The sequence below is a fragment of the Schistocerca cancellata genome, chromosome 6 (assembly GCF_023864275.1).
Source record: "Schistocerca cancellata isolate TAMUIC-IGC-003103 chromosome 6, iqSchCanc2.1, whole genome shotgun sequence".
Lineage (NCBI taxonomy): Eukaryota > Metazoa > Arthropoda > Insecta > Orthoptera > Acrididae > Schistocerca > Schistocerca cancellata.
This window is the reverse complement of record NC_064631.1, coordinates 553288567-553393209: the sequence shown is the minus strand read 5'-3', so window position 1 is coordinate 553393209 and position 104643 is coordinate 553288567. Positions and strand designations below refer to the sequence as shown.

The 104643-nt window shown below is 41.7% G+C and overlaps 1 protein-coding gene across 3 annotated transcripts; it reads left to right on the top strand.

Annotated features, from left to right (window-relative positions):
- Positions 1–26530: 26530 nt before the first annotated feature.
- On the top strand, positions 26531–85914 carry LOC126191518 (DNA-directed RNA polymerases I, II, and III subunit RPABC1). 3 transcript variants are annotated; one of them, XM_049932415.1, is made up of 8 exons: positions 26531–26683; positions 26781–26869; positions 47112–47173; positions 67725–67864; positions 69344–69483; positions 76121–76199; positions 83926–84004; positions 85748–85914. In XM_049932415.1, exons 1-8 carry the CDS (start codon positions 26627–26629, stop codon positions 85873–85875), a joined length of 774 nt encoding a protein of 257 aa, XP_049788372.1. In that variant the 5' UTR covers positions 26531–26626; the 3' UTR covers positions 85876–85914. The 3 variants fall into 3 exon arrangements, with proteins under 3 accessions (XP_049788372.1, XP_049788374.1, XP_049788373.1); XM_049932417.1 differs by lacking the exon at positions 76121–76199; XM_049932416.1 differs by lacking the exon at positions 83926–84004.
- The last annotated feature ends 18729 nt before the right edge of the window (positions 85915–104643 follow it).

The window sequence follows — 104643 nt, the reverse complement described above, 5'->3', positions numbered from 1 at the left end:
TCAGCTATTTATTAGATGAAATTGCTTAACTCATACAAGTATTTTGTCGTATAATGTGTGGAGCTATGCATAGGATCAGTAGCTGTTTGTAGATCTCCGTGTCCCATCACAAAAGATTTCGCCATCATTGGGTTCGCCCAGTACTTCGCAAACTAAATTAACAGAATGTGAAAACTGCCATCGCTTAAGGAATCATTGCTGTAGTCATTTGGTACTATATTTCTGATACTGCATTTTGTTGACACTTTTTTTTTAATACAAGTTCTGAAATCAACCTTCAAAACTATTTCTTCCACAGCGAATCTGAAATGAACTGAAATAACCTTTATGAGAACATTTCTGCTTGCCGCTGAAATCTCTTTACACCAATAGATGGTGGCGCTGCAGTAGATGGAAACCACGGAGGTATAAATAAATATTTTTTTTTACCTCCATGATTAAACAGTGGTGTGTGGTCACACGAAAATTGCGGCGATTTACTGCACCCACAAACATCAGCTCATGCAGATCGTTGTATGTGGCAAGGCTTAGGAAAGAGAGAAAAAAAAGCGTAAAATTTCCAGATCAAAAGATCTGCTCTCCTGAAGTTGACACCTTCTTGATATCTATGGGCTGCAACATAGGTCACCTGCAGTCATAGAGATAGGAATTTGGTAATCCAGTTGGCATGGCTACATAATAATTTGTCAAGTTGGAGTGGCGAAGACAATCTTGGATTAGTTACAAGCTCTTTAAGAACCGGTTCTATAGACCATCCTGAAGGTGGGTATGGGAGGTTACTCATATTATCTAGTCGCATTTTGGGCCTGGGGAGCACTTTACATATTCACCTAAAAAAATTAATTTTCAAAACACATTTACTTACGTCATTCCATAATAAAAAACATATGAAGCATAAAAATAACGCACCTATGCATGAAAAGGGTAAGATATGAAGCTTTCTAAGCAAATAGCTTTAAAGACTGCAACAAAGTTAAATAAGAATTTTTTAAATTATTTCTTGTATCTTCTCTTAGTGGACTGTTGCTCGAAGGTATTTTCTGTTAATTATATTTTTTTTATCTCCAACAGGAATTTCTCAATACTGCTTTTTTCAGGTTCAGATTTTCCGTGTCAACCTAACGAAATTTCTTTTGTAAATTTTTATAGCTTTCCCTGTATTTCGTTACTCGTTGCATACGCTGGATTTACTCATATACAGATGTAGTTTAGGACCATTAAGTAAAAATAATCATTAACTAAAACTAGATGGCATCCACATTCATATTCATAACACAGAAAGATGTATGTTATATATCCTAATGAAATGGGCTTACGTGTTAGGTAACAAAGCAATTTGCTTTAAGAAGTACTGAATGGACATCTATTACCACTCTGAGATACAATACATTACATGTATCTTCTGTAATGTTTAGTTCTTGTGGCACAACCTATCTATAAACTCACATTAAATCTACTTACTCATCAAGCTATATCTATAATGAAAAATTTACAATATGGTCTGCTTTTGAATAAACTTCTGCAGACACCCATGACCAAAATTACAAATATTGTATTATCTTGTGTTGTTTTTCTGGCTCGAGGAATCTACATTTAGTTTAACTGTGCATCTACTGTATAAAAAAGTAACTGTGTCCACCTGAGTGTTGATTAATTCTTGTGGAACACACCAAATGGGAAATAAGATGTTAAGTACTTCTATGTACAACACAGTAGGAACTAAATATACATTTGTGGAGCCTGCAAAGGTAGAGATCTTGAAACAGCACACCCAGATGTAGCACCATCAGCAGCAGCTTCTTAATCAGCAACAGAAACTCTTGGAACCGCCGTTGGCCTGCCTCGACATAGTTCTAAATAAATTAGCACAGCTCCCATTCACGCCTTTCTACATCTATAGCAATTCTCACCAAGCCATCTGACAGTATGTGGCGGAGGGTACTTCTGCTGACACCATCTTTTCCTCTTTCTCTGTTCAGTATGCCAGTGGCATGCAGGAAGAGTGATTGTCTGTAAACCTCTATGAGCTCTAGTATCTCTGATTTTCTCATCTTGCCCTCAAAGAGGGCCCACTGGGCCAGGTTCCTAAATAAATACTAATCGATTGTAAGTTTTAAAATCTGCACCTATGATTTTGAACAAAAAGACCTCAGCTCTGGAGGCTCTCACTGAACCTACAGGGTTAACTGTTTTCATGTTCACTTACACTCATCACACTTGGGGCAGCTGAGGACAAACATGACGTTTTTCAAAGTGTGAAAGAGAAATAGGAGCATATCCTTGCTGTTAATGAGCCATCATGCTTTCATGCTTTAATAACGTTGAATTCAATTCATTTGAAGCATCTTCCTCTGATTATTGATCATATACAGTAAATTCAATAAACCGATAAAAAAGGTTTTTTATTTAATGGAGATGTCACACATCCCCTCATACAAACTGTTTTCAAATTGTAGATTTTCAGGTCAAGTAGTCTCAGCCTGAGAAAGATTCAAATCTGTAATTGCCTGTGTATTTCAGGATGAAACTATGTAATTTTATTTTTCGTTCATAATAAATTTTATAGTATTCAGTTGTCACTTCAACAAATTATATTTCATATTTGTACTAAAGGTTAACATTACTGACATTAACTACATGTTTTGAACCATTTTCCTATCATTGATGTTAAATAAAGCGGAAATTATCGTTTCATCTTGCCAGAAAGCAAGAATTTTAGACTTCACATTGAATTATTTTTATCATTTTATGAGGCAAGTCTTATTTTCATACTAGTTATTTAAATCACTAACCAATGTTTGTAAGCTTATTCCTTTAAGATAACACAAATTTTCGACATAAAAGTTTTCTGGGTTTGGTACCGCGTCATAATGTAAAAAACTACTGCTGCTATAGAAAAGCCAACGTTTCGGCCACGATTGCAGCGGCCTTCTTCTGGGTCTAATGGTGCGTTCTGGCTATGCAGTGTCCTTTATATTTTGTTGTTAGTGTTCACTGCGCATGCCATTACGTCATAATTTTAAAAAGGTAGTTGGTTTATTGGTCACTTAAGGAAGAAGGAGAGGGAACTTTATTTTTAATAGGTTATTGCGGTGGAGGGAGAACATGACCTCTGTTGTCCATTGGCTCATGTGTTATGTGCCGTGATTGGTGGCCACCGTCGAATGAGAAGTTTGCTGTGTGTTTACCAGCTGCTGGACGTCGGCCGCGCGGCGGCAGTTACTCGCCGGTAGAGTATAGTGGCCGTAGGATCCAGGACGTGCTAGGCTCCACCAAGGACAAGGTGGATGCATTACACACTGCAGGTGTTTACAAGGTGGAATGCGAATGTGGAGAGGCATACATCGGCGAGACAGGTAGGCCAATAGCAACGCGCATTCGGGAGCACGAGCGTTACATTCGTCTAGGGCAACACAATAAATCCGCAGTTGCAGAACATCACCTTGACTGCGGAAAAGAAATTAAATTCAGCGAAGCCTGTGTGTTGGCCAAGCAGCCAACCAAGACGAAACGCAAAATCAGAGAGGCCATCGAAATTCTCAAACACCCTAACAACATGAACAGGGAGGATGGACTCAGGCTTGCCCCATCTTGGCTGCCAGCAATCAGAGCCCAACAGACCGCACTGTCAACACGAGGCACGAGCACTACCGGCGAGTAACTGCCGCCGCGCGGCCGACGTCCAGCAGCTGGTAAACACACAGCAAACTTCTCATTCGACGGTGGCCACCAATCACGGCACATAACACATGAGCCAATGGACAACAGAGGTCATGTTCTCCCTCCACCGCAATAACCTATTAAAAATAAAGTTCCCTCTCCTTCTTCCTTAAGTGACCAATAAACCAACTACCTTTTTAAAATTATGACGTAATGGCATGCGCAGTGAACACTAACAACAAAATATAAAGGACACTGCATAGCCAGAACGCACCATTAGACCCAGAAGAAGGCCGCTGCAATCGTGGCCGAAACGTTGGCTTTTCTATAGCAGCAGTAGTTTTTTACATTATGACGCGGTACCAAACCCAGAAAACTTTTATGTCGACTGACTCTGGCCGCGGAAGCCTACGCAATTATAATAACACAAATTTTGTGTAGAAGACGTTTGTAAATTATTTTATAAAATCATTCACATACGAAAATGCACATCAACCTCAAGTGAAGGAAGCACTCAAACAAAATTTAATGGGGTTACAAGCGTTTAGAGAAACGCCAGTACAATTTATTAGTATATGATGTACGGCCCTTAAATTTTCAGTATACGATGATACAAATTATTTGTGTGCTTGCCCACCTTATACACCCCTGTTCTGGTCATCTGCACTATATCATATGCTAATTTTTTGTATGTGCACATGCCAATGTGGCTTCTGTTTGTGGTAGAACAATATTTACTCATTTCATTGCATTACCATCATAACTCCATTCTGACTAGTTTGAGAAAGCTATTCACATTATTATCAAATCACTACAATTTGATGAGAAAAAGAAATAAAAACACTACAATACTTTTCACTGACACTATATGCCAGCTTCAGCACTGGCAGTACTAACTTGGTTGCAACAAGTGGCTGTCTTAATTGCCTCAGCATGATGACCTTGCACGTTTTGCAGACTGCATGTGTGAGTCTGAAGTCTCGGTCCACTGGTTCTTTCTCCCATCACACATTGAAATATTAGCACATGGAAGGAAAATAGTAAGTAACAGATGCAGTAAGGGACACACATTTGATTACCTATTAAAAATTCTCTTAATACACATTACTTTAACTTAACTAATCACACATGACTCTACATTATAATATAATTTGTTGATGCAAGTTGTTTCATTCATTGATATGACCCATTTTTCTTATTTCTCTATATTGGTATCGTCACCTAAATAGCTGGCATGGAATATGGAAAAAGCTAGCATTGCATGTAATGTTCTCCTTCTGCATGGCTAGCATGGTCTGCAGAGTACTATTACACACCCTCTGTATGTTACACTCTGTTTGGAGTACTTCATTACTCATAGTGCTTGAGCCCCATTCAGTTCTGTTTGTGCTTAGTATTTAGTGTTCAAAATCCATTCATAACTGCGCTCTCTCACATCACACTCTTTAAAGCAACGCGTTACATAATAGCAATTCCACTCTTTGTGTTTAGTATTTAAGTGCCACTTTGACTCGTCACACACACTGACTATACTACCATCCTGACAGAAGAAAAATTAATCAAACACAGGCAGTTTCAGGTGTTCTTACCCAATAAGAAAAGTACACACACAACTGTGTTTATCAGAGCATTTCATGGAATGTTACCGCAAACATCGATGGGTGTGCAAAAGGTTTCCTTTGTCACAAGTTAAATACATGGGGAAGGTGCGCTGTGGGCAACTGAGGCAATGGAAACTTGTCATAGCTATTAAAGATTTTTGCTAGCTCTCCTGGCGAATTGTTGTTCAACAGGAATCCAGGAAAGGTTACACTGACAGGCGTTTGAACTCGAGATATTCAACTTTAGACAAGGCGGTTTGAGGCGTTATTTTGAGAAATACCTCAACAAAATCTGGGTCAGAGATGAGTCCATGTCTCATCATGATCTTTTTCGCACACTAAAGGCAAAACTACCAGTATAAGAGTGTGAATAACTAATTTATGTTAGTGAGTCAAATTTAGGAGATATCATGTCTGTCCTTGATTCAACTGATCTTATTTATCAAGGCACTAAAATTGCTAATAATCACCAAGTAAATTTGATGGCTATTGCTAGCACTGTAGTCGGCGCAGCTCACAAGGAACACATTTGTTGTCAGCTCAGCTGAAAGTGCACAGGCAGCATCTACATTACGTTCTTGCACTTGGCAACGTCGCAGACAGGCTCGCCTGGATCTGTCTCACGTTTTAAGAAAGAGTACATTTAAAAATGAGGTCTCCTACCTGTTTGTGAAACACTTGACGCCTTCTAGGTGTTGCAACCATTATAAGAAAACTCCCAAAAGACACAGACTACCACAGAACTGAATCGTAGTATCGCACACGTAAAACACGATAGAACTTTCAAATATGTCGGAAGTTTACACAGTTCGGAGCACAGAAACAGACTGAGTGTTGATTGGCTAGCTGTGCAGCTGACTATGGCGCCTACCCAGCCAAGAGACCTTAAACACTATTGTGAACTGTAGTAAAAATACTGGAGATAGACTGTCTGCGACATTGCCAAGTGCAAGAACGTAATGTAGGTGCTGTCTGTGCACTTTCAGCTGAGCTGATAACAAATGTGTTCCTTGTGAACTGCGCTGACTACAGTACTAGCAGCAGCCATAAAATTTACTTGGTGATTATTACGAATTTTAGTGCTTGATAAATAAGATCAATTGAATCAAGGACAATCTAATGACCTCATAATGACTTACAGCAAATTGTCAGGAACCACACCAATGGTAGCAGTCACAATCATAATAATAATTATGACAACAGCCACAGTAGGCAGAACAGGCAAGAGAGGGGATATAACCCAGTTTATGTGCCCCAAGGTGGCAATACTAACCATACAAATACTTGGCAGAACTTTAGCCAACCGGATCCAGGGAATAAGCAAGACGAGGGAACAGACCCTTAATCACAGAATTAGCCAACAATAATAATCAATCATCGACTAATATGCTGGAAACTGGAGTGTTCGTCAAAATGCAGATAATAGTGTAAACTTACTCAAATGTAATGACGGAATAGATATCAGGAATAAATTGTTTTATGACAAAAGCAGAAATAACAATGAAGGTTCAGCTGCTGCACAGTCAGTAATCAATTTGCAGATATTTGACATCCCATTGACTGTTACTATCGACACAGTCTCATCTGTGAATGCTCTGTCATCTGACCTGTTTCAAAAAATATATGACTAAGTAAGAGTTCCAGCTTTACTAGTAAATAACTGTAGGATTTTGGGGACAGATGAAATCTGTACAAGGAATGTCAAGGTACAGACGAGACTCAATATAATGCTAGAAAATGGAGCAATCAGTTGACATTTCTTGTAGTCATACTGGTTGTACAAATCATAATAGGCATTCTTTCACTAAGAGCAATGGACATCAAGATGACTTTGAAACTTCTGTACCAAAAAACCGTCAAAAAAAATATATATATATATATATATATATATATATATATATATATATGTATATGTATATATATATATATATATATATATATATATATATATATATATATATATATAGCATCGTTCTGGTGAGAAATTCTTCATTAATTGCAGTTATATTTTCTTTGTTCTTTGAATTGAAATGACAGAGCACTGGCAGTGTAGATGCTGAGTTTATGTGCCAACATCCAATAAGTAGGAAGAGAAAACAGATGAAATGAACAAACAAATTGCAGACACTGTAAGTATCACCTGCCCTGGAATCAAAAGGTGGTTTCTCGTACATTTTTTTTTTATTTTGTGCATTATCTATTGTCTTCTTACTCACGTGAAGTCCATGGTAAACCTGAGCTAAAAATTAGGTCATGTCCTTCAGACTGTAACCACTATTCATAATGGTAAGCTTTATTGATTACATTAAGAAGTTTAGAATTTGGTTGTGTATAACTGATGTTAAAATCATACAGATTTTCCCTTTTCATAAATTTATGTCTTGTAGTAGTTGACACGTTTAGAGATTTACTAAAATGTAGAATCTCACAGATCATGAATATTGTCCGGTAGCAGTGAACTGTGATTGTTTTTAACACATCTTGTTGTATAATTAACTTGATGCCATCAAGTCCACTTAGCAATATTTGTTGTTGTCAATAGACAATACATATCTGATGTATTAGAGTTTCTGTTTGCTTTAAGGAAGCCATATTGTATCGTTTCAAGAGTCAACAGTCTGTTTGTTACATTTTTGTGAACAAAAAACTTCGTTAGTTCTTAGGTCAGGTAGCTGCCGACACGGTTTTTCCAGGGCATGGTTGCTTGAGTTGGAACTCACGTACAAACGTAATGTCAGTAATCGGTGCCAGAATCCTTGGTGGAAAGTAGGGACCTAGGTGAATAGGCCAGTGTGTCAGGAAATGGTTACAGGGCTCAGGAGAGATTGATTGTATTCCAATGAGACAGATGGCAAATGGCTCTGAGCACTATAGGACTTAACATCTGATGTCATCAGTCCCCTAGAACTTAGAACTACTTAAACCTAACTAACCTAAGGACATTACACACATCCATGCCCGAGCGGTCGCGCGGTTCCAGACTGAAGCACCTAGAACTGCTCGGCCACCTCGGCCGGCGAGACAGATGTCAGGCAGCCCCTCAAATAGTTGATACATCAAACAATTGTAGAGTTGTATCAGTAACACATAATATAAAACTTAAGCTAAATCATTCTGAAATTAAGTTTTGTTAGTACATACACAACTTCTTACTGTATATTAGAAAATCATTCATCAGTTATATACACTGACAGAAAAAAAATCGCAGCACCAAGGAGTTGCACATGTAAACAAAAGTTGGTAGGCGTGTTTCAACATCTGAAAAGTCATGTCTGTTCCAATTTAGAGCCAGTGGTTTAAAAGTGGCGCTAGTAGCGTAGTATGAAGATGCAAATCGAGTTCGCCATATCTACCCACTGTAATAGTCGTGAGTGTAAGCTATCTTTGAGACTGGATGTAGCGAGTTGATGTTAGTCATGAGTGCCATTAAGATAATGGAGACACTACTGAGAGAGAAGACCAACATACTCAGCGTATCATCATTATATTGCAAGTGCATCAGTAATTTGAACAACAGTTAGCACCACAGTGACACAGCGATCTATTACATATCGGTTACTTGAAGGACAGCACTGAGCCAGACACATTGTAGTGTGCATTCCACTGACCCCAAACCGCCGCCAGTTGCGACATCAGTGGTGTCAAGAGAGCTCACTGCGGGGCAGGGTGGAGTTATATTGTGCTTTTTGATGAAAGCTAGTTCTGCCTTGGAGCTATTGGTGGCCATTTGTTGCTTAGAAGAAGTTCAGTTGAGCACTTGCAACAAACTGGTCTGCATGCTACACACACTGGACCTACATTGGGAGTTATGGTCTGAGGTACGATTTCATAAGACAGCAGGAGCATCTTGTGGTTGTCCCAAACAACCTGACTGAAAATTTGTACGTCAGTCTGATGATTCAGCTGGTTGTGCTGCTATTCATGAACAGTATTCCAGGGTGTGTTTCCCAACGGGATAACGCTCGCCCATATACTGCTGCTGTAACCCTACATGACCTACAGAATGTCGACATGTTGCATTGGCCTGCATGAACACCAGATCTGTCTCCCATTGAGCACATTCAGGACATCATCAGACGAAAATTCCAGCATCATGGACAAACAGCATTAACTATCCCTGTATTGACTGATCAAGTGCAACGGGCATGGAACTCCATTCCACAAACTAACATCCGGTACCTGTACAACATAATGCGTGCATCTTTGTTTGCCTGCATACAACGTTCCGGCAGTTACACCGGTTGTTAATGTACCAACATTTCACATTTGGAATGGCTTATCTCAAGCTTATATTAACCTGTGATCTTGCAGTGTTAATCACTTAAATACGTTATCTAGACAAACGTATTCCCAACTTTTTATTACTCTAAAGTGATTATATTTGGTGTTGCAATTTTTTCCATCAGTATAGTTACACACTGAAGAGCCAAAGAAACTGCACACCTGCCTATCATGGTGTAGGCCCCCACGATACGCAGAAATGCCACAATAGGACATGGCATGGACTCGACTACTATCTGAAGCAGTGCTGGAGGGATTGATACCATGAATCATGCAGGGCTGTCCATAAATCCATAAGAGTATGAGGGGGTGGAGATTTCTTCTGAAGAGCATGTTGCAAGGCATCCCAGATATGCTCAATAATATTCACGTCTGGGGAGTTTCATGGCCAATGGAAGTGTTTAAACTCAGAAGAATGTTCAGAGAGCCAGTCTGTGGCAATTCTGGACGTGTGGGGTGTCGCATTGTCCTGTTGGAATTGCCCAAGTCCGGCGGAATGCATAATGGACATGAGTGGATGTAGTTGATCAGACATGATGCTTGTGTATGCACCACTCGTCACTTGTCGAAGTCTCTAGAAATATCAGGCGTCCCATATCACTCCAACTGCACACATCCCACACCATTACGTAGCCTCCACCAGCTTGAACAGCCCTGGAGAAATGTAGGGTCCATGGATTCATAAGGTTGTCTCGATACCCATACATGTCCATCCACTCAATACAATTTGAAAAGAGACTCATTCGACCAGCTAACAAGATTCCAGTCATCAACAGTCCAATGTCAGTCTAGACAGGCCCAGGCGAGGCGTAAAGCTTTGTATCATGCAATCATCAAGGGTATATGAGTAGGCCTTTGAGTGCGAAAGCTCATATCGATGATGCTTCGTTGAATGGTTTGCATGCTGACACTTGTTGCTGGCCCAGCATTGAAATCTGCAGCGATTTGTGGAAGGGTTGTACTTCTGTCAGTTTGAACGATTCTGATCAGTTGTGGTTGGTCCTGTTCTTGCAGGATCTTTTTCCAGCCACAGCAATGTCGATGATTTGATGTTTTACTGGATTCCTGATATTTTTGGTACATTCATGAAATGGTCATTAGGGAAAATCCCCACTTCATCGCTACCCTGGAGATGCTGTGTCCCTTTGCTCATGTGCCGATTATAACACCATGTTCAAACTCACTTAAATCTTGATACACTGCCATTGTAGCAGCTGTAGCCGACCTAAAGACTGTGTTAGATACTTGTTGTCTTATGTACTCGCCATTCGCCACTTGTCAGAGTCTCTAGACATATCAAGGGTCCCATATCACATCAACTGCGCCAGTTTCTTTGGTGCTTCAGTGTATATTTTTATATGTGTGTGTGTGTGTGTGTGTTTATCGAATTCCATATTTCGTAGATCATTTGAGTGTTTCTTTTATCAAAATGATGTGGGAGGAATTATTTTCTGGAATGCATGTATGATTATTGTAAACATTAATGACAACATTATTATTTTCTTTCCTCCATACAAATGTATTGTGACAGTGCTCTTAAAATGCCTAGCTCCTTGAATGGGTACCTACATGACATCCACACTCCAAAGGTAAACACTATATATTATTCTTACTTCTCGCTTTTGTGCAAACAGTACTTTCTTTCTAAGTGATGAGTTAGCTTCTTTTCTTTTGTGTCTCGTAGGCCTTTTCATTGCTCACTGATAACCATATTTTATTAAGTTTTTTTGAACTGTTTTCATTGTTCATAACCCATTGTGTGTTATGTGGATAGGTATTATTAATTTCAATGTCCACTACACACTGTGTAAGTGCCTTTGTAGGCAAAGTTTCAACTGTAACATCACATATTTTAAAATGTTAACAATCACACATACAGCACTTTTCAATGACACTCAGACATGATGCAGAGAGTATTGTGGTATATCATGAGTGCAAACACAGGGATCATTCTCTGAGCCTTCACAGTGACCTTGAATGTGTATTTTTGTGTAGTTTGTCGTTTTCTTTTATTAAAATATGGAGAACTGTGGCTATTGTGCTCATGGTTGTCTACCAAAGGTACTGTCGATAGTGGCATGATCATTGTTCCTTTTCTGATTGTTGTAATGGTTGCCTGACAGAGCAAATGGGCTGACTTCATTGCCATTACTTACTTTTGTGTATTCATGGCCTCAGTAAATGGACCTCCTAATTACTTTCTGGGGCATGTGCTAGCTTTTCCCTAATAACGAGAGATAGTTTTGCTTTGAGAAATCTTAATATATTGCAGTACGAGATTGATTCATCCCAGTACTGTTTTTTTTTTTTTTTTTTTTTTTTGTAAATTGATGGATTTGAACAGATTGCTTTTTTTACTATGATATGGGTTGGGGATGTAAACTTACCTTGGTAATCTTTCCTGTTCACAGGTAGGCAAGTATTTTGACAGAAAGCCTATTTGAACTGTTTGTACGATTTGCAACATTCAGCATTTAAGCCGCCAATAGTGCCACATCCCCTTGTACATGGGCTGTATTGAACTGTATTTTTTGTAAATTGTCGGTGGTACTCCCTTAATGCATTTTATGAAAACTACAGAATGAATTGTCTTTTTGTCGGGCGAAAAAACTTGGAGCTTCCTATGTTTTAATATACTTTCTTCTAAAACAATTGCTGATGTGGCCAGAACTGCCCCCATCTCAGATGATACGTACCTAGGTAACAGGCTACTATGGTCTATTTTGTCTCTATTTACTCTACCAAATAGACTTAAAACATTGTAAGTATCACCTGCCCTGTAACCAATGGGTGGTTTCTCATGCATTATTTTTTGCACAGTGGGTAATTCCCTTCTCTGCCTTTAATTTGTGTAGCTACATTACTACATAACTCAGGAAGTCCCTATTTAATGTAACTTTAATCTGACATAACTCAGATTGAATTAGTTGTCCTGAAGCATTTCATTCTGGTAATGCTAAGGCACTAGCTGGTTGTATAACAACTTTTAATTCAGAGTTCAGCTCTTCTTAGATCTGTATGTCCTTTTCATTTAACTATCTTGAACAGTAATTTGAAAATTTCTGTTTCTGTACATCAAATCATTCTTTAATATTGTTCTGCTATTCAGCAACTAACTTGTTTATTCTTTCTGTTAGCTGCTGGACAGTTTATTTTAAGCTAGATTGTTCTGACCATATCAAATAAATTTCATCCAATAACATTTTTATAGTATCAGGTAGGGTGCTCAGTTTGAGCTCAGATACGTTCTGTTTGGATTGAATGTTGTTCAGTTTGGACTTAAAGCTGTCTTATTTGGATCGAAATAAGTCCTGCAGAGTATTAAGAGCGTCCTGTTCTGATGATAAGCTATCGAAATCTGTCTTCATTGTAGCTTCTTGGTGTAAGGACATGCTTTCGAGATTTTCATTCATCATTTTTTCTACTCTTTTGTGCAATTTCACAAAGAGACCCATGGTATTGCTAATTGCCACAGTTAATTCGTCACCTTCAGCTTGCAGTTCCATTTCGCTTGCTGAAGGTTCCATACTATCTATCTAAGGATCAGCAGATTCACTGCCATCAGGTTGTTTCCTAGTTTTGAATTAACACAACAATATGTAAATATTGTAAACTTAATGAATGAATTTACAACAATAAAAGCACAATCTGGACAAACGAACTACCAGCACTAGTGCATATTGCTCATACAACACACAAAGTCAGACAATTTGCCATGAATAATCTGATGCACAGTGCAGTTATTTAACACAGTTTCAACATTCAATATGCAGTGTGTCATGACTCATGAACATCTACCCAACTGATATAGAATAGTAAAACGCAAAGACAAATGTACCAATAATAATATCCTTACCTTAGATATTGTGGTATATTTCAATCAGTAAATTAATGCATTCAGAATTTGTTAAAACTATTTCTATCTTCTTTGCTTGATTCTATTTGTTATTGTTATATTTGTTCTTCTTCATATTTTCAATGCAGCTTGTTTCAATGGTTGATCATAGCCACTGTAAAAGAGAAAGCAATCTACAGGGTGAGTCACCTAACGTTACCGCTGGTAATATTTCGTAAACCACATTAAATACTGACGAACCGATTCCACAGACCGAACGTGAGGAGAGGGGCTTGTGTAATTGTTTAACACAAACCATACAAAAATGCACGGAACTATGTTTTTTAACACAAACCTACGTTTTTTTAAATGGAACCATGTTAGTTTTGCTAGCACATCTGAATATGTAAACAATTACGTAATCAGTGCCGTTTGTTGCATTGTAAAACGTTAATTACATCCGGAGATATTGTAACCTAAAGTTGACTCTTGAAACCTCCAACATTCGGTTGCGTGTTGTAATAAACACGGGCCACGGTCGGCGAGCAGCATCTGCAGGGACATGTTTACGATGACGACCGTGTTTACGAGTGTGGTTGTAGTGCACTGTTGCGGTTTGGTCTAGCTGTCCCAGTGTCCGCATATAGCGCTTGCTGCTATTGCTATTCTGCATTCGTCTCCGCACGCAGACCAACTGTAGTACACCGTGTTACCAGACGTCTGTGATAGTGTAGTGTTGTAGGAACTGTGACCATGGTGTATTCGAACTCTGAAAAGGCGGAGATGATACTCATCTATGGCGAGTGTCGACGAAATGCAGCTGAAGCCTGCAGGGTGTATGCAGAACGGTACCCGGACAGAGAGCATCCAAGGTGCCGCACATTGCAAAACATCTACCGCCAACTGTATGCAACAGGTATGGTCGTAGCACGCAAACAGGTCCGTAACAGGCCCGTCACAGGAGAAGCGGGTGCAGTTGGTGTGTTAGCTGCTGTTGCCATGAACCCACACATGAGTACACCGGACATTGCGAGAGCCGGTGGACTGAGTCAAAGTAGTGTCATGCGCATACTGCATCGTCACCGCCTTCACCCATTTCATGTGTCGCTACATCAGCAATTACATGGTGATGACTTTAATCATCGAGCGCAATTCTGTCAATGGGCATTAACAGAGAATGCGTTGCAATTCTACCTGTTTACCGATGAAGCGGGTTTCACAAACCACGGGGCAGTGAATCTACGGAACATGCATTACTGGTCCATGTACAATCCTCGCTGGCTCAGACAGGTAGAGCGACAGCGACCGTAGACTGTAAATGTATGGTGCGGAATCATTGGCGACCACCTCATTGGTCCTCACTTCATTGCAGGGGCCTAAACAGCTGCAACATACATCGCGTTTCCACAGAATGATCTGCCAACGTTGCTCGAAAATGTCCCACTGGAAGCGCGTCGACGTATGTGGTATCAGCATGATGGTGTACCTGCACATTCCGCAATTAACACTAGGCTGACCCTTGATAGGATGATCGACGGGTGTTTCATAGGACGTCGAGGACGCATAAATTGGCCAGCCCGTTCTTCTGATCTTACACCTCTGGACTTCTTTCTGTGGGGTACGTTAAAGGAGAATGTGTACCGCGATGTGCCTACAACCCCAGAGGATATGAAACAACATATTGTGGCAGCCTGCGGCGACATTACACCAAATGTACTGCGGCGTGTACGACATTCATTACACCAGAGATTGCAATTGTCTGCAGCAAATGATGGCCACCACATTGAACATCTATTGGCCTGACATGTCGAGACACACTCTATTCCACTCCGTAATTGAAAACGGAAACCATGTGTGTACGTGTACCTCACCCCTCATGGTAATGTACATGTGCGTCAGTGAAAAAGACCAATGAAAAGGTGTTAGCATGTGGACGTAATGTGCAGTTCCAGTCTCTTCTGTACCTAAGGTCCATCACCGTTCTCTTTGGATCCCTACGTAATTCGGTGCTCTCCGATATACACGATCGAACAGCGGAGGAGTGGTACTCAAGCGTCAACTTTAGGTTACAATATCTCCGGATGTAATTAACATTTTACAATGCAACAAATGGCACTGATTACGTATTTGTTTATGTGTTCAGATGTGCTAACAAAACTAACGGGGTTCCATTTAAAAAAAAAGTAGGTTTGTGTTAAAAAACATACTTCCGTGCATTTTTGTATGGTTTGTATTAAACAATTACACTAGCCCCTCTCCTCACGTTCGGTCTGTGGAATCGGTTCGTCAGTATTTGATGTGGTTTACGAAATATATCCAGCGGTAACGTTAGGTGACTCACCCTGTATACTCGTGTACTGGTAATACAAAAATTTTCCACACACATAACATCCCATGTTATCACAAAAATATGTGTCCTGAAAACAGGTTAGCATTTGAAGTGGTTCTTTTTCTTTATTTGTTACTGTTATATTTTTTCATCTTCATATTTTCAATGCAGCTTCTTTCTATGGTTGATCATAGCTGATGTAAAAGAGAAAACAATCTATACTCCTGTACTGGTAATACAAAAATTTTCCACACACATAACATCCTGTATTATCACAAAAATATGTGTCCTGGGAACAGATTACCATTTGAAGTGGTTCCTTTTCTAACACTCATTCAACTTCCACAACTGTCGTATTTTTGTAAGTATTTATCAAAAGGACCTACTTCAACAACAGTGGAACAAAATTTCTGTACCTTCCTTATATGACAGCAATTATATTTTTCATTACCTACCTCAATCTTCCCTTTAAATGACTGAAATTACAGGCCAAAAGTCAATGTTGGTTTCGATATGTTTGATGACATCTGAATATGTAAGTTAATATTCTCATGCAGAAAAATATTTTGAAAAAGATTATCACACTTCATGTTAAAACTGCAGGGTCGCCGTGCAGTAAGTAAAGAACTAACAATTGAGCACTGATGGCGCTCAACCATTGTGCCATCAAATCAACTGCCTCTCATTTACATCATTAAAACAGCCAAAAATCATTTCAAGGACTTAATTAAAATATGGGGAATCGTAGATTAATCAGTTCATTGAAACAAAATGGTTTTGAATGAAAGATTCACAAAAGTAGCAGAGTGCATTAAATTTACATCTGTCTTATCCAGCGTCATGAAAGGGAAGACAGAATAACTGAAAACAATCTAACCATATTATTAATACAGAGATAATTCTCATTTGAAAACATGATCAAAATAGTATCATTGTATTTCACATACTTTGCTTTCTTACAACTGGTTGAAATAAGTAGGTTTACAGTGGTTTCAATGAAAATGACATTACATTATGAACACTTGTGATAATAATAATTATGCAGTAGTTCATAAATAGAAATTTATTTAATAGTACTGTTTCATAATGTATCAACGATTGGAATGTTGTGATTATTAAAAAGACATGCTGGAACACTTAAAACTGTAGTTGTTTCATATTGACAATAAAAAATTCTAAAGAGAAAAGGATTCTCTTCATCAGAGCTGAAATTTTTATGGTGTCATACAACATGTTCTAAGCAGTATGACAGTACCTGTATGACTCTTCAAAACATAGAAGTGCGGTACACAGTGCTACCACAAGCATGGAAAACACTTTATTCTTACTGGCTGATGTTTTAGACAGCCAATCAAAATATCTCCTGCCCTCAAATACTCACAGTGATTCCTAACTCATCTGGTAGAATTACAGAAGTCTGAATTGATGAAACTGAATAAAATAAAACAAAGTCTGAATCATCCTTACAAATGTAGTATGAAATGATTGATCACCTAAACGTTCTTCTAGCTGCTTTCATATAAAAGCTTGCACTCTGTACATACATCACATGACTCATGATTGCACAAGAATTTTCCAACATGTACATTTACATAGTTTTTAGTAGAATAAAACATCCACACTTCATGCATGTCCTCACACTCTCCACAGCAATCACACAACAAAACGCAATTAAATAATAATTTTATAGTTAATAATATTAAATCATTAAGCTATTATAACAAAACAAAGAAAATTCTAGAAAAACACTTTATACATACCAAACCAGATGAAATACCAAACAAATACATTGAAATATCTAAATGCATGAAACAGGCGAAATACCCTCAGACTTCAAGAAGAATATAATAATTCCAATCCCAAAGAAAGCAGGTGTGGACAGATGTGAAAATTACCGAACAATCAGTTTAATAAGCCACAGCTGCAAAATACTAACACGAATTCTTTACAGACGAATGGAAAAACTAGTAGAAGCCGACCTCGGGGAAGATCGGTTTGGATTCCGTAGAAATACTGGAACACGTGAGGCAATACTGACCTTACGACTTATCTTAGAAGAAAGATTAAGGAAAGGCAAACCTACGTTCCTAGCATTTGTAGACTTAGAGAAAGCTTTTGACAATGTTGACTGGAATACTCTCATTCAAATTCTAAAGGTGGCAGGGGTAAAATACAGGGAGCGAAAGGCTATTTACAATTTGTATAGAAACCAGATGGCAGTTATAAGAGTCGAGGGACATGAAAGAGAAGCAGTGGTTGGGAAGGGAGTAAGACAGGGTTGTAGCCTCTCCCCGATGTTATTCAATCTGTATATTGAGCAAGCAGTAAAGGAAACAAAAGAAAAATTCGGAGTAGGTATTAAAATCCACGGAGAAGAAATAAAAACGTTGAGGTTCGCCGATGACATTGTAATTCTGTCAGAGACAGCAAAGGAATTGGAAGAGCAGTTGAACGGAATGGATAGTGTCTTGAAGGGAGGATATAAGATGAACATCAACAAAAGCAAAACGAGGATAATGGAATGTAGTCGAATTAAGTCGGGTGATGTTGGGGGTATTAGATTAGGAAATGAGACACTGAAAGTAGTAAAGGAGCTTTGCTATTTGGGGAGCAAAATAACTGATGATGGTCGAAGTAGAGAGGATATAAAATGTAGACTGGTAATGGCAAGGAAAGTGTTTCTGAAGAAGAGAAATTTGTTAACATCGAGTATAGATTTAAGTGTCTGGAAGTCATTTCTGAAAGTATTTGTATGGAGTGTAGCCATGTATGGAAGCGAAACATGGACGGTGAATAGTTTGGACAAGAAGAGAATAGAAGCTTTTGAAATGTGGTGCTACAGAAGAATGCTGAAGATTAGATGGGTAGATCACATAACTAATGAGGAAGTATTGAATAGGATTGGGGAGAAGAGAAGTTTGTGGCACAACTTGACCAGAAGAAGGGATCGGTTGGTAGGACATGTTCTGAGGCATCAAGGTGTAACAATAATGTACCTATAATAATTTTTTTCTTTATGCATTTAGATAAATGTTTCTTTCTGAATTTATGTAAAATAATGTAAATATTAATTTGAATTTTTTCCCTTTCGTGTCATGTTAAAGAAACTGTACACAACTTTTTAAATGAATGTTATTATTTATGTTAGATTTCAAGCGATTTGATAACCAAAAGGAAATGTATTTAATGTTAAAACTATTGTAAAATGTGAAAATTGTAATTTAAACACTTGGTCCATACGTAGGTAATGCATTAGAATATGTGTAGTAGAAAACCTGTGGTGCATACCCTACCTGTAGGGGCGCGGGAAAAGGTGGATGCAGGCGAGCGCGGGAAAACGCACACTGGCGCGGATCGGCACAACGGGCTCAGTGAAACAGTCGGAGTTGAGTATCGGTCAGAGGAACATGTACTGTACCGAGGAGGCTATCTAGGAAAAGTGGATTCCATTGAGCCTCGGATGGGCCGATTCCGACGACTACTTGGCATGGCTATTTCCTCAGGCACAAAATTGGAAAGATTACGACGCTAAGAAGAATGAAAGTGCCGATACTATGAGAGCCTTAGCCGTGCTTGTATGTGTGCTGTGCTGCCCGCTATCTCGCTGCCCGCCATCCGCCGCAACTACGTGCACAGGTCAAACATTTATTTCATCTTTAGAAGTGTATCTGTGTGGACCAGTGTTGAAACTGTTCTAACTGTTCAATAATAACGTGACTTCTACCAGAATTGCCTTAGCCATCACTTATCCTTATCATTGACCTAGATAGGGTCCTTACCATATATTGTGCAACCCGAGTATCCCGAACTGAAAGTCTACAGTTAGTATTAAATTATCTGCAGATCGATCTATGCTATAAAGCAGTTTGAAAGTTAGGAGTGCAAATGTAAATGTTAGTAAAGAACAACAGTGCGATTAAATTGAAAGATAAAATTTGAATTGAGCTAGCAATGTTAGTTAATTAATTTGAGACTGAAAGAATAATAACTAATTGATTCAGTAATAAAAGGAATAAAGTAGTTATCCACAGATTGACAATATTGAGTGTTAATGTACCTTCAGGACTTACTAGTTTCAGCATAACGACCGTAACAGTTCCAGGCCCCCCCCCTTTTCTCTTGCCTATTCTTGCACATTTTGAAGTGTACTGATCAGAATTGAACAGTAAAATTAATTGCTATATTAAACCTAAGTGTATCAGTGTTTTTTTTTTCAGTTTTAATAGTGACTTTGTATGTGTGTTTTCAAAATTGCTGAGGCTAGGGTAATCTATGCCCGATTTCATTCTGATCAATATACAAAGTGCAGCTCGTAGTAATCATTGCTGTGTGGTGTTGTGTAATTTTAGCTCATATAAATTGGTACAAAAGAAGAAAACCTTAGTTCATTAGATTCTTTCTGATTCTAAATTTTGCCATAAAACGCAACATTACTACGTGTCATTATGCTTGAATATGCTACCACTTGTACAGGGAAAAACTCACTCAATGTCTAATTAGGCTGGCGACCGTATTATTAATCATTGGTAGTATCTACTGTATGTACTTCTTGTCCATGCGAACGCGTAATTATACTTTACATTTGCTTGACGCATCACTGTAGTTACTGACTGAATAAGTCTGACTTGCTTCCATTAGGTACACGCGGTCAACTTATGTACTAAATCCTTGTTTACAAGGTGAAGCCCGTGAACTTATTACAGTACAGGCTTTATTGAGCTAACGCACGTCCGACTGGGCGGAAGTGTTACACGTGGCTTCCCGGTGACAGGACATCCAGTTGTTGTCGGTTATAAACTAACGTAAAGACCGAACAGTGGATGTTCAGTGGCTCGAATAGAAATAAAGTTCAGTAAAATAAACTGCAGTGTGAGTCAAGTACAATAGTGTAGTGTAGTTGGCATTTAATATGGACAAGAACGGGGACAGGATAGATGTGCCAAGCGAAATGGAGAATGCAGCTAGCAGTTGCAGGAGTTTACGCGGCCAGATAACAGATGGCGTTAGCGGAAGACAATTGGCGTACATACAATACCATGAACACGTCAATGAACAGCTTGAAATGTCGCGATCGTCTCGAACACAGCAAGGGACAAAACAGGAAGTAGAGGGTGACTTTGTAGATGATAGTGGGTACGTGAACGAATCCACTGACATATTTGATTCACCGCAGATAAAGAAAGAACCGAAAGAAACTTTTGAAGTAGGTTCGGAACACACGGATTCCGTAGAACAAAACAGTGTAAAAATTTTGAGCATGAACGATCTATTTGAACAATTAACCAAACAAATTGCAGGGCAGAATGAGAAACTTCAAAGACAAGTCGGTAATCAGAATGAGCAACTTCAAAAACAAGTCGGCAATCAGGTTAATCAGCTCAAAACACACGTTGACGAGCAGCTCAAAACACAGAACGAGCAGCTCAAAACACAGAATGAGCAGCTAAAAACACACGTTGACGAGCAGCTCAAAACACAGAATGAGCAGCTTAAAACACACGTTGATGAGCAGCTCAAAACACAGAGTGATCAGATTAAAGCACAGGTTGAAGGACAGGGAAAAACTCACTCAATGCCTAATTAGGCTGGCGACCGTATTATTAATCATTGGTAGTATCTACTGTATGTACTTCTTGTCCATGCGAACGCGTAATTATACTTTACATTTGCTTGACGCATCACTGTAGTTACTGACTGAATAAGTCCGACTTGCTTCCATTAGGTACACGCGGTCAACTTATGTACTAAATCCTTGTTTACAAGGTGAAGCCCGTGAACTTATTACAGTACAGGCTTTATTGAGCTAACGCACGTCCGACTGGGCGGAAGTGTTACAAAGGGATCACCAATTTAGTATTGGAGGGCAGCGTGGAGGGTAAAAATCGTAGGGGGAGACCAAGAGATGAATACACTAAGCAGATTCAAAAAGATGTAGGTTTCAGTAGGTACTGAGAGATGAAGAAGCTTGCACAGAATAGAGAAGCATGGAGAGCTGCATCAAACCAGTCTCAGGACTGAAGACCACAACAACAATTCTGTGTTGCAGTACAAGACAATTTATGATGGGTTTTGGTATTTTTTTGTATCTGAGAGTGCTGTAGGTAATGAACTGAGGTTTTAACAGTGTTGCTCTTATATCAGCACAAGCTTGTATATGCAGTATGAAAAAAACGAATAAAATTTAATGCTGTTTCTTTATATTCGTAGACAGTGTGTCTAGTGTATTGATCACATGCCAAGCTGGTTCATTGCCCTACTGCTCAGCATCAGCTGTGCAGCTATGAGAGCAAAAACAACTACTCTCCCTCCTGGCAGACACACTCTAAGATAGTTTACTTCACTACAAGGAATGAAGATTCTGCATTTTCTGTTGTGTTGGAGATACTGGAATCTCACACTATGAGGAATTGAGATCAGTGATGTTACAGCTGTATGCTTGTCTAGGCTTGTAATACTTTATTTTATTATTTAAATGATTTAAATTTTAGGATAACAGAAGAGAGCCAATGTCTATATTGTATATGAATATGAACATAAATTGTTGAATCAGTTTTAATTACATAACCTTTTCTAAAATGAAAAAAATCACCTCTACAAAAGGAGCAAAATTCAGTTGTACAGTTCCGTGTATTCTCTTACAAATATTGTTTGGTATTTTTGTATGTTTATATCTTCACTAGCAAATAAATGTAACGCTTTTAAAATGTTGTTTCACTTCTCAGCAATTAACCAAGTAAAATTGATCAAGAATATAAATTATGAAGTTAGCTGTGACCAGTAATTTATATTTATCGTTGTTATTTCTTCAATTACGATACTTAGCTCATAACCTAATTTTAACCATTGGGCACTGGACTACGTGAATTGATGTGATATGACAGGCCATGTGTATCGGTCATCAAGGCAAATTCGCACTGGCCATTACGGCACGAACACATCATGGCGCCATCACATCACGATGTAGTCACATTGTCCATCATGCTGTGTCACTACCAGTCAATTCAAGTCATGTGATCTCAGCTCACATCATTGTTTCCAGTCTATAACAAATAACAGAGAATGAATAAAAAATAACGAGTAATGTAGTCATAGAACAGCAACTGATATCAACCACAAGAACCCAGACCTAATGAATGCATGATAAATTGAAGTATGGAGGATTAGAACATTATTGTGTATCAGGAGGAGATGAGACTAGAGGTCAAGTGATCAACAACGGATGTTGACCTCTTCTACCAAAACTTTGTTCCTGAGAAACCTTGAATGTGCCATGCATGACATGACATTATGTGACTTGACAGACTGTATGGTTGCCACTATTTGAAATGTGTTGTGGAATGTTTTGATACGCCATGATGTAACATGACAGCCACTGTGAAGTCGCCTTTAGTTTCTACTTACAGATATCTCACTTTATTTTATAATGGAAATGAAAATGGTACCATAACTGGGTTTCTTTATTTTGTTTCACTTTCTGCTGTGTTTCGTAATATTTTTATGACTAAAGGTCAATTCTTAATGCTGTCATGTCACATCATGTCAAAGCATATCAAAATATTCCACAATGAATTTAAAATGGCAGCATCGCCACTGGCCATCATGTCACATCACATCACTTCACAATGCTGTCGAAGTTTCTCAGGAACAAAGTTTCAACAGGTGAGATCTTCGCCCATTGCTGATCATGTGATGCCCAAGTTCATTTCTTCTTGAAATACAGCCATCCTCTCATTCTCAATACTTTGTTTGTTTTGTTGTCATTCCGTCAAGTCTTGAGTTTAGTTAGTGATAGTAGTTGTTATTCTGTGTCTTTATTATTTGTTCTTTGTCATTCATTGTTTGTTATTTGTTAAGACTGAGTTGATACAGCTCCACAAGTTGAGATCATCTGACTTGAATAGGACATATGCGATATTTTTAGCATGACATGTTTGGGTGATATGTTGCCAGACGGTGTCACCAACCACGCAATTTGAATCATATGTGTACAATAATTTAAGATGGTGTAAAAACATAAAATCCACCCTTCAGATCGTACATCTATTGTACAATCTTATGAAACACTTCCTCATTATTAAGATTTCATCCTTTTTGTTATTTTAGTTTCTAGGCTTTGTTTTATTTTTGACAATTTGTTTCACAAATACGATTTTGAGCTGCCAACATGCCAGTCTATCAAGCTGTGAGATTTCCCAATTTCATTACACTGTGGTTAGACAATTCAGCTTAGCTTACTCCCTGAGATGAATCTCTTAGGATACTCACTATAATGACTATGTTGCACTGTGCACAGTGCTCATACATGAGTGGAAAGGATTACAGTTAACTTGTTGTCTCAGATAAGGAAAGCGAGTGCTAGTGAGAGATTAGTAAGGTGTTAAGCAGTGAAAAACAGTGTCAATGGAAACAGAAAACTGTGATGGTTGTCCTAGTAATCCCCAGAAATCTACAGCAGGTGTGTTTAAATATAAGAGGCAAAAAAAAATAGAAAAAATGCTGGGAAACTAATTCTGAATTTGAAGATTGGTTGTGCTCTAATGAATCAAACTCTGAAAGGGCTAGATGTAACGTGAAAATCATGCCAAAAAATGACGAGGTGTCATGTAAAAGCCAGATAATTTTGAGTATATTTGTGGAAGCAGCTATCACTGATACATGTTTAAATAAACAGGCTCACACTGCAGAAATTAAATTGGCAGGACTCATGTAAGAACACAATTTTTGCCTTTCATTTTGTAGATCACCAGAAGGACATAGTTAAGAGTTGCTTCGCTGATTCTAAAATGGTCAATGCTACACATCTGCTTTGAGCTAAATATGTCCAGATCACAAAGAACATGATGGCAGTTCTGTTCAAAACTTCCTGTGTTCTGGTTAGATATTTCAATAAAAACACAAACAAAATTGAAAGCAAAGGTGCAACAATCAAAACGTTTATTCTAATCTAATGCTTTCATTTTATGAGTATAATGTTTGTGAAAAGTATATTATGGGATTTGCTTCTGCTGGTTGTAATTCTATAATGGGGTGTAGAAACTCTGTTGCTACTCGGTTAACTAAAAATTGTCCTGTATTAATTATATTGAAATGTATATATCACTCAAGTCACAAATGTGCTGGTGAAGGTTGTAAATATCTTCCCAGGCGCTGTGGAGACCTAGCTAGGAACATTCATAATGGTTTCAAAGCGACAGGCATAGGGTTTCAAAGCGACAGGAATAGCTGCGTGATTTTCAAACTTTATTACACACCAAAAATCATAAAGCCTCACTTCTACCACAAACAAGATGGCCATCCTTGTGGACCATTGTAATGACAATTTTAGAGCAGCTGAATGCTCTGCATCTCTATTTTGATTCTATTTGTGTAATGGAGTGGCTGGCTGCATTAGAAGAACTTCACTTATTTTTGACCTATATTTTATCGAAATTCACATATTTAAACAGGTATTTCCAGAGCAGTAAAGCTGTTGTCATTGACTTACATGAAAAGATTGTTGAAGAGCACAAGGAAATGTTGCTTTGCTACATGGACTAGCAGTATGTCGCAAACAATAACTAAATTGACATGGACCCCAACCACAGATGAAAGTTTCTTCTTGACAGCCAGATGTATTTAGATGTTGAAGCACAGAAACCAGAAATGTATAATGATCACGTCACTGTGAGAGACATTCGACACAAATATAGGGATTTCGTGCACATGTACAGAGCTGAAAATGATATATAACTCTGATGGATTTAGTGTCATTGCTTGCATCTTTGCAGTCTAAAAGGGCCCTTTCAAACAAAGAACAGTAAAAAAACTTCCTCTCATACTTCTTGCGACAAAATTTCCAAGAATAATCCCTTTCGATGATGATAATCAGCTACAACAAATCGATTATGTCTAGAGGAAACTATTGTAAAAATACAGGAAAATATTAAGAACTGTTCAGAAGTGGATATGTTTTGGGTAAACATACCTAACGTAAAAAATTTATTTGGCGTGAGAGAATTCCTGGTCATAGCAAAGTTTGTGCTCTCATGTTTACTTCTTCCACTCTCAACTGCTGCAAGCAAAAGGGGTTTTAGTAAGATTAATCTTATGTAAGTAAAAAATAGGAGTAGATTCATTGCTTCCACAGTGAATGGATGTTTGCCTGTCACCCAGTGTGTGAGAAGGAGCAGCTCATGCAAAACATTTGTTCTTACTGCAAACATGCGCAATAGCATTAAGGAAACGCAGTTCTATTCGCAGCCATGTATTTCCAGTTCCCCTGTTTCTAATCCTCGAGAGGAGGAAGATGATGGTGATCATGCATTCCATATTTATATTGTGTAATATTTTTCTTGTTTTTGTAATTATTTGTGTAACATTTATACTATGTAATATTGACTTTTCTAATGGCTCAGATGATCTCTGAGGTCTCTACAACAATAAAAATCAATAATCAATCAATCAATCAATTTTTAAGTCTTTTCCCAAGGCAAGCAAATAATGAAGTTATTGTTGTATAATTGTATGGACCCTATTTAATGTGTGTACATGATTTCCTAATAAAAAATTAAGAATCAATAGCATTAAAATGCGAGTAATTTAACGTGAAATAATCTGAACACGCATGCTTTTATGTGGTGTATGTACGACCTCCTAACGAAATGTACGATTTTTTCGATGCAGTTGTGCGATACAGTAATGCTGAAAGATTGGCAATGCTAGCTTATTATTTAGGAATAATATCTGACGACATAGACTGCCCTACAAAAATGTAGGGCGTATATGATATTTTTAGCGCATCTCGTTCAGGTGATATGTTCATGTTACCAGCACTGATGTCAACAGTGAAGCGTGTGGTGTACTCGTACTGGGAGGAAAGACCAAAGGAGTTGGACAGTGGGTACCGCATTATTTTTGCCATTATTTTTGTAGGTATTTATAATGGATGACGAAGCAGAAACCTATAAATTGTGGAGGGTTAGAAAGACAGTTATGCAGGTAAAGTTTCATATTGATGGAAGAGACATACCTGTTTTACTGGAAGTACGTCGTGTTATTGAAATTGCCGCTTCATTTTTAATTCTTTTTGCTGTAGCTGTGCCACGATCGTGGATATCTAGTTACTCAAGATGAATTGGACCAAACTTTGGAACAATTCAAAGAACAGTTTGGGGACAAACCGAGGTAAGAAACAATTATAACTTGCCGATAGTTTAAGTTTTGTGTCATATTTGCTTGTTGAAAAGTAATTTCAATTTTTCAGCATATTGCCCTCAAAATATTGTGCTTTGGCAACAAGTGATATGTTATTGGTTTAACCTATAATATAAGTAGGTCCTTAAGTTGTTGGTAATGGTCATTGTAGTATCACCAGCGAACTGAACAAAGAAAGGCTCAGTGAAATGCATTTAAAATAGTACTTAGGGAACAGTTTCAAAAGCAAAAGCTCTGCTTTTATTTGACCTCTGTCGGTATGGTAGTTAATGGTTCACTAACCTTTGTATAGTAGTGAGTTGTAAGGAGGAAAATGAAACTTAGAGATTTTGATGATATCGTTTTTCATCCCACAGGTGTTGCATTAAGAAAACTACTAAGAGAATGTACGTGAAAAGTGCATCGAATACTTCAGTGCCTGTAAAAGATTTTACCAGTTTGTAATCAGGATTTTCTGGGCTGTACGTGCCAAAATTTTCGAAAACTAGCACTTCTTCACATTATGGATTGTGCTTAAAGTCTGTACTGGTGTTACAGATTGCTTGCTAGTCTCTTTTTAACACTTCTTAATATTATTTTTCTTGCTATTGTGTAAAGTTATGCCAGTTTGGGAAGCTGTTTGGTGTTTGCCACCCTCTTTAGTAGGTATTTATTAACCTGTTGTCCTAGCTCTTGCCACACTGTTTCATTTCTCGTGTGGTTTGTTTGTGAGTAACTCGCTTCCAAATACTTACTGTTTTTCTAGCAAAATGAAATGCCTATTTGCCCCTGACAGAAAAATAGCAAGTTAGGAAGTTTTTAGTTTGGCCACCAACATATGATGGCCTTAACTATGAACTCCAAGCATGTACAGATGATATGTGTACTTAAGATTCATTCACAGAGTATTACCAGCCCCAAAATTCTTTTTATAAATATGTATATTTTGCAGGTTGATGACAAACACTGGGTTGTAGTTCACATCATCCTGCAGTTTCTCTTTGTCGAAGGATGTTGATTGCCAGTAGTGACACGGAAATTTCAGAGAATTGGTCCCTAATTTTATCTTTCTTTGAGATTTTTTTTTCTGTTGTACCGTTTTGAAGTACCTAAGACCTAGTTGGAATAAGCACTAGATTTTTCTATTCATGTGTAACTTTAATATGTCTTGCTAATCTATTCCATCACATTGACAACTTTTCTGGGCTGGTAAAAAGGGACAGTTTATGTGTGTGTTGTTGATGCGAAGTATGGAAGAAATTGGATTAAATTAGGACCAGATGAGGGGTCTGATTCCACCCATCTGATTTAACCTAGGCTATGATGTAAGTGTGTTGTATGGTGTGATGTCATAATGGCACTGTGTTTTTGAGGGTTCGTGTTTGCATATGTCATGCTGTAAAGTTAGGTGGTGTACCCTTGTGTTGGATGTTCATGTTTTGAAGTTGTTTGTGTTAGGTATGGTAATGACTTTGTTCGGTCATTGTGTTAAGTTGTGGTTGCGATAGTGTGGTGCTTTTCTAGTGAGTTACTTTGATTCCGTATGTTGGGGGTTAGAGGTTTATGCCTGTATTAGGTATTATTAGTCTTTTGTTTTTCGTGTAGGCTGAAATTTGATAGTGTTTTTATGTTTTTGGTAGTACTGGGTGTGACGGAAAAGTTTACAAGTCATTTGTTGCTGGTTGCATTGGAGGAAGACATGAGTACAATAAAGTTTTTGCAGGGTTTCGCCTTGATTGCCGAGTTTATTAGTTGTCATGTTTGTCATGAACACATGAAGTTGACCAGAGTACCTGCTCTCGAACCAAGAACTTTTATATGCGGTGGTGTTGCTGTGATGTGTGTGGTGATCCCTGTGTAAAGGGACTTGGTTCAAGAAATCTAGGTTGGACGTCAGAGACATTGTGTTAGTGACACTGTTTTTGTTATTGTTGTTTGTTTCATTTCTGTGTACATGAGACTGGAATGAGTGCTTGAAATGTTTTGGATTGGTATTCATTTTGTAGAGAATTTTGTGAGGTGTAGGGAGAAGTTGGGGAGCCTAGGGTTGTAGGGTAAGTTGACATATTATGGTTTGGTAGAAGGAAGTATGGGATGGATGGCTCTTGTGTTGGTTTGGGAAACTCCAGGTAAGAATATCTACAATATAGGCAAAGACTCATATATGGATTGCTTTTACAGCCTTAGTAAAGAGATGTGCACACAACATTCACATGCACACCCGAGCTTGCACGGGATAATGTGAGCGTCCGATTCCACCCCTCTGCTTTGACCAATGATGTCACCAATATGGCGGAAACGACCATTCACAACTCCCATACCGCTCCTACAACGTCATCACAGAAACATAACAAACATGAAAGTAGTTCGAAAAACCACCAGATATTCCTCCAAAAATATAATGAAACTAATGGGACAAGTGGAGGAAATTTGGGGTTTTTGGGTGGGGACAAACTAAATATAAACACATGCCACTACACCAAACGACAAAAAACACTAAAATAACAAGACCCCACAACCTTTCCAAATTCAACTACACACAAAATCCACTGGAATCGATCACTTCCCTTGACCAATATAGGTCAACAGAACCAACCGATACCACACTACAAATCTCTGAAATTTCACCACCACACTTTATCCTACTACAAAAAGAACACCTTTAAAATCAAAATTGGAATCAAACACTTCCCTTGACCTGTTATCCTTAAGACCTCTCCACATCCCTGGTCCGAGACGCCGGAACTTTAGTAAGCCTCATTTCTTCACGACACACTGAACACTTCATGACTTCAGCCAACAGGTCGAATAGCTGAAGAAATTTTATTAGAGACAACACAGTGTCCCCCATCATCGCCGACAGCCGAAAACTGTTGACCTTGTCAGTCATATCCATACCTACCAAAGACATAAACAAAGCAATTTACCAAAACTCACACATGATGAACAGAAGAAGCTACAATAATGTTGAAATAACAAAACCAAAATCGTTATCTCACTGACAAATATTCAGCTGAAAGCACAGTCACCACCGATACCACACATGTGCAATGCTACAATGCAAATGATCCCCATACCCCACATAACACGCTACCCATAAACATACCACTAGAGAGAACCACCGACAGCAACAATATGCCACCTATAAACACGCCACACACACAGACTAAACCAGAAACATCACCAACGCACAGCACATAAACACACCACCAGAGAGCACCACTGATCACATCAAAATGACACCTACAAACACGCGATTGGCGTGTTTGTAGACTCCGCGCGATCGTGATGTCACACACTACAACAGCTTTATGTCACGGGTCAAAGCAGACGGGTCGAATTGGATGCTTCCATTCACCCGCTTGCACATGTAATAAATACACGACTGCCAACTCTAGCGTCTTGGGTCGAAAGCTACATGTGAGTGTCTTTTAATTGTGCCTGTCTGCGACTTGACGTGTCACCTTTGCGGTAAGTGGCAATTGTTTTTTCCTACATTCTTGCATTGATTTGTGGGTCTTGGAGGCTATTATGTTGGGAGGGTGATTTTCAGACATTTTTCGGGTGCTGCAGAACAGAACTGAGTGGTAGTGGTTTGACCGAGGACATACCGGGTCGTATGAATAAAATGTGGAATGTACGTTGCACTTGGAGTTTCAGAGAATATTCTCAGGTTCAGATGAATAAAGTGAGTCAGTGAATATACTTCACCTGAGAAAGTTCAGTGCGAGTAAAAGGGTGACAGAAATTGCTCAAAATGAAGAACTTTCTCCAATTTCATATGAATAAAACCAGAGATGTTTCTCACAAGCGAAGAACATTCTCTGTTTTTTGAAGTGAGATTTATGGCATACTTTGAGCTGAGTAAGTTGCGTTGTGGTTGTGTTATTGAATGATTTTAGTGAATATGGCAGAATTTATTGTTATTGAAAGGCAAAAAAAAAAAGATACATTTAGCACGAAGGAAGATGGAAGATAGGAACTGTAAAAGTTTACATAGATTTGACAGTGGAAACATCACTTCACTGGGAATCACTTTCTTCCAGAAACTCATGAAAGAAGAGAATGCGCTCTATCCAACAACTGTAAAATGAAAAAAATTGTGCTATTTAGGAGATGTGGGAGTTCAGGCTGGTGTAGGAGAAAACTTGGGAGTACTACATCACTGACATTCTCATATGTATTACAGCAGGTTAACAGAAAAGCACCATTGATCAAATTTCAGTGACATAAATGAACTAAAAGCAACAAAAGTTAAGTTCCAGTCTAGATATCAGTTTTCAGGAGCAGTGGTGGCCCTCGCAATAATCAAACCTTCTGCACATGGAGACAAATATGTTAGTCAGAAGGGCTTTCCTACTGTAAATGTGCAGGCTACATGTGATAACAGTGAAATGTTCACTAGTGTTGATGCTTTGTGACCTGGGTCTGTACATGATCTAAGGTATGGAGAAACTTCGATGTATACCGTATATTACAGGAGAACCCCCTCACCTATGGGATCAGGGGTTAGAATAGGCCCGAGGTATTCTTGCCTGTTGTAAGAGGCAACTAAAAGGAGTCTCGCACATTTCGGTCTTTATGTGATGGTCCCCTGTAGCTTGTGACCGCCATTTCTCAAAATTTTCCTGAAGAGCAAGCCAATTGGGGAAGGGTGCCTTACATGGTGCATCATGTCCATCATGTATTGAGATCTTTAGCCCACTTACTCATCATGGCATTGCATTCCCGCTCATCCTCCATCTCTTGAGTGAAAACACCTTCCTGGGTGTGTTTTCCTCCGCCCACTATGCAGTTTCGTTTTCTGTGCTGGCAATGATGATGGAATTCTTCACACATCATATCCAGCACGGTAGCCAGTCCATTGTGGTGCAGCCGCCATGTACCCTGTTGGTTGCGGCCCCCTGACTACAAACGGATCGCTCTGCTGATGCCTGCACCTTTAACTCCACACATATGCCAAGGAGTAGATGCCCATCCTACCAGGTGGCCTTTGCTGCAGCTGGGTGGTGCCCGTGGGGAGGACCCCTGGTGGGAGTGGATGGCATCAGGGCGGATGACACACAAATGCCAACAGTCTCTAAGCATTCCAAGTCTCAGTAAAGTGCAAGGAAGTATGATCCTACATCGTTCCCCTCCCTAGCCAGACCATGGGAGCAATGCCAGGCTAAGGATGGCAGTGAACCTTATTCACCCCAGTACCTCGTATGTACAAGAGCTGATGGGGACATCCTTTGTCTTGATGCAGCCTCAGTTTTTTATAGAGCATTTAGAGGACAAGTTTGGGGAGGTGGAGGGTTTTTCCTCTGCCTAGCCATGGGCATTACTCACTTGTGACAAGCCAGGGGATGTTTCCGTTACCATCATGCCTAATAAGAGCTTAAATATGGTGCAGGGTATTATATTCCACAGGGACCTTCTTTTACAGTCTGACGAAGAGCTGTGCGCCAACTTGGAACGACGAGGAGTTCATTTCGTTTGGCACGTTCATTGGGGTCCGAGGGATAATCAGGTTGCCAATGGTGCCTTCATCTTTGCCTTCGAGGGCGACACATTACCTGAGAAGGTCAGGGTGATGGTCCGCCGCTGTGATGTCAAGCCAAATATCCCTCCCCCAATGCGGTGCTTTAAGTACTGGAAGTTCGGCCATATATCTTCCCGCTGTACTTTCAGCATCACATGTCGAGATTGCGGACGACCATCCCATCCCAATACTCCATGTGCCCCACGTCACATCTGCGTCACCTGCGGAGAGCATCATTCCCCTTGCTAACCAGGCTGCAGGATTTTACAGCGAGAAAGGAAAATCATGTAATAAAAGGCTCTGGACCGACTGATCTACACTAAGGCCAAGAGGAAATTTGAGCGCCTACATCCTGTGGCTATGACCTTCTCTTATGTTGCCACTACGAGAACAGTTGTTGCCCCATCAGTTCCAGTCGGCTCTGAGTCAGAAGACTACACCTGTCCCCTTGATGGTGGGGGCGGCACTTCCCTCCCTGTTGCTGCCGTACCACCTACCTCGGGAGCACTGATTTATCAATTTGCAGCCCAGGACTCCTCCCACTATCCACTTGAGAGCACATAACGGCCTGTGTCACTCCCCCAGCATCATGCACTCAGGTGCCTACCCGGATGGACATTAAACAAGGCAGACTGGGTAGTTTTCACCTCTGCTGTCACTGTTGAATCTCCCCCATGTTGTGCCATGAATGTTGTGGTTGAGCAGATCACTACAACGATAATTTCTGCGGCGGAAAATGCGATCCCTCGTTCTTTATGGTGCCCCCGGTGAAAGACAGTCCCTTGGTGGTTGCCGGAAGTTGCTGAGGAGATTAAAGAGCGTTGGTGAGTTCTACAGCAACATAAGCGGCACCCTTTCTGGGAGCACCTAATAGCCTTTAAGCGGCTCCGTGCCCATGTCCGCCTGCTTATAAAACGACGGAAACAGGAGTGTTGGTTGAGGTACGTGTTGACATTGGGTGCCATACGTCACCTTCCCAAGTCTGGGCAAAGAGCAGACATCTTTTTGGGTACCAGACCCCAACAGGTGTCCCTGGCATTAAGATCAATGGCATGTTCTCTCCTGATGCAAACACGATTGCTGAGCACTATACTCGAGCCTCTGTGTCAGGGGGGGTACCCGGCCTTTCGCACCCACAAACGGTGGATGGAAAGGAAAGTCCTCTCATTCACTAGACGCCACATTGAACCCTAGAACGCCACATTTACAGAGTGGGAGCTCCTCAGCGCCCCTGCGCATTGCCCAGACACAGCTCCTGGGCCAGATCAGATCATTAAACATCTCTTGTCTGACTACTAGCGATAACTCCTCGTCATCTTCAACTGGATCTGGTGCAATGGCATCTTTCCATTGCAATTGTGGGAGAGCACTATCATTACGGTGCTAAAATTCGGTAAAACTTTGCTTGATGTGGATAGCTATCGGCCATCAGCCTTACCAACGTTCTCTGTAAGCTGCTGGAACATCTGGTGTGTCAGCAGTTGGCTTTGCTCCTGGAGTCACGTGGCCTACTGGCTCCATGTCAGGGTGGCTTCAGCCAGGGTCGCTCTACCACTAATAATCTTGTGTGCCTCAAGTTTGCCATCCAAACAGCCTTTTCCAGATGCCAACACCTTGTTGTCGTCTCTTTTGATTTACAAAAAGCGTATGACACGACCTGGTGACATCATATCATTGCCACATTGTATGAGTGAGGTCTTTGAGACCTGCTCCCTATTTTTATCCAAAACTTCCTTTTGCCACATCCTTCCATAGTCCCCCTGTGTTCAGGAGGATGGCGTTCCACAGGGTTCCGTATTGAGTGTATCTCTAGTTTTAGTGGCCATAAGCAGCAGCTGTAGGGTCGTCGGTCTCCCCTTCTCTGTATGCGGATAACTCTGCATATTGTATTGCTCCTCCAGTACCGTTGTTGCTGAGCTGTGCCTACAGGGAGCCATTCTCAAGGCCCAGTCATGGGCTCTAGCCCACGGCTTCCAGTTTTCAGCCGCGAAGTCATGTGTCGTGCACTTCTTTCTGCATTGTACCATTCATCCGGAACCTGAACTTTATCTTAATGATGATCCACTCACTGTAGTGCAGATGTACCAATTCTTAGGACTGGTTTTCGACACCCGATTGACTTGGATACCTCACCTCCGTCAGATTAAGCGAGAGTGCTGGGCAGCACCTCAATGCTCTCCACTGTGTGAGCAACACCAACTGGGGTGCAGATCGCTCTGCGCTGCTGCAGCTCTACAGAGCCGTTGTTCAATCATGCCTTGACCATGGGAGTCTGGTTTATGGTTCAGCGGTGCCCTCAGCGTAGCATTTCCTCGACCCACTGCAGCACTGTGGCGTTTACCTAGCGGCAGGAGCTTTTAGAACAAGTCCGGTGACCAGTGTCCTGGTGGAGGCCAGAGTCCCCCCATTGCGGATCCGACATGCACAACTGCTCGCCAGTTATGTTGCACACATTCATAGTTCTCCTGAACATCCAAATTACCATCTCCTTTTGCCACCTGCGACAGTTCATCTCCTGCATCGGCTGCCCAGGTCAGGGCTCACAATTGCGGTTCGCATTCGATCCCTTCTCTTCGAACTGGAGTCCTTCCACCGCTGCTTGAGGTCCATTCATGTACACCTCCGAAGTGTACACCTCGGCCAAAGCTTTGTCTGGACCTTTTGCGTGGCCCTCAGGACTCCATTAACGCTGCCGTTCTCCACTGTCACTTCCTCTCAATTCTTGTCTTGGTCCGGGGCTCTGAAGTCGAAGTTGTTTACACTGATGGCTAGATAGCTGATGGTAATGTTGGCTTCGCCTATGTCTACGGAGGCCATTTTGAACAGCATTCCTTGCCCACTGGCTGCAGTGTATTCACTGCAGAGCTTGTGGCCATATCTCGTGCACTTCAGTACATCCGTTCCTGTTCTGGTGAGTTGTTTCCCAGAGCAGCTTACAAACTATCGACCAGTGCTACCCTGCCATCCTTTGGTGGTGAACATCCAGGAGTCCATCTCTGCTCTGGAATGGTCCAGTTGTTCAGTAGTGTTTGAGTCGACCCTAGGACACATTGGAATCCCAGGCAATGAACTTGCTGACAGGCTACATGGAAACTACTCCTGGAGATGGGCTTCTCTGAAACTGACCTGCATTCTGTCTTACACCGCAAAGTTTTTCGGGTTTGGGAGACGAAGTGGCGTAACAGTATGCACAACAAACTGTGTGTCATTAAGGAGACTGCGAATGTGTGGAAGTCTTCCCTGCAGGCTTCTCACAGGGAATCAGTTGTTTCTTTGTCTACTCCAAATTGGCCATATGTGGCTCACACATGGTTACCTCCTCCATCACGAGGACCCACCTTAGTGTCGCTGTGGCTCCCAAATGACAGTTGTCCACCTCTTGCTGGACTGCCCACTTTTAGCCACTCTGTGAAGGACTTTTAACTTTCCCAGCACCCTACCTTCGGTGTTGGGCGACAATTCCTCAGCAGCAGCTCTAATTTGTCCTCTTGTGTTCTCCACCCTAGGGCTTTTAGGGTGAAGTTTTTAATGTGTTGCAGAGTGGCTGACTTATCTTTTCTTATTCTCATGGTCAGCCAGCCGTGGTAATCTGCTTTCTTGTTTTTAATTTCCTCTCCCTGTTTCTTGTGTGTCTGTGGTTTTCTTGTCCTGTTTTGTCCATTGTAGTGTTTGTTGTCCTGTCATTCTTCTGGTTCTTCCTTTCTCCTGTTAATGTGCCATATGTCTTCTTTGTTTTCTTCTTTCCCTTGGGTAATTGTTCTGCTGTGAACAAGGGACTGATGACCTCGCAGTTTGGTCCCTTTCTGCCTCCTTTAAACCAGCCATCCAACCAACCAAAAGAACAAATGCAGTGCTTTAATTTTAGGAGATAAAGGTGATGGCATTGCACTGCAATTAATGACATGTTCCAAAATCCTGGAACACCTGATGAGAGGTCATACAACAGACTTCACTCTAAGGAAAGGGTGATAATCCAAATGAAAAACCCCATTGTGGTAATAGGCTGTTTTGTTTTGCACAACATAGGACAACAAATAGTGGATGAGGATTTTGAGGCACATAGTGACAATGGCAACAATCTTCCAACATTGGGAGAAGAGGAAGCAGCAAACATACGTGTATGTTGTACAAACAGAAGACATGAAATTGTTAGTGTAATTCATCAATTGTAGTGTGTGGGAGTTTGTTCCAAGCATTTTATAAATGAACCTAATTTGTGTATGTTTTGTTATTAAAATTATATTTACATCTTGAGATATAACAAAATAACATTTTCATGAAAATAAGCATTGCTCTGTTGTCACATAACAAAATGAAGTGTAATGTTTTTCTCTCTCCTCTCATTGGTTTCACTTTTATCAAAAATTGTTTAACCTATAACATTTTGAAGAAGAGCATTTTGTCAGATAATACAGAAAGTAAGTGCATATATTGTTTAAAACTGGGAAAAGTTACTTGTTATGTTCCACTTCATCAAAAATTGTCTCAAAGGTGTGGTGGAGTTATTTACCATATGTCCTAGTAAATAAGTGCCCATATTGTTTAACCTGTAGCATTTCAAAATGCAACATTATTTGTCACATACTGCAGTAATAAGTGCACTAATTGTTCCATTCAAAATGGAACATGTTACTCTTATTATTTCAATGAAAAGACATTTGTTCTGACTCATTTATTTAAGAGGATATAGAGTTTTGATGATGTTAAATGTAAACAAATATTTAATTTAAAAAAAATTATTTTTAATTTTACAAATGTTGCATAGCAAATGGCGAAGAAAATAAAATGGTTCTTTGTTACATAAAGAAATGAAAAGCACCGTTTCTCCTCCTCTTGTATCAATTTTTGCCTTTTTTCCTGTAGAACATCCAACTGCTAGATCAAAACCAGCCTCTTCAGCTCTGCGTTCAATAAATTTATTATTTCATCAGTCTCCATGGTTAATCGCCATCATTTTGTAGCTGAAAGAGGAGACGATGCAGCTGTTGTCACTTCAGAACACGTTATGTGTTTGGTCTTCAATTGCAATTAATGACATTTGCAAAAATTATTCAAGATTTAAATAGTTGATGTTGGAATTGTGGGCTTCCACAATTTTGAAATTCCCCTCTGAAGAAGGCATACTTGTTGAAGCAGAAGCCTCTATTGCTGCTAAAACAAATAGAAAAAATGAGAGTACTAGTGCGTGTCAACTCCTTTTTCTCCTTAACTAAAAAGTGTTGAGTGCTCAATGAAAAATGGGGAGGGCGGGGGGCGTACCGAGAGTCATTTGCAGTCGTTCCCGTCTAACAACTTAAAAAAAAAATTCTTCCCACTTTTTTAATATTGCCATCAAGGTCCCTGACTTCTTTAAATCCATTTTATACTTTAATCGTGCCTTCATGCTATGCACTCTTTAAAATATTTGAGTATCTCTAATCTCTTTTCCAAAACTAAACATGTATCATTGCTGAATTTGTCTTAAGCTATCGCCTTTTTCTTTTCTGGTGATGGGCTTTTCAGATTTTTCTAATAATAGGTTGATAGTCTTTATCATACTAATAAATGCAAATTCTGTGTCTTCCATCTCGTGAGCATAACACACCCTTTCATGTCACAGCCGTAACCGCGACACACTTCGGCTGTTCAGCATAAAAATGTAAGCAACACTAAAATGAGAGAGGTTAAGTTTTAACCTCCTTGCTGAAAACTTGGTCGAGGAGGAGGAGGAGTGGTAATGTGAAAGCACTCACTTGTCAGATAATATACTTCAAACTTTTTATTCATATGAAGCTGATGATGACTTACTCAGAGAATGGTATTTTTCTCTGAGAATCTTCGGCGGATGTTCTCATTTTTATTCATATGATCCATTGAGGAGGGGACTGCTGTAGTTTCAGGTGTTTTTTCATCATGTAGGGTTTCAAAGAATAGGTGGTAAGAGAATTTCATTTTCAACCATAGTGTTCAGTTTAAAGATTAATCTGCTGAGATGTGTACTGATCTGTTGTAGGAAGGGGGAAGAGATGCTGTTTCATCTTGCAGTTACAGCTGAGTCTTGCTGGTGGAAGTGTGTCCTGAATAATCAAATAATGGCTTTTGGGGAATGAACCAGGTTGTGGGGATGGGTGGGATAGTTTGATGAGTTGTTTAGTTTCATTTCCTGATGACTGGTTCTTTTTCTAAGGTTGATGAGTTGTGGAGTGGGGGGAGGCTAGTTTTGTATGTGGCTTTGGTTGGTAAGTATTTTCTTTTCTTGGTTTATTTGGTTCTTAATGCATTATGTATTTTATGTTGTGTGTATTTTAATTAGTCAAGTGAACCAAAAGGTTTTGGTTTTTCAAGTTGTGTGTGGGTACCAGGTACTGGGGCTTCATTTGAGCAGTCCATTTTATAGTGTCCAGTAAATGTAATAGACTCAAAACTGTCCACGAATTGACTGCTGAGCTAAACACAACTTGGGATATATCAGTGAGTGAGTCAACAAAGAGATGGCACTTGGTAGAAAACAACTTCCTTGGTTAATAGTTGTATTTACATATGTATTATTTGAGCTTAATAAATATTTAGAAAACAATGAAATGCAATTTTATAATCCTTTCTATTTCCATAATCTGTTGGTGTTTCGAAACTATTGGAGGGTAGTGTACATACATATATACATACATACATATGATCATGGGATGCTGTAGATGTGACATGTGGAGCTGCCACCAAAATCTGCTCTACACCACATGCAAGTGCAGTGTGTGGCTGGCTCATAGTAATTGTTACCCTACATACCATAAACTACTTCAGCATTGAAATGCACTAAATCAGTTAGTTTCAATAATTCAGATTGAGATTCGATAATATGGAGAAACAGGACGAAATAGTATGAAGTATTTTTTTTTTTTTTCCTATGAATTGTTATACTGATTGGAGAATCAAAGTAAAATTTTCTGATAATTAGCAGAATGCAACTGATGAGCTTTCTCATTTTCACATCTTGTCTATTGCTTTGTGAAGTATTGTTAAATCTCATTCCATAATGCTGTTTTCCTTTCCTCATTTTTGTTATATTCTTTTACCATGATAGTGCAGAGTGGCATTTTCATTTAGTACGAATGATTGCCAGTGGAAAAGGAAGTGGTAACTGAAGGTCTGAAACACCTTGGCTTTTATCAGTGTGACTTTGTATTCTGGAACACCTCAGCATCATGCCACTAGAACTTTTCTTAACAGAAAGTACATAAAAGTTATTATTTGTTGAACAATTTGTAGGTATCCACAAAGTGCCTTTGAGGCAGGTTACTATAATACCCGATTTATAAGCACATTTTATTAGTAGACCTAAAGAAAATCTTTCTATTTTGTTAATAGGAATTGGAGTGCCAACTTTTTGATTCAGCAATCTGAAACTACATTGTTTTTCTGGTAAAATTGAGGATATTCAGTAAGCTACTAAAACATATTTTTATTCTTATACCAATAACATTAGGGCGAGAAAGAAAACTAAAAATCAGAAATAGAAGAAAAATCGGAATGATCATAGTGATTGTTGATAGCAAAAAAAATTGCCAGCTCAAAAATATCCCACAAATATATACCCCTCAGAGCATATTTTTCTTTTATGATGCCATCTATGGCATTTTATTTTCTTACAGAACTTTACATCTGTTTAAGTTAATGGACGTATTGCATTATTTTTGTACATACTGTTATTTAATTTTGACTGGCGTAATTTAATTTGAACAAGATCAGTTTTGAAAGTAACATTATTTGCAGGAGCATCATCCGACTAGACCACTGTCAAATTGTGCAGTAGAATCAACTTTAACAGCCAAGAAATAATAAAATCCTTGTCTCTCTATTTTGTCACATTATAGTGCAACCATGCCAACTGGACTGCAGGATTTGCAGCTCTACTACTGCCTGTTGTTCTTCATAGCAGCCATAAATTCTGAGAAGGTCCCACTTCCTGGACAGCACATGTGTTTTGTCTCGAAATTTCACATTTTCCCCCTCTATTCTCTGTGGATGCATATATGGATGTGTAGATGAATGCATGTACAGGGTGTACATAAAGTCCGGGAACACTGCCAATTATTTATTGCACAAGAACCAAACATTCTACAGATATCATGCTTTTTTTCATGTATACCGCCACAGTGTAGTTTGGTAATTTGCCGATAGTCGGCACTAGTCATAAACATGGCGAGTTCAGGTGTGGAGCAAGTTTTCAGTGTGTTGGAGTGTGCTACAGCTGTTCAACAGATGTTTAGAACCAAGTATGGTAAGGAGCCACCAACAAGGAAGGCCATTTACCACTGGGACAACAAATTTGTGTGCTTGTTCCCCGCAAAGAGAAGCGGACGTCCCAGTGTGAGTGATGTGAATGTCGAGTGTGTATGAGAGCACTGTCACTGGATATTCCTACTTGGACATGTTGCAACAATGGCTGATGCCTGAAATGCACACGGAGCTGCCACATCGATGGATCTGCCATGCCACAGAAGGGGACAGCTGTTTCAGGGAATGGCCTCTCCAATCATCAGATCTCATTCCGTGTGACTTTTGTCTGAGGGGACACATTAAAGATCTAGTGTATGTACCGCCTCTACCACGTGATTTAGCAGAGCTCCGGGAGAGAATACAGGAAACAACTGCCACAGTCAACACTGCCACACTGGGATGGATATGACAAGAATTCGATTACCATATTGACATCTGCCAGATCACTCATGGTTGGCATATCAAATATTTGTAAAAAAAACTTTCAGAGTTGCTCTTCAAAATGCAATATGTATGACATCTTGACAATGTTTAGTTCTTGTGCAATAAATAATGGAAAGTGTTCCCAGATTTCATGTACATCCTGTATTGTAAGTGGTTTCTTCAGAATATACTGTTGTAGCATTGCTGTGTAAGACTAAATGTAGGCTCAGGAAGCCATCACAAGTTTTGTCCACAAACTGTAAACCAGCATCTTAGTTAAGTTGTACTGTAGGGAGAGGGGCCTACATGTTGGGAATGATGACATTGTTGGCCTGGGATACTGCAGCCATGTTTAGGAAGTACTGGAAATTGGTGCCAGAATCTGCATGTACAATGTTCGACCAGTCCTTTCCTGCAGCTCAATGAGGGCCGTATGAACAACCAGCATAGGAAAAACTGGAGACTATTTTAGAAATGTTCTGTAAAGGTTTACATCCACTTTGACTGCAGGACAGCACTGATACTGACAGTATGCTAAGGTAATATGAATGAATTCCTATGAACAACCAAACAAATCCATGTTAGACACTGATTGCTGAAGTATCAGTACATTCAGTTAATTCAATACAGTACTTCCTGCATTATTTGGTGATAATATATAAATTATTTGATATGGTTATAATAGAAGGAAACATTCCACGAAGGAAAAATATACCTAAAAACAAAGATGATGTGACTTACCAAATGAAAGTGCTGGCAGGTCGACAGACACACAAACTAACACATACACACAAAATTCAAGCTTTCGCAACAAACTGTTGCCTCATCAGGAAAGAGGGAAGGAGAGGGAAAGACGAAAGGATGTGGGTTTTAAGGGAGAGGGTAAGGAGTCATTCCAGTCCCGGGAGCGGAAAGACTTACCTTAGGGGGAAAAAAGGACGGGTATACACTCGCGCACACACACACATATCCATCCACACATATACAGACACAAGCAGACATGTTTAAAGACAAAGAGTTTGGGCAGAGATGTCAGTCGAGGCAGAAGTGCAGAGGCAAAGATGTTGTTGAATGACAGGTGAGATATGAGTGGCGGCAACTTGAAATTAGCGGAGATTGAGGCCTGGTGGATAACGGGAAGAGAGGATATATTGAAGAGCAAGTTCCCATCTCCGGAGTTCGGATATGTTGGTGTTAGTAGGAAGTATCCAGATAACCCGGACGGTGTAACACTGCGCCAAGATGTGCTGGTCGTGCACCAAGGCATGTTTAGCCACAGGGTGATCCTAGTTACCAACAAACACTGTCTGCCTGTGTCCATTCATGTGAATGGACAGTTTGTTGCTGGTCATTCCCACATAGAATGCATCACAGTGTAGGCAGGTCAGTTGGTAGATCACGTGGGTGCTTTCACACGTGGCTCTGCCTTTGATTGTGTACACCTTCCGGGTTACAGGACTGGAGTAGGTGGTGGTGGGAGGGTGCATGGGACAGGTTTTACACCGGGGGCGGTTACAAGGGTAGGAGCCAGAGGGTAGGGAAGGTGGTTTGGGGATTTCATAGGGATGAACTAAGAGGTTACGAAGGTTAGGTGGACGGCGGAAAGACACTCTTGGTGGAGTGGGGAGGATCTCATGAAGGATGGATCTCATTTCAGGGCAGGATTTCAGGAAGTCGTATCCCTGCTGGAGAGCCACATTCAGAATCTGATCCAGTCCCGGAAAGTATCCTGTCACAAGTGGGGCACTTTTGTGGTTCTTCTGTGGGAGGTTCTGGGTTTGAGAGGATGAGGAAGTGGCTCTGGTTATTTGCTTCTGTATTAGGTCGGGAGGGTAGTTGCGGGATGCGAAAGCTGTTGTAGCTGGTTACCAAGCCCCCACAGAACGTATCTCTGCCTACGTAGATCAACACCTTCAACCCATTACATGCAGTCTCCCATCCTTCATCAAAGACACCAACCACTTTCTCGAATGCCTGGTATCCTTACCCAATCCGTTACCCCCAGAAACCATCCTTGTAACCATTGATGCCACTTCCTTATACACAAATATCCCGCACGTCCAGGGCCTCGCTGCGATGGAGCACTTCCTCTCACGCCGATCTATGTGGGAATGACCAGCAACAAACTGTCCATTCGCATGAATGGACACAGGCAGACAGTGTTTGTTGGTAACGAGGATCACCCTGTGGCTAAACATGCCTTGGTGCACGACCAGCACATCTTGGCGCAGTGTTACACCGTCCGGGTTATCTGGATACTTCCTACTAACACCAACATATCCGAACTCCGGAGATGGGAACTTGCTCTTCAATATATCCTCTCTTCCCGTTATCCACCAGGCCTCAATCTCCGCTAATTTCAAGTTGCCGCCACTCATACCTCACCTGTCATTCAACAACATCTTTGCCTCTGCACTTCTGCCTCGACTGACATCTCTGCCCAAACTCTTTGTCTTTAAATATGTCTGCTTGTGTCTGTATATGTGTGGATGGATATGTGTGTGTGTGCGCGAGTGTATACCCGTCCTTTTTTCCCCCTAAGGTAAGTCTTTCCGCTCCCGGGACTGGAATGACTCCTTACCCTCTCCCTTAAAACCCACATCCTTTCGTCTTTCCCTCTCCTTCCCTCTTTCCTGATGAGGCAACAGTTTGTTGCGAAAGCTTGAATTTTGTGTGTATGTTTGTGTTAGTTTGTGTGTCTGTCGACCTGCCAGCACTTTCATTTGGTAAGTCACATCATCTTTGTTTTTAGGTATATATAAATTATTTAGTAGATTTGCAGACACCCACTGCTATAAATACTTGAGGATTTTGTATTCAATTAAGTCTACATTCTGTCGGACTCCAGGAGGGTACCGTATGTTCAGCTATGACTGTGTGCAAACCTTTTAGCATTCACACTCAGGCTTGGCATGTATAGTGATTTGACCTCTTGTTGGCTGCTGTGTGTCTACAAACAGCAGTACTGGCACTATTCTCCCAACTTTATATTTTAAACGCCAATACTATTATTAGAACAGTCACTGTTATTGTATGTATTTTAATGGGTTAAGATTTTGGCTTCATGATGCTAGTTGACAGTATTGGTGAGTTGGGAAACTATTCCAGTTAAGTCATTAAGTTAATGGTTGCAGTGTTTTGCCAGAACTGCTTTCATTCCCCTGCAAACTGATAAGAATTAAAAATACGACAATTTTTTTATGCACATTATAGAGCTGGTTCTCTGAGAGCTACAAACATGTTGTGGGTCATTCCTTCATTTGTTTTCCTTTGCTGGTGAAAATGTTTATTATCATGAACAAAATTATGCTGTCTGGCAAAGTAATTTCTTTGATGAGCTGCACCAGTACTGTCTAATGACCTGCTGTCGTTTTTTGATCATATAATTCAGCAGCAGTGTAAAGCTGCTGACACTCAAACTTCTGTGTTATTTCTGTTTCTCCAGATAGAATGTCTTGTTCACTGGTAGGTAACATTGTTCGAAGCATGAGAGCCTCAATCACAACTATAGTTCATGAATCGGTTCTGACTGCAACATCTGAGAATGGAGCACACATCATTCAGCCATGAACTGTAGGAAAGTAAGCAGCAGACTTTGTAGTCGAGGCAACTACTGCCTGGGTATATCGTTTTGGGTAGATAAGCCAGATTTAGCTGTAAGTGTTTTATTTATATGCATGACCAGTTTTGTGGGATTTTAGCTGCATCTTAAGATGCAATAAAATTAAATCGTGTATGATCAAGAAAAGAGAATGGGATGACCCAGCTGTCATATTCAACAAGTTTTAGCTACATAGCAGATGCCAAACATAAAATAACATAGATACCATGAGTAACAGTATCTGGTATCATGAGTGTGTTCAATGTTATTTTATATTTAACATCTGCTGCTTAGTGAAAAATTGCCGACTATGAACGCTGGGTGATCCCGTTCTCTTTTTTCGATTGGGACATGGCTTGATTTTATTGCACCTGATGATGCAGCTAAAATGCTGCAAAACCGGTCAAGCCTATAAATAAAGGACTTGCAGTTTTTATTTATTTAATCGTGTCAGAAACACACACTATAGCTTACAAGTTATACAAAATGTTCCAAAACGTGGTACTTATAAGCATTAAAATTACAAGTAAATGCAGCGTGACTTGCAGTTACGTGGTCACATCTTTTCAAAATGTGGGCTGCGCTGCCCTAATGTCCTTGGGCGACTGCAGGGGGCAGCCTATCTAGTGGAGTGACAAGTCACTTAGCAGTCAGATGTGCCAGCCAATTGCATATACCTTGTAGCCTATAAGGCCATTAGAGCAAAATTTTAATAAACAAGTAAACAAAGCAAGAATACTATGAACAACCTTTGTATCATGTAGATACTGTCATCAGTATTATAGAAAGAGTAGAATGTTAATCACCATAAAGATGACACATTTAGTTGCAGCCAGTTACAACATAAAGACTTCAACCATTTGAGCTTTTGGCCACAGTCTTCGTCAGAAAAGAACACACAAAAAGCAGACAGACTGCAAGCACACACGACCACCATCTGTGGGTGCTGCCCCCAGATTGCAACTCTCACATTGAATGAAAACAGCATTCCGGAATTGAATAAACCACTCATGTAATGTACTTGTCTGATGCCACTTTTCTTAGATGTAAGGCACCAGCTAAAGTCTGAAGCAGGGTACTGTCAATTGCAGCACTTTTTGTATGTGTTGTGTAGGTTGGCAACACATTGTTTTGCATTGCTAAAGGGATAATACTTTCAGGTAACCAAGAAGAGCTGAGAAAATATGTTTTCAGCACCAAAATGGAAACCGTTTGAAATTCGTTGCAGATTTTTATTATTTTAAGTCATGGATGTTGCCCTTAAATTGCTACCACCACAGTCTTCATATTTTTATACCGCTGGAGAACTCATGATTGTGGTGGCAGGTGGATATGAAGCATAGCTCACCCAAGGTCGAGCTTAGGTTGGAGATCAACAGGTTGTGAGTCTGCCGATCCAGTAAATGTAATGTGACAGTCATCCAGTGGTGCCAGACTAATTTGGCGCAGACCAAGGTCTGGGTTAGGCTGAAAGAGGATAGTTTGGTTGTATTTGGTGACAAGAAAAAGCTTGCCCACAGCTAATGAACAGTTAAAGCATTTATTTTGGCTGTATTCCATGTGCCATATAATTGTCTCGTTTTGGTGAATTTTTCATGAACTTCTTTGGTTAATGCATTAAATTTCTTAAATGCTTAAATGAGTAGAGAGAATAAGGTGAGAGGAGGAGTTGCCATGTATGTCAAAAGTTATCACTGTGTAGAAAACTTAGATACAAAAAGTTTTGTCTAGAGCATAGCATTGTATAGAAGCATGTGCCTGTCAACTCATTACTACAAAACACTTTACCTGATTGCTGCTCCCTCATTGTATGCACAGTTGGTGAAACACTGACTTGCATTCTTGTCATGTCTCGCCATGGCAACTCCCAGTATTGTCCTGCAAAACTCATAACAGTTCTGGACCCTTACCTAATTGGAACTTTCAACTGTAAAAATATGGGAAGAAAGTGAAGGTGAGTGACACTGATGTAGCGGAAAATGAATGTGCATAAAGCTTATAGATTTCATTAGGTGTAATGCTAGCATAAAACCTGAATGCCAACCTTATGGAGCAAGCAATAACCCTAGAGAAAAGACGAGGAGAAAGAAACAGTTGTTACTTAGAAAACTGTACATACATCTTGATTAATTTATCTCTAGTCTCTGCTTAATTCTGTTAGGAACAATCCCAATGATAGTATAAGAAAATAGTGCAGTGACCATTGCCAATTTTCCCTGTATCTAATAGTATAAAAGTGAAAATTAATTGTTTACTTGTATATGATTATTGTAATGAAATGTAAACAAAATACCATTTTCTGAATGCCTCTGCTCTTTGCTGTTTCCCTGTGTGTCACCTGAGGTTTGCAGCCTCACACATGAAGGAGAATAAAAATGAGGTAAAGATGTGACTGAGTGTATCAGTAAAAGTGTTGTTCTTTCTGGTTTCAGTGAAAAAAGGCCTGCTAGAAGTGATCTGATTGTTCTTGTTGCTCATAATGATGATCCAACAGGTAAGTTGAAGACATAACATTAACTCAAACCATTATGATGATACAAAATTCATTTCTTTTAGTGAGCTCAATAGAAGTGTCACAAAATTATAGCTCTCTATATAGTTATCCAGCAACATACCAGGGGTAGTTACAAACATTTTTTAATTATCATCGTGAAAAACTAAAGACACACAGTTAATTTTTTGTTTGTTTGTAGGTAAATGACAGCATTACTGGTACGCATAGAAATCTCCACTTCACAGTATCATAGCAGGCTACTGAAGGAGCCAAAACAAAATGGCAGAGCTTGGAGCTTACTGTTAAAGTGGTGATGGGCTGTTCCATTTTGTTCTGGCTACCGCAGTGGCGTGTGAGGGTACTGCGATTTGGATATTTCAATGTGTACCAAGACTGCTGTGGTGTACCTGCAAACAAACAAAAAATTAATTATAACAGATAAATCTGGCTGGGATAATGAGTTAGGACATATTGCTACTCACTACATAGAGCAGACAGTCAAATTTAAAAGTTCAGTCACCATATGCCCAATGATGCACGACTGCCATGCCGACCTGTAGCCACTGTCTTGCTCATGTTCAACACAGGGAAACATGCCCGCACACATTGTAGCTCCATCGCCCTGTGTACCACATTCTCTCTCTGCCAATATAATTATTCCTAGACTTTAAAACTGATTCCGCCATGTCCCTTCAAGCATGCTTGCTTTCACATTGTTTTCCTGATCTTGCCTGCACCTCATGTATATTCTTGCTCCTTAAACCCTAGTAACAGACCCCCTCCATCTTCCCCATATTCATGTCAGCATCTTACTGACCTCGCCCGATCCATTTACACCTTCCGCTTCCTCTTCTCTGATACCTACCCTCTCACCTGCACCCTCACATTTTATTGTCATTTTATTTTTATTCCAACCTGTGCCATCATTAATTATCGTCATTTTATTTTTATTTCTATTTTTACTTTGATCTCATTTTGTTTTCATGTCAGTTTTATTTCATTTTCATCTTTTTTTTTATTTATTTCCTTTGGGAGTTTTTAGGGTGTTTCTACATTTTTTTAGGTATTCTCAGGTGTTTTCTTTATCTTTTACTGTGGATCATAGATCCTCCCACGAGCTTCAGTACAGAAGAGCCTCCCCATCCATATTCAGAATCTAAGCGTATTCAGGGCTAAGCGTACTTGCTCAGCTCATCCTCCCCCCCCCCCCCCCCCCCCCAAAAAAAAACAGGCATGAACCATGAACAACTGCAGCCTATTGTTCCACAATGACCTCTTATCTTCTCAAGTTCTAACAGTCCATAGTACTCACCAATGCAGTGCTGAAAAATAATATAACTCAGGCCAAGTCTACTCCTGCTCTGCTATCCTGAATTCGTACATCCCATCTAGAGACTGAAACCCTTACCATCCAGAAACTAGAGCAGCAAGCACTCATGTGACCTAAAACAACTGTCCAGTCTATTCACTTCACACTCCCATCTGCAACAACTGCAGGGGCCTCCATCAAACTTTCCCCAAATCCCATAACAGCTGCCAAACGATGCCTTGCAGGTGTACTGCATCTGCCATACACTCTGACACTCTGTCCCATCACATTACAGATCCAAAAGCTGAAACAGGCAGACTACACAGTTATGAACGGATCCTCGAAAAGCCTCAGTGCACAGAAGTCCTTTCAAAGACCTCACCTTTGTCCTCATTCCAAAATTCAATTTAGCTGGGCTTGTCCAAGAATTTACCTCCTCTCAGTCGACATCAATCCTACCAGCCAGATTTGACCCAAAACCATTACTGAACCCTGCCTCACTCAGTGTATTCATCTACCTGTGATTCATCCTCAATCTCCTGCCCCCCCCCCCCTCCCCCCCAGATATTCCTCCCGCAACCTTCTTCAGAATTTCCTAATCATAAACCTTCTCTCTCCATCATTCCCACTGATCCATCAACATAGGAACCAATCCCAAATCTCCAGAAAGAATGTGATTTACAACCTAAAAACCATCCAGACTTTATAATCCTACCTGCTGACACTGGGCAACACTGTTGTTATGAACCATAGGGAGTACCTGACTGAGTGCTTCCACCACCTGTCAGACATGTCTGCCTACAAGCCTTGTCACAGTGATCCCTTTCCAGGTGTCCATGTTCTCCAGTCCTGCCTGATGGAAATCAGTATAAAGGCAGGGTTCCTACAAAAGTAATATATAATGTCTGAAGCATACAGGTATTAAGTTTATTACAAAAGTAGTAGATAACCCTCCTGTGTGTCTGGTGGTTAGAATAGGCCTGTAGTACTCCTGCCTGTCGTAAGAGGTGACTAAAAGGAATCTCGCACATTTCGGCTTTAATGTGATGTTCTCCTAAAGAGTTTGACCTCCACTTTTCAAAATTTTCTGTTAAGTGCATACCATTTGGGGAAGGATGCCTTACGTTTTGCATTGTAAATCCGTCATACCCTAAGATCTGGCAGACTCGCTATTGTCATGGAGTCGGACTTGCACTGAGCTTCCAGCCACTTCAGCTGCAGTGTGTTCCGGGTAGCATACTTTCCCTCCATTGTGTGCTTCCATCTTCATACTCACGATACAAATCAAATGGATATTCGACACTCAAAATCCAGCACGGTAACCAGCCCGTTGTGGTGGGGTCGTCACATACCCTCTTGGTGGTAGTCCCCTGACTACACAGGGCTCGCACTGCTGATGATGCCTGAGCTGCTAACTCCACACGTGTGCTGAGGGGTACATGCCCGTCTACCTGGGGCATCAGGACTCCCAGCAAACACCATCCTGCCTGGGTGGTCTTTGCTGTGACTTGATGGCGCCTGTGGGGAGAGCCCCTGGTTAGAGTGGGTGGCATCAGGGCGGATGACCCACAATGAAGCAGTGTCTTGTCATCTGTTGCTGGTCCTCATCCAGCAGTCTCAAAGCGTGGAAAGCATCAGTTCAATACCAGGAAGTATGATCTGAACTCGTTCCCCTCCCTGGCCACACCGTGGGAGGGACGTTAGGCTAAAGAAAGGCATGAGCCATATTCGCCTCGATTTTTAGTTTGCACGCCATCTGATGGGGAATCTTTCGCCACCATGAAGCCTCAGTTCTTTGTTGGCGATTTAGAAGAAAAGTTTGGGGAGGTGGATGGTTTGTTCAAGATGTGTTCTGGGTCTGTCCTAATACAGACAGCATCCTCTGCCCAGCCAAGGGCGTTCCTCGCCTGCAACCATTTGGGTGATGTTCCTGTCTCCAAAACGCCCAATACGAGTCTTAACAGGGTCCAGGGTCATATCTTTCACAAAGACCTCCTTCTGCAGTCCAATGACGAGTTGCGTGCCGACCTCGAGCGGTGAGGTGCTCACTTCGTCTGGTGCGTATACATGGGTCTGAAGGACAATAGGATTGCCACTGGTGCCTTCATCTTGGCCTTCGAGGGGGACACCTTACCCGAAAAGGTCAAGGTGATGGTGAACCGGTGCGATGTCCAGCTATACATCCCTCCCTCTATGTGGTGCTTAAACTGCTGGAAGTTCAGTCATGTGTCTTCCAACTGTAATTCCAGCCGTAGGCCTATATGCCGAAGTTGTGGACGTCCTGACACTCCATGCGCTCCCCCTCCTGTCTGTGTCAGCTGGGGGGGGGGGGGGGAGGGGGCCATTCCCCTGCTCACTGGAGTGCCCAGTTTTCCAGAAGGAAAGAAAAATAATGGAATACAAGATCCTGGACTGAATGACCTACACAGAGGCTAAGAAAAAGTTAGAGCGGTTAAACCCAGGCCGCATGGAAACTTCATAAACTGTAGCAACTGCACACATTTCACATTCCTCAGTGATGCCGCTTGTGGCTGGCCCTTTGGGCCACAAGATCACACCTGCCCTCTTAAGGGTGGAGGCTCCACCTATCACTGTTGCTTCCGCGACTCCGTCTTCGGGAGCAACGCCCTCTCAACCATTGGGGCCACCGGTCCCCACATCTGAGCTGAAGGAGTTGCCCCTTCTTCGGCCCCTCTCCCATGTACGGGGCCTTTGGGGCTCAAGGAGCCACAGGCTGCGATTTGAAGGGCTTCCTGCTCTTTGTCCTTACCTGATGCTGCTTTAGGGAAGCCCTCCCAGCAAGCTCCGAAAGAGCAGCGGGAGGACAAACAAAGGTCGAAGAAAGAGAAACAACCTGTTCCACCGAAAGAGGTTCCGATGGTTCCCACACCACCACCACCACCACCACCACCACCCACCACCCACCAGTTCTGCCTCTGAGGACGAGGTGGAGCTTCTAGTGTCCCCCGAGGTCCCCACTCTCGCTGATTCCTCTGAAGCAATGTTCCTAGCCGTTAGCCCTCCACAGATGGCAGCAGCTGACCCTAGGGAGTAACCTGCATTCTATGTCCCTTCATGCCTTCCCAGAACACAGAAAGCATTATCCTCCAGTGGAATTGCATTGGTTTTTTCCACCACTTGGCTGAACTAAGACAGATTTGAAGCTCAACACCTGCTCTCTTTATTGCCCTCCAAGAAACATGGTTCCCAGCAATGCGGACTTCTGTCCTTCGTGGCTATCGGGGGTTTTATAAAAACCAGACTGACTGTAACAAGGCATGATGTGGCATATGTCTGTATGTTCTTACATCTGTATATTCTGAATCAGTGCCTCTTCATACAGCTTTAGAGGCTGTTGCTGTGAGGATAAGGATGACCTTGGATATTACTGTCTGCAATACCTACCTTCCTCTGGCTGCTCTGATCTCCCAAACCCCCCCACCCCCCACCCACCATTCCTGCTTTTGGGGGACTTCAACACCCATAACCCCTTATGGAGTGGCACAGTGATTACTGGCCGGGATAGGGATGTCGAGAATCTTCCCTCTCAGCTCAACCTCTGCCTCTTAAATACAGGAGACCCCACACACTTTAGTGTGGTTCATGGCACTTATTCGGCCATTGACCTATTGCTTTGCAGCCCAGCACTTTCACCATCTGTCCACTGGAGGATTCATGACGACTTGTGTGGCAGTGGCCACTTTCCGATCTTCCTATCACTACCCAAGCGTCACACTTCTGGATGTCTGCCACGATGGGTCCTTAATAGGGCCGATTGGCTGGCTTTCACATCTGCTCTCACCGTTGACACTCGTGCACATGGCTCTATTAATGTAGTGGTCGAGCAGGTCACTGCATCAGTTGTATTGGCTGCAGAACATGCAGTTCCTCTTTCTTCTGGGTGCCCTCGACATAAAACTGTACCTTGGTGGCCGCCAGACCTTCACTGGTTCTCGTACGCCTGCCTCCCATGTGTGGACTCGGATTCCCCACCTTTATGGTTACCTAACCCTGCTGGGGGTGCCTGGGATTTCAGTAAATGGGGCAGTGTGCACCGCCTCAGGCGAGATCACCGAGCATTTTGCTTGGAGTTTTGCATCTGCAAACTATCAACTGGCTTTTCATTCCTTGAAAGAGCAGGCAGAATGACAGCATTTGTCTTTTACATCACGCCGCTTTGAGCCATACAATGCTCCTTTTATTGAGTGGGAATTCCTCAGTGCCCTTGCCCATTGCCATGACACAGCTTCTGGCCCTGACCGAATTCACTCCCAATTTCTCAAACATCTGTCTGTGGCATCACTGCATCAGATTCTGTTTATCTTGAATCGCATCTGTGGTGAGGGAGTGCTCCCGTCCCAGTGGCAGGACAGCATCATTGTCCCAGTGTTGAAACCTGGGAAGAACCGTGCAGTGTTGGACAGCTACCGCCCCATTGGCCTCACTGACATTCTCTGCAAATTACTCGAACGAATGGTGAGTCGGAGGTTGTGTTGGCTCCTGGAGTCTCGAGGCCTTCTGGCTCCATCCCAGGGTGGTTTCCGCCGAGGCTGCTGAACGACAGATAATTTGGTGTTCCTTGAGTCTGCCATCCGAACAGCTTTCTCCAGGCACCAACATCTGGTCGTCGTATTTTTTTACTTATGGAGGGCCTACGACATGACCTGGCGCCACCACATCCTTACCACGCTACATGTGTGGGCCTCTGTGGCTCGCTCCCGATTTTTATCCGTACCTTCCGTGTTCAAGTTGGGGGCTCCTGCAGCTCCTCCCATATCGAAGAGAATGGGGTCCACCAGGGCTCTATATTGAGTGTTCCATTGTTTTTAGTCTCTATAAATGGCTTAGCAGCAGCTGTAAAGCCATCAGTGTCACCCTTGTTATATGCTGACAATTTCTGCATTCACTTCAGTTCCTCCACCATTGGTGTTGCTGAACGTCGACTCCAGGGAACCATTTGGATTGCACAGTCATGGGCTCTCACCCATGGGTTTCACTTCTCTGCTGACAATACCTGCGTGTTTCACTTCTGTCGGTGATGGACAGTCCATCCTGACCCTGCAGTTTTTCTTGATGGCCATCCACTACGGGTAGTCGAAACGTATCGCTTTTTAGGGTGGGTTTCCAACACCTGGCCAACATGGCTCCCCCCCACATTCGGCAGCTTAAGTGGAAGTTTTGGCAGCATCTCAACGCCCTCTTCTGCCTGAGCAACACCACTTTGGGGACAGACCGCTCTACGTTGCTGCGGCTCTACAAAGCCCTAGTTCAGTCACGACTCGACTATGACAGTGTAACGTACGGCTCGTCAGCGCCCTCCGCATTGAAGTTGTTTGATTCTGTGCACCACTGCAGAATTCGTCTAGCGACAGGTGCTTTACGAATGAGGCCAGTGTATTAGTGGAGGCTGGAATCCCTCCATTGCACATCAGGCACTGCCAACTATGCAGCGCACGTCCATAATTCACCTCAGGATCCGAATTACCATCTTTTATTCCCAAACACAGTGGTTCATCTCCTGGAACGGCGACCTCTGTCAGGGATAACCATCGCTGTATGTGTCCGTTCCCTATTGTCAGAACTCGAGTCCTTTCCTTTACAGTGTCCCGTGCGGGTCCATAAACATTCGCCTCCATGGTGTATGCCTCGGCCAAAATTACAGCTGGATCTATCACATTTCCATAAGGACTCTGTTCCTCCTGAGGCACTCCTCCGTCACTTCTCATCGATCCTTGACACGTCCCAGGGTTCTGAAGTCATATACACCGACAGCTCGCTGGGTAGGCTTTGCCTATGCTCACTCGGCGCATATCAAACAGTGCTCCTTGCCAGGTGGCTCCAGTGTCTTCACTGCCAAGCTGGTGACCATTTCTCATGCCGTTCACCACATTCGTTCCTGACCCCGTGTGTCCTACCTGGTCTGCAGTGACTTGTTGAGTGGTTTACAGGCCATTGATCAGTGCTACCCACGCCATCCTCTAGTAGCAACTATCCAGGAGTCGGTTTATGCACTCGAACGGTCTGGTCAATCAGTGGTCTTAGTATGGACCCTGGGCCATGTCGGAATTCCGGGAAATAAGCTCGTTGACCGGCTGGCCAAACAGGCCTCTCGTAAACCGCTTCTGGAGATTGGTCTACCCAAACCTGACCTCTGATTGGTGTTACTCCACAAAGTTTTTGGGATTTGGGATGCTGAATGGCACAACTTAGTTATGCTCAATAAACTCCACACCATCAAGGAGAGCACATATGAGTGGAAGTCTTCTCTGCGGGCTTCTCGCAAGGACTCTGTGGTCCTCTGCCGCCTGCGCATCAGCCACACTTGGCTGACACGTGGGTATCTTCTCCGGCGTGAGGCTCCACCATGTTGTTGCTGCAGTTCCTGTTTGACAGTAGTCCACATTTTGTTGGACTGTCCACATCTGACCATTTAAAGACTGAATTTTGATCTTTCTGACACACTTCCTTCGATTTTAGGAGACGATGCCTCGACGGCTAACTTGGTTTTACGTTTTCTATGTGATGCCTGTTTTTATTCTTCGGTTTAAGCTTTAGTTCCTGTCATTTGTCTCCCTGTGCTTACTACCCTAGTACTTTTAAGTTGGAGATTCTAATGTGTTGCAGAGTGGCTGGCTCATCCTTTTTTATCCTCGTGATCAGCCAGCCCAGGACATCTGCTCTACTGTTTTAAGCTCTTCTCTCTGTTTCTTGCGTGTCTGTGCTTCTCTTGTCTTCTGTTGCCCCCAGTGTTTTCAGCTTCGTGTTTTTTTCATCCATCTAGAATTCCTGTGGTGTATATTGTTTGTCTTAAGTTTTCTCCCATGGACTTGGTTCAATGAAACAAGGGACCGATGACCACACAATTTGGTCCCTTTAGAAATAAAACAACCAACCGACTGACCTACACTGAGGCTTAAGGGGAAATATGAGCGACTCCATCCTGTGTGAATGACTTCCTCTTATGCCACCACTACGCCAACAATGATAGCCCCATCAATTCAGCGAATTCCAGTCGGCTCCCCGAGCCATAAGACGACACCTGCTATCTTGACTGTGGGGGATACTACCCTCCCTGTTGCTCCTGCGCCACCTACTTTGGGAGCAACACCCCACCCATCAGGGACGTCCATACCCACTTCTAAGCCAGAGAAGCGTCCAACTTCCGCAGCTCCTTTCGCTTCGAAGGGGTCCCTTGGGTCCCTTCCTTCCCCGGTTTCCACCAGTGGGAAGGATGACGCCTGCCAGTGGCGTAAGTGCCCACAAGCAGCTGGTCGTAGGGCTTCACGACCCTTCTCAGTCCCAGAGACTGAATCAGTGAAACCCTCCCAGCCAGTGAAACCCAAGGAGCAGCAATAAAAGTCCAAGAACACCACCTCTAAGACCAAGAAACTTGTGGTGGCGCCCACCCCACCACAACCTACAATCTCTGCGACTGAGGATGGGGTGGAGATTTTGGCGACTGCTGAGGACCTAGATTTCGCCGGACCCTCATACACCGTGGAAGTTGATTGCACAGTTACTCAATCGGTGGCAGCAGATGATCCAAAGATGTTATCTGCCTCCTCAGTCGCTTCAGGCCAGTGGAATTGCAGCGGTTTGTTCCACCACCTTGCTGAGCTCCGACAATTTCTCAGTCTTCACCCTTTCTTCTGCATTGCTCTCCAGGAAACTTTGTTTCCAGTGATGCGAACCTCTGCCCTCCGTGGTTATCGGGGTTATTATAAGAATCGGGCAGCTTATGAGAGGGTGTCTGGTGGAGTCTGTGTGTACACCGTTAACTCTCTTTACAGCGAGTGTGTCCCTCTTCAAACACCTTTATAGGCTGTCTCTGTTCGGGTGTGGATGCCTCAGGCTGTTACTGTCTGCATCTCTTATCTTCCACGGGATGGTGATGTCCCACAGCATGCATTGGCTGCGTTGATAGCCCAATTGCCGCCACCTTTTCTGTTACTGGGTGACTTTAATGCCCATAACCTTTTGTGAGGTGGATTTGTGACAACAGGCCGAGGCACTGTCGTTGAGCAAGTGTTGGCACAGCTCGACCTTTTTCTTTTAAATAATGGTGCCTCCACACATTTCAGTGTGGCGCATGGCATGTGCTCAGCCATCGACCTTTTGCTCTGCAGCCCTGGCCTTCTACCATTTGTCCAATGGAGTGTGCATGACGACTTGTGCGATAGTGACCATTTTCCAATGTTTCTGTCACTGCCCCAGCGTCACTCACCTGGGTGCCTCCCCAAATGTGCTTTGAATAAGGCTGACTGGGACTTGTTCACCTCCATTGCCACTCTTTCTCATGGCAACATTGATGTGGTGGTTCACACTATCACCACCGGCATCATTTATGCCGCGGAATCTGCAATTCCCTGTTTTCCCGGGTCCCCTCGGCGGAAGACTGTGCCTTGGTGGTCATCGGAAATCACTGAGGTGATTAGAGATCGCACGTGGGCCCTCCAGCGTCATAAGTGGCACCCATCATTGGAACACCTCATTACCTGTAAACAGCTGCGTGCCTGATCCCGACGACTTATTCGCCGACGGAAGGAGGAGTGCTGGGAACAGTATATCTCCACCATTGGCACCCGTACCTCTTCCTCACAGGTTTGGTGCAAGAACTCTGTGGGTATCAGATACCCGTCAGTGTACCTGGGCTTTCCCTGATTGGAGCAGTCTGTACTGAATCAGACAGGATTGCAGACTCTTAGCAGAGCATTGCGCTCAGAGTTCCGCTTCTACGAATTACCCATTGGCCTTCTGCTCCCTGACAGAGAGGTTGGTTAGTCGGAGCCTTTCATTCCATACGCACCACTCCGAATCGTACAATGCTCCATTCAGTGAGTGGGAATTCCACAGTGCCCTAGACACTTGCCCTGATATGGCTCCCAGGCCAGATCGCATCCACTATCAGATGCTCAAACACCTCTCGATTATCAGATGCTCAAACATCTCTCGATGGACAGCCAGCGACACCACCTCGACCTTTTCAACTGTATCTGGGTTGAGGGTGAGGTCCCTTCTCAATGGCAGGAAAGCATTATCATCCCAGTGTTGAAGCCTGGCAAGAACACCTTGGAGGTGGACAGCTACCGCCCCATTAGCCTCACCAACATTATGTGCAAGTTGCTCGAACGCATGGTCAGCTGGAGATTGAGTTGGCTACTCGAGTCTCGGAGCCTTCTGGCTCCGTCCCAGGGTGAGTTCCGCAAGGGCCGTTCTGCCACCGATAATCCGGTCTGCCTGGAGTCTGCCATCTGAACGGCATTTGCCTGCTGTCAGAATCTGGTTGCCGTCTTTTTGACATGCAGAAGGCGTACGATACGGCGACATCACATCCTCACCACACTTCAGGGGTGGGGTCTTTAGGACCCGCTCCCACTTTTTATTCAGAATTTTCTGTCGTTTCGTTCCTCCCATGTGCAAGTTGGTTCCTCCCATAGTTTCTCCCGAGTCCAGGAGAATGGGGTCCCGCAAGGCTCTGCTTGAGTGTCTGCCTCTTTTTAGTTGCTATCAATGGCATAGGTGCAGCTGTGGGAACGAGCGTATCGGCTTCTTTGTATGCTAATGACTTTTGCCTGTAGTACAGCTCCACTGGCATTGTGGTTGCTGAATGGTGGCTACAGGGTGCTATCCACAGGGCGCAGTCGTGGGCCGTAACGCACAGCTTCCATCTCTCGGCTGCCAAGACCTCAGTCTTGCATTTCTGCCAGTGTCGCATTGTTCACCATGAGCCATGGCTTTATCTTGACAGCGAACCTCTTGCCGTGATGGAAATGCATCGGTTTTTGGGCATGCTTTTTGATGCCCACTTGACTTGGCTGCCTCATATTCGGCAGCTTAAACAAATGTGCTGGTGGCATCTTAATGCTCTTCATTGCTTGAGTCGTACCAGCTGGGGTGCCGATCGGTCTACCCTTCTGTGACTGTATCAGGCGTTGATTCAGTACCGTCTTGATTGCAGGAGCCTGGCTTACAGTTTGGCATCGCATTCTGCGTTGCAGTTGCTTGACCCCATACTTCACTGTGGGATCCGACTCGCAACTGGAGCTTTCTGCACAAGCCCTGTAAACAGCCTACTTGTGGAGGCTGGTGTCCCTCCATTGCGGATCCGGCACCAACGACTACTGGCCACTTATGCTGCACATGTTTGTAGCTTGCCTGGGCATCCAAATTACCGTCTCCTGTTTCCCAACTTGGTCGTCCATCTTCCAGAGTGGTGGCCCCAGTGAGGGTGTACAATCGCGTCCGTGCTTTTCTCTCTGGGCTTGAGTTTTTCCCTCTCCCACCTCTTTTCCGGGCCCATATACGTATACCCCCGTGGTGTGTGCCCCACCCATGCTTTCGGCTGGATTTGATACAGGGCCCAAAGGACTCGGTCCCTCCTGAGGCCCTCCACCACTGCTTTCTTTCCATCCTTGTCGCGTTTCACGGCTCTGATGTGGTCCAACTCACCTGCGTAGTCCTTTCCCTTCTCTACCTCTTTCCTCTTCCTTTTTCGCCCATCCAATGCTGTGTATAGCCACCCATCATCCTGTCACTGCCATGTCCCTGCACACTCTCACAGACATGACTACAGCAGCTTAGCCCACTACTTTTGTGCATCCCTCCCCACTTACATGTCTTCTGCCCCACAACTATCTACCTTAGCACAGATCATTAGTCATCCCAGTGGGGCCACAGTGCTCGCAGTGGTGTGTGTGTGTGTGTGTGTGTGTGTGTGTGTGTTCATCTGATGAATTGAATTTTGTCCAATAGCTAAAAAACATTCAACAGCTTACTTTTAATGTGCCCGTCTGCTGTTTCACGCCTTCTTAATGTGTGCAGCAGCATTCTATCGTACATCCAATTGTTACATAACTTTATTGTCATGGCATTAATTTACTTTCTCGAGGTAGCAATTATTTTCTTGAGGTAGTAATTAAAGCCTTGCCTTGGCGATGCAAATGCTGGCCGGTGTGGCCGAGCAGTTCTAGGCGCCTCAGTCTGGAACTGCGCGACCGCTACGGTTGCAGGTTCGAATCCTGCCTCGGGCATGGATGTGTGTTATGTCCTTAGGTTAGTTAGGTTTAAGTAGTTCTAAGTTCTAGGGAACTGATGACCTCAGAAGTTAAGACCCATAGTGCTCAGAGCCATTTGAACCATTTGAGTTGCAGATCTGAGTGCTTCTTGTGCCTTGCTGTGTGCCTCCCATTGGATCACAAGATGTTACATTTATTTTAATTACTGAGAAAACTCTATTTCATAAGTACTTACTGTGATTTTGAAGTTAAACAGTGAATTTTCACTCTTGCTATGAGGCTTCTTTAATCTGAGCTTTCTTCCTAGCTACACACTAATTAATTATAGTCATTTTATTGCACACTTTTATTGCTGCACTTCTATAGTTCCTTTGAGTATGTCAACAGCTGCTTTTTTGAAGCAGTGATTTCAGTGAACTGTTCAATGAATTGATGAGTAAGCTCTAGCCTTTCATGCTGAAAAGGCTATGGCTCTCCATTTCTTGTTAGCTCTTGGATGTTTCTCTACTGTATCTTAATTTATTATGATGGCAAATAATAATTGTTTAACATTTGTCTTCAAATTCTAAGACTTACTTTGTAGTTTAGTGTGTGTACCTTCGTATACATAGCTCACACTGCTCTGTCTAGCAACTTGTCAACACATTTGTTGTGTGCCTAAATACTAGTTGCTGGTTAATGCTGAAAATGTTGTGACAGAGATTTTCACATTTTAACAGTGGAAGACGAAGATTCGTGTTCTGTCCTAATCATTTTATGTAGTATCTTAAAGTGGTTCCATTCTCATAAAAGATCGCAGTAAATATTTTTTTATAGATGTGTTTATATGGAATGACTGTGTGGCATATTCTAAAAAAAAAAATCAGGTATTATGTTTGAACTTAATGTAAAGAACATTTTGCATCAGTGCCACTTAATGACCACAGTTTGCATTTAGGGCCGGTTATCACACTAAACAGTTGATACTGGTTCATGACAAGAAGACAGGGTACAGTGTATTGATATTGAGAGACAGATTTGTTATCCAGTACATACCTACTGGAGGCATAAAATGCAGTACTGCCAAAATACACACACAAAAGTAAAGGGACACAATAGCTAGCTTTTAAAGCTAACAGTTTCTTCCTCAGGGATTGGGGGGGGGGGGGGGGGGGGGGGGAGGGGGGGTAAGGGAAGGTTATGCAGTGCATGTAATTGAGACATCATGATGATAAGATCATGATAGTGAGGACAAGAGTGCACATAGAAAAGGGGACATTGGAGAGTAAGTCAGAGATAGTATGTTAGATTAGGGTGTAAGATAAACAAATAGTGAGTTTAAGAATTGGGACACACACACACACACACACACACACACACACACACACACACAAATTACTCATTTGTTTCCTTGTTTGAAGTTTCTGATGATGGCGTAAGCCAAAATGTGTAAAGTTCGTAGTTTTAAAAACAATTAAAAAGCAGTCAAGATGGAAAACATTGACAAGTGATACAACAATTGTGGATATGAATAAAGGTTTAATGTCATTTATTGACACGACTGCTGTTCCACACCTGAAACACGCCTGCAGCTGCAATTTATCTGAGGTAGTGTGTGCCTTGGTTTTAGTTGCTGTGTCTATTTTTGTAAATAAATGTTTCATTGCTTTTAATTTTTAATCTACTGTCTTTGTGCCAGAATACTGTTTATAAATTTCCTTGTATATTTGATTGATGTTAGCATTAGTATTTGTCCGGAGAAATAATTAAATGTAAAGAACCTGGGTGTCAAAATCGTTATTCCAGTCTCAAAACATACAGTGATTGAATCCTTTTTACACGTGCTGTAGGCCTAGTAATAAAGTTTGTGGATGTCATCAACTAGAGCAACATTCATGTACATAGAAGTAGAAAACTGCAGAGGCATGACTGGTCATAGAAAGAAATGACTGAAGGTGTGAGCATTGGGCAGGCCTGTGGTTCAAGAAGGAAAAACAGGTGGTATACTTGTTAATTTTAAGGTAAAACAGTATTAGAAATAGATCATTGTTGTGCAAATAGAGACAAAAGGAGTTAGTCTCTTACTGTCTATATAATCTGATGCAGTATCTCACAAACAGGATCTCTCCCCCTGTGGGTCCGGGGTAAGAATAGGCCCGAGGTATTCCTGCCTGTCGTAAAAGGCGACTAAAAGGACTTTCAACCGTTTCGGCCTTCCATGTGATGGTCCCCCTTGGGGTTTGACCTCCTTTTTTCAAAATTCTACAGAAGTACGAGCCTTTTGGGGAAGGACGCCTTACGTGGTGTATCACTGGTCCTCAGTGCACTAAGACCTTGGCACTCAGCATTGTAACGGCGTTGTAACCACACCCACTATTCCTCAAATTGGGCCTAAACGCCGGGATGGGTTGCACAAGTTACGCCCATAGTGCGTCCCCATCTGCACCTACGATCATGATGGACTTTCCATGGCACCCGAAATCCAGCACGGTAGCCAGCCCGTTGTGGTGGGGTCGTCATGTACCCTCTAGGTTGTAGCCCCCTGACAACACAGGGATTGTACTGCCGATACCTGAGCTGCACCCTCCCCACGTCGGCCAAGACTCGATGCCCATCTCCTTGGGGCATCGGGACTCCTGGCAACGGTCATCCTGCCAGGTGGCCCTTGCTGAGGCTGAGTGGCACCCGTGGGGAGAGCCCCTGGTCGCATTGGGTGGTATCGGGGCGGACGTTTCGCAGATGAAACGTCAACATGTATCAGGTCGCTCTGCGCCCGAGTCTTTTAAAAAGAAAGGTACTGTCTCTGGTTCTGGTTCTCCTGCCCTTTCCCCCTTGGCCACTCCCTGGGAGGAAGGACAGGCCCGCCGGCTTGGGGGCGAAGTACTTCCCCCGCTATTTAGTCTGTTCTCAGACCGATGGGGGGGACGTTCGCCACCTCCAAGCCCATGTTCTTTGTCCAGCACATCGAGGACATCTTCGGGGAAATCGAGGCTCTCAGTAAAATGCGCTCGGGGTCCGTTCTTATAAAGACCACCTCCGCCACACAGTCGGCGGCGCTCCAGGCATGCGACCGACTAGGGGACATCCCAGTGTCTATTGTCCCGCATCTGGCACTGAATAGGAAACGGGGTTATTTTTCATCGGGGACCTCCTGCTGTAATCTGATGATGAGCTCAGGGCCAACCTGGAGCGCCGAGGCGTGCATTTCGTCCGGCGAGTTCAGCGCGACCCCAAAGACCGTCGCATCGACACCGGAGCCTTTATCCTCGTCTTCGAGGGGGACGTTCTGCCGGAGAAGGTAAAGGTGATGTGCTACCGGTGCGACGTGCGACCTTACGTCCCGCCTCCTATGTGCTGCTTTCAGTGTTTGCGCTTTGGGCACATGTCGTCACGGTGTGAGGCTGAGCCCCTTTGTGGCAATTGCGGACGTCCTCTTCGTGGGGAACATACATGCACCCCACCACCTCAGTGCGTCAATTGTCCTGGCATCCACTCGCCTAGATCTTTAGACTGCCCCGCGTATCAGAAGGGGAAGAAGATTCAAGAATTCAAAACTTTGGATCGTCTCTCTTATTCTGAGGCCAGGAAGAAGTATGACTGCCTCCATCCCGTGACGTTGACAACTTCGTTTGCCTCAGTCGTGTCCACTCCTTCCACAGTATCCTCACCCCTATCCTGTCCCCCCTCCACCTCCTCACCCCATCCGGGGTCTACGCCTCCGCCTCCCAAATCCCTCCCTTCCAAATCCTCCTCCCTCGCGGCCCCTGCCCCCTCTGCCCTGGGGGCTACCCTTCCTCCCCCTCCCCCTCCGCTGCCTGAGAAGCGATCCTCTTCTCAGGCGTCCATTGGGGAAACATTCCGGACCCCGGCTTCCAAGGTCCGGCATTCCAAAACAGACCCCGCGCGTGAGGACCTTTTTCGGGTCCAGCCCACCATCCCCGTGCCTCATCGGCCTTCCAAGAAGAAATCTTTATCCCCCTCTCCACCCCGGCGCGTTTCATCTGACGCTCCATCCATGAGTCACTGCTCCCAGCCGTCCTCAGTTTCGCCGGGACGCTCTGCTGCCAGGCACTCAGCTGGCCTCTCATTGGCGAATGATGCTGCCCCTCCTATGCAACCTGGGAAAGCGGCCGCCGCTGGCGACGACTCGATGGAACAGGATCCACCTCCCGTCGGTTGTAGCGTTGTTCCCTCGACACCTGGCCCTCCGCGGCCGTCGAGGTGACCAGCTCTTCACCCGTTCCGTTCCCCCTCTTTTCTGACTAGCGATGGCTTTGTTACATTGGAACATAAGAGGTATTCGATCTAATCGGGAGGAATTACAACTGCTCCTCTGCCTGCACTGTCCACTCGTCCTTGGTCTCCAGGAAACCAAGTTGCGCCCAACTGACCGTATTGCTTTTACCCACTATACCTCGGAGCGGTCTGACCTTCCCCCTGAGGACGGTATTCCAGCTCATGGTGGGGTCATGTTGCTTGTTCGGGACGATGTCTATTACCATCCCCTCCCATTGACCACCCCACTCCAAGCAATAGCTGTCCGTATTACCCTTTCTGCCTTTACTTTTTCTGTTTGTACCGTCTACACTCCATTGTCATCCGCAGTTAGTCGGGCTGACATGATGCACCTGATTGTTCAGCTTCCTCCGCCGTTTTTATTGTATGGCGACTGCAATGCCCATCGTCCCCTTTGGGGCTCTCCTGCATCCTGTCAGAGAGGCTCTTTCTTGGCGGATGTCTTCAACCATCTCAATCTTGTCTGCCTCAATACTGGCACCCCGACTTTCCTCTCGGACTCTACTCATACCTACTCCCACTTGGACCTCTCGATCTGTTCTACCACTCTTGCCCGTCGGTTCGAGTGGTATGTCCTTTCTGACACCTATTCGAGCAACCACTAACCCTGTGTCGTTTGTCTCCTGCACCACACCCCTCATGTCCTTCGAGGTGGAACATACCGAGAGCTGACTGGGGACTTTACTCCTCCCTGGCGACCTTTCCGGACCACGATTTTCTCAGTTGTGACAGTCAGGTCGAATACCTCACAGCTGTTATCATCAATGCTGCCAAACATTCCTACCTCGTACTGCCTCTTCTTCACGTCGCGTTTCCGTCCCCTGGTGGAATGAGGCTTGTCGAGACGCTATCCGTGCTCGACGACGTGCTTTACGCACCTTTCGCCGCCATCCTATGTTGGCGAATTGTATTGGATACAAACGACTCCGAGCGCAATGCCGTAGAGTCATCAAAGACAGCAAAAAGGCTTGTTGGGCCTCTTTCACCAGCTCCTTTAATAGTTTTATCCCTCTTCTGTCATCTGGTGTGGCCTGCGCCGGCTGTCGGGCACTAAGGCCCACTCCTCGGTACCTGGCCTGACTTCAGTTGATGAGGTCCTTGTTGATCCTGTGGATATCTCCAACGCCTTCGGCCGCTTTTTCGCGGAGGTTTCAAGCTCCGCCCATTACCACCCTGCCTTCCTTCCCAGGAAAGAGGCAGAAGAGGCTCGGCGACCTTCCTTCCACTCGCTGAATCTGGAAAATTATAATGCCCCCTTTACTATGCGGGAACTCGAACGTGCACTTGCGCTGTCCCGATCCTCTGCTCCGGGGCCAGATGCCATTCACGTTCAGATGCTGGCACACCTTTCTCCGGCAGGCAAAAGCTTCCTTCTTCGTACTTACAATCGCGTCTGGAGCGAAGGTAAAGTCCCCATCCGTTGGCGTGACGCTGTCGTTGTTCCTATACCCAATGTTCAATGCGGCATTCGTCGCCGCCGCTCCGCTGTTGACCACCTTGTGACCTTGTCGACATTCATCATGAACAACTTTTTGCGAAAGTGCCAAACGGTCGCCGTGTTCTTCGATTTGGAGAAGTCTTATGATACCTGTTGGAGAGGAGGTATCCTCCGCACTATGCACAGGTGGGTTCTACGCGGTCGCCTGCCCCTTTTTATTGATTCCTTTTTAACAGATCGAAAGTTTAGGGTACGTGTGGGTTCCGTGTTGTCCGACGTCTTCCTCCAGGAGAACGGAGTGCCTCGGGGCTCTGTCTTAAGCGTAGCCCTTTTTGCTATAGCGATCAATCCAATTATGGATTGCATTCCACCTAATGTCTCAGGCTCTCTTTTTGTCGATGACTTCGCGATCTACTGCAGTGCCCAGCGAACATGCCTCCTGGAGCGCTGCCTTCAGCGTTGTCTAGACAACCTATACTCATGGAGTGTGGCAAATGGCTTCCGGTTCTCTGAAGAGAAGACGGTTTGCATCAACTTTTGGCGATATAAAGCATTCCTTCCGCCATCCTTACAACTCGGTCCCGTTGTTCTCCCATTCGTGGAAACAACTAAGTTTCTAGGGCTCACACTGGACAGGAAACTTTGTTGGTCTCTGCACGTCTCTTATTTGGCTGCTCGTTGTACACGTTCCCTTAATGTCCTCAGAGTTCTTAGTGGTTCATCTTGGGGAGCAGATCGCACTGTCCTGCTTCGCTTGTATCGGTCCATAGTCCGATCAAAGCTGGATTATGGGAGCCTTGTCTACTCGTCTGCTCGGTCATCCCTCTTACGCCGTCTCAACTCCATCCACCATAGGGGGTTACGTCTTGCGACCGGAGCTTTCTACACTAGTCCCGTCGAGAGTCTTTATGCTGAAGCTGCCGAATTACCATTGACCTACCGGCGCGACATACTGCTTTGTCGGTATGCCTGCCGGCTGTTGTCAATGCCCGACCACCCCTCTTATCAGTCCTTCTTCGCCGATTCTCTCGACCGTCAGTATGGGTTGTATGTGTCCGCCCTGCTGCCCCCTGGAGTCCGCTTTCGTTGCCTGCTTCGACAATTGGATTTTGCCCTCCCTACCACCTTCAGAGAGGGTGAGAGCCACACCACCTTGGCTCCAGGCTCCGGTTCATGTTTATCTCAACCTCAGCTCGCTCCCGAAGGAGGGTACTCCGGCTGCAGTGTATTGCTCACGGTTTGTTGAACTTCGTGCGTGACTTGCCAGTCACACCTTTATTTACACTGATGGCTCCAAAACTGACGATGGTGTCGGCTGTGCCTTTGTCGTCGGGGCCGTCACCTTTAAATACCGGCTCCTCGACCAATGTTCCAGCTTTACGGCTGAGCTTTTTGCTCTCCATCAGGCCGTTCAGTATGCCCACCGCCACCGCCATTCATTGTATGTACTCTGCTCTGATTCACTCTGTGCTCTTCAGAGCCTTGGAGCTCCATATCTGGTCCATCCCTTGCTGCAACGGATCCAGCAGTCCCTCCATTCTTTCGCTGAGGGTGGCTCTCCTGTCAGCTTTCTGTGGGTTCCCGGCCGTGTAGGAGTGCCTGGGAATGAGGCTGCTGATGCTGCAGCCAAGGCTGCAGTCCTCCTGCCTCGGCCAGCCCCCCTTTGTCTCCCGTCATCTGACGTTAGTGGGGTTGTTTGTAAGAGGCTTGTGTCCTTGTGGTGGGATACTTGGTCCTCACTTCAAGGAAATAAGCTCCGGGCATTAAAACCGTTCCCAACTGCTTGGACAACCTCCTCCCGACCATCTCGGCGAGAAGAGGTCCTTCTGACCAGGTTGCGGATTGGGCATTGCTGGTTTAGCCACCGCTACCTGCTCTCCGGTGACCCAGCCCCGCAGTGCCCTTGTGGTCATGCATTAACAGTGCGCCATGTTTTATTGTCGTGTCCCCATTTTAGTCAATCTCGTGTTGTCCTGTCTCTGCCATCTACTTTACAGGATATTTTAACGGATGACGCTCGAGCAGCTGCTTGTGTTCTTCGTTTCATTACTTTGACTGGATTGTCCAAAGACATCTAACTCTTTTACTTATTTTATCTGCCTCTTTGTAAGAACTTTCTGGTGTCCCCCCCCCCCCCCTCCCCCCTTGAGTTTTACTAGATTCTCGAGCAACATGTGGTGAACAGGTGGAGAAATAGACACAAGGGAAGTCTACCAAACAACAATGTCACTACCAATGGATTCACATTAATAAATTGAGAACTTCAGTTTAATTAATGTTGCTGTATATGGGAAATATATTTCACCATAAATAAAGAAGACATAATATTTCCTAAGACGATTTGAACAGAGATAATCCTTCTTGGTTACATTCTAGTGCACAAGAAATAATAAAGACGTATTCAAGATGAGAATAACCTATGTAGTTATTGAAATGTCCTAGCAGATTAAAACCCTGTGTCAGATCATTTTAGAATTTAATTGTCCAAACTAATAGATTCCTGTTTGTTTTCAGATCAGATGTTTGTCTTTTTCCCTGATGAACCTAAGATTGGAATTAAGACAATTAAAACTTATTGTCAGAGAATGCAAGAAGAAAATATTCACCGTGCAATTATTGTAGTGCAGCAAGGAATGACACCTTCTGCAAAACAGGTAATTTATTTCAGTGCATTTTGCAGTTGTTATTTTAGAATAGTTGTTAGTGTGAGAGGACTTTACTCATCAGTGGATGACGTTAAAAAAGAATGAAATGTATAGCTTTCTTCAACTTGCGACAATCTACAGTTTGACATTGGACACAGGACTGTCATGTGGCATTTTTCACAGTAAGAAATCATTGCTACAGGTGAAAGGGATGCTACATCACAGAAAGAAAATTGTTGAATAAAGTGAGTATTGTATCAGTGACCTTTGGATAACTAAATTGACACCCACATAGTCTTAGTCACACTTAAAAAAGAGAATAAGCAGTCAGTTGTTGGCATAATGAGACAGAAAACTGTAAAGAAAATACACTCTCAAGGAACTTGGGTTATGAGCTATGATGAAAGTAATATTATGACAATGTAAATTCCATGGTGAATCAAACGATGGAAAATCCAGGATGGAATATAACAATATTATGAGAAGGAAAGTTGCTACTCACCGTATAGCAGAGATACTGAGTCGCAGATCGGCACAACAAAAAGACTTTCACACTTAAAGCTTTCGGCAAATGGCCTTTGTCAACAATAGACACACATAGGTGTGCCCCCCCCCCCCCCCCCCCAACACACACACACACTTATTGGCCGAAAGCTTTGAGTGTGAAAATATTTATGTTGTGCCTATCTTCAACTCAGCATCCCCGCTATATGGTGAGTGAGTAGCAACTTTCCTTCTCATAATATTGTTAAATTCCATGGTGGATACACCAAACAATAATTCGTGAAGGCAACTTGTACCTCTGTAGATGTGTTATGGATAGCGCATACAAACATATCGTATCTCAGGAAATTGCACAAAATGTGAACTAGGCAAGGATTGGAGATGAAGGAAGGACCCCTCTAGATGGCATATTAACTGTTTGACATAGGAAGGTGCTATTTATCTATAGCTGTTCTGCAGATATATTGGTAGATTTGCTATCTAAAGAGGAAAATGTTTGGGTCAGAATAAGGGTGGACAGAAATATTGGAAAAGTAGGGTAGTTTGGTGTCGAGGGCACAGCAAGGTTGTGAACATGGATGGCGATGATGTACATTCATAGTGAGAAGGAAGGTTTGTGGTTATAATGGGATGGAAACAGTGGGTAGGCAGTGAAATAAATAAGTAGTTTGGATGCAGGAAGTTACGGTGCACGCAATTGCTTGGAAATGGTGGTCAGCATCACCACTGTAACTAGGCTGGTCCAGCCTGTACAAAAGTAAGAGAGATGCTGGAAGTAACTTGAGTTAATTGCAAAAAGTACTCGATTCATTTGCTAGTATTTTTTTAGGTCAGTATGTGGGTGATGAAACAACAATTTCAATAAAAGGTTTGATTTGTTATATAGCATGTTATTTGAGAACCAAAAGTGTTTTTGTTACAGAAGAGTGATGTTAATTTGGTGCAAGATAATTCAGAATTATAATTCGTGAACTTTGTTTGCAGTCACTGGTTGACATGGCACCAAAATACATTTTGGAGCATTTCTTGGAGTCTGAACTGCTGATCAACATCACAGAGCATGAACTGGTACCTGAGCATGTCGTAATGACGCCAGAAGAAAAGCAAGAGTTGCTCGCAAGATAGTATCCTTTATAAAATATTACTATTACCTGTTGTAAAAAGTTTGTGTTGGTGGTATAAGAATAAAACTTCCCATATTTCATTTATGGAAGTGAGCTGCCATTACATGTGTAACTGCTCTGTGTTATTGTGGAAAAAAAATTGTATTTATTTTACCGAACTGTAAGATTATTTCTTCTATTTAGCAGAAAGTTGGGAGGACATGCATTTTTGTGCCATGCTTGAGTTTTTAATTTGTGTGATTGTCACTTTTATTTGTAATCAACACAAAAACAATTTCCAGCATGCAGTTTACATTTTCATCTAATGTCTGGTATGCAGTGTGCATTTTCATCATAGTTACCATATATACATGAATAATCCACGCATGTTATTTTCCCAAATTTAAGGACGAAAAACTGGAGTACATGGGTTAATTATAACAATGGTTGTACTGCTCCGCCTCCAACAATAGATCTCGTTATACTATAGTGTTGTTGCAGCCTCATTTGTGATTCATCAGTAGCACAATAGAATCAAGTATTAACCACAAGTTAACTTGTAAATTATGGCTACAAGTTCTTGTTATTGCTTACATACATCTTAAGAAAAACTTGAAGTTATTGACAAAGCACAGAACATTGGAAACCGTGCAGCAGTAAGAAAATTGATGCAAGCAAGGGTTGTATTCATGACTGGTGAAAAAACGAAATTTGTCTTAAAAACAATAATCACCGTGCATTTCGTGCCCAAAAAAGTTCAGAATCTCGACCTCGAAAAAACTCTGTGATTATGTAGACGAGAAACAATAATATGGATGCGTGATGACTACTGAAATGGGCCAACTCAGAGCACTGGCTGTAGCCAAAGAACTTGTGTCTGGTTTCAAAGCTAGCCGTGGCTGGCTGTCTTTTTCAATCAAAATCGATTAGGCTTCTGGAGAAAAATACTACAGCTCAACGGCTTCTAGACGATTATGAGGAAAAAGCAGCAAATTTTTATTGCTATATGATAAATTAGTGCTGCAAACATTCCTGTATATTATCACAAATTGGTAACATCTGTTAAAAACGAGTCTATTGTGACATGACGCTCGACAACACTGTGAACAGGAAAGGGGAATCCAGCATCATGATACGAACCGGCAGCAATGAGAAACAAAGGTGTACAGGGATCTTGTGTGTAACTAGCAATGGATGAAAGCTACCACCTTATGTGGTATTTAAAAGGAAAACTATTCCAAAAATATCAGTGATAATCTTACTGGTGAGAGCGAACCCAAAAGAGTGGATGTAGAGTGACCTTATGAGTGACTGGGTGACACATGTTAGGCATCATTGCCCTGGTGCATTACTGAATTTATGTGACATATTAGTCCTGGACACTTTGCTTGGACATACAACTGGGGACATGAGACAACTTACAAAAAGGGAAAAGTGACTTGATCTTTATCCCAGGAGCCCTAACATCTCTCCTGCAACCACTAGAAATGTACATAAATGGGTCATTCAGAGCTGCACCTAAACAGTAATTCACATAACTGATGGCTTATGAAAATCACAGGTTTGTGGGCAGCTGGATTTCTCCCATGTTTGTGAGCGAGTGGGTGAAATGTTCATTTATTCCATTCTGTTAAGACAGATGGAAAAATCCTTCAAAAAATGTGGTATCACAAATTCAGTGGATGGAACCAAAGACTACAGGAAGAGGTCCAAAGCAACAATGATTCCTCCACTACTAGTGATGAGGAAGAGAATCATTAAGTTAGTATAATTTATTTTGTAAACAAACCATAAATGAAAGTCTTTTTCCCTCTCTTAAAATTAGGGTGTGCAGATTATTCGATGATGTGGATTATGTATGGTACTTTTGATGGTTTATTAGTGGCAATGACAGCTATGTTCTACAAATTTTTGGTCAGTAATGTGACATATTTACTTCATTTTTCTGTTCGTATCATGTAGCTCATAGAAAGAGTTAGAACATAGTGGACCCAGAAGGGGACAAGAAGAGAAAACCATTCAAGTCTGAGCTGTGAAAGCTATTTAATTCTGTTGCATATGGCATGTAATGAGTTCAGAAAATCCGCTTTTATGTTCCTGGAGTTAAGGTTTTCCCAGTGTTTACAACATTTTCTTGTCAGCCCCGTCATGTTTGTTATGTTAATTCCAACTCATTTTTCTGTTAACATGATTACAAAATACTTTGGCCTTAAAGTACATTGAAGTGCCAAAAATTACTTGCTACCTCCTAATATTGTCGGACCTCCCTTCCACCCAACGTAACGGGGACTCAACAAGTTGTCTGAAGTCCCCTGCAGAATTGTTAAGTTATGCTGCCTCTATGGCCATCCATAATGTTGGAAGTCTAGCCAGTGCAGGATTTTGTGCATGAACTGACCTTTAGATTATGTCCCATGAATGTCCACTGATATTCATGTTGAACAGTCTGATTGGTTAAGTCATTTGCTCAAATTGTCCAGAATGTTCTTCAACCAGTCGCAAACAGTTGTGTGACATGGTGCATTGTCATCCATAAAATGCCATCGTTGTTTTGGAACATGAAATCCGCGAATGGATGCAAATGGTCTCCCAGTTGCCAAAAACAATCGTTTCCAGGCAATGATTGGTTCAGTTGGACCAGAGGACTCAGTCTATTCCACGTAAAGACAGCCAACACCTGGTTGCACAGTGCCTTGTTGACACCTTGCATCCGTGGCTTTGTGGGTCTGCACCAGACTTGAACACCACCCTCAGGTCTTAATCAATTAGAATCAAGACTCATCTGACCAGGCCACAGTTTTCCAGTCATCAAGGGTCCAACTGATATGCTCATGAGCCCAGGAGAGACACCAGAGTTGGTATCATGCTGTTAGCAAAGACACTTGCATCGGTCGTCTGTGGCAATATCCCATTATGACAACTGATGACCATGGATGTTAAATCCCATAGTGCTCAGAGCCATTTGAACCCAATTATGACAAAATTTCACCACACCCTCCTAATGGATAAGTTTGTTGTAAATGGGTAGATAAAAAAATCTACTCACCAAGTGCCAGCAGGGGAACACACACAAAAGGATTTAACTTTCAGAAGCTTTCGGAGCCAGTGGCTCCTTCTGGCAGAAGAGGTTTAGGGAAAAGGACTGTAGAGATTTAGGGAAAGGGGTACAGTTTAGAAGTCACCCAGAATCCCGGGTCAGGGGAGACTTACCTCTCCAGTCCTTTTCCTTCACCCTCTTCCTTACCTGTCAACTCTTCCGCCAGAAGAAGAAACCACAGGCTCCAAAAGCTTCTGTAAGTTAAATCCTTTTGTGTGTATGTTCCCCTGCTGTCACTTGATGAATAGTTTTTTTGGCTGTTTATTTACTTTATATTGTCAATAATTGATTATTTTTGTTGTTATATTAATGGATAAGTTTGTCGTACATCCCAAATAGATTTCTGCGGTTACTTCATGAAGTGTTGCTTGTCTGTTAGCACTGACAATTCTATGCAAACACCACTGCTCTCGGTCGTTAAGTGAAGGCCATTGGCCACTTTGTTGTGTGAGAGCATGCAATTTGGAAGAAATGTGATCATGCAACCGCAAGGACTGGGCCCACAGTTGACATTGTTAAGTAAAAAGGAAACTCTGTTTTGGAAATGCCATACACTTTCAGAAGTCCATAAATATTAACCCAGCCAGCTACATCATGTTAAGTTCTCTCCCAAATGGCCTTGTTCAGTCATTGTATATGGTACTGCAGAGATCTGCATCTATCTTTTATGCTCACTTGAATTGTCCAGTACATGTAGCTCTATTGAAAGTCCGGCAGATATCAGTATAGTAGCTTTGCTCACAGAGAGCAACTGCAGTTGACTTCCTCACACTCATTAGAGCATCCCATGCTCAAATGGCTCAACCGTCCTCTCTGGGATAGGGGGAAAATCCACTTCGCCAATTTTCACACTGTAAAAACATTTTAAGGTATATAAAATGATACCACATTGTTGTATGAATTAATTTTTTCATCAAAAGCTTTATTTTCCTTATGAAAAATGAAATGTTAGTATTCATTTTGGATGAGGTTTTGGTTCCATAATGTTGATCAATCAATTTTTAAGAAAGTGGCAGTTAAAAAATTTGATTTTTTAACATGTGGTAGCATGAAATCTTAGTTTCTTAATAAACCATTTACCTTTTTGTAACGATCATTATGAAATGATGTTATTTGTCAAGCACGAGCAATTGATTGCAACTCTTGTATTGAAATAGCGGAGTAGCGAGTAGCTACATTTCAGATCGTATATTAGTACGAGCGAAAAGTAAGGAAAAGTACAAAAGGATTTTTGAAATGGTAGAGACAACAATACATTGTCTGTCACAAGTAAGTAAAAGTTATTAAATGGCATCAGTGCCTCACTCGCAAGGCTAAGGAGTTTGTGTGGTTTTAGTGTAGTGTCAAACCTTGCATAAAATAAAAACAAATTACTAGCGATCAGTGCAGGCGTAGTATTGGACACTCATGAGAGTTTAATTATACATGTTCAGGAAACACCAAATATATATAAATATTTTTGTCAGTGGTGACTGATTACGCTCAAGAATGATGTCATGGTACTACAGTTGTCCACACATTGTATCATAAAACCAGTTGATTCTTGTCCATTTCTTAAGATGTTGCAAAAATAGATCCACCTAAGCTCTGCCTGCCCATCACTTCTTAAACAGATTTTATAGACCATTCCTTGTGGCTAAATGGTAGTCCATTTGATGTAGGTGAAGCCATAAAATTTCTTTTCTGTGTGAAGTAGATAAGACAGTAGTTCCTTTTCCAATTGTGCATATAATAAAAAAATTTCTTCTAGTTTTCCGTGAAATTCACTTTGAAATGTCAACTTCAGCCTTACTAAATGCTTGTGATATCAACTGTGGCATGGTAAATATCTTAACAGCCTTCAGTGTACATATGGTTTTATTTCTGACTCCACAAATCGCCTTGGTCATATTTGTTTCATACCGTTTCTTCCTTTCTCTGTGCGGAATATACTTTGGGTTTGTTCTCAGCTTTCTAGAATCTGGCAATATGCCAGTGGTGTCTTCTGGAGAACAAATCTATCTCATAATTTTTATTTATATAACGAATGTCAATATGTTGTATCTTGTCATGAACTAGTTTGTAAAATGTAGCTGCCACTGCCAGTAATCAATCTTCAAAAGTACCGTACATAAGCAAATAATCCACGTCATTAAATAATTTGCGCATCCTGATTTTAAGAGGGAAGGGGGGGGGAGGCAAGGCTTACATTTGTGTTTTATTACAAAAATAAATTATTCTAACATAATGATTCTATTCGTCATCACTAGTAGTGGAGGACTCATTGTTACTGTCACCATTTTCTCATGGTGTGTCGTCTTCGGTTCCGTCCACTGAAGGTGCAACCATTGTGCAGTATTCTAAGTAGAGATCACCATTAACAAGTAGTTTGTCTGCATGAATGGCCATTGCTGAACTCTGGGCAAGGTATATGTGGATCTTCCAGTTTCCAAGCATCTCATGGAACATTTTGTGCTGAACTTCAAAGGTTGCTTCGCAGTCCATGCTGTCCACGCTCAACTTCTCTGAGTTGCACAGGTGGGAACTCTCCTTTCAACATATCTTTTACTCCTATAATCCCCTCTGATACAACCTTTACTAGTCCCTGTCCTCCACCTACCCAACCAGTTTCCGAGCATGCTATGCAACATTTAGTGCTTAACCTCAAAGGCAGCTTCTCTATTTTCTATAGTACGCATTATGTTAAGGTCTCTGTACCTGGACCACAGTGCCGTGATTACTCTGATGTGGTCGTTTTTGTGATAAGACGAATTTATATAATACTACTAAATTTCAAACTATTTCATACTATAAAACATCTGTCATATTGCTGGACAGCCATTGTTAGTGCCTTCACATTCCTGCATGTGCTGGTTTGTGAGCCAGCTGTCTTCAACTCTCTCCATGAGACTCATGTGAAACACGGCTTCTGGCTCCCTAATTCGCTCACTGCAGCTGGCAGCCACTTGGACCTGGTCTTGTTGCTGGACCAGCCCACATCAGCTCTCCTCAACAGAGACAATACTTGCAACTCCATGATTCCAGTAATTTTACCCAGTTGCCAGCATACATGTTATATCACACGTGGTTCGGAAATGTTGTCAGGAATTCAGTGTTTTATTTGAGGACATATTTGTGAGACAGCAGATGTCAGGCAAAGAGGGGAACATTAACATTAATCATATTTAGATAATGCATTAGTACTGTGTTCACTTGTTGTGGTACGTGTTTGTAATCCTCAGGGTTATGTCTCAAACTATGTTTAGATTAGCATTCTCTCTTAATAGATAGTGTCAGATGGGAACTGCAGATTTATTGTATAATTTGTTCAACTGAGTCTCATGTAAAATGTGTGTTGCCAGCAGCAGCAACTTCTAATAACAAAAGAATAACGGTGTGTATACTTGTGTGTTCAGTCTAATATACATTTTTTTGTGTTGGGTGAAGTGACCCTATGCTATGTACATTCTCTCTCTCCCTCCCTCTCTCCCTCCCTCCCTCCCTCCCTCCCTTGTCTTTCTTGTTTGCTACTGACATTGCCTGGTTTGAAGTGTGCTTTTTATAACCTTAGCGAATGTTTAGTAAACTGAAAGAAAACCAACTGATGCGCATCCAGGCTGGTGACCCTGTTGCTCGCTACTTTGGATTGAAAAGAGGGCAGGTATGGTATAATCATGTAATATTGATACATTTCTAAAATCGAGTATTTGTTGTTAATTGTTTGAAACATGTTTTTCTTGTAATCTGTACGGGTGGAGAATATGGCGTACTGTCACAGTTACTAGCACTGGTTCATTTAATTTCAGTTGTATTTTGTTACAGAATTTATACTACTTGAAAGATCTCTTAATGTTGGCTGCTTGCCGTGCCACATTTTTCTGTTAAATGATGATGTAGTTTGCTTTTCATGATTGGACTTTTAATCTGAATTGTGTGTAAAACAGCTAAGCCACATTATGTGAGGTCAACATTTTGGTATTGTGAATGTTACAAATTGAACTGCAGTTCTAGTAGACAAGTGCCCTTAAACCAGACAGAGAGAGTATTTTATGTTCATGGCTAGTAGAGACTCCCCCTCCATTTGTGTTGGAGATTAATCTTGATCAAAAAATTATGTTCCGGTTACTTGGACAAAGATTAGACATCCAAGGCAACCTTTAGATGGATTTGACAATTTCGTTCAGTGTTCCTGTACTTTCCAATTAATAATTTGCTCTGCTTTGGAGCAGATAGATTAGAATAACAGGAAGTTCTGCATGCATTTGGAAATTGAGATGATTATTGTGTGTGATTTGAGCTTAAAACGACAGGAAATATTGTGATAAACCTTCCATTTTGCTGTTGAATCTTCTGTAGCCTTAGGCGTCCATTGGCTTCCTTCACAAGTACTGTTTAGTGCCTGCTAGAAAAAAGTTATGTAATTAACTAAATTATCCCCTTTTATAATGCTAAATGGCTCTTCACAATGCAGATTCTTTATTTTCCATTGACATCGTGTAGTGGCTTTACATTGATGGCATGATTCTGTAGCAGTCACTGTATTGATTAATTTTCACATTACATGTACAAATTATTTATCCTACATTGACTAGTTATACAGAATTGCAGTCATAATATTAAATCTCAGTTTGAACACTGCAAGTATCGGAGAATTCTCGTAAACTGTAGACCTGATATATAACTTACATTTAAAATTGTTGAGAGGTGTATGTAGTGTAGAAAAGAGTTGCAAATTTTTGTGCGCCTATACCTAGGAGTGTCAATACTCCTTTTTTTTCTGGTGTCATGGCAGTGTATATTTTCTCTTTTGTTAAACCATTACTTTTTTTTAGCATATAACAGTTATAACTATATATAAATCTTTATCACTGTCAGTACTCTGATCTTAGTGAACAAAGGACGACAGTGTTCCCATGGCCCAAGATGGTATTTGAAGCAATCACAGGTCAAAAAATATGCCACCTAATTTGCCTTATTAGTGTGTCCGCATTATACCAACTTTTGAACTTACGCTAAAAAACAAGCGTGCGTGTTTCTTTGTCATAAAATGCTAGGTCCCACGCCAGAGTACGGTACTGCATTGTATTACGTGGTGTGCAACAAACCATTCAACCACCAATAATTAAAACAGCAACACAGCATCAAGCACATTGACACATTACGTTAGTGCACTTTTTATTTTGCAATTGGTTTCTTATTATACAGATTATCTCTCCAAATTGGCTTTGCCAGGTGATGTAAAATACCATTAACTGAAGTTGGTTACATTTTCGATATTTGTATGCAGAAAATAATGTTGTTTCAAACTATCTCTGATAAAATATTTTACCTGGACACAATTCCCTATTAGGTAATTTCGCATTTTGAGGCATCTTCTGCCATCTTCAACAAGCAATTGTACAGTAGCTGTTCTCAAATGCTTTGTGTTGTGTTTTGCTCATTGTTTTCTTATTTTAAAATTAGTTGTGTGACAAAACCTGGTCCATCATGGATTTTGAGTGTGACCCTTAAAACACCAGAAGAGATCTTTCGCAGAACATGAATTTGGGCTGCTGCCCTGTGAGAGGGAGGTGGGACTTGTTTCCCTGCACCACTCTTCCCCTCTCTGGCACTCAAAATTCTAATTTGTTTACATACATGACACTCACTATATAGTGTCCGCACTCTGTGCTATAGTGACTGGGAAATAAAATTTTTTGAGTGATGCTGCCGCCATCTGACTGTAGTAACTCTTATTCTGTACCTGTACAAAGGTGATTAAGGCCTTAGGGCATTTTCAAGTACAAAAACTTTTTTATATGTCAAAAATATGTCAGACTGCTATTGAAATACAAGTTGTACTCAGAAAAGCGTATCTGATAATATAGTCCAGATCTGTCATTAGTAAAAGTGAGAACATCTCTAAAACATCGAAATAAGTTGCAGACTTTCATTTCTGGACCCTACAGCACAGCTGTTATATGAAACTGCTAACCAATAAACAGGTATGTGGATTTTGTAATTATCAAATTGGGTGGGACAAGGCAAATAATGTCCAGAAACACTTTAATTCAGACACACATTCAGTTCACTGGTGGGGAAAATGCTACTCTTTCCAACAGAACAATCTTTTGTCGAAAGCTTAAATACAGCCAAACAAAGAAAACTAAGGCCACTTTGGGAAAAGACTATTGAAGTTCTTGCAAAACCAAACATTTTAATCATAATGTTCCCAACCAGTGCTTTTTTAAACAGTCAGTGTGGATGTGAATTTGGCCAAAAATAGATACTACATTTTCCAGTCCCTGGTAATTATAGTCACATTAATAAAATTTTTCATTAATTTTGCTAAGCTATTATAAGTGCAAGCTTGCTTTTGGTTGATCAGTGTAGCGTTATTGTGCTGATCAACGAAACCATGGTGGAAATTAGTAATTTAGATTCTGTGTTAAACAATGAATCAGAAACAATTGATGTTCTGCAGGTTATAGACACATTGGAATTCCTTATCTGGTGCATGTCACCATAGGTATAGGATAAGACTGATACATAGATACAGTAAGACCTCCTATTGTTTGAAATAAAGTAGTTGAACAAATACAACTTTTTAATTCTAATCGGTGATGCAGTTGCTTAATTTCAGAATGATCTAGGCTTATTTACTACATCTACGTACATAATCTGCAAGTTACCGTGAATGCATGGCAGAGGATACTTAGCATGGTACCAAACATTAGGGTTTCTTCCTGCTCCAGTTGTGTATTGTGCATTGAAGGAACAACTGCATAAATGCCTCTGTGCATGCTGTAATTTGTCTAATCTTTTCTTCCTGCTCTGTGCACAACCAATATATCGGGGACTGTAGAATCTGTGTAGATTCTTCACTTAACATTTTTGCTCAGCTTTGTAAGTAGGCTTTCACTAGATAATTGGTGTCTACAATCAAAGAGTCTGTCAATTCAGGTTCTTCAACATTTCACACGAGTCAAGCTAACTTGTGACTATTTGTACAGCCCTTCTTTGTAGATACTCAGTTTCCCGTGTTAGTCCTATTTGAGCAATATTTTAAGATGGGGCGCATAAGTGATTTGTAAGCAGTCTCTTTTGTAGACTGGCTGTATTTTCCCTGTATCCTATCAATGAACCAAAGTCTGCAATCTGCTTTACCTGCAACTGAGCCTTTGTGCTCATTCTGTTTCATGTCCTCACATACTGTTATGTGTAGAAGTTAACATTCCAGTTGTGATCCATAGGATAGAACTCTTTCCTGCATTTGATGAAGTGCAGAGTTTTACATTTCTGAACATTTAAAACAAGTTGACAGTCTTTGCACCCCTTTGAAATCTTATATAGATACGACAGGATATTCGTGCAGAGTGTGAACAACAAGATTTGCAACACACTTTCGAGGGCATACATGAAGTTATTTCTACTCCTGTCGATGACACACTAGCCAAGGTAATCTGCTGCATCATACATACAAAGAAATCCTCAGTCCCATCACAAATTATTTTATATCTCATATAATCATACTTTTGTTAATAATCAAAGGGGTGATACCCACTCAAAAGTTTTTGGAAGTCAACAAATACTGCATCCACCCAGTTTTCTTGATCCGTCACATTCAGGATGTTATATGAAAAAATGGATAGTTTGGTTTCGAATGATAAGTTCTGGGTGATCAGAAAATCAGTATAAATTTGAAAACTGAATAAATCACAGAATAATGTAGATAGAGAGGTACAAATTGACACGCATGCTTGGAATGACATGGGGTTTTATTAGAACAAAAAACAAAAAATACAAAAGTTCAAAAAATGTCTGACAGATAGCGCTTCATCTGATCAGAATAGCAATAATTAGCATAACAAAGTAAGACAAAGCAAAGATGATGATCTTTACAGGAAATGCTCAATATGGCCACCATCATTCCTCAACAATAGCTGTAGTCAAGGAATAATGTTGTAAACAGCACTGTAAAGCATGTCTGGAGTTACGGTGAGGCATTGGCATCGGATGTTGTCTTTCAGAATCCCTATAGATGTCGGTCGATCACGATACACTTTTGACTTCGGGTAACCCCAAAGCCAATAATCACATTGACTGAGGTTTGGGGACCTGGGAGCCAAGCATGACGAATGTGGCAGCTGAGCACACGATCATCACCAAACGATCCGCGCAAGAGATCTTTTACGCGTCTAGCAATATGGGGTGTTTTTTGTTCTAATAAAACCCCATGTCATTCCAAGCATGTGTGTCAGTTTTTACCTCTCTATCTACATTATTCTGTGGTTTATTAAGTTTTCAAATTTATACTGACTTTTTGATCACCCGGTATTTTCAGAAGCCATGCCGGTTGGCATGGTGAGCACTCTATTAGTGATACGTCGTTATGTTTGAACTCAGAATTTGTTGTAGGGTTTGCAACAGATGAATGTCAAAGCAGTTTTGTAGACCACTTTTGCTTTTCTTGTAGATGTGTGTGACCTGTGCTTTCTTCAACTACTGGGCACAGCTTTTTGTTCAAGGGATGTGTGATGTGCTATGGTTAAAATGGAAACTAACCAAGCTGCAAACCTATACTACTATATAAAGACAAGATATTTCCAAAAGTCTGAAAGTTCTTGAACAATTTACTTCAAATTTTTGCATGACACGTAATAAACACTTAAGACATAGGCTGTGTGTTTCTTTAAGCGACAATGAGCAGGTTTTCTGTAAAACCTGATTGTGAGAGAGAAAATTATGCACTGTTCTGTGAAAATGTATGGTTTTGTTTTCTTCGTTGCTGTCTTTTTTTTAACACAAAACAGGAAAGTTGTATTTGTAGCCTATTGGCTTATGATTATAATACTACTACAAAATCAGGCTCATCTGAACTTTGTAACTCTTTGTGTTGGCAGATTAAAACTATGTGAAATACTGTTGTTGAAATATTATCCTCACATATCGGGCAGCTGGAGAGGTCTCTCTCATACCTTGCATGCCAGTGATCCCAACCAGTTTACACACACAATTTAATTGACTTCAGTTTCATTTGCAATAACAATAAACAAGGCTCAAGGTCAGAGTGAGGGATGAAGAGGAGATGGATAGGGATAGTTCCCATACATATTTAGCAATTGTGAAGCATTGCCAAGTTTGTTAGTTCTGTATAAAATCTGACAGGCTTCCTCTGGTCGTAGAGCCTTGTTTGATTTTGCCTGTTTCTCAATGCCACCGATACTAATACCTGTATCATTGATATTTGCAGTAGCACGAGAATGATACTTGACGGTACTTCTGTAACTTCCAACTACATGGAGCAGTGCTGCAGCAATGACATGTCAATAGTGTATTTGTGGCTGTAGCAATGCAGAATTCACCCACCTGTTCTTCAGATGTCACTCATTTAACATCACATTTGACAGGGAACATTCATTATTCCTCTTCTGTTCGGTACAGACTGGCAGTATCACATAGGTCTTCAGCCTGTAGTTTGTAAAACCCTTATTCCAAGCCAACTCTTGACAGGTGCTTCTTGTGTGTCCTTAACATCGCTGCTTGGCGTGTGTGCTTTTTCATACAATGACTGTTTTAAGCAAATGAAGCCCTACCTGACCACATGCATATACAAGAGTTTAAAGTCTGTTAAACAGTTAGAGTATTGCAGTGTTATACGTCTTAGCAGGTAGTTCATTACTTCAGTGTCATATAACCGTGATTGATTTACACAGTATGTATCATGAGGAATATCGCCACAAGAGTAGAAAGTTGATAAATCACCCTCTATGTAGCACCACCATCCAGACTACTAAAGTGCTACACAGCATCAGTATGTTTTACTACTGTCATCATAGTATGTTTCAGTGAAATGAATTGTTTATTAACCTTTCACAAAGGGAAGGCAATGTTGAGCTCAAGATGTGACGAACAATGACCCTCAGAAGCTGTATGAGATTCTGCCTGAGAGTCACTAGGTGACATTAACAACAACAAAAAGTCTGACAGAAAATATCCCCATATTAACGGCATACACCCACATAACCCATCCTAAAATATTACTCAGGTGTGCAAGACCCACAAACATGTGGAAAGAATGGCAGTGCATACTGGTCAGAGGTTTGTGTGCCCCCTGGGAGAACATTAGAGATGCTGAAATACCTGAACTGGCAGATGTTTAAAAATAGGAGACACCAACTGTCCTTGAAAACCTACCTCCTAGGTTCAAGACCCGGCATTAATGTATTGCTCCTGCAGGGACTGCAAGAACGAGATTTGACCAAATGCAGTCCGTGCAGGGGTGTGGAAGCAGTCATTCTTCCTCGAATCTGTACACAAATGGAATGGAAAGAAGCCTTAAGAAATGGTACACTGTGGGGTACCCTCTGCCATGCACTTCAAAGTGGTTTGCAAAGTATATTTAGACATATATAAACAAAACAACTACCTAGTTTTGGCCATCACAATAATTTACTCTTCAGCCATGTTTTGCAAAATTTAGTGTGAAGCAATCTTTGTGCAGAATGAATTTTCACTCTGCAGCAGTGTGTGCACTGATACGAAACTTCCTGGCAGATTAAAACTGTGTGCCGGACTGAGTTAGAGTCTTGGTGCGGCACACAGTTTTAATGTGCCAGAAAGTTTCAAACTTCATGCATTTCACATGTGATGTGTGATGGTTTTTGGTGGAAAATATTTTCTTTTAACTGAGGAATGCCATTATGTTAGAGAATAAAACATGTTCAAGGATTCTATTGCAGAAAAATTTTTAGTTATGCTGATCTATAATTCTGCCCATTTGTTTTGTTGCTTTTCTTGTAAATGGGAGTGAATTGTGTGAAAGATTTTAAATATAAGCTCAGTGTCAAATTTAATAGGAACTTGTATCAGTGTGGCACTTTATTGCATAGAAACAAATTGTTACTTTCAAGCCAGTTTCAGTGTCAACACCATTCTTCAGATTGGAATCACAGGTAATTGGGAGTTTTGAGCAGTTCCAGTAAGATTTCTCTTAACTTAAATGTGGACATGATTCTAGACAACACACTTGACTTTCATTACATGTACATAAGTTGTTATTAAATATAGCAGTTTTCTGAATGTCACTGTTAAACAAAGAATCTTTACTGTCCTCACTGCCATACTTCATACATCTTTATTTTGGGCGTAATGGGTAGTATATTTTAACTGTTAGCACAACTTCTCTGTGCACCTTATAATTAAAGTAACCATAATCTTAGGATCTTATTCATTAGGTAAGGCAGTTCATTCTTCTATTCTGCATATATACTACCATTTTTTGTAATTTCATGAAAAGCTGACAGTTCAGAGCCTGATTTTTGTGTAGGGAACAACATTTCCATTATGATGGCAAAATTGTAATATTCGCCTTCATTTTTAGAGTTCTGTTTTTCTTAATTTTTAAGCAAATTGAAGGAGAACCAACTTCCTCGGATTCAGACAGGCGATCCTATTTGTCGATACTTTGGTCTTCGTCGGGGACAGGTAAACAGCTCTGATGAAGTGTGGAGTGTTGTTTCAGCCTGACTGAGCAAACTAATGAATAGCTCAATAATAGACTGTGATTTTGGTGTGAAATACTAATCACATGGAATAGACACCTACATGCTTGAGAATTGTACACAGAGATTGCAAAGTAACATACTCCAGAAGGCAGTGCGGTAGAGTGCGCATGACCTTGTGAGCATGTGATCACATGCAGTCAACAAATATGACAGTATGGCTTGTGTGTGCACATAAGTGTGTTGAATTTCAGGCTTCATGACTACGCCGTGGATTATAACGTGTAAGGCATCAGCTGTCATTTATTTGATATTTGTCTTTATGTACTTCAAAATGTTGTCTGTTGCCTTTTTATGGTATAGCAAATTTGCTCCAGATTTCTCTCTTTTTGCATGTGTTTTCATGATTTTTCCCTTTTGTGCTTGTTCTTACATGGCATCATTTTGGAGTGTTTTGTCTCCTGTGTGCCAGGTGACAATTGGGTTTGCTTTTCCATATTGCATTGGTATCCTTTAATTACAATATTGTGTGTGTTCTTGTGTGAATTAAAAAAAAGCAATGAAAAATAAATATATCAAACATCTTAGTGTGGTAGAGATTTGTAAATAGATAGAGAATGTAACACGAGAACGTTTGCTCACCAGTTGACAAAGGTAGCAGGGCTGATACACTCTTCTAGGTACTTTTTTAGAATTGCATAGTTCAACACTGGTGGTGGGAACCCATATTCCTCAATGGGTAACTTTATATTGGAGTGAGAGTCAAAAATAGGTTAGGAACGTCTTAAGCAACATAATGTGGATACCACAGCATAAGGCCAATTAGTGAATAAGCAAGTTGTTGCTTATGGGATGTGTAATAGGACCCACAGCTTTGGAATGGCAGTATAATATCAGCATACTGCACTTTAAATTCTAATTATAATTTACAGTAAAAGCCAGAGAAGAAAAGAAAGAAAGTGGGAAGCATATACAAGTAATATTTTATGAAACCTGTTTAGAGAGTAGTAATGAAATATGATGGTGTAAAGCACTGTGGATTTTTCTGTTCATCGAAACTTTGAGAAACTTTGGTGTTACATGGTAAGCTGTCACCAATGTGTTCATATAATAAATCACAGGCTGTAGAAATAGTACATGTTCATGTTTAGTGGACTTTTGGCAGCCAGTTTTTGTATTGGTGTGAATTTTGTTCATATTGTTTGTAGAACTGAAGCATCTTAGTAAGGGTGCACTGTAAATGACTGCCAGGATATGTAATATGCTGTTCTGGAGTGTGGATGAAGTACTTCTGAATAAAATTACTGTGTCTTTACCTTCATAATTGCTTTCCATAGTCTTTGCTTTGATGTATTTTGTGCCTTGGTCAGTTGTTTTTGACAAAATCAATAGCAAATAGTGCTACACTGGATTGTGCACTTTTTGAAATGTAGTATTTGGTGCAGAATTTTAAAATAATATGGATTAGTGTTGATGTGTAGGGAAGTGGGATCTATCGTGCTGGGACCGCATTTTCCCGTCATACACTGCTCTAAATAAGCGAGTTTCCTATTCAAAACATAACGCAAAAATGAACATAAACATTTGATTAAAATATCACTTTGCTTTTGTATTTATTTTTTTGATCTTAGTGTGTGCTTCTGAAGCACCAACATCGGTAGTTGGAGATTTTTCTTTTGCTTAAAGATAAACCAATGTGAAAATTGATTTTTCTATTTTATTTCAGGTGGTGAAAATTATCAGGCCTTCCGAAACAGCTGGTCGGTATATTTCATACCGGCTGGTATGTTAACTGCAACTGGTGATAGAATGCTAATTTCTTGTTATTCATTCTGTCTTAAGTTGAAAATGTAACATAAGGTTTTTGTAAATAAATGATGCCTATTTTATGTAGCATTTCTATAAGTGTTTTAATTATGGACAACTCTCTGTAAACTCGTGCTTTTTTTGCATTAAGCAAGACATGAATTTCTTATTTCTCAACAGGTTTAAAATCTAATTATGTACAGGGTGAGGCAGTGAAATGGCACGATTTCGATAGTGGTTGTCGGGCGCGGAGGGGGGTTGCGAGAGTGGGGGAAGTGACCTTGGGCGTCTAGAGTGGTGGAAGTTTCAGCAGCCATGGAGCGTTGGTCGAGTGCGCAACGTGCATATGCCGTAAAGGCATATTACAAAAACGCGGATAGTGTGGTTGGTGCTCAACGCGCCTTTCGTCGTGAATTCAACCTGCTGCCACGGGCTCCCGTGCCATCAAGGAAAGCCATTCTCCTTTGGGTTAAAACCTTTGAAGCTACTGCTAGCACAACAAAGAAAAGAGGCGGCAGCACGAAAACGATCCGGACACCCGAGAACATTAATCGTGTGCGCGAAGCGTTGGGACGAAGTCCGCGAAAATCCGCGAGACGGCACAGCGCAGAACTTGGTCTCAGCAATCTATCAGTAAGACGGATTTTGAAGAGTGACCTTCACTATCATCCATACAAAATTCAGGTAGTGCAAGCCCTTAAACGTAATGACTACAATAACCGTATACGCTTTTGCCAGTCAATGCTTAACGTTATTGAACAAAATGAAGAAAGAGTGCATAACTTATAGATGAGTGATGAAGCCCACTTTCATCTTAGTGGGTACGTAAATAAGCAAAACTTCAGATATTGGTCCTCAGATAACCCGCACGAACTTCATGAAAAACCTCTCCATTCTGAAAAAGTAACAGTCTGGTGCGCAATGTCATCTCGTGGAATCGTGGGGCCCTATTTTTTTGAAGATGAAGATGGCAACACAGTGACGGTAAACTCTGGACATTATGCTGACATGTTGACCATTTTTGGTCTGCCTGGAATTGATCGACATGATCCAGATGCTGAAACACTCTTCCAGCAAGATGGTGCAACAAGCCATACTGCTAATGTCTCAATGGAATTGCTCAGACTTGCATTTCCACGACGTCTAATCAGCAGGAATGGCGATTTCCCCTGGCCTGCCCGTTCACCAGATCTGACGGCACCAGACTTTTTTCTTTGGGGCTACCTCAAGTGCAAAGTCTTCCAGGAAAATCCAGCAAGAACAAAAGAAGACCTGAAGGAGCGAATTCGACAGGAAATTAACAACATTCCAGTACAGATGCTATGAAACTTCATGGGACAATTTCATCTCAGGCTTAGACAATGTGTGCAAAACCAAGGACGACACCTCACTGACACCATATTTAAAAAATGATTGTTTTTAAGTTAAATCTTTAATTTCCACTCTTGTACTTGAGATCCATGTTCAACTATTATGATTTTACTTGTAAATAAATCTTTGGTGGTTTTACAAAATCGTGCCGTTTCACTGCCTCACCCTGTAGTTTGTACCAACAGGAAGCAACCATACTCTTTAATATGGCTAGTAATTTGAAGATAGTACTTACATGCATGGGTTTGTTTCTGAGCACTTAACATGTTTTAATTATTTAATTAATTTAAATAAATGATTATCATTACTGTTTATTTATTAGCGACTGCACCAACTAGGGACCAAACTTCACAGAATTTGTGCTCTTGGTTATTCATACTCATATGAAAAGATACAGATAAATTATCTGAAAAACAAAGTACTGCATGATTAAATGTTTTGTTATTTGTAGAAACAGTAGCTGAAACGGGATGATTATTTGCTATATATATATCATCACCAGATTGGATGTCTTAATTCCATAGGCTAATATTCAGGACACCATCATGTATGAGACATATGGCAGAAAAACATAATATATGAGGTGTGATCAAAGAGTAGTGAGAACTTTTTTAGTTTCATGGGCTTTATACATCTGATTTTAATTTTTTTTATCTTTTTGATAAACATGTTCTCACATATGTTTGCATTTTTAGTTGTTTTGAATGTTTAGTTTGTTGACAGTCGAAAATGTTGATAAACATGTTCTCACATATGTTTGCATTTTTAGTTGTTTTGAATGTTTAGTTTGTTGACAGTCGAAAATGTTATACATATTTTAGAGTGCTTGGCAAATTTTAACTTATGAGAAAAATGGATCAAAGAATGTGCACTAAATTTTACTTGTAAAATGGAATAGAGTGCTGCACCACATCTGAAATGTTGACTTGGGGCTTTCAGTGACTCTACTATAAGTAAGATGAGAGTATACGAATGTTATAAATGTTTCAAAGAGGGCCGAGAAGACGTTGAAGATGACGACCATCCTGAAAGCCTAGCACATCAATTACTGACAACATTGTGGAAGAAATAAAGAGAATAGTTCTGGAAAATCAGAATAGTTGCTGATGATATTGGCATATCCTTTGGCTAATGCCAAGCAATTTTTTCCTATATTTTGTTCTCGAAAAATGTAACAGTAAAGTTTGTTCTGAAATTATTGAATTTAAACCAAAAGAACATTGCATTGACATTACCGACAAATTGCTGAATGAAGTTGATAATGATCCAGAACTTCTAAAGAAAATTATATCAGGTGACAAAACATGGGTATACAGCTATGACATCAAAACCAAGGCCGAATTGTCCCAATGGAACTGCCTGAATAGTCACGACCGAAAAAATTTGACAACTTGAATCACTTATGAAGATTCACCTCACAGTTTGCTTCAATTACAGTGGGATAGAGGCTCATGGGTTCCTGCCTTATGGTCATATTGTCAGTAAGGAATATTACCTGGAAGTTATTCCCCATTTACATGAAGCAATCCAAAGAAAACTACCAGAAGTGTGGCAAACCCACTTGTGGAAATGGCATCATGATAATGCACCCCCCCCCACCCCCCACACACACACACATTTCAATGCTTGTTCACAATTTTTTTGGCAAAAAAAGACCATTATGTTACCTCAGCCACTTTATTCATTAGACGTGGCCCCCTTGCAGTATCTTTCTACTTCTGAGGCTGACGAAAACCATGAAAAGATGTTGTTTTGCCACCATTGATGAGATATAAACAGAATCACTGAAGGAACTGAACACTATAATGAAAAATGAGTTCCAGAAGCGCTTCCAAGACAAGAAATGTGACAAAAGTGTATTGCAGCTGAGAGGAATTACTTTGAAGGGGACAATATTGATATTCCTTCGAAAACTAGACTTCAGCAGTAATACACTGATGATATGGATGCATGAAAAATTTTCAAGTTATTTACTTATCTTTTTTTTTAAAAAAAAAGGACATGGTCTGAGTGAAGACTAATCCATAAGACTATTTTAAGTTACATAAGTTTTTGATGTGGCTGCAAAAAATTTAATTCATTTATTTTCATAGGTGATGTAATAAATATACAAGGTCAGTGTATGATTATTATCCTTCTTTATTTGTACAATAGCCTGAACCGTTCCAGTGTTGCCTGCTCAGTGGACAATGGGGAAGTTTAAAATTCATCGAAGCAGTACTAGCCGAGATATAGTCACTTGCTTGACTCCGTGCATGACTTTCCACAGAGTGAGCGTGAACTTTTGGCGATTTTGAGCTGTTATCTCTGGGGCAATATTTTGTTGAAAGAAACGAAATTTGGCCATCTTGAACAATTTTATGTGTTCTCTTAACAATAATAATGCAAAGAATTTTACAAGCCATATACAGCCATAAAATTGTAGGCAAAATTGCCCAGAAAAAATGGGCACCTGAAAAAATTTAAAATGTGGGTTTTTTGCCTGATTTAGCAACAAAGCTATTTTATTAAACTTTCCAAACTGAGTTCAGTAGACACTAGGAAAATTGTGGTTTGCACTGTAAAACAAAGTGCACTTGATTATCCAACATTGCCAGATAATTTGAAACTAAAGTTGGGTTTGAAAATCGTGGCACGGAAAAATGTAAACTCATAGATTCTTATATCTCGTAGAGTAAATGTATGTTGAACAAGAAACTTACTATGCATAAGTGGAATACAAAATTTCGTTCTCCTACTATTTCCCAATAGTCTACGAATTTGTCGACAATATGACGATTTTTGTCACTCCCAGGGGGCTGACAACTCTTCACTAAGTACGTGCTTGACTACTGTGGGTCCCCAGCCTTTGCAGCACTACTCCCTCTGACTTTCTGTTGGGTGGCCCTTTTGGTGCAGACCCTGCTTGGACTTCGTTCACAATTATGGTCTTCATTTCCAGTTTCACATCTGACACTATCTTCACCTTCCATTAATGGTTACATGATCCCCATTATTGGGTTTGACCTGCCATCTTTCCCAAATTTTACAGAAGTTCATATCATGCCGAGAAAGTCACCAACTGTGGTGTATGCTCCACCTCTGTGCTCTTTCACCCTTACACCCTTCCTTCCTGTTATCATAGTATGCCCAGAACCCAGCATGGTGGCCATCCCGTTGTGCAGGGTGGGAGGGGGTCGTCAAGTAATTGTATGGTGGTAGCCCCCCCTGACCACACTGGGATTGCACTGTTGGTGCCTGCACTGCATGCTTCCCATGTGTCTCATGCTGTATGTGCCCATTATGGCGGACACAAGGGCTTCCAGCCATTGCTATTGCTGGGTGGTGTCCATGAGGATTAGTGGCACAATGGTGTATAATTTGCACATGAAGCAGCTTAAACTTTTTCCTGCTGGTGGTCACATGGCTCCAGCAGTCGGCGAATGGAAAGGCCTTCTATGATGCAATGAAATATGATCCCAACGTGTCCCCTTCCCTGGCCACAGCATGGGAGGAACGTTGGACCAGCACATTGAAGACAAATACGGGGAAGCTGTAGCAACCATCTCTAAGATGAAGAGTGGTTCTTTCCTGATTAAAACGTCATCTCCTGCCCAGTCTCAGGCGCTGCTCTCTTTTGAAAAGTTGGGTGACATTCCCGTGACTGTTACTCCCCACAAGGATCTCAATATGGTCCAGGGCATTATCTTTCAGTGTTATCTTTTGCAATCTGATAATGAGCTGCAACCCGACTTAGACTGACGAGGTGTGCACTTCATCCATTTTGTCCATAGGGGACCAAGCGAAAATAGAGTTGCAACTGGAGCCTTCATCTTATCTTCCGAGGATGATATTGTCTGAGAAGGTCATGGGGATGGTATTCCGGTGTGATGTGAAACCCTATGTTCCTCATACCGTGAGATGCTACAGGTGTGTGAAGTTTGGATTTATGTCTTCCCATTGTGATTCTATCCCTGTCTGCAGGGATTGTGGACTTCCATTGTACAAGTGTTCCTTGTGCTCCTCCCCCAATATGAGTAAGTTGCGCTGGCTCCACTCTCCTTTCTCACCAGATTGCTCCATTTTTAAGCGTGAGAAGAAAATGCAGGAATATGACCCTGGGAAAGCTCATATATCAAGAGTACAGAAAAAATTATGAGCATCTTAATCCCATACAAATGACAATCTTATGCTACAGTCGCAATGTCGTTGCTTTCTCTGTCGACGGTGCTTTCCTTTTTGTGCCTCTGATTAAAACACATGCTAATACCTGCCATCCCAGACGTTGGGGCCCCTTCCGGTGCTTCCACCGCACCCACTTCAGGGACGTGCTGGGGACACTTGCCCCCAGCTGTGGAGGTGCCTCATCTTCCTCCGGTTTCTCTATCTAGGAAGAGGTCCATTCCATTGTTCCTGCTGGTCACAGCCAGATGCCAGCCGTTGGCTGAAGCAGCCATAGGCTGCTGGCCGTCGGACTTCTCAGTCTTCCTCTATCCCTGAAACTAATGCAGGGAAACCTTCCCAGTCCATATCTTCTCACGAGGAGGACAAAAGGAAGTCCTCTAAGACATGCATAAAGACTGTGCATGTACTCCTTCTGTGCCCAAGGTGCAGTTTCCAGAGGCACCAGATCTCCCCAGGCAATGTGCCACAGAACCTATGTCAGTGGATCCCATGACATCTCATAATGCTGGGTCTGACATGCCTGGCTGCCTCTCCCCCCCCCCCCCCTCCCCCCGTCCAGGTCACTTCATGCCTCCACAGTATTCAGTCAGTCTGATCCTCCAGTGGAATTGTAACGGATTTTTCCTCTACCTGGCTGAGCTACAGCAGGTTTAAGCACTTACCCTCTGTTCTGTATTGCCATCCAAGGACCCCTGCCCTTTGTGGCTACTGAGTTATTTTAAGAATTGTGCCGACTGTGAGAGATCTGTTGGGTGGAGTTTTTATGTATCTGCTGCTGGACTCTATTTAGTGACCTTGTGTCTCTTGACAAATATTTGGAGGCTGTGACTGTTCGGTTAAGGGCACATCAAGGTTTTACTATCAGTAATGTTTATCTTCCTCCCAATGATGTCATGTCCCATGATGTACCATCTGCATTACTCTCTCACTCCCCCCAACTTTCCTAGTCTTGGGCAACTTTCCTATGTTTGGTGGAACACTGATAACTGGCACAGCTTGATCTTTGTCTCTTGAACCCTGGTGCCCCAACACACTTAAGTGTGGCACAAGGAATTTATTCAGCCGTTGATCTTTCATTTTGCAGCCCTGATATTCTACCATCTATGCACTGGAGAGTCCCTTATGACCTGTGTGCTAGTGACCACTTCCTGATCTTCCTTTCCCTCCCTCAGCGTTGCACCCCTGCACGCATGCCCATATGGGTTCTCTATAATGCTGACTGGGATGGGTTCACCTCTGGTGTCATCCTTAGCTCCACATGGCAAGGCATTATTGATTGCAACCGTTGGCATACAACGGCTGCCATTCTTTTGGTAGCCAAACAAGCGATTCCCCCTTCCTCAGGATCTCCCATCAGAAGGTGGTACACTGGTGGACCCCAGAGATTTCTGTGGTCAGTAGAGATAGTAGGTGGGCTCTCAAATGCCATAAGTGGCACCCATTGCTGGAGCACCTCATTGCCTTTAAGTGGCTCTGTGCCAGTGTCTGCTACCTTATAAAATGATCACAGCAAGAATCCTGGAGATGATAGGTTTCCACTATACGATCACATACCTTTCCATCACAGGTACGGGCAAAGATCAGACGCCTCTACAGCTTCCAGTCTCTTGCAGGTGTACCAAGTATTTCCTCAGATGGTGCCTTTTATACCGATCTAGACGCTGTTGCCGAACATTTTGCTGAGCATTAAGTTCGCGCATCTGCATCTGAGAACTTCGAGCCCACCTTTTGGCTCATAAAACAGGGTAGAGTGAAGGCGCTTATCATTTAGTACCCACCATGGGAAGCCATATACTCCGTTCAGTGAGTCGGAACTCTCCAGTGCCCTAGCCCATTGCCCCGATACGTCCCCAGAGCCAGACTGCATCCACAACCAAATGCTGAAACATCTCTCAGTGGACTGTCAGCATCACGTCCTTGCCCTCTTTAATCAGACCTGGAATGAGGGTGAGTTCCCATCTCAGTGGCTAGAAAGCATGGTAGTTCTGGTGCTGAAACTGGGTATTGAACCTCCTAGAGATGGACAGTTATCACCCAATCAGCCTAACCGATGTTCTCTGTATGTTGTTCAAATTCATGGTGAGAAAGTGGCTGTGCTGGCTCCTCAAGTCTTGGGTCTCTCTGTGTGCATTTCAGGGCTGTTTTCGCAAAGGCTGCTCCACTGCTGATGATTTGGTTCCCCTGGAGTCCACTATCCTGATGGCCTTTGCACGTCATCAGCACCTCTTTTTTTTTTACCTACAGAAGGCTTATAACACAATATGGCATCATAGCATGCATACTATGTTACATGAGTGAGGTCTCTGTGGTCCACTTCAGATTTTTTCAAGAACTTCTTGTTTCACCGTACATTGAGTTCAAGTAGGTGCTTGTCCCAATACTCCCCACACCCACGAAAACGGGAATAGGCTCTGTATTGAGCATTCCCCTCCTTCTGTTGGCCATCAGTGGTCTAGTGGCAGGTGTGGGGTCTTCAATATCGCCCTCCTTATATGCCAACAATTTTTGCTTTTATTATTGCTCCTATGGTATGGGTGTTACAGAGATTCAGCTACAGGTGCACCATATGAAAGGCACAGTCATGGTCTCTCACCCAAGACTTGTGGCGTACACTTCTGCTAGCGTTTTGCTGCCCACCCATACCCAAAGCTTTACTTACGACGATCAATTACTTTTCGTTGTTGAGGCACACCACTTTTTGGAAGTGGTTTTCAATTCCCAGCCGACGTGGCCTCCTCACCTTCACCAACTTAAGCGAAAGTGCTGACAACAACTCGGTACACTTCGCTGCCTCAGTAACACTAGCTGGGGTGCAGATTGCTCTAGCCTTTTATGGCTCTATAAGGCCCTGATTCTGTCACATCTTGATTATGATAGTCTTGGGTATGGTTTAGCATCGCTCTCAGCGTTGCAGATACTGGACCCCATTCATCAGTGTGGGGTCAGACTAGCGACAGGAGCCTTGTGAACTAGCCCTGTCAACAGCCTTCTAGTTGAGGCTGTAGTCCTTCTATTAATTGTCAGGTGCCAACAACAGCTGCTGAATTATGCTATATGCATTCATAGCTTCCCTGAACATCCCAAGTACTGTGTCCTTTTCCTAGGAATGGAGCATCACCTCCCACAACAGCGACCCAGAACTGAGTTTACAACTGCTGCACACCTCTATCTCAGTTCAGAATTGCAACTTCCTCCACTGTCACCTCTGGTCAGGGAGGCATTGTGTGTGCTGCCGTGGCTTGTGACTCAACATTGGATTTGTCTCAGTCTCCTTTGGTCCAAAAGTTTCTGTTGACCCCCCCCCCCCCCCCCAATTTTTCGCCTCCTGTTCTTGGCTATCCTTGAGACATATCTGGGTTCAGAACTGGTATTCACCAATGGCTCAACAGTCAACAGACGAATAGGCTTTCTTTTACATACATGCACGGTGCAGTGAACTCCACTCTCTGCCAAAGGGTTGCAGTGTCTGCTGAATTGATGGCCATTAAACTAGTGCTTAGCCATGTTCATTCTTGCAGTGACAAGAGTATCCTAATTTGTAGTGACTCCCTTAGCAACCTTCAGGCTGTAGTAACCCACTGGTTACGGCTATCCAGGATCTTCTCTGTGGCTTCCATCAAGATAGGTGGCTAGTCATTTTCATTTGGAGCCCTGGTGATATTGGGATTTATGGAAATGAATGAACTGACTGGTTCCCCAGGGTGCTGATTCTGGAAATGAGGGTCCCAGAACCGGACCTCTGGTCATTTATACACCATCAATTGTTGGAAGTCTGGAACTCAGATTAGTCTCCCCTGATCTCTCCAAACAGGCCAATTAAGAAGACCATGACCACTGCCAGGAAGTTTCATATCAGTGCACACTCCGCTGCAGAGTGAAAATTTCATTCTGGAAACATCCCACAGGCTGTGGCTAAGCCATGTCTCCGCAGTATCCTTTCTTTCAGGAGTGCTAGTTCTGCAAGGTTCGCAGGAGAGCTTCTGTAAAGTGTGGAAGGTAGGAGACGAGATACTGGCAGAAGTAAAGCTGTGAGGACCGGGCGTGAGTCATGCTTCGGTAGCTCAAATGGTAGAGCACTTGCCCGCGGGAGGCAAAGGTCCCGAGTTCGAGTCTCGGTCGGGCACACAATTTTAATCTGCCAGGAAGTTTCATGTTTTGAAGTGTTTAGAAAATCATGTTTGATTCTCTAACGTGTAGCAACGATACGTCATTACCTGAAAATGAGAAATTTGAGGGTCTACCGTGGCAAAGGGCTACGTTTCAACAATGTGTCACCTTGTTTTGTTGCATGCATTTTTGTTTGTATATTGACGAGTAGTATGCAAACTAATTTGAACGTGATTTTCTGATTGCTTGGAAACGGGCTCTTTCCAACTGTAATTAGTGTGAAATGGGTTACAAAAAACAGATTTTCTGACAGTATACTGACTGTGTTCTGTTTTTTATAATTTATACTAAATTAAGTTTGAACTGATTTTGTATAAATTGAGAAAGCAGTATGTGAATGATATTTTATATTGGAAAACCTTATGTTGCTAAGTAGTTGTGTCCAAATTTTCCTGTTGATCATGCTTTTGACTACTTAACCTCAATTTATGTAGCATTCTGAGTCTCTGTTGGAAATTAAATCCACTGTTTGGGGGGGGGGGGGGGGTCTTAAAACACATGGTTTTGAATGAGATTGATTTTGAAGCTTTAACAGGAAATGACTTTTTTTAAAAGAAGCTTCAGAAATCCCCTATTTTCACCTCTTCACAAAAATCATCATCTTATCGAGAAATTTCTATACTAATGGAAAAATAGTAGGTGAATAACAGTATGTACTCCACATCCTTGTGCTACCGAGCTATTGTGTATTAAGTTTCATGTTCAGCATGTGTTTCTTTACAAGCTATAAGAATCTGAAGTTTATTCCCCCCCCCCCCCCCCCCCCTTTTTTCCCCCACCCAACTTCGTTTCAAATTATCTAGCACTGTTAGCCAGTGCTGAATAGTTAATTGCACTTTGTATTGCAGTGCAAATTGTGGGCTTTCTAATGAGCCCAGTGTGAAGAGTTTTATAGAACATAGTTTTTGTAAAATCTGGTCAAAAATCCCACATTTACATTTTTGTAAACTCTTCAACTTTGCACTTAACTTATTCCGTATTGAAATCTGCTACGTTAATGAAACTTTATATTTGAGACCCTTGTGTTAGGTTACTACATGCTAAGTATCACGTCGTCATATCTTTAGTCCCTGAGATATAAGAATGCAACTTCAAAATGTTTTCAGGTGCCTTTTTTGGGCAATTTTACCTAAATTTTCTGGCTGAAAATGGCTTGTAAAATTCTTCACATTATTATTCTTAGGAGAACACGTAAAATTGTTCAAAATGGCCAAATTCCATTTCTTTCAGCAAGCTGTTGCCTGACATATAACAGCTCAAATCCACTAAAAACTCCCTCTCGCTCAGTGCAAGGTCACAAATAGATGCCAACAAGTGACTATATCTCAGCCAGTATTGCTTAGACGAATGTTGAACTTTACCAATGTTCATCTGGGGCATGTGCAAATTAGAATGTTCATTGTTCATATAAAATTTCAACAAATTCTGAGATGGTCAAGCAGGAAGGCCTAGGTGAATTGAAATGGAATAACCCAACTGTAATAATTATTTTTGTGGCATGGCTGATTCTGGTAATTTAATTATTTTAGTTGAAAAAAAAATTAAATTTCACAACTATAGCTTTTAATGCAAATAGAAGGCCTGCCGTTAAATGAAGTAACGTGACTTCCATATTTTTCCCTTCTTTTTAGGAAGTTTGGTTAGAATCTGATTGCAATGTGCTATTAAAATTGAGATGGTTTAGGCCAAGATACCTCCTTAAATTGTTTTGTCTCGCCTGGGATTATAATTGCACCTGTGGCTGTAAATCTACTGAAGACACTGCATTTAAGCAAGACATAAATATACTGTTTAATTTCAATATTAATGCACTAGGTATATATTCTGACAGACTTTAAATGAGATCCGCTTCTAGCATTGGCAGGAACTGTCTACATCCCCCCTATCATACAGATATTAACAACTCTCAACTCAGAAAAAATCTGATATAACACTGACAACAGAAAAGCAATCTCTGGTCTCCCTGATCAGAAATTCCTTAAAGAAACATCATGCTTATAATCTGTAGCAAATTCAAATTATATGCTTGCTTTTGTTACACTCAGTGGGAATGGGACAAACTAGAAGTGCATTCCACCATTGTCACATTCACAACAATAAATTTTTATCTTCTGCTTAAAATTTTACCCGTAATCACGCTCCTAGCATACTTGATTTCAGTGGAACAAAAAACTGTTAACGTACAATTATAAATGTGAACATAAATAGATGCGCTAAAACTATGAGCATCTGCTTCGCTTTGTGCTTGATATCTTGTCTGACGGTGACTCATTCTTGAATCAGGATAACTGTCCATGTCACTAGGCCAGAATTATGCTACTGTGTTTTGAGGAGCATGTTAGTGAACTCATATTGGTGTCATGGCTGCCAAATTCCCCTAATTTATGGGAATTGTGTGAACTGTGCATATACATTTGGTGCCTGTACCTCTGGAAACCTACCAAGGACTTGCATCCATGTCATGCAGAATTGTTGCTTTACTGTATTCCAAAGGTAGACCAACATGCTACTAAGTTATTGGTCATTATGTTCTGACTTGTCAGTGTATATTCTATCTGTTTCTATCACAGTCAGTTATTTTGCTGCCCAGATTGAAAACTCATCTACATCTTTTAATGTCACTAAGTTCTGTAATGCATCTGTCACATTAAATGTTAAATCAAACAATGGAAACTCCAGATTGGAATATTAACAGTATTAAGAAGAGAGAGACTGCTACTTACCATAAAGATGGCAAGTTACAGATGGCAAGTTGCAGATCAGCTTTGAGCCACAGCTTTCATCAGGAAAGGAAAAACAGACACATTCATTCACACAAGCAAGCACAGCTCATTCACACATGACCACCATATCCGGCAGCTCAGACCAGAATTTGGAGTTTTGTCAACAGGGGATTGATTTTGATGTGCCAGAATTAAATCAATCACTGTACTTAGATCTGGGAGGAACAGGGTGTAAATTGCTGTTGGGTAATCCAGCTGCAGCCATTGTGAGGTTTCCCTAAACTGCTTAAGGCAGATGCTAGGAACGTTCCTTTGAAAAGGACGTGGGCAACTTTCTTCCCTTTCCAAACTGAGCTTGTATTCCATCTCCAACAATTTCGTTGTCAATGAGTCATTAACCCTAATTATTCTCCTATTTTGAATATGTTTTGGCGGTTATAAATCTGGGATGGGAAGGTATTCTTGATTTATTACAAGCAGTCACATTAATCATAAGGGTATGCTTCATGCCTGATGCAAATTTTCACCATTGGTGATCTTTCCACCTATGATTTCTGACAATCGCTAGTAGAGTTTTACCCAGTGGTTGTGTCCGCCCCGATAGCTGAGTGGTCAGTGTGATGGATTGCCATCCTACGGGCCCGGGTTCGATTTCCGGCTGGGTCGGGGATTTTCTCTGCTCAGAGGCTGGGTGTTGTGTTGTCTTCATCATCTTCATCATTTCATCCCCATCCAGAGTCAGGTCGGCCAATGTGGCGTCAAATGTAGTAAGACCGGCACCAAGACTGCTGGACCTGTCCCTTAAGGGGCCTCCCAGCCAATGACGCCAAACGCTCATTTCCGTTTCCCAGTGGTTATGTGACACAACATAACTGGAGATGAGATTCACTGACACAATGGCCATATGAATTGACTTAAACTCACTGAAATGGGAAAATTTGAAGTTTCCATTGGTAGCCCTGCAGTAGAGACAGAAGTCAGAGAAAGATGCAATTGTAACTGACAACTATTATGTAAGAGTGCAGTCTGTGCAGTTAGCATTGTTGCTTTGTACTGACACACTAAGAGCTGCATGGTAGTTTAAGTGTCACTGTCAGACTCCACCTGCTGTTATAGTTCTTTAATTACAAGCAATCATAATACAGGTTCAGAGTTTGGAGAGTCTGGTTCAGCCATGAAAAAATATCCTAAGGGGTTGTAATTACATTTCATATTCAGCAGTTGTCACACGTTTTTGCTGATCTATTGTCACTGATTTTGCCCCATTGACTCTAATATTCTGTCCATTTCACAGTACTTAATTCTGTCCACCAAATCCATTCCCACAGTGATACTATTACCACATATGCCTCTCGAAAACCTCTATTGGTGGTGTTTGGAAATCATTGGTGGAAGTATCAATGGCTGCAAAAGTTTGAGTGATGTATGTCTCCTCAAATGCCCTAATGGTTAAGGTTAAGGCAAGTGCTCACAAAAATAAGGAAGTTTAGGTTCAAGTAATGGTCTGCCGCAACATATTCATTACTTGTAGGTCCAACAGTTCTAACCTTTTTGACTGATATTTCATGTCATTGCATCCTTATTCATTTCCTTATTGACACAATATTCATTTCAGTAAGTTTACTTCTATGCCTTCTTTTTTCAGAATCATTTTTTGTCATAACAAGTGTCAAAAACTGGCTGGCGCAATTTCAAACCAAGACAAAGCAGTTGACATCAGGAATAAGTGAGCAAGATAATAGTGTGCATTTTATTTACTGCTGTCCCTTTCGTTACTATCACAAACAGTGGAGGTAGGATATTATTTTAAACTGGTATACTGAAGTGTATGTTCATAAGCTTTTAAAATCCTTTACAGAAAGTGAAAGGTAATGATGTGGAATGTCTGTCCACCATGCAATTCATGGCCATTCAAATGCAAACGTTTTGTGAATAGTCCAAAATAGAGACATTTCCACAGTATATCAGAGGTTAAATCTGGCCCCATGCAGCTCTTTGTTCCTTAAATGGTGCATAAATAAATAAAATGTTAAGGACAGTATGTTAAAGAGATAATCACCAACCTAATATGACCCTCATCCACCTCACTATGTAGAGGATACATAGGATTCATTTCATCCTGCATGCAGTTCCGGTTACTGCCATCGTCACTGACAGTTCCATATCATACAGTGGTTCTACTATTCCATTCCCCTTTGTCTTTCATGGCTTCCTCATCCTGTCTCGCTGTCTACCTTTACATTCTCTCACTAGAATGGTAGGCAATACTTGACATTCACTAGCCACGTATAAACCACGTCCGCTGTTTTTGAAAACTCTTCTGCGGAGGCTTTCACTTAAATAAATATATTTTTTATAATCACCGTGTTTGTTAAATGAAGTAAGAGATATTAAAAACCAGACAGCTTCATAAGACTTCAGTATTTTATGGTATTACCTACATCTACAGCCATACTCTGCAAACCACTGGACAGGGCCGGTGCAAGGCACAGACAACAGAAGTAGCTGCTTGGGGTGTCAGTAGTGCCCCTGATGCAGAATTTTTGTGCAAGTTGTAGCATAATTAATAGCGAAAATTATCCATTTCACAATCGCTTGATTCAGACAGTTCGTATAGATTTTATCAATAGCCAAGTAATGGCTGGTAATGTATGAAGGAAGGAGGGGAGGGGATGAGAGGGTCATTTGTGGGAAAAGTTTGTGTTTGGGAGGGGGGGGGGGGGGGGGGCGCAGTGATGTGCCACTTCTGTGGAAAATGTCTTCGAACTGGTCATGTGTGAGAGCAGCTCCCATTGTATCACATATTTTTCATGTATAGAATGAAAATTGGAAAAAAGATTACTTAAATGTGTCTGGGCACATCCAGACAACTGGCTGAAAATCACTTAAAAGTTTGTGGCACTCTCCATCAATAATGCTGGAATTCAATATGGTGTTGGTCCACCCTTAGCCTTGATGACAGCTTCCACTCTCACAGGTGCTGGAAGGTTTCTTGTGGAATGGCAGCCCATTCTTCATGGAGTGCTGCTCTGAGGAGAGGTATCAATGTTAGTCGGTAAGGCCTGGCACGAAGCCAGCATCCAAAAACATCCCAGAGGATTTCTATTGGGTTCACGTCAGGACTCTGTGGAGGCCAGTCCATTTCAGGAATGTTACTGGCGTGTAGCCACTCTGCCACAGGCCATGTATTATGAACATGCTCAATCGTGTTGAAAGATGCAATTGCCATACCCGAATTGCTCTTCAACAGTGGGAAGCAAGAAGGTGCTTCAAACAACAATGTAAGCATGTGCTGTGATAAGTGCCATGCAATACGACAAGAAGTGCGAGCTCCATCCATGAAAACAACACCACCACTGCCTCCGAATTTTACTGTTGGCCCTACACACACTGGCAGATGACGTGCGATTCGCCACTCCACACAACGTTTTTTCGCTGTTCAATTGTCCAATGTTTATGCACCTTACACCAAGCAAGGTGTCGCTTGGCGTTTACTGATGTGATGTGTGGCTTATGAGCAGCTGTTCGACCATGAAATCAGTTTTCTCACGTCCTGCCTGTCATAGTACTTCCAGTGGATCCTGATGCAGTTTGGAATTCCTGTGTGATGGTCTGGATAGATGTCTGCCTATTACGCATTACGACTCTCTTGAACTGAACTGTCGGCGATCTCTGCTGGCCAAACAGATGAGGTCGGCCTGTATACCTTTGTGCTGTACATGTCCCTTCATGTTTCCACTTCACTATCACTTCGGAATCAGTGGACCTAGGGATGTTTAGGAGTGTGGAAATCTCGCGCACAGACATACAACAGAAGTGAGACCCAATCATCTGACCACATTCGAAGTCCAGTAGTTCGGTGGAGTGCTCCATTCTGCTCTCTCACGATGATAAATGACTACTGAGGTCGCTGATATGGAGTACCTGACAGCACAATGCACCTTATATGAAAAACGTGTTTTTGTAGTTGTCCAGATACTTTTTGATCACATAGTGTACATTCAGTATCCCATATTAATCCTGTTGAGTATGTCCCCCACACATTTCAGCAATATTCCCTAATGGGTCGCACAATTTTTTTTTTTTCTAATCAATCTCCCTTGTAAAAATACTTCATGTTCTCATTGTCCTAAAGAAGAAATGAAGCCTGCCATCCACTTTACCTGTAACTGGGCCTATGTAATCATTCCATTTCATGCCCCTATAATTGTTGTACATTAGAATATGTATGAGCAGATGTGCCAATTGTGACTCGCTGCTCTTGTAGTCATAGGACATAATGTTTTGCATTTTGTGAAGTGCACAATTTCACATTTCTATTTATTTTAAGTAATTGTCCAGTCTTAGCATCACTTCGAAATCTTATCTGACCAGATATTTGTGCACATGTTTGGAGACTGTTACTAATATTGTCTGTCAAGTTATCAATGTACGAGGACACACTTCTGTGGGCTGTGCCTACAGTTACTGGTACATTTGTTGAAAAAACACTGTGCAAGATAACATGCTTCATCCTCCTTACCAAGAAATTCTCAATCAAATTACAAATTTTGTTTGACACCATATCTAACTGTACATTCATTAATGAGCGCTGCCACAGACGCTAATATTAAAATCATTCATCTGGGCAGTGGTATGAGAATTGAACAGTGTCAGTACTCGTGGATCACCCTGAATGATTTACAGCAAACAAAGAAAATGCCGTGATATTAAATTGTCCCTATATTGCTAGCTTCATTAATTTCAGCATCCCTTTGAAAATTAATATCCTTAAACAAAGATTTCTCTCTCTCTCTCTCTCTCTCTCTCTCTCTCTCTCTCTCTCACACACACACACACACACACACACACACACACACACACACACACACAAACCAGAGATAAACTTTTTTGGGGATATCCGAGCAAAATAAAAAAGTATTTTCCAAGCTGTAGCTGTCATAACCCACATATTTACTTAAAACTTTTATTGGTCTTTATAGGACAGTCACATGCTGTTCTTCATTCGTAATTCTTTCCAGAGAATTCACTGTCCTCTGGCATGTGGCGCTCAATCAGTTCACTGAGTGCATAGTCGCAAAGGCCACATAATGTAGCCACCACTTTACGTTTTCGTATCAAAACTACAGTCGGAACCAGTTGGATATCGTATTGTTTCACTAAGTCTGAATTTCCTTCCACATTAGCCCTGTCAATTGAAAGAAAAGCGTGTTAGAAAAATTACTTAAAGAAGGCTATCACTTTAATTAATAACAGCATTGCAAACTAATTTAAAAAGGAAAATATGTAATAAACATGTAAATTTGCTTGAGAAAACTATAGAAATACAAAGGGGTAGAATGGTTGGCAAGTACTTACCTTTGTAAGGTGGAAATTCCTGCCGATAGACTACTTTTTGGAATTGTTAGTTCCTTCCTCACAGAGGAAAAAAGGACACATTGAAGGAGGTTAGAAAAATGGCTCTGAGCACTATGGGACTTAACTTGTGAGGTCATCAGTCCCCTAGAACTTAGAACTACTTAAACCTAACTAACCTAAGGACATCACACACATCTATGTCCGAAGCAGGATTCGAACCTGCGACCGCAGCGGTCGCACGGTTCCAGACTGTAGCGCCTAGAACCGCTTGGCCACCCCGGCCGGCTGAGGTTAGAAAGGAGTCCCTTGTCTGTACAAGGTGGTCCTCCATCCTGGGGTCTTAGTGACTTGCCACTCCCTTCTAATCTCCCACATTGTATCCCTCTTTGCTCCCCGAAGAAGTAACTAATAACTCCTGAATCTAGGATTATTGTTTCCACTTTAAAACAGTAATTAATAACAAAAATAGTCATGGAGCAATATGAGCATATGTCTAGTGGGCCAACTCCATTTTTATGTATATAAGAATGAAAACAATTGATTATTGATAAAAAAAATTAATTAGATAGATAAAAAATCTACTCACTTGCGGCAGAACTCTCACATAAGACTGTTGTGATTGGCAAGCTTTCAGAGCCAGTGGCTCCTCCTTCAGGCAGAAAGTTGAAGGGGAAGGAAGAAGGGTGAAGGAAAAGGATTGGAGAGGTCTAGGAAAATGTACAGATTTCGGGAAAGTCACCCAGAACCATGGGTCAGGAGAGACTTACCGTATGGTAAGTTCTCTGCCACTGCTGGTGAGTATATTTTATGTATATAAGGTATGACATTATACACTGTGTAAGAAGGTACAAAAAATGAAGAGATACAAGTAACCATATTGTGTCTGTCAGTTCAGTACAGATGTGTAGATGGCCTGTCAACTCAGCACTGTATTTAGATACACTACTAGAGAAACAGACAGTAGCAATAGTTGTCTGTGGGAATGAAAAGTTGTACTGCAACCATGGTATGTTAAGAGTACCTCAAGGCTCAG

Coding starts and splice junctions, on each gene's coding strand:
- LOC126191518 (XM_049932415.1), top strand. CDS start 26,627: ATGGATGACGAAGCAGAAACCTATAAATTGTGGAGGGTTAGAAAGACA. Junction 26,870..47,111: donor CAGTTTGGGGACAAACCGAG/GTAAGAAACAAT, acceptor TTCTGGTTTCAG/TGAAAAAAGGCCTGCTAGAA. Junction 47,174..67,724: donor TCATAATGATGATCCAACAG/GTAAGTTGAAGA, acceptor GTTTGTTTTCAG/ATCAGATGTTTGTCTTTTTC.